The sequence below is a fragment of the Prionailurus bengalensis genome, chromosome D4, assembly GCF_016509475.1.
Source record: "Prionailurus bengalensis isolate Pbe53 chromosome D4, Fcat_Pben_1.1_paternal_pri, whole genome shotgun sequence".
NCBI lineage: Eukaryota > Metazoa > Chordata > Mammalia > Carnivora > Felidae > Prionailurus > Prionailurus bengalensis.
In genome coordinates this window covers 1,828,437-1,972,615 of record NC_057359.1, presented here as the reverse complement: position 1 = coordinate 1,972,615, position 144,179 = coordinate 1,828,437, and the positions used below count along the sequence as shown (strand labels likewise).

The window sequence follows — 144,179 nt, the reverse complement described above, 5'->3', positions numbered from 1 at the left end:
TCTTAACTCCTAGACCACATTTTTTTTTATCCATTTATCTGTTGATGAACATTTGGGTTTCTTCCAATTGGCTATTGTGAATCATGCCGCAATAAATATGAGCATGCAAATATCTCTTAAAGATCTTGCTTGAATTCTTTTGGATACATATCAAGCAATGGGATGGCTGGATCATATGCTAGTTGATGAGGTTTTGGGGTGATGGTGGGTTCATGGGGCTCAGAGCTGATGGCCAAGAAAGAATTCTTGAAGACATTTTTGGTGCAAAATGGTAATTTTACTAAAGCATGGGGACAGGACCCGTGGGCAGGAAGAACTGCATTGGGGTTGTGAAAAGTGGCTCATTACATACTATGGGGTCTGGGGAGAAAAAGTCAAGAGGGGAGTTTCTGAAGAGATTTTCATATGCTAAACACAGATTACTAGAGGCCTAGCTATTGTCAAGCTAATGTTTTTCCCTCTAGCAAAGCATTAATGTTAAGACAGTAGGGAGTTTCTGGAGAAATGTTTTGCTCGGCTGCCTCAAGTATTTGTCAATGGGCTGCAGGATACAAGGAAATTTAATTTTGTCTGCCATTTCCTTCTTGCCTTTGTTCCCCACATCACTATGGAGGGGAGGTGATGTTGGGGCTCCAGGAAACTGAATCTATAGGTTTCTGAAAATTAGGCTATTGATAAGATTGCTTTTTTCTTGTAATTTACTAAGATATTTGTAAACTGATGTAGACTCTATCAGTTTAACCATTTTCTTTTCTGTCCTCTCCTTTGTCCTTGGCCAGCCAGGAGTGCCTGAGGAATATCATACATATCCCACCCTAAGAGAGGAGGTGCTAGGTTGTGCTTTGCCCTCAGCCTGCCCGACGCTCCCTCATCAATAGTTATAGTTTTAATTTTTTGTGAAAACTCTGCATTGTTTTCCATAAGGGCTGTACTATTTTACACTCCTACCAACAGTGGGAAAGACAACCATTATCAAGACCTTGGGGGCCGGGGAGATGGGTGAAGTAGGTGAGGGGGATTAAGAGTACACTTGTCATGGGCACTGAGTAACATAGAGAATTGTTGAATCACTATGTTGTACACCTGAAACTAATAAACACTGTATATTAATTATACTGTAATTAAAAAATAAATAGAGCTTGGTGTATATCCATTTTATAAAAGCCTTTATGCTTTTAGCTGTAATCAAAATTATACATAATGATAATATTTTTGTTCATGTATGGTGTCATAATCTATGTATCATATTGTCTTTGGCTTTTTGTTTCAACATTCTGACTTCAAGGTGATAACAATTGACATATTAGATTTTCTTTCATTTTAATTATTTATAATTTTGCATTGTGTGAATATATTAAAAATAACTTATCAGTTCTCTTATTGGCCAACTTTTATACATTACAATGTTTCAGGGTAATCAGTTCTATATAGAAAGATTTTCCCTTTAGGAATTTGAAAAATTATTCTATCTAATCAGGCTTTTCTTTTTGCTATTGAAAATTATGCCACCATTTTAATAGCCCTCTCATTGTTGGTGATCAATGTTTCCTTGTTAATTGTTTTTAAGATTACCTTTTGTCTTTAAGTTCCACAGTTTCATGAGGTGTGATTAGTTTCAGGCTAAAAATTTTTTCTTATCCTCTGTGTGATCTTTTTTGCTTTATTAATAGATAACACACATTTTTTCATCAACTCTAAAACATAATATTATCTTTTCAAATGTTGCTTCTCCTTGTCCTCTCTTGCCTCTACTTTTGGGTATATGTATATTAGACCATTTTAGATATTCCCTGTGTCTTCTCCAGCTCACGTCACTATAATAAAATACCACCGACCAGTGGCTTAAAAAACAAGTATTTACTTCTCACAGTTCTGAAGGCGAGAGACCCAAGACCCAGATTTCACATCCAGTTCCTGAGGAGAGTCTTCTTCCTGGCCTGCACAAGGCTGCCTTCTTGCTATGTGCTCACACAGAGGAAAGGAAGAGAGATCTCTGTGTCTCTCCTTATCAGGGCAATAATCCCATCGTGAAAGTCCCACCCCCATTATCTGATTACCTTCCAAAGGCCCTACCTCCCAAGACCCTCACACTGGGAATTATGGCTTCAATTTAAGAATCTTGGAGAACACAAGTCCATAGCATTCTTCCACTGTTACCCAAGTCCGTATTGGAAAATACTCTCATCCTATCCCAACAACCTCGAATGTCTTAACTCATTCCTCCATCAACTCTAAATCCAAAATCCAAAGTCTCATGTGAATATCATCCAAATCAGGTCTGGGAGGGACTGGAGGTAGATTCATGCTGAGGCAAATTCCTTTCCACCTATGAATCTGTGAAACCAGACAAGTCATGGGTTTCCAAACTGCATGTGTGGGACAGATGTGTGATAGATACTCCCATGCCAAAAGGAAGAAATAGGAATGAGGGAAGGGGTGAGGGGTCCTAAGCAAGTCCAAACCTGGTGAGGCAATTCCCGTTAGATCTTAATGTGTGACAACAACCCTTGTGGGTGAGATGCTTTGCCTCCAGGCCCCGTGGGGTGGGGACATCACTTCCATAGGTCAGGAGGCAGCCCCACTCCCTCAGCTTGGTGGACTACCACTGCTCTGGGAGATGGAGATCTTGTCTTTCAAAACTGAGACACCTGGGCCTGTGTCCTCTAGGTCTGTGCTGGAATTTTCAGTCCTGATGATGTATATATTACCTTTGGGGTCTGCCTTCCCTTTCTCAAAGGGAAGCACATGTTCATGGCCAAATAGCACCATTCTCCCATTTATAGGATCCAAGAATTTGGGCCACCCTCCTTCATTCCTTCAGCCTTCTCTGTCCCCTTGTTTCAGATGGTCACTGTGTCTGCTGGAGTAACCGTGTCCCTGTTCCTAGCCTCTGCTGGGGTGGCTGATTAAATGCATGAGCTGCATCCATGGTCTCTCTTTCAAATGGTGGCCCAGCAGCACCCCAGTGTTCACCTTCAAACAAGCTTTCCCATTGTTGAAATGTGGATAGGCTAAGAGTTGTCCAAAGCACCAAAGTTCTGATTCCTTTTTGATTAATAATTCTATCAATAAGTACATGAACCTCTTGGCAATCTGTGCAAACTTTGGGGTATGGGGATAGGCTCAGATATCTCAGTAAAGATTTGGGGGTCTCCTACCCCCAGCTGTTTAAGAGCCTCTGGTTTAGATGGCATGAGGCACCCAAGACCCTTGATCACATTCTGCATGGCTGTCTTGTGTGTGCCCTCCCAACAGCGAGCTTTCTGCAGGCTGACCTGTAAAACACCGGAGTGTGGCCAGGCCAGCTGACAACCCAGGGTGGTGGCCGGTGGTTGGCTCCTAGCCTGTGTGACTCAGAGTATAGATCGTCTGTTCACCATATGCTGTCATGCCCCCCAGAATCAATGGGCTCACAATCTAGACATAAATGCTGAGTCTGGAGCCCACTGTGCCCTGAGAGGCTGTGTCCTGTCACTTCACCCAGGGAATACCCCCCTGCCTGACTGTACTTGTCACACAGGGTTGTGACAGCCAGTACCGTGGGGTCATGTGATCCCAGAGCAAACACAGGAGCCTGAATTACACCATGGATGTGGGCTCAGCAATGGGTCCATCTGTCAGGCATCAGCTTTCTTGGGCTTCTGCCTCCACTTCCCTGACTCCTGGGCCCTGCTCTCAGGACCCCACCTTTCTGTTGTAGCTGCCTCACCAGTGGGGAGCAGTGGGCTCTGCCCTGCTTATCTACACACTCAGGGTAGGTGGTCGCAGCCTGGCTGGCCACACATGGGGGAAACTGCACGTGGAAGTCAGGGTTGTGGCTTGCTGGGTGTGGGACCCCAAAAGGACAGGTGTGTGGTGGAGGCCTAAGGCACTGATGTCTAGACTAAGGGCAGATAAATCCTTCCAGAAGGGACTTCCCAAGGTCCCTTTTGGGCCCTGACCCCCACAGAGGTGCTGACAGGTGCTCCCTGCAGGCCTCAGACTCTGTGCGTAGGGGACACATGGCTCCACCTCGTCCCCTCTGAGAGTAGCTGGTCATCATCCCACATTGAAGGGCCTCTTCTCATACAGGGGCAGAAAGGTGACCCACACCTGATGTAGGAACTCTTTCCTGGGATTCACCCCCGTAGTTGACATGCATTCCTGTCTCCCATCCGGAAGCCCCTACCTATTCCCCCCAGACACTGGAGGGGGTTTCCACACCTGCATAGAACATGATATCTTGTCAACTCACCAGACCATGGGTGTTGACCCCTGGGAGGCCTTCAAAGGGGCAAAACTAAGGACTTTAAAGGGACTGGGTTAGTTAGACAAGATGTGCCCCTACTGTTCTGTAATCCACAAAAAGGATTTCAATTTCTCCAGAATTGAAAGTTGCAAAGAACATCAAGAAATAATAGTTTACGTGGCTGACACAGTCATATAATCAGGGAAGTAACCACTGTGTTCAGGGTGTACAGAGGAGATGCCTCATCCCAGGGGCAGCATGGCTGCGGCCTGATTGAGAGACAGGCAGATTCTGGGCAAACTTTTGTACATAATATTGACCAAGGCAAACTTGGCCAGTGACGCCAGCAAAAGGCCATCACAGTGAAGGCAGTAACTATCCACCTTCACTATCCCCAACCAGGAATGAAAGCATTGGTTGAAGAAACAGACTTGACAGTCAATAAGACTCTGGGTCTCCCTGGGCTGAGTTCTTCCTACAAAATGTCACGTTTCTCCAAGAGCAGGGCAAGGAGTCAGCATTTTCCAAGTCACAGACTGCATATCCTGACAACAACTTTTACCAACATGCTGCTCAAGTGGCTCTGTTTGAAGGGGGTTGTTAAGTGGTGGGCCAGGATCGATGTGTTCCAGGAAGGGTTGGGGCCCTCTTGCCTGTAGGTGACACTCCTGTCAGGCAGGAGCAATTCTACAGTAACTCAGTGGGAAGCTGGGTAGTGTCCCTGGCACTGCCATCATTCCTCAGAAGGCAGGGACACAAAGGGACACAGGCAGAGGACAGCCTCATTGAGAGCACAGACCTGGCACATGCTGTCCCTTCACCTCCACCGCCCAGGCAGCCACTGAAGGTGCCAGCTTCCTGCTTTCATAGAAACTCCTGGCAGCACACAATGGCTGAGGCCTTCTCCAGCATGGACTTTCCACAATTGGATAAAAAGAGGATGGTCCACAGAAGTCACTAAAAGTCTTGTTTTAGGGAAAACCTGCTTAACTTTTGTGAGATGTGCTTCCTAGTTAATTGGGGTTAGGATGTCCTTTCTGTTATGAAATGACATTGATGATGTTTGAAAAATAAAATATTGGCAACCTCATGAGAAGCTGTGCCTTTATCTGGATGGGGATAGTCAGGGGCCATGATGAATATGTTGACTGTTGACATGGCAAGAACACAGGGTTAACCTGTCCAAGACGCTTCCCTGCAGACTGGCCTTCCTTAAAGTTTCATGGACACTGCCCATAGCTAAGCCCACAGGATCAAAGCTGGTAAGCGCTGCCTGGTGGCTCAGCCTGAGTGTCACAGCTGCAACCACAAGTTCAGAATCAGACACTGACCAGCAAGGAAGAGGCTGCTGCCTCCTCCCCCTGAGCACTTGCTAGATGGGAGGGGTTGGGCCTGGGTCCTGGGCATCAGGTGCTAGTTCTAGTCCCTACACACACAGGCGCCTCTCCTGGATCCTGGATCCTGGATCCTGGATCCCTTAGGATCCCCGTGTGCTGGCCCAGAGAGCAAGTGCAACAGGGGCTCACAAACTCCCACTATTCCCCTAATAAACGTGACTCCAGCAGTCTGAGATTTATATTTCAGGGCATTCCCTATGATTACTCTAACAAGTACCAAAGACTGAGAACTACTATGCAAAATTAATGTTTGAAAAGTTCACTCCAATGATATTTGAAGAATCCATATAAAGTAACTAAAATAAAAACAATTGCATTTTACTCTACTGGGTCCAAACTATAAGCTTTAAATAACATAAAAATGACAATGAGAAGAAGAAAGTCTCCAAATATTTGAAAATTAGGATGCATACTGCTCAGTAATTCATGGTTAAGACAAAGACCTTAAGGAAATTTTTTAAATACACAGAACTAAATGAAAATGCAAATACAACATATAAAATGTGGTAGGATCCAGGGGCACCTGCATAGCTCAGTAGGTTAAGTGTCTGACTTTTGATTTTGGCCCAGGTCATGATCTCACATTTCTTGAGATCAAGCCCTGATGATAGAACAGAGCCCACTTGGGATTCTCTCTCTCCCTCTCTCTTTACCCCTCCCCCACTAGCACCCTCTCTCTCTGCCCATCCCCCACTGGCTTGTGCACGTGTGTACGCTCTCCCCCCCCAAAACAAATAACCTTTTTAAAAAATGTGGTAGAAGCCAGATAAAACATTGCTAAGAGAGAAACAAATGGCACTAAATGCCCATACTAGAAAAGAAGGAAGGTCTCAAAAATCTAAGCTTCCACCGAAGGAAACCAGACAAAAATAGAAAATAAAGCCAATACACGAAGAAGAAAGGAAATAATACACGATGACTAAATGGTGTTTTTTTTCTAGGAATGCAAGCCTGGTTTAATATTTAAACCATCAATGTAATCTACCATATTAAGAATCTAAAGAAGAAAACCCACATGGTCACATCAGTTAATCCAGAAAAAGCATTTGACAAAATTCAAGACACATTCATGTTAGAAACTCTCAGAAAACTTGGAATAGAAGGGCATTCCCTCAACCTAGCTACAAAAACTCTACAGATAACATCATAATTAATGGTGAAAGAATGGATGTTTTCCCTTTAAATTCAAAAACAAGACCAGAATGCTCATTCATCTCTCCATTTCAGCTTAGTACTGTGGGTACTAGCCAGTGAAGTATGGCAAGAAAAAGAAATAAAGACAAACAGATTAGAAAGAAAGAAGTATTACTATCCATATTCATAGATGACATCACTAGTTACGTAGAAAATCCAAAGAGGGAGGAGCCAAGATGGCAGAACAGCATGGAAGTTTTTTTGCGTCTCCCATCCATGAAATACAGCCAGATCAACACTAAACCATCCTGCACACCTAGAAAACTGACTTGAGGATTAACACAACAATCTGCACAACCTGAACCACAGAATTCAGCAGGTACATGGCACGGAGAGGTGAACTGGGGGAGAGAGAAGCCACAGAGGGCAGGAAGCTGTTTTTGCTTGCAGAGAGGGTGGAGATGGGGGAGAGTATGGGAAAAGCAACCTCCCAAAAAAACAGCTGGAGAGAAAGTGGAAAAGTATAAACAGCTGTAGGAACTGAACTAAAAAGGGAGACAGGAAGAAAGGAGAGGGTTGAAATTCCATTAAGACTCTATAAACAGGAGGAGAACAGAGTCTGAAACACCACAGCTCGATACCTGGTGGTGCTCTGGTGAGAAGGGCGAATCCCCAGGAGCAGAGTGAAGTCCGGGGTCTTCGGGCCAGATGAGGAGAGGTGGTTCCCCTGCCGGGAGGACACCTGGTAGAGGCTGTGTGGCTCCCCCAAAGACAAGGCCCCAGTGGACCCGGGAGAACAACCACATTTGCTGGTGCTGCAACAAGGTCATTAAGGGTGAAGCCTGGTGCCAGATGTGTGTTGTGATTTTCCATAATCCCTGAAACGCTGCTGCTATGCGATTGTGTAAACTTTTTCTGGGGCAGGCTGGAACCCAGCCACAGTCTCTAGTCATCAGCAACAGCATGGTCCCTCAAACGTTCCTGGGTACAGCTGGCACCTGGCCATTGCTTGGTAAGACCCTCTCACAGAGGGTCAGAACGGGTGAAAGCCGCAGTCCCTCAGAAATGAGGGGTCGGAAAACACAGCCGCATCTGAGATAAAACACAGGAGGGAGGTGCCGCCTCCGCAGGGAATATTTTTCCATGTTTATAAGCTTTCTATAATTTTCAGTGTATAGATTTCTCACCTCTTTGGTTAGATTTATTCCTAGGTATTTTATGGGTTTTGGTGCAATTGTAATGGGATCAATTCCTTGATTTCTTTTTCTGTTGCCTCATTGTTGGTGTTTAAGAATGCGACCGATTTCCATGCATTGATTTTATATCCTGCAACTTTGCTGAATTCATGGTGTTGCATCCACACGACTCCTGAAACAGAATGCTACGGGCACCAGTGACAGTCACAACAAAGTTTATTGCAATGAGAGGCAAGGCAAACCAATCGATTGGGGCCAACACTCTTGACCAGAGTGCAGTCTCGAACAACCGAGGTACAGAGTTTTTATAGCCAACCACATCGTCTTATTATCACCTGGGAACAGAACAAAGGAATAGTTCCCAGGTGGAAACAGTTCAAACAGGCCCTTGTCCCAATCCAATCAAGCGCTAATCCATCCCTTGATTGATAGGATAAGGCTGTTATCCCTTAACCTATAGTGTTAAAACAAAGCTGTTATTTCTTAAGGCTACAGGTTAGCCCTACCCTTACAATGGATCAGTTCTAGTGGTTTTTTGGTGGAATCTTCAGGGTTTTCCATATAGAGTATCATGTCATCTGCGAAGAGTGAAAGTTTGACCTCTTCCTGGCCGATTTGGATGTCTTTTATTTCTTTGTGTTGTCTGATTGCAGAGGCTAAGACTTCCAATACTATGTTGAATAACAGTGGCAAGAGTGGACATCCCTGTCTTGTTCCTGACCTTAGGGGGAAAGCTCTCAGTTTTTCCCCATTGAGGATGATATTAGTGTTGGGTCATTCATACATAGCTTTCATAATCTCGAGGTATGATCCTTCTATCCTTACTTTCTTAAGCATTTTTACCAAAAAAGGATGCTGTATTGTCAAATGCTTTCTCTGTGGCTATTGAGAGGATCATATGGTTCTTGTCCTTTCTTTTATTGATGTGATGAGTCACACTTATTTTGCAGATATTGAACCAGCCCTGCATCCCACGTATAAATCTTGCTTGGTTGTTGTGAATAATTTTTTAATGTATTGTTGGATCTGGTTGGCTAATATCTTGTTGAGGATTTTTGCATCCATGTTCTTCAGGGAAGAACCTTTGACCTTGGCCATAGCAACTTCTTACTCAACTCATCTCCAGAGGCAAGGGAAACAAAGGCAAAAATGAACTATTGGGATCGCATCAAAATAAAAAGCTTCTACACAGCACAGCTGGCTGTCCAAGCTGGCCACACTCAGGCAAGCCAGGATGCTGAGGTTTGCCCTGTGACCTCAATTCTCCGCTGGGTCTAAGAAAAGCTGTTGATTTTTAATTTGTTCAATTTTTTTCGTGTTTTGTGGATGGGAATAATGGCTTCCAAGCTCCTTGTACTCCAGACTGGAAACAGAAAGCCTCTAATTGATTCTTGTTAGTTTGTTTTCAGTTCTGTAGCTTGTCTGGGGTTGACTTGGCAATGACAGCTGGCACCCCGTGCCAGTGCCCCATCTAGCAGGGCAAGGAGTCCCTGATGGCGGACCTTCCTAGGCCCACTCTCCACCGACAGCCCCAGTGCCCCTCCAGGCCCTGCTCCCAGACTCACCGGCCCCTTGGCTTGGCCCCTTTCCTCCACCTCTCCCTTAGTCTGCCTACTCAGGAGTGGGTATCAGGAACTCACTCTCGGGACAAGTGGAGTAAGCCTTTCCCTGATGTCTGAGGGGAGGGCAGGCAGGGTAACGGTCATCTACTTGCAGCCTGTTGGAGCCAGAATAACAAGGGGCTCCAGCTCTTGGGGAGAGAGATGTAGGTTCGAGCCCTTGTTCCACCTCTACATCTGCTGCAGAACCCTACAGGGCTTCGTTTCATCTTTAGAAGGAAGCTAAAGCAGGCTAGTACTGAGCACTGAGCTGGTTGCAAGTGATGGGGAAACTGGTTGGGTTGCAGCTGAAAGCTGGTTTTTCTGTCATGTGGGTGAGGTATGTGTGGGATGCCTCCATCAGAGGTCTGAGAACCTCGGGAGGGGCAGGAATCCCCTAGCTGCAGCAGCAGGCAGGCTCCAGAGCACAGCCAGCCGTGGCTGCCATGCTTGCAGGATAGTTTAGGACCAGAAGAGCAGCCGACGCTTCAGCTCAACTGCCTGAGCTGCCCTGAGCTTGTGAGAGTGTGCGTCAACCGCACGCCATCTCAGTAACTCACTGGCATCAAGGGGCCTGAGCAGCCCTGCCCGGGGCCCCATAAGTGAATCTACCACCGAGGGAAGGCATCCTCTTTCCCCTTCCATAGACAGCTGAGCTGCTGGCGGGCACATGGCCAGGCATAGGGCACTGCACTAGTGGGGCTCCAGCCAGAGGGATGGCCTGGGCAGGGATGTGAGCCCTGGGAAGACACTTCAAAGTTTATTATTTACTTAGAGGGGGAGAGAGAGAGGGGGAGAGAGAGAGAGAAGGAGAGAGAATCCCAAGCAGGCTTCAAGCTGTCAGTGCAGAGCCCGACGTGGGGTTTGATCCCATGAACCATGAGATCATGACCTGAGCTGAAATCAAGATTCAGATGCTCATCCGACTGAGCCTCCCAGGTGCCCCGGAAGACACTTTCCTGAAGCCTCCAAAGATCATCCTGGAAGGGGCCTCCTGCATCAGTGAGAGCCCAGGGTTAATAGGCATGTGAGTCCACTTGTGCCCACCTGCCAACAAGGATCCAGGGTATTTAAGCAATGCCAGAATTGGAAAGAATTTGCACTGAACCCTCCAAATGCCACTTGGTCTATACTGGACATGCATCAGATAGGAGCTTTCCCACCTTATTGTGGGTCTGGGGGCTGGAGTGGGTGCATTGTGCGGCTGGGGGTACGCTGGCTGCACAAGGGCCTTTGTCAGGCACACTGCCAGGAAGGATGCCCTGGAACATTGCTTCAAGGCATATTGCCAGGCCACTATGTCCTGGGTCAGCTAAGCATAAAAGGTGACACCAGGATCCAACTGCTGAAGGTGTGTGGACACCTCAGGCAGACTGGCTTGTGGGAAGCAGGGAGCAGTTTCACTGGACTTGGGCCCCTTCAGACTGGGGAGAGTGGGGCTGTGAGGACAGGTGAGGAAGGTGCTGGCAGTCAGCTCTAGGAACAGAGGTCTGAGGACTGCCGGCCTGAACTTTGACTCTCAGCCTGGCATCTGGCCTCTTCTGCTTCTGACTCACTCTCATAGACCCTCCATGTCTGAGAGCCCTCTATACTGGTGGCCAAAGTATGGCCTGGGTCATGCACCCCAGTCCAACTCAGTCACCCTGCACTCTGGGAACTTTTGTCCACCTCCATGGGGAGTCTGTCCTCCCTCCTCCAAACCTCTTGAATGGTGTTTCTCTACTTTGGGGAAACTCTTGTTCCCTTGCAGTGTAGACATCTAGTGAAATGTCTTACTTCAAATTTGGGTTGAATTGTGTTCCCCCAAATTTATATATTGGAGACCTAACTCCCAGTGCCTCAGAATGTGGCTCATTTGGAGATAAGATCTTTACAGAGGTGATTAACATGAGGCCACTAGGTTGGCCCTAATCCCAAATGACCAGTGTCCCTGTGAAGAAGAGGGGATCAGGACACAGACACACACAGAGTGATGACCCCATGAGAACACAGAGGGAAGACAGCATCTACATCACAGGAGAGAGGCCTCAGGGGAAACCTGCCCTGCCCACACCTGGATCTTAGACTTGCAGCCTCCAGGACTGGGAGATGATAAATTCCTGCTGTTGAAGCTGCCTGGGCTCTGATGTTTGTTACGCAGCCTGTGCTGACTGACACACTTCCTCTGAAGGCCTGCATGGTCCCTGAGGCAGGAGCAGGGTCTGAGTGGAGACGGTCTGCTCTCTTCCCAGCTGGCAGCCCTGGATCCCTCCTGGGACAGTCTCCCTGATGAGTCCCTTTTCCTTGCACAGGGAGCCAGCTGACTTACCTCAAGGGAAGGAGGGGCAATGGGGTCCCAAGACAGGAGTGAGATGAGTCTTTTATTTGTTTTTGTTTTGTTTTGTTTCAGGCTTGGCTTGGGGGATGGCAGCTGATGGACAGGAGAGTCCAGGAGAAGGAACCACTGAGAGCCAGTGGGGCTGGGGAAGGGGAGGTGTGGAAGGTTCCAGCGAGCAGACTGGGGCCTGAGGCAGAGAGCAGGACAGAGGGGCTCGGAGGGTCACCACAGGGCCTGCTGCGGGCCCCTGAGCATGAACAGCAGCAGGAACCAGGTCTGGGGAGACATGAGGGTTGTGCTGTGCCCGGACGAGCCAGCAGTCTGCCAAGGCTGATCTGGAAACTGCGTCTGAGGAGCAGACGTGGGATCAGGGGGAGGTGTGAGCCTCTGGATCTTGTCGATCCAGTCGGTGAAGTAGTCAACCCTGGTGAAGACGCTGGGGTAGATAGGGTGCCGGCAGTCCAAGCCCCAGCTGGCCAGCCCCACCAGAACCCAGGCACTGAGGAGGTTGCAGACAAGGGGCCCCCCGGAATCGCCCTAGGAAAGAGAGGGGAGTTAGTGCAGGTGACTGAGCAGGGTCTAAGAACACCAGGTGGCAGGGGGTGCCCACGAGTCTATGAAAGTCCAGGCCAGCATCGAGCTATGGACACATCAAGGTGACATGGGCGGGCCTTGGAAATGCACTTCAGGGTGCTCCCAACTGACCCTGAGGACAATCACAGATCTAAATCCGTCATCACGTGGACTCTGCCCTCTGCCCCTGCACCCCAGGAAGGGCTGGTGGCCCAGAGGAACAAGCAGAGCCCCGATCAGGGGAGGCAGACCCAGCAGGAGAACGAAGGCCAACACTTGTTACCACAGACCAGACACTGCACTGAATTCCCTACAGAAGCCTTATGAAGGGGAGGCTGGTAGCACCCCCCACTTCATGAGTGAGGAAATTGGCTGTGGTCACAGCACCGGTAAGTGACAGACAGAGACCAGAGCAGGTCCACCTGCCCCACAATCTGAGTCCTGAGCCATTCTGCAGTGTCCCCCGCTCCCTAGAGCTGTTTCCCGTGCCCACACTGGACCAGATGGAATGTCATGGACAGGCTATGGTGGTTGGAAGGCTACCAGGTCTCCAGCTCCGTGGTGTCCTCAGCCTGGGGGTCCCCAGAGGGGGAGTGGGGTCAAGGGCACCATGGATGTCCAGCAGGCAGGCCGACAAAGGGCATCGGCTCTAAACTCCACAGGAGAAGGCAGGTGGGGGACAAGGCTGGAAGGGAGATCTTTGGTGACAACCGTGTGGGGACTCAGGGGCTGAGCCCTGTGAGGAGGTTGGGTCAGAAAGTCCATACCATCATCTGTGGCCTGGGAACCAAGAAACCAGGCCTACGTCCTACCAGGAGGTGGATGGCTGAGCTTCCTGCTGTGACTCAGCAGCTCCCCGGACAGTAATGAGAGCAACTGTCAGTGAGGCCTCCCCACGGCAGGCCCACCTCAGGCCTCCTGCCCACGTTTCCTCGGGCTGCCATCACCCATGACCACAGCGGACACTTACCCTCAAAGTTCTGGAGTCAGAGTCTGAGAACAGGTGTCTCTGTGCCTTTCCCTAGATCTTTTAGCAACACCAGGACTTGGGATTTGGGGTCCCTCCAAATCCAGAATGGTCTCATCTTGAGACTCTAATCACATCTGCAAAGACCCTACACAGTTCCCAGTAAGGTTACATTCTAAGGTTCCAAATGGACGTGAATTTGGGGGACAGCACTCAGACCACTATAGCATCCTTTCAACAACCCCATGGAGGAGGCCTCAGAATCCCATGCAGGCTCAAAGGTGCCACCCGAGGTCCCAGGGCAGGGACACATGGCAGAGTCGTGTCTCTGACTCCAGGCCCCCCCTCCCCCCACTCCTCGGTGCCTTCCATGCAGGAGGCAGGTGCACAGACATCAGCTCTCAAGGCTGGGGCCTGACAGTGTGCTTGGAGGCTGGGTGGGCTTGGAGTCAGAATGCTGGCAGAGCAGGCGTGGGCTGCCTTATGTAGGGCTGGTCACTTTCCCTCTCTGGGCCTGCTTGCCCACCTGCAGGATGGGGCATCGCAGAGAGTGGAAAGAAATCTTCACAATCCACTGGGTTGTGCCCAATGGCAGACACACACCCAGAATATACAAAATTATAAGGAGCTCCTGAAATAAAAAGACAGACAGCCCAACAGAAAAGTGACGGGGGTAAAACCAGAAGGGAAACTTTACTGAAGAAGATATCTGGCGACAACAAATACGGGACAATTTATTTAACTTAATCCGTCATCTGGAAAACACAAATTAAATCACAGTAAGATACCACGATGCACACACACCAAAATGAGCAAAGACAGAGAGCGCTAAGTATTGGCAAGAATATAAACTCATCCGCTGCTCAAAGTGGTGGGGCAGGAGCACCACATCCCCTAACATCTGCCAAAGCTGGGTCTCCACACAATCCAACGATTCTACTCGTGGGCTGCTGTGAATATAAAGAGGATATAAAGCGGATGAGACACTTGGAAGTGAATGAAATGGAAAACTCGAAAGCTCCCAAAATACTCCTTGACAGCGTAACCAACAACAGGACTGAATGCACATGACGGAACGCGCCCTAAGCGCAGACAGGGCAGAGGAAACGCACACACGGAGCGCCGAGACACCGGCTGCCAGCTGGAAATGAGCCCCACGGAGGGAGAGTTCAGAAGCTATTGTAAGGTGTTAGAGGTGGCGGCTGGGGCCCCCTCGGGTGTTAGAGTGGGTTGGGCGGTGGGGAGTCGGTCACACGTGTCAGGATATGAAGATTCACCTGCTGCTCTTAGCAATCATATATGCCTCTGTATGCGTGTTACACTGGAGCGAAAAGCTTGAAATGTGCTAACAACAGATGCTGTTTGGAGGTCCTGCCAGCAGATGCCCTCATGTGGCTTAGGAAGGGGTGAGCCGGGGGACACTGCTGGGGACGGGGAGACAGGAAGGCCCACAGGTCTCCACAGAGCAGAAGCAACACAGGCCCGCTGGGGAAACTGAGGCAAACAGGCAAGGGAAGAACAGAAACTCACGTGGCAGGTGGCCTTTCCTGTCGAGAAATCACCAGCACACAGCATCTCCTCCTGCACTGAGTAGGTCTTGCTGTTGCTAAGTTTTCGTCTGTATAAGACGTTACAGAGCTTGTTCTCAATGAGGCTCACCTTACCCTCCTGGAGACGGAAGGGCGAGTGCAGATGTTCTGTGTGAACAGGAAGGGGACCTGTGGCGTGCGCCGTGGGGAAGCCCCGGCCGCCACGGAACACGCGGTTTGCCCCGAACGCGGCTGCGGTCTTCCGTCCGTCCCTAACAGGCTCCTCTCCTACCTCCTGAACGGTTCACACACTCATCCATTCCCTCTACCTCACTCACTCCGCAAAGCAAGAAGGCAAATCCCACCAGCACAGCCATTCTCAGGGCCTTGGCCACCACTGACCCACCCACCTACGCTGTCACACACCACGTCCGCCCGTCTGTCACTGCCCTTCCTCCCATCCTTCCATCCACTGATTCCCCCCATCTGCCTACCCACCCCGCCTCTCATGCTTGTCCCCATCCCTCCGTCAATACCCTCCAGCCACCAGCCACTCCTCGCCCAGCCACGCCGCCCCACGCAGCCACCAGCACTCACCCCTCCATTCGTCTGTCCTCATGCTGGGCATACTGTAGACGCCACTGACACAGGGGGCATTGTTGTCGGGGACACAGGGCGAGTGAGGAACGTGGACGGGATTGTGGGGACACAGGGCGAGTGAGGAACGTGGACGGGATTGTTTCAGAAGTGATAAGCGGTGTGAAGGAAACAAAACAGGAGGAGGAACCCCTCTCAGCTCACGTGGGCAAGCGGAACTCCACAGAGGAGGGGCCGAGTCATCGATGTAAAGACAGGGTGGCCCCCTGCACGCAAACACCAGTGGGCAGAGAGGCAGGTGGAGAAGCCAGCCGTGGCAAAGGCCCTGGGGTGAGGACGGCAGGAAGGAGCCTGGTGGCTGACTCGGGGTGTGCAGGGGATGTAGGGAGGGCTGGGGCAAGGTCTGGAGCGTCTGACCGCCAAGGCAGGGATTCTGAACTTGTTCTAACAGTCCAAACAGCTGTGAGGGCACGCAGGGAGCTGAGCAGGGAAGCGGAACAATTCACGATTTAAAGTGAGCAGACAGCTGTGTGGACACTAAACAGGACACATAGGGTGGGAGCTGGGAGACCAGTCTGGAGGCACAGGCAAGACGCGATGGTCTGTCAGACCAGGGAGGCAATAGCGGAGCACGTGCCGGGTGCCTGGGGTGGGGGTGGGGGGATGCTAAAACAAGTCAGACATGGTCCTCGCCCTCAAGGAAGAACCAGCCTCTGTGCCTGCGTGTGTGTGCACGTGCGTGAGAGACAGAGAGAGACACAGAGACAGAGAGTGCTGGGGGCCAGGTTGCCCTATGGTTGGGACAGTCCCTCAGACTTAAGGAACTCTAAAGCTTTAGAATCACACACTTTTCAGAACTAGAACTAAAACGGTCCAGTCCTCTAGAAATGAGGCACAGAGGCTCAAGGTCCCGTGCCCGCTTGCCAGGGGGGCCCCTAGGGCTGAACCTGGTCTCCCGTCTTCCCTCCCTCTCTCACCCCTGCCCCTCCCCGCCTCTCCCACACGCCCTCACGGTCCTCGCTGAGCATCCCCCAGCCGGTTATCCAGCAGGACAAGTTGCTGGACAGCTGCATGCCGGGGCTCGGGAGGCAGGCGGGGGCGATGTAGGAGGTGAAGTTCACAGGCACGTGCAGCTGCAGCATGGTTATGTCACTCCCGAAGGGGTGAAGCTTCTCAAAGTCTGGGTGCACGATGATCCGGCTCACAGACATCTCCCGGGTGTGCTGGCCGTGCTGGTACAGCCGTGTGCTTCCCAGCAGAACCTGGTAGTCTGCTGGGGCTTGGGATTTGCTGGCAGGGAACAGCTCATCGTCACTGTCTCCGAGACCGGGGTCAGCTCCCTCTCCCTGCCCCTCATCTACCTGCCCCTGCCTGCGCGAGACTCCTCTTCCCAACCATCTTGGGGCTGCCTGATCTCCTGTCCCCGACCTGAGACATGTGGCTTCCTTGTCACATCTTGAATTGGAAGCGTGGGGACTCCTTGTGCTCAGGGCTCCTTGGTGGGGCCTCACATCAAGGCCTTCCACCTTATACAGAGGAACCCTGGCTCAAGCCTAGCTCCGGCCCGACCCTTCCCAAAACTCCCCACGGCCCAACTTTGGCCCCACATCTTTCCTGCCCCTTCTTCCTGTAAACACCTTCCTGCCTGAGGGCTGTGTGCACACCTGTTCATAAGTATCCACAAAAGATGTGTTACATGAGCGGATGCGTGTAGGAAACGGAGCCTTGTCCCCAGAACACGAGTGATGAAACATCCGGCCCTGCCAGCCATCTGGTGGAAAGTCCTACCCCCGCTCGGTGCCCAAACCCTTCCCTTCTGGCTCCACCCATGCCAGCTGGCACCTCTCCTGACCTCCCTTCTTGTCCATGGGGCCCTCCCGTCTCACCCACGCTGGACTGACACCCCCCGCCATGGCACAGAGGGGCTAATGCGTGGAACAGGGTAGGTGCTGACAGGGCTCTGGGCCCTTAAAGCCAGTCAGTGCCCGAACTCTAGCTCCCTGGCCTGGGCTGTGATGCCCAGCTGCACCCTTGAGACCCCTTCTCATCTATTCAGAAGCTGAGTGCCGAGCCAGGCACCCTCCAAGGTCAAGGAGCCCACCTCCCACCCAGGCAGCCTGGCATATAGGTGCCGGCAGCCACGCCTCCTCCTGGGCACACAGTTCTACAAAAATGATAAGAAAAATCACCCGGCTGCTGGCTGTGTGTGTAGTCCCAGGTCCCTGCCTACAGTCTGCCACCGAGGAGTGTGGGGACACGGAGGACAAGCCCTGATCTGAGGAGGCAGAGCGCCTGCCCACACCGCGTGGCAGCCAGGACAGACACTGCCAATCTGTGCTGGGGGCCAGGCACAGGGGCTGAGGACAGAAGGGGTAAGTGGGGAGCACATGCAGGTGGAGGGGACACCAGTCAAAGGCAGGAATGACGCGTGTCTGGAGGCTACACGCTGCTCCAGAGCAAAGCCCAGCGCATTGGACACCCATCACCCCTTTTCTCCTCTTCCCCTTGCATCCCGCTGCCCCACTGGCCCCTCTGCTGGCACCCAGGAGGGGGGGACTCACTTGAGAAAGCAGTGGGCAGTGGACACCAGCCAGAGGGAGTCGATGAGGACAGCTCCGCAGATGTGTGTGTGCTGGTACAGCAGGCTGGCCTGCCAAGGCCACTGGCCGGCCAGCACATCCTGGCCACCGTAGATCTTCCCCGTCACCTTGGGCCTCCCGCACACTGTGGAGACACACCCCTGCCCTGTCTACGATAGAGACACCGGTGACCCCAAGTGACGCTACCACAGAGGCCTTCCTCCGCTTCACAGATGCACAAACCAAGGCCAAGGGTCAAGGGGCCTGGCCAAAATGCCAGGGCCGCCCGGACCCTGCCTTCATCAGCTGCTGTCGAGGACAGTAGAGCCGAGCACAGGCCGGCAAGCCCTGTGGTCAGGATGAGGGCCCAGGGGTCTGGTGAGGCCAGGCACGGAGGACCAAGAGAGGCCACAGCAGCATCCCCAGGGAGACAGATGTCCCTGAATGCACCTGCGGGGGGCTGGGCCAGCGTTCCCTTCAACTGGCAGCCTCCGCCTCCTCGCCCACTCTGCAGATGGAAGAACTGAAGGTCTCAGGGGTTCCTACCCGACCTGCTGGCCGTGATGCTTCCAGGGGGCTTCCTATGTGCCCTCCACCTCACCCCGCCTCTCAGGGAGGGAGGTTCACGGCAGGAAGGAGTCTGTGGTGCTGGGTGACCCCGGGAGGGCCACTCCCCTGACTCAGGACGCTGTTTCTTAAGGAAGACGGAGCAGTCTAGTGAGGAACGCCCCGGTTCTGGGGTTCACACCGGGGGAGGGGGAGGGGCAGGGGTGTGCCCAGGAGGGCCCCCTCACTCAGCAGTCCTCCCCCTCCTCCCAGCCCCATCCCAGGGTCAGGCCCTGCCACCCGCCCGGCTCCAGGTGGGTCCACAGTGGGGCCTGCGAGGGGGCGGAGAGAAGAAAAGGCCGTGGCCGCGCCCCAGCCCCTCCCGGAGCTGGAGCCCCCCCTCCGCCCACACGCCTCAGCCCAACGCACCTGCTCCTAGCGCCAACCGCTGCGCGCCACCCGCCTGCCGCCCGGGCTCCTCAGTCGCTGCCTCCACTGGAGCTGGAGCAGGGACGCGGGCGACCACTGGCCAGGATCCTCGTATGCCCGTGGCTAGCAGCAGCAGCAGCAGCCGGAGCAGGGCCGCCAGCCAGCCTCGCCCACGGGGGGTCGGCCCCTCCTGTCCCATGACCGGTGACGCTGACCCCAGCCTGACCCGACCTGACCCCCCACCCCTGACCCCAGGCCAGCCAATCCCTGGCCGCTCCTATCCTAGGCCCTGCCCTGCCCCTGTCCGCCCCCCCCACCCCCACCCCCACCCCCACCTCCTAATCCTGGGCCCTAATCCTGCCCAGACCCTACCCCACTGAGCCCTGACTCAGGCCTGGACTCCTCCCCACATCCGGTCCTGACCCCACCCCTCTTGGCCTCCTGCCCAGCTGGTCCCAGGAGGGGGGGACCTCAGTGCAATCAAGGGCTCCTATGAATTCAAGAGAAAAGACAGTAGGCACCACATAGAAAATAGCAACTGTATGAGAAAGCAATTCATGGGAGAGGGAATTTAAAGTATCTGTAGGCAAGAAAACATGCTTCATTTAACTGGTTAACTAGAAAAGGGAGTTGAAACTTTACAGTGTGTCATTTTCTTTCTTTTTTTTTTTTAATTTTTTTTTTTAACGTTTATTTATTTTTGAGACAGAGAGACAAAGCATGAACGGGGGAGGGTCAGAGAGAGGGAGACACAGAATCTGAAACAGGCTCCAGGCTCTGAGCTGTCAGTACAGAACCCGACGCGGGGCTCAAACTCACGGAGTGCGAGATCATGACCTGGGCCGGAGTCGGCCGCTTCACCGACTGAGCCACCCAGGCGCCCCAATAGTGTGTCATTTTCAATCATCAAATTGCAAACATTTTCTGGGATGGATAAAGACCCATACACCTTGGTTAATCAGTGATTTCTCCACAGTGTGAGGAAAACATCCCAATTTCAGACACACTTATTGTCTACTCCAGGATGGAGTGTCCTGCATTTGTTGGTATCGGGAGTAAGATCCTATCGGTTCACACTTACTTTCTGTGTGCACAGGGAAATTATTTTATTCACCACTGAGTCTAGGGGCAAGAGAGGAGGGAGATTAGAGCTGCACACCGTAGACACTGAAATTCAGTTTAATAGCTACTATTGTTATTTAATGAAAACAGAAGCCAAGGGGCACCCAGATTTACTTACTGGCTAAGAAATTATACTTGAATAAATTTTAAAAAGCCACCTTTTGGGTTCTTACCCAAACTACACCACATTTTACCTAAACTGGTGTTAGGAAGAATCTATATTTCCTATAGAGTCTAGAAGAATAATTCATGAATTTTATAAAAGGGAATATAGGATTGATGGAGAAGGTGAGGTGATGATGAAGACCATATTAAATGAGTTAAGATCGGAGTGTCTGTGGAATATACAGTTGGATTCGTTCAATAGGCATTTGGAAGTACCAATTTAGGATTTGGGGAAGTGCCTTGGGGTTGGAGATAGAGAGTACTGTGAGGTTTGAGGTGATAGTTGAGTCTATGGGAGAGAATAAAATCGTTGAAAAAAACATATAGAACAAAATCAGAGACCAAAACACAGAAAAGAGCCAAAAAAGAAAAAGGAGCCAGTAAGAGACTGAGGACTGCATAGGGTGAATTAAAAAAAAATGTTCTTAATGTTTATTAATTTTTGAGTCAGAGAGAGAGAGAGAACAGGGGAGGAGCAGAGAGAGAGGGAGACAGAATCAGAAGCAGGCTCCAGGCTCTGAACTGTCAGCACAGAGCCCGACGCGGGGCTCGAACTCACAAGCCACAAGATCATGACCTGAGCTGAAGTTGAATGCTTAACAGACTGAGCCACCCAGGAGCCCTGCATAGGGTGAATTTAAACCATAGAAACACTAAATTACACAGCTACAAGATTTCTTGATCACTTTTTAAACAGCTTTATGGGGACATAGTTTATATACCATGAAGTTCATACATTACAAGGGACAATTGAATGATTTTCAGTCAACTTGGAGAATTGTGAAGCAATCACCAGATTTGCAGCTAATGTTCTCTCATTGCTGGCTCTAGATAGCCACCTATGGGCTTTTTGTCCCTCTAAATTTATGTTTTCTGGACATATCATATAAATGGAATCACATACTATGTTGTCTTTCAATCTGGCTTTTTCACTTAGTGTAACAGGACTCCCACCGGCCTTCGCAGGGAGCTGGCCTCGAGCTCAGGTGCTCCTGTTGGCTGACCTGAGTCCTTGGTCTGCAGTAGAACTAACCTACTTGTCTTGGGTTTGCAGACCACTGGCCTTGAGGGTGAAGGACGATACGGCCTGACCACACTCGAAAACACCTGCCAAGGATGCCAGCAGGTCCATCCAAGGTCACGGCGACACAGAACTCACTGCCTGGGCACCCCTTCTCCTGCATGCAGGCCCCTTCCCATTCCCCACACCTTCCCCTCGAAAACCCTCCCACTTCACCTGGACGGGGAAGATGGCCTTCGAGACATTAGTCCATCCTCTTCCCGGGTTGCCGGCTTCCTGAGTAAAGCGACCTCTCTTTTCCCACCATCACTCCTCTCTCAAGTGTTGATTTTCGAGCGGAGAGCACCGGAGCCTGAGGTCAGAACCGGTTCTGTCCAGTAACATTAGCACATTGGTTTTGGAGTTCATCCATGCTGTGGTACATATTGGTATTCTGTTCCTTTTCCTTCCGTGGAATGATTGTACCACATTTTGATTATCCATTTACCAGTTGATGGACATTTGGATCGTCTGCAGTTCGGGGCAGTTACAAATAACACTGCTATGAATATTCATGTTCTGGTCTTCGTGCGGACATCTGTTTTCATTTTTGGGGGTGGATTCCTAGGACAAGAATGAAAGTGCTGGGTCATACCCAAGTTTAGCTTTAAGATTTTCTAAGCTGACAAACTGCTTTCCAAAGAGTCTGTACCATTTTACATTCTTGCCATGGTGGAGGACGCTTACACTTGATTCTACATGCTTGCCAACACGTGTCTTTTTTTTATTATAGTCCTCCTAATGGTGTGAAGTACTGACTTACTGTGGCTTCAATCCACTTTTCCCTAATGACTAATGATGTTGAATGTGTTTTCATGTGCTCCATTGCCACTCTTGTATTTTCTTTAGTAAAAATGTCCATTCAAATCTTTTGCCTGTTTCAAAAAATGTTTGTCTTTTTACCACGTTGTATCTATGTTCTTTACCAGATGTGCAATGTGTAAATATTTTCTCCAAGTCTCCGGCTTGTCTTTCATTCTTTCAACAGTGGCTTTTGAAGAGCAAAATATTTTAATTCTGATGACTTCTAAGAAGTTCAGGTTTTTTTTGTATGGATCATCTTTCGGTGTCATGCTTAAGAGATCATGAAAGTTTTCTACTGTTTTCCTTGAGAAACTTTAAGGGTTGGTTCTTACGTTTGGATCAGTTTTTAGTTCATTGTTGTCTAGTGTGATGTAAGTTTTTTAGTTTGTTTGATTTTTGGATTTTCATGTGGCTATCCATCTGTCCCAGCACCATTTCTTAGTTTAAAAAAAAGAAAAAGATGATCTTTTCCCCACTGAATAGTCTTGGAGCCTTTGTCTAAAATCAGTTCATAGTAAAAAATAAAATTTTATTTCTGGACTTTCAATGCTGTGCCATTGTCGTAGATGCACACTCTCACGCCAGAATTCCACTGTCTAGATTAACATGCATTATAGCAAATTTTGAACTAAGTAGTGCAAGTTTTCCAGCTTTATTATTTTTCCAAACTATTTAGGCTGTTTTAGGCCCTTAGCATTTCCATATAAATTGTAGAATCACCTGGTAAATTTCCATCCCCCAAAAAGTCTGCTGGGATTTCCACAGGGACTGCATTAAATTTATAAGTGAATTTCTTGATAATATGAAATCTCCATCAATTGTTTAAAAATACTTTTAAAACTTCAATTAATACCTGACATTATATTACACATATATTTTTATCTCTACCTCCTCACCAAGGGAAGTCCACAGACAATATGTGCTTTTTGTTTTTGTCACTTTGTATTTATTTTAAGCATTGTATCTTCAACACCTAGAAAAATGTTTGGCATACGGTAGGGCTTACTTAATATTTTTGGAAGTCTGAACAAAAAGATAAAACTTTTTTAAAAAAATGAGTAGTCAGCATCATAAGCTAATTTGATTGACAAAGGGGATTACCAACATGTGTTAAAAAGTTTGAAATGTGTGGATAGATTTAAATAAACGACAGTCACCTAGGAATATGAAGAAGTATTCTGAAGAGTTCTACAGTGCCTCCATACAATGAGTACTACTCAGCAATGAAAAGGAAGGAGTTACAGAAAATTAGAATAGCGTGGATAAATTTCAAATGCATTAGGTTTAATGAAAGAAGCCAGGCTCAAAGGTCATATGCTGTAGATTGCATTTACATACGTGGAAAAGAAGCCACAGGGAGAAAAACTATCAGTTGTTACCAGGGGCTGAGGGTGAAAAAGGGAAAGACCGTGAAGGAGGGAGAGTTAAGATAGAGGAGGAGTAGGGAGACCCAAGCTTGTCTGGCCCCTCAAACACAGCTACATAGTTATCAAATCATCCTGAACATCCCAGAAATCAATGGGAGGTCTGCGAGAACAAAAACTGTAAGACTACAAGTAGAACAGCGACCACCTTCTGGAAGGTAGGAGAAGGAGAGAGTTGACTTGGGAGAGACTCAGCTGCAGATACAGCAGAGGGGGAGGGGCTGCACTCAGAGGCTACTGCTAAGTAGTATAAGCAGCAGAACTTTTTGAAGTCTGCTACCGTGAGGTATGAGCCTGGCCTGAAAGTGCTCAGGTGCCAGGGCGGAATCCCAGGAATGACAGCGTGGTCTGAGGGTCTCCTGGGTCACAAGAAGAACAGGTGACACCAATGTGCTGCACTGTTCCCAGGCATAGGAGTCAGACTCGGGTACCAGCTTTCTGCTCTGTTTTGATATAAGCTCTGAACTGCTGTGCAGTTGTGCAACTGTTTTCCTAAGCCGGGCAGCAAAAGCATGGCAAGACCCTCCCCCAGAGAAGCAGTGCTCGTCCATGCCACAGGAATCCCTAAAATGTGGAGTTTTGAGGGGCGCCTGGGTGGCGCAGTCGGTTAAGCGTCCGACTTCAGCCAGGTCACGATCTCGCGGTCCTTGAGTTCGAGCCCCGCGTCAGGCTCTGGGCTGATGGCTCCGAGCCTGGAGCCTGTTTCCGATTCTGTGTCTCCCTCTCTCTCTGCCCCTCCCCCGTTCATGCTCTGTCTCTCTGTCCCAAAAATAAATAAAAAACGTTGAAAAAAAATTTAAAAAAAAATGTGGAGTTTTGAAACTCAGTGTTGCACCTGAGATAAAAAAAAAAAGCTTGAACACAAGCTGGGTGAACTTGGGGTTTTGATGGAAACCGGGGACACAAGAGGGGCGATTGATTGCTCTTCTTTGAGGGTTCCCTGAAGAGTGGGGGGGTGCAAACTTTCATCTCGGGGCTAGAAGGTGGGCACAGTGATGTTCATCCCACCCATCAGGGAAGAGCGCCTACAGGGAGCAAGACAGTGCCACCTAGTGGAGGCCAGATCCACTTACACCAAGCCCTGCCCCCTGCACCCCAGATGAAGATTTCCACTCAAACAAGCCAGCCTGAGAACCAGCACAGCAGGCCTCTTCCCCTGAAGACCAGCGCAAATAACTCCCTGCACCAAGTCCATGATCATAGCACTGCAAATCTTCAGCTCTAGTGGAAATAAGATCTAACTTCCGTTTTACTTTTATTCTTTTTTTTAATTCTTTTTATTTATTTTCTTATTTTTTCAATTACTTTATAGACTTTTTATTATGATGATTTTCATTATTTATTCATATATTTTTTATTTTTTTAATATTTTAATTAACTTTGTGGTTTCCTTACTTGTATTTTACTTTATTTTACTTTATTTTATTTTATTTTTGGATCTAGATTATTTTAACAAGCAGACCAAAACATACCCACAATCTAGTTTTGTTCATTTGCTTGTTTGTTTTTTCTTTGTTCTTTGTGGGTTTTTGTGGGGTTTTTTCTTCATTTTTCTTTTCTTCTTTTCTATCCTGAACAAAATGACAAGACAGTGAATTCACACCAAAAGAAAGAACAAGAGGTAGAACTCATGGTGAGGTATTTAATCAACACACGTAAGTTAGATGTCTGAACTAGAATTTAAATCAATTGTAAGGATACTAGCTGGGCTTAGTATCCTTACATGGAAGAACATGGAAGATACAAGACAGTCCCTTTCTCCAGAAATAAAACAACTAAAATCTAGTCAGGCCAAAATTAAAAATGCTATAACCAATATGGAAACCTGAATGGATGCCATGATGAGGACGGACAAAGCAGAGGAGCAAATTAGTAATATGGAAGATAAAATTGTGGAAAATAATGAAGCTGAAAAGAAGAGGGAGGGAAACAAGGGTCATGGATCACAAAGGCAAACTTAGGGAACTCAGCAACTCTTTAAAACATAATAATTTTCATATCATAGGGGTCCCAGAAGAGAGGGAAAAGGGGCAGAAGTTTATTTGAACAGCTGAAGACTTCCCTAATCTGGGGAAGGACACAGACATCAAGATCCAAGAGGCACAGATAACTCCCATTAAATTCAATAAAAGCCAACCATCACCAAGACATATTATAGTCAAATTCACAAAATACACAGACAAAGAAAGAATCCTAAAAACAGCAAGAGAAAAAAATCTTTAACCTACAAGGGAAGACAGATCAGTTTCATAGCAGATCTGTCCACATAAACTTGGAAGGCCAGAAAGGAGTGGCAGGATACCATCAACATACTGAATGGGAAAAATATGCCGCCAAGAATCCTTTATCCAGCAAGGCTGTCATTCAGAATAGAAGTAGAGATAGTTTCCCAGAAAAACAAAAACTAAAGGAATGCATGACCACTAAGTAAGCCCTGAAAGAAATTTAAAGGGGGACTCTTTGAGTGGAGAAAAAAAAAAGACCAAAAGTAACAAAGACTAGAAAGGACCAGAGAACATCACCAGAAACACCAAATCTATGGCAACACAATGGCACTAAATTCATACCAATAACCACTTTGAATGTAAATGGACTAAATGCTCCAATCAAAAGGCAGAGGATATCAAAATGGATAAAAAACCAGATTCATCTATATGCTGCCTACAAGAGACTCAGTTTAGACCTAAAGACACCTGCAGATTGAAAGTGATGGGATGGAGAACCAACTATCAGTTAATAGAAATCAAAAGAAAGCTGAAGTGCCATACATATATCAGACAAACTAGATTTTAAACCAAAGACTATCACCAGTGATGAAGAAGGGCATTATATCATAATTAAGGGATCTATCCATCATGAAGATCTAAAAATTATAAAGATTTATTCTCCCAACTTGGGATATATATCAATTACTAACAAACATAAAGAAACACATTTATAATAATGCAGTAATAGTAGGGGACTTTAACATTCTGCTTACAGCAAAGGGCAGATCATCTAAGAGGAAAATCAACAAGGAAACAATGACTTTGGATAACACACTGGACCAGATGGACTTAACAGATATATTCAGAACATTTCATCCTAAAGCAATAGAATACACATTCTTTTTGAGTGCACATGGAGCATTCTCCAGAATAGATCACATACTGGGTCACAAATCAGCCCTCAATAAGTATAAAAAGATTGAGATCATACCATGCATATTTTCAGATCACTACACTACACTTCAACTAACTTGAAGTTAACCACAAGAAAAGTTTGGAAAACCCTCAAACACAGGGAAGTTAAAAAACATCCTACTAAAGAATGAATGAGTTAACCAGGAAATTAAAGAAGAAATAAAAAAAATACATGGAAGCAAATGCAAATGAAAACACAATGGCCTAAAACCTTTGGGATGCAGCAAAGGCAGTCCTGAGAAGAAAGTACATTGCAATTTAGGTCTATCTCAAGAAACAAGGAAGGTCACTAATATACAACCTAAGCTTACATCTAAAGGAGCTAGAAAATAAACCGCAAATAAAACCTAAAGCCAGCAGAAGAAGGATAATAATAAAGATTAGATCAGAAATAAACAATATAGAAACAAAAACATTAGAATAGATCATTGAAACTAAGAGCTAATTCTTTGAAAGAATAAACAACATTAATAAACTCTTAGCCAGACTTATCAAAAAGAGAGAGAGAGAGAGAAAGAGAGAGAAAGGACCCAAATAGATAAAATCATGAATGAAAGAGGAGAGATCATAACCAACATTGCAGAAACACAATTAGAAGAGAATACTGTGAAAAATTACATGCCAAAAAAAAAACTGGGCAATCTGGAAGAAATGGACAAATTTCTAGAAACTAACAAATTACCAAAACAGAAACAGGAAGAAATAGAACATTTGAACAGACCCATAACCAGCAAAGAAATTGAATCGGTTATCAAAAATCTTCCAACAAGTAAGAGTCCTGAGCCACATGGCTGCCCAGGGGAATTTTACCAGACATTTAAAGCAGAGTTAATACCTATTCTTCTCAAATTGTTTCAAAAAATAGAAAAGGAAGGAAAGCTTCCAAATTCATTCTATGAAGCCTGCATTGCCTTAATTCCAAAACCAAAGACCCCACTGGGAAGGAGAATTATAGGCCAATATCTTTGATGAACCTGGGTGCAAAAATCCTCAACAAGATACTAGCAAATTGAATTCAACCGTATATTAAAAGAATTATTGACCATGATCAAGTGGGATTTCTTTCCGGGCTGCAGGGATGGTTCAATATTCACAAATCAATCAACGTGACACCACATTGATAAAACAAAAGATAAGAACCATATGATCCTGTCAATAGATGCAGAAAAAGCATTTGTCAAAATACATCATCCATTCTTAATAAAAATCCTCAAGAAAGTCAGGATAGAAGGAACATACCTTAACATCACAAAAGCCATGTATGATAGGCCCACGGCTAATATCATCTTCAGTGGGAAAAAAATGAGCACTTTCCCCCTAAGATCAGGAACTCAACAGGGAGGTCCGCTCTCACCACTGTTTTTCACCAAAGTGTTGGAAGTCCTAGCCTCAGCAATCAGATAACACAAAGAAATAAAAGGCATCCAAATTGGCAAATAAGTTGTCAAACTTTCACTCTTTACAGATGAGATGATACTGTGCATGGAAAACCTAAAAGACTCCACCAAAAAACTTCTAGAGCTGATACATTAATTCAGCAGTCACAGGATATAAAATCAATGTACAGAAATCAGTTGCATTTCTATATACCAATAATGAAGCAATAGAAACAGATATCAAGGAATCAATCCCATTTTCAATTGCACCAAAACCCATAAAATGCCTAGGAATAAACCTAACCAAAGAGGTAAAAGATCTATATGCTGAAATCTATGGAAATCTTATGAAAGAAATTGAAGAAGACAGAAAGAACATGGATTAGAAGAACAAATATTGTCAAAATGTCAATATTACCCAAAGCAACCCACACATTCAATGCAATCCCTATCAAAATAACACAAGCATTCCTCAAAGAGCTAGAACAAACAATCCTAAAATTTGTATGGAACCACAAAAGACCTCAAATAGCCAAAACAATGTTGAAGAAGAAAACCAAAGTTGGAGGCATCACTATCCTGGACTTTAAGCTGTATTACAAAGCTGTAATCATTGAGACAGTATAGTGTTGGCACAAAAACAGACACATAGATCAATGGAACAGAATGGAGAACCCAGAAATGGAACCACAAATATATGGCCAACTAATATTCGACAAAGCAGGAAAGAGTACCCAATGGAAAAAAGATAGTCTCAGAAAAAAGAAGGAGGAGGAGGAGGAGAGGGGAGAAGGAGAAGGAGAAAAGAAGAGGAAAAAGACAATCTAGTAAATGGTGCTGGGAGAACTGGACAGCAACATGCAGAAGAATGACACTGGACCACTTTCTTACACCATACACAAAAATAAATTTGAAATGATGACCTACATATGAGACAGAAAACCATCAAAATCCTATAGGAGAAAACAGGCAGCAACCTCTTTGACCTAGGCTGCAGCAACTTCATATTCAACATGTCTCTGAAGGCAAGGGAAACAAAAGCAAAAATGAACTATTGAGACCTCATCAAGATAAAAAGCTTCTGCACAGCAAAGGAAACAATCAACTAAACTAAAAGGCAACCGACAGAATGGGAGAAGATATTTGCAAATGACATCTGATAAAGACTATCCAAAATCTATAAAGAATTTACCAAACTCAACACCCAAAAAACAAATAATCCAGAGAAGAAATGGGTGGAAGACATGAATAGACACTTTTCCAAAGAAGACATCCAGATGGCCAACAGACATATGAAAGGATGCTCAAAATCACACATAATCAGGAAAATACACATCAAAACCACAATGAGATACCACCTCACACCAGTCGGAATGGCTAAAATTAACAACTCAGGAAACAACATGTTGGCAAGGACACAAAGAAAGGAGAACACTTTCGCACTGTTGGTGGGAATGCAAAGTGGTGCAGCCACTCTGGAAAACAGTATGGAGGTTCCTAAAAAAATAAAAAATGGAATTACCCTATGACCCAGCAATTGCATTAATAAGTATTTACTCAAAGGATAAAAAGGTGCTGATTCAAAGGGGCACATGCACCCCAACGTTTATAGCAGTGCTATTGACAGTAGCAACTTATGGGAAGAGCCCAAATGTTCATCAACTGATGAATAGATAAAGAAGATGTGGTATATTGTGGTGTGTATATAAATATAAATATAAATATATATATACAGACACACGCACACACACACACACTCATACACACACACACACACACACACACACACACACTAGAATACTATAGGACTATGAAAAAGAATGAAATTTTGCCGTTTGTAATAACATGGATGGAACTGCAGGGTAATATGCTAAGCAAAATAAATCAGTCAGAGAAAGATACAAGATTTCACTCATATGTGGAATTTGAGAAAATCAACATATTAACATAGGGGAAGAGAAGGAAAAATAAGATAAAAACAGAGAGGGAGGTAAACCATAAAAGACAATTAAATACAAAAGTGAGGATTGCTGTCAGGGGTGAAGTGGGGGATATGTTAAATGGATGACAGGCATTATGGAGAGCACTTTTTGGGATGAGCACTGAATGTTATATGTCAGAGATAAATCACTGGGTTCTACTCTTGAAGCCAAGACTAGACTGTATGTTAAATAACTTGAGAATAAAAAAAGAATTAAAAAAATGAATTATAAAAATAGGGGGAAAAATAAATAAAACAGGTGAACACATGGGAAGGCAGGGGAGTAGAAGAGAGAGGGAAACAAACTATGAAAGACTCTTAACAATAGAGAAAAGACTGAGGGTTGATGAAGGAAGGTGAGTGGAGAGATGGGCTAAATGGGTGATGGGTATTAAGGAGGGCACTTGTGATGAGCCCTGGGTGTTGTTTATAGGTGATGAATCACTGAGTTCCACTCCTGAAGCCGATATTCAACTTGTATGTTGGCTAACTAAAATTTAAATTAAAAAAATAAAAACATTAAATGAAAAAATAAGACTATGAAGGGGCACAGGGTAATTTTTGGGGGGTTATGTAACAATCTATATTTTGATTGTGGTGATGATTACATAGCTATATGTAAATTATACATCAATAAACCTGACATTAAAAAAACAGAAATCCTTCAATCCATGAGTGAGATATGTTTCTCCATTTAACTAGATCTTTAATTTCTCTCGGCAATGTTTTATAGTTTTCAATGTACAGATTTTGTACTTCTTTATTAAATTTATATCTAACTATTTTCTATGCTATTGTGAATGAAATTATTTTAGTTTATTTTCATCTTTCTATAGCTAGTATACAGAAATATCATGGACTTTTGTAAGAAATATTGCTTCTTAGGATCTTCAAGTTATTTATTAGTTATAGTCTCTTGTTTTGGCAAGTTCATTAGAATTTTCTACATAGAGGTTCATGACTTCTGCAAATATAAGTTTTACTTATTCCATTTGAAGTTGGATTACTTTAATTTCTCATTTCTTTCCTTCTCCCTCTTAGGGATCATATTTATAAGGGCCTTGTTTTTTAAATTTTGTAATATGGTCTTTCAATGTCTATCTTTAAATTAGAGTGCTTAGTCTATTTGTACTTAATGTGACTATTGATGTGGTTTGAATTACATTTTCCAGTTTGCTACTTGTTTTCTGTGTTTCTCTTATCTTTCCCCCACTTTTACTTTTCTCCTTCTGTCTTTTCCACTAACATTTTTTATTGTACCATCTAATTCCTCTGTTAACTCTATACCTATATTTTTAGTGACTTTCATAGTGGTTGCTACATTTGTTGGGGTTCTCCAGAGAAACAGAGCTAATACAAATCAGGAGAGCAAGAAACAGGGAGTGGCAGAGATTGTTTACCTATGAGGGATTGGCTCACATGATTGTGAAGGCTCAGATGATCTGCCATCTGCACACTGGCCCCAGGAAAGCCAGTGGTGTGATCCCCGTCTGAGTTCAGAGCATGAGAAAGGTTTGGTGTTGCTGGCATGAAAATGGTGGGGCTACACGGCAAGGGATGCACTGGCCTAATGAAGCTGAGAGTGGCCCTCAACGACACTGGGAAGAAACCAGGGCCTCAGACCTTCTGCTGCATGGAACTGAATTGTGCCAGGAGCAAGGACAAGCTTGCGAGTGGATTTTCTACCCAGAGCTTCCCAATGAGAAAGCAGCCCAGTGAACATCTCCACTTCAGTCTCATGGGACCCTGGGCAGAGAACTCTTCTCAAATCTCCTGTACCTTAAACATTCTTGTGACTTCTCCCAGTTCTCTGCTGCCCACACAGTGCCTGCAACTCCCTCCACATCCCTCGTGTGACCATACACGTCACAACACCTCCAGACAGTCCTGGTGCTCCTTCAGGCCCTCATGCACCCTGATGCTGCTGGTGCTTCTCTGAACCCACCATCCACCCAATGATGCTAGTGTTCCCTGGGTCTTACCACTCCTCCTTGAGACAACTGTTTGCTTCTAGGCTGCCATGCACTCCAAATCTCTGGGAATCCTCCCATGTCCTCTGTGCCTCCAGAAACTGCTATGACTCCTTTCAAGCCTCTGGTGCCCCCCAACACCTCTATGGTTACTTCCAAGATCTCTGTGCTCCTAGATACCCCTGTGACTCTCTTCGAGTGCCCTGTGACCTGGGTTACAAGCACAGTGGCTTATGTCTCCTGTGACTAGAGACACTCTTGCCACCACTTCCAGGTCAACTGCACCCCCCAGACTCCCTAGACTCCACCCAAGTCCCCTGCATCCCCAGACTGCAGTTTCTTCAAAAAAAAAAAAAAGTAAGCATACACTTACCAAATCCTCAGCATCACCCTGCGGGGCATTTATCCCAGAGAAATCAAAAGCATGTCTATGCAAAACCCTGTACATGAACGTTCATAGTGGCTTTAGTTGTAAGAACCCCGAATTGGAAACAACCCAAATGATCTCCAATCACTAAATAGCCATACAATTTGTGGTACAGCTATACTAGTAAATGCTACTCTCTGATAAAAAGGAGCAAATTGATGTGTGCACCTTGAATGGATCTCAAGGGGATTTTTCTGAGTGAAAAGTCATTGATATAACATTTTGCTTATATAACATATATATGATTCCTTTTATACAACATTCTTAAGAAGAGAAGGTTGTCAAGATGGAAAACATGTTTGTGGTTGCCAGGGGTTATGGAGGACCCCAGGGAGGGAGGAGAGGCTGGCGGGTCTGTGAAGAGTAGCATTAGGTACGACCCCGGTGATACATCTTCTTCACTGTGGTGTTTATAAGAGTCCATGTCATAAAATTTCATATTGTGATGAATCAGTGAATTCTGCTCCTGAAGCCAATATTGCACTGTATGTTAACTAATGAAAATTTAAATTAAAAAAAGAAAAAGAATCGCTTTAAAAAAATTATACACCAACATACAAATGAGTACATATAAAACTGTTGAAATCGAAGTGGACTCTGAGGGTGGCACCAATATATCAATTTGTTTATTCATCTTATTCATGGGGTCTTTTTCAGAACAAAAGTCTGTAATCTTGATGATTACAATTTATCAGTTTTTAATTTCATAGATCATGTTTTTGGTGTCATGGCTAAGAAACCTTTGCTTCACTCTAAATCATAAAGATTTTCTCCTATGTTTTTTGTCGATTTATAGTTTTACGTTTTACATTATGTATAGAGGTATTTACATTACGTACAGATGTGTTTACATTATGTACAGATGTATCATCCATTTTGAGTTCATTTTTATATATAAAATGTGAAGTTTAGGTGGAGGTTTTGGGAGGGTTGTTTTTTGTTTTTTTTGGCCTGTGGGCATTCAATTGTTTCAACACAATTTGTTAAAACAACTATCCTCGGGGCACCTGGTGGCTGAGTCAGTTAAGCATCTGACTCTTGCTTTTGGATCAGGCCATGATCTCAGGGTTCGGGAGTTCGAGTCCCACATGGGGCTCCGTGCTGACACTGCAGAGCCTGCCTCAGATTCTGTTTCCCTCCCCCACTCATATACTTGCTAAACAAACAAACAAACAAACAAACAAATAAAACAACTATCCTACATTCATAGAAGTGCTTTTGCTCTTTTTTCAAGATGAGCTTACTATTTTTATGTATCTTTGTATGCCTGTGACTTTTTTGTTGGAAATTGGATATTATTGGTAACTCTGGAAATAAGAATCTTCCTGTTCACCATGGTTTGTTGGGTTTTTACCTATTTTTGAAGTCTGTAGTAGTGTGTTCATTTTGATGCTTCCATTTTTTTTAAGTTTATTTATTTATTTTGAAAGAGAGAGAGAGTGGGGGAGGGGCAAAGAGAGAGTGAGAGAGAATCACGACCGGGCTCCGCACTCTCAGTACAGAGCCTGATGCGGGGCTAGAACTCATGAACTGTGAGATGATGACCTGGGCCGAAGTCAAGAGTCAGATGCTTAATGACTGAGTCACCCAGGCACACCTCCAGTTATTATTATTATTACTTTTTGCAAAGACGATTGATTACTTGCTGAGTTTAAACACTGAAGTCTTTGTTTCTTTAGTTTGTGTTTAGCTTATGTTTTGAAAGATTTCTTTGAATTTCCAGAGCTGAAACAAATAAACAAACAAAAATAACAAATAATGAGAGAGAACAGCTACCTCCCCCAGGCATGCTGACTCTGTGCTGGAGTCCTTGTCCCCCCTCCCCCTTTGCTAGGCTTGCTCTGGTCTAGGAGTCAGCCTGGGGTGGAAGCTTGAGGTCTTCTCAGGACTTTTCTGAGCATTCTTGCCTGTCCTGCACATGGCTTTTTAAACTCCCCTGTATACAGGCTGCTTTAGAAAATCCTCATTTCCCAAAGTCTTACTTTAGCTTATCTCCTGAGCTTTAAACGGTCAATTGCGTGTCCCCAGCCTGAATCTCCTAGCTCAGGCGTCTGTAGGTTCAGAGGTGCCCTGTAGGTTCAGGAGCAGCACCTGCCTTTTCCCACCTGTGTCCAACCTGTACAAACCACACAAGAACATCTTGCTCCAGGCCTTCAGGAGGCCCCCAGAAAGATTGGAATGAGGGAACACAGTTATCTGCAAGGAAGGTCTGCTCTGCTCCCCACAATGGAGGAGGGGAACCGGGGACCAGCCCTGCTCCTGCACAGGACTAAGACCATGGCCCTGCTGGGAGGTATGGGACAAGGGTGGGTAAAATGCCACAAAACCTTCTTACCTTTTTGAAGATGTTTTTTCTTGATTGGGCATATGCTGATCACTGGAAGCCTTTGGCTATTTTCTGGAGCTCCTATAAAGTTGGTTTAGAGGTTTCTGAGAGTGTGTGTGTGTGTGTGTGTGTGTGTTCTTCTTTTCTTTCTTTTTTTTTTTTTTAATTTTCTGTGCAGAAACAAGAGCTTGGACCATCCTAGTCTGTCCATCATTTTGCTGCTGTCACTCTTCCTTTAACTTTGATATAAGTTTTAGAATAAGTTTGTCTATTTTGACCAAAGAAAGCCTTATGGGGAACTGACAGGAATTCCATTTTAAGCCTGTCTGTCAATTTTACAAGAATTGACGATCTACTACCTTGACTCTTTCAGTTCATGAAAGCAGTATGTTCTTGTGCTTACATGGGCTTGTTTGTTTTCATCAGTTCTGTAAGTTTCATTGTGCAGGTCCTTTACATTTTTTAAAAGACTTACACCAAACATCTCATTTCTGAGAGAAAGATTGTATATGTTCTAGATATTCATTTCCAATTGTTCGTTGCTAGACTATGGTAATATGATCGATGTTGCATATTACACTGATCTTGTATTCTGAGATTTCGCTAAAGTAATCTATTACAAGTATGAGTTTCTTGGAGAGTCCTTGGAATTTTCGTCATCACATAATGACATCAGCACATAATGACAGATATATTTCTTCTTCTCCAAACCGTATGCCTCTATTGCCACTTCTAGCTTCACTATACTAACTAGGACCTGCAATATTAAGTTGAAAAAAGAGAGTGAGAGCAGATATTCTGGTCTTATTGCTGAACTGAGGGGAAAAACTTTATCCTCATTTTTATCTATATATAACTTAAAGCTTAAACTTTGGACACATTAGAGTATAATGCAATTATGTTTGTTTAGTTACTTTATGACTGTTCTCCAAATACCATTGGAGAAAATTCTTTTAATGTCAGTTTTATCTAGAGGTTGTCAATATCTTGCACACGCAGAGCAACCAATAGCGAATGCCCTGAAAAGATTAATCCAGGCCTACAAGACGTACTTATCAGAAGTACACAGAGACTACAATAGTGGTATATCCATTGCTTTCTGGGACAGCACAAGGGATCCAGCAAAGCCAACATCGAGGTAAAGATAGGGGGGGAAGGATGGTGTGTGATCTGAATCACCCTCTCGGTACTGATAACACCACTGTGCTCCCAGTGGCATAGGTTGGTCTGTATAGATGGCTTTGAGGCTCCACTTCAGCACAATTTGCAAGAGAAAAATCTACATTTGGCTGTTTTCATATGAACAGATTGTAAAGGGCAGGAGCACTTTACCAATTGTTCTATTTATATATTTTTAGGAGACTTACAACCTAGAAACACCTTACGGATACCTCTGTAGATTGTGTGTGGGGTTGGAAAACATCTTTTAATGTCCATGCACTTTGTACGAATTCACACAATACACAGCCCTGAAGCATGATCTTCGGAATGAACCACGACAAAGGACATTCCAAAGGACAGACTATGGGAGGAGGGTGGAGACTGGCCTTCAGAGACTGCGGTGAAGTAGGGAAAACGAACCCTCACACAGCCCAGCTTGATCGCAAGATATTTTGCTAAAATGAGCACCGAGAGAGAGCCCAGGCTGGCACGCAGGCATCCCAGACGGACGGGCCCTCAGACTGCGTGAGTCACGTCCAGGGCCTCCCAGGAGACCTGCGAGGCTGTGGGGACTCGTGCCAGCTCATCTGGAGGAAGGGTCCCGTCAAGTAGGTCGTGGGGACCACAAGTGGGGACTTTCCGAGCCCTCTGATTCCCGGCCCAGAGTCTCCAGAGCAAATGCTTGTAGGGGTTCCGGGGATGCCTCAGCACTGTCTGTCCTAACAACTGGCCACGGACACCATCTTTCTCTGCCAGAGCCCCCTAAGACACCCGTGCCCAGTGATGGCTGATGACCGATGGAGGCATGGGTGCGGGCAGGCCTCCCCAAGATCAGCGTTTGGGGAGCATGGGGGCACCCTGGCCAGGATTCCCCAAACCAGCCTGCTCTCCCCCTTCCCGCGCAGCGCACAGTGACCTGTAGGACACCCCGCAGCTCGGAATGAAGAACAAACGTGCAGCCAGGACAGGGGGGCAACAGGGAGCCCGACTGCCCGGGTGCCATCAGAAGACATGACACCGTCATCAGTGGGGACAGGTGTGCACCTGGATGTGAGGGATTTCCCCACGACTCCATGGCTACTTTGAGGGGTTTCTTCTTACGGGAGCAGGAGGAGGACTCTGGAGCCAACGCTGTGTGGCAGCCGCCCTGGCGCCCGTGACTGCCCTCATCCCCTGGCCTCCCGGAGCCCACAGTCCTCAGAAAACGGTGAAGCCTGGCTCCCTCCAGGCTCCCTGTGGAGGCCCAGTGAGCTGGCCCGGAGGTGCCGCCTGGGACAGCGCACGCACACCTCGGCTGGTGGCCCCCAAGTCCCGCCTCATGTTGCCCCCAAGTCCCGCCTCATGCTTTCCCCAAGTCCATCCTCACGGGGATGAAGAGGACCCCCCCCCATCCCTCACATTTCAATGGTCCCACTGGGACTGGAAGATGCTCCTCATACCAAGAGGCCAGAGCCCCAGAGCCTGTCCCCTGAGTCTAGGCCTTCTGCCCTCCCTCAGGCCCACACAGGGAGCCTTGGAGGAGCCAAGGAAGATGTAGCCCCCCCCCCCAAGCCCCCCCTCCCCGCCCCAGCTCAGCCCCATGGCTGGACGCTGCAGGGAGGCAGAGGGCAGCTCCCGGAGAAGACAGGGCTGACTGCAGACTGCACTCTGGAAGATGGTTGTGGTGCAGAGGGCGCCCATGCCTGGATGTTCAGGGACACACATGGTGACCGCAAGCCCCTGGAGGCCCCTCCCAGACCCCTTCCCTCCGGCCAGGGCATCTCCATGCAGCGGCCCAGACGCATTTCCCAGCAAAACCATCTTTATTCCCACGTACACGCAGCGCCCCTGGGGGCTGCTGCCACCCCGCCCGCAGTCGTGCCCTCCCCCTCTCCCCCCCGGCCAGGATCAGCACTGAAGGGTGGGCCCAGGGCTCCCTACGGGCTGCAGTGCTGCTTTCTCCTCCTCCCTGGGACAAAGGAGCCACACCTTCTCTTTGGAGGCAGAGAGGGCCGAAGCAGCCCCACGGCCAGGGCCCGCACCGAGCCCCTGAGGCTGGCCCCTGGGAGGGGCGTCTTCCCGGCCGTGGCCAGACCCGCACGCAGAGCCCGCTTTCTGGACTTGGCAGCTGGGGGAGCGGCTGGGCTGCGGCCTATTCTCTGAGCAGCGGGGGCCTGGGGAGCTCCCCGCGGCCCGCGCCCTCCAGGGCTGGGGAGGCCCGGGGCCGGAGCAGGACTCTGGGAGAGCCCCCAGGGCAGCAGGCTGTGCCGAGAGGATAGGAGGAAGGCCAGGCTGGGCAGCTCCTCCTCGTCCTCACTGGACCCATCTGCTGGCCTGCCAGGCTCCCTAGCAGGGGGGGCCTCTCTGAACAACGGGGCATCCCTGGGGTCCGGCCGAGGAGGGGTGCCCCCTGGCCCCTGGGGAGGAGAGGAGAGCCCACCAGCCCAGAGGGCAGGCAGCTCCTGTTGTCCTGGAGACGCGGCAAAGGCTCTGGGTCTGCACGGGTGGGCGTGTGCCGGGCTGTGCCTCCGGAGGTCCTGGCACTCGCTCTCTGCTGGGCAGGCTTCACGGCTGACCCCTAGCCGGGCCCTGGCCTCACCCTCAGGCCCGGAGCCCAGTGTCGCTGCACAGTGACTCGGGGTTGTGGGCACACCGTCCTCCACCGCCAAGGCCACCAGTCTCTTCTCTACCAGCTGGGAGGAGGGAGGTGACGGTGACTGGCCAGCACGGGAGTGTGAGAGGGGAGGTGGGATGGTGGCATGGGGGACGGGGGGGGGGGGGGTGGGAGGAGGGGTCGGGTGGCCCGTGAGGCCCTGGCTCTCCTGATATCCCCCTGAGTCCCTCCCTCCCTTCCCAGGCTCCCCATCCTATAGATGCCATTCTCTGCTCAGTACCTGCCCTGGAGCTCCTGGAGCTCGCCTCCCCAGTGCCATGCCTCCTAGGCAGGGGAGCGGGGGACCGAGTCACGTGTGCCATTGTACTGAGTGCCCCCCCTTCCCCTGGCTCACCTGGGTCCCCTCCCTCCCCTGGCTCAGCTCCTCTCCTGTGTCTCTCTTTGCCCTGCTCACCTCTGCAAGGGAGAGTCCTTCCTCCTGCTCCAATTTCTCAGCGAGGGCCAAAAGATCCAGCTGTGGTTCTGAAGAAAGCAGTTCTGCCAGGAATCGCGGGTGAATGACTGCCTCCACCTGGGACAGAAGGAACAGGCTGTGGGCACCTTGGCAGGGAGCACCTGTGAGCCAAGGAGGACCCGCAGGGAAACTGGCAACGTGAAGCTCCACCCCACCTTCTGCACAAGGCAGGATGTTTGAACCATCATGATCACTGGCTGCACGCACACGCAGACAGGCGCACATGCACACACACACATGCACACACAGGCACACATGCAGACAACACAATTTCACACATGCATACACAGAGAGACACAGCCTATACATACATACGTACATATATACATACGCACATACAAAAGCCACACAAATGCGTATGCACACACACCCCCAACACATATGTGCCCACACAGAGACACAGAAGCATTCAAATGGTAGACACCAACATATCCTCACAAACATATGCATACACACATAGACATGCACGTACACATACACACAGGCCACACACAGACACCCACACAGGCTCACCCACACCCTGCACAGGTGCACACACACACAAGTACACACACGTTCATGTACACAAGTACCCACAGAGGCACACTACACATAGGCACAAACACGTGCATGGACACACACACACAAGTACACACAGGTGCACCCTACACGCAGGCACACTTACATGCACGTAAGCACATTCACACAAGTACACAGATATACAAACCCTTGCATGTACGTTCATGCACCCAAGTACACACATGCAAACACACACAGGCACACACACATCCACCTAAGCACATTCACTCAAGTACACATACAAACAAACCCTTGCATGTACGTACATGCACACAAGTACACACACGCACACTACACGAAGGCACACACACGTGCACGTAAGCACATTCACACAAGTACACGCACATGCACACACATACATGTATGCACACGCACACGAGAGCACACACACATGCACCCTACACGCAGGCACACACACATGCATGTAAGCACGTTCACACAAGTACACACACAAACACTTGCATGTATGTACATGCACTCAAGTACACGCCCATGCACACACATAAATGGACGCATATGCACACAAGTATACACACATGCATGCACACAAGTACCCACACGCACATGCACATAAGCACATTCACTCAAATACACACACATACAAACCCTTGCTTGTACGTACATACACACAAGTACACACATGCTCGTAAGCACATGCACCCAAGTACACACAGGTGCACACACACGTGCCTGCACACACACAGCTCAGGAACGAGGAACAGAGCTTGATCCCAAAGGCCTAGGCACAGTCCCACTCCGGGTGTCGGAGTGGCAATGCCTGGAATCTTCCAGACGCCAGGCTGTGGGCCAGCCCACCTTGGTGATGAAGTCTTCCTGGGAACACAGCTTGTCAATGTAGCTGAGAAGACCCGGGTCCAGGTAGATGGCGTCCTCGTCCTGCCGTGGCTCCTCTCCGTCCTGTCCCCATTCACCCGCTAGCGCCCCCGGGGCTGAGCAGGCAGGCCCCAGCAGCCCCTCCATGATGTCCACGTACTCTCTCACAGCCTCAGGGGGGATCTCCTTGGGTGCCTTGGGCTGCGGGGGTCTGTGTGGCTGCCGGCAGGGTGGCTGGGCCCTGGAGCCGGCCTTCCTGGGAATGCAGGCTGAGGCAGAGCGGGAAGGAGGGAGGAGGTGAGAGGGGCTCCGGCTTGCTTGTGGAGAGGGCAGGGTTTGGGGGACACTGATGTCGGTGGGGGCTGGGTCAGGGCCACCTGAAGCCACAGGCACCCTGGGACGGGGGAGCTGAGGGGAGGAGCATCTAATAGCGTCTCCTGTGAGCAACAGAGGACCCACCGATTCTCCAAGGGTCTCCCCCCGCAGCCCGCTTTCCAGGCAGAGATTTGTTGGGTCCCTTGACAGGGAGGTGGGAGAGTAGTCACCAACTTGGCCAGGTCAATATCTCACGGTGACAAAGGGCAGCTACGACCCCAGGCTCTCTGCGGCTGGTTTGGTTGAAAGACCAAGGCCCACGTGAAGGAGGAGACAGGACGTGGGGACAGCGGCCTTCCCTAGGCCCCACTGCCTTCGGCCGCCAGCTCCCTTGGGAATGTGGGTGCTGTACCTGGCTGCCGGCCCCCCTCCAGGGCTGGGGACCCCTGTGTTCCAGGCTTGGGTGGGGCTGGAGCAGATGCGCCCTGGGCCACCTTCACCCACTGCAGCTTCTGAATCTGTATCTCCTCCTCTGCCTCAAACTCCATGAACCTGGGGGTGAGGAGACCCAGGCCACACTGAGGAGGGGCCCCGCCATGCAGCCCAGAAAAGGCGGAGGCCGTGGGGGATCGGAAGAGGCAGTGCCCGGCAGCGGCAGCCATGGTTTGGCCCCCCAGGAGGCAGCAGGCTGGCCGATCCGGCCCGGCCTGGCCACAGAGGGGGTCCCACCTCCCCGGGGTCGCAGGTTCAGCCCCCATCCTGAGACCTTCACATGGAGGCAGGGGTGGGTGTCGATCAGGTTGGGGTTGAAGCCTGGGCAGGTAGGTGAGGAGGACCCTGTGCTCAGCCCGGCCTCACGGGTCCCACCGGCCTGGGGCTGGGACCCTGACTCACTTTCCTGCCATCTCGTAGTAGATGACCCGGTCAAAGTTGCTTCTGCACTGCCACTCCTGCACGGCCCGCCACACTCCCTCCTCCAGCGTCATGGTGGGCTTCAGGCGGGCCAGGGACCGAAGCACTGGGCTGCAAGCCCTCGGGGTCAGGCGGCGGCTGCGGCCTGGTGGCCCCCACCCTGCCCCACCCCCGCCCTCAGTGCTGGCAGGTGACAGGCGGTGTCTGGCCGTGCAAACCAGCCCCCTCCAGGCGACCATTGGCACTGCCTCACACTGGGCAGCCCCGGGCCCTGGGCTCCAGGCTGACCACCCACCCGCACCTGGATCAGGGAGCTCTTTCCCCCCGGACCCTGCGTTCCATAAGGACGATACTGAGCGTGCCGTGCCAGGCAGTGATCCGGTCCCCCGGTCCCCTGCGGGAAGTGCCGTCACCCCGTGTCCAGGGGGGGACCCCAGAGGACCCGCGCCGCACTGCCTTCCCAGAGCGGCACTGGCTCACACCCTCCTCTCCTCACCCTGAGGCCCCCGCCCTGGGCACACCCCAGGGTCCTGGCTGAGGGCGGCGGGGGGCAGAAGGCGCTCACATGAGAAAGCAGGAGAGGGCTTCGGCGTCGGGGCTCTGCGGGAGGTGCCTGCGGGCCAGGACCTTGAAGCACTGCCAGCGCCGGAAGTTCTCGTACACACTCTTGGGGCTACAGGAGTCCACGGGCGAGCCCTTGGCAGGGCTGCTGGCCAGGCTGCCCTCCCTGGCAGCTGTGGGGGGCTGCGGCCCTGCAGTCCCCGGGGGCACCATGGGGGCCAGCCGGACAGCCGTGGGGGGAGCCTGAGGTCGAAGGCCTGGGCTGAAGCCTCCCTTGCCGGCCCAGGTGCCCCCGACGGCTGGGGCGGACACGGGGCTCTCCGCTGCCGACGTTGCCAGGAACAGGGGTGTGGGACATGCAGCACCCCCATAGAGGGCCCCGGGAGGACTCCAGCGAACGGGGGCCTGGGTGAGGACGACGGTCTGAGTCTGGGGGGCATCTGCGGGCCCCCACTCTGACCTGACCTGGACGATGACGTTACGGGCCCGGGTCCCACCTGGGCCATGGACGGCATCTCCTGCCACCAGCGGTGTCCTGCAGAAAGTGGGCAGCACCACGGGGCTGCCAGGCGTGAATGGCGGGGTCACGTGGGGCGGCGAGTGCTGCCCCCGGGGTGACCAGTGCGAGGCGCCAGCAGCAGGTGGGGGAAACGGCTGTGCCGTCAAAGAAGACACGGAGGCCTCCGGGTCCATGGCCACATGCGGTCCCAGCACTGGAGATGCTGTGGACAGAAGGGAAGGGCCGGATCGAGTCGGACAATCGCAGCCAGGACGCAGGATCCTGGGCCCCTTTGCTCACTAGGGAGCGGAGTGGGGAATCGCGACACGGGAGGGACGCTTACACGAAAAGGTGCGGTTTGCAAGTGTCCTGGAGTGATTTCCATGCTCTGGCCTCCAGACGACAATTACCGTCCCCGCCCTTCTCAACAAGACAGCCTGCCTGCCTGGAAGAGGCAGCCTTGGCCAGCACTGACTCTGGGAACCTCCCCAGGACCCCAGACACCATCCTCCATCCTCACGGGCTGTCCTCCTGGACGAGGGGCTGGGTGGACATCTGCCCTGTGGGGAATGCCCTCGGCCGGCTCCCAGGCGGCTTGGGTTCTGCTCCCAGGTACGTCCGAGTCACCTGAAGGGCCTTTGTGAACGGGCAGCGTCTAAACCATTTGGGCCCCTCTCCTGCTCAGACCCCCAATGCCTGACGCTCAGTAAAACTCCCTCCCTTTCTTCCTGTCCTAACATAAGAAAACAAACGCTTGTAATATCTTTCTCCATATAAGCGCGGCCTCCGAGCCCCCACGTAACCCCGTCTTAGGAACCCCCACAGCCCACACGCCGCACGGGCCAGGTCCTGCCGCCGCTCAGCAGCTCGGATCCCGGGAGAGTGTGAGGCCGGCGTCATGTTCCCTGGTTCCTGTCACTCGCAGCCCACGGTGGCTACAGAAGATTAGCAAAGGGCAATGCAGAGGGGGCAGCGGGGCTGTTGGGGTGGGGGGACTCTGGAGCTGGGTCACGTGGGGCTGGTCGTGGGAATGCAGGCTTCTGTGGTCTTCCCCTTCCAGCTCCAACAGTGAAGGTGAGGACACACGAGGAGCCCAGCATGAGCCCAGTGCCAGGAGGAAAAGGGGCTGGATCCCGTGCCTGTTCATGAAGAACCCATGCAGGTCCTCGTTCGGGAGGCCAAGGGACACACCTGCACATCTAACTGATCAACAGGTGTCCCACGACATGTCATACAACCTTAGAAGATGGTCCTCCCGTCCAGGCTCCCCTCCTACCCCCTGTAAGGAGGACTCAGCTTTCACAGATGCTGCTTGGGACACGCAACCACACTGCACTCTGTTCCCCATCCACGGCCCAGGGACGAGGAATACAAGCAGACTCTTCATCTCAAAGGTGGCTCCCAGGGCTGAGGGTTGGCCAGGAAACACTGGACAAGATGAAGCACGTGGAAGGACCGCACGTCCTCAAGAGGAAGAGGGACCCAGAACAGCTGAGGAACCCAAGGCCTACCTTGGTTGAGGCCACCTGATGCCCTGTCCCTGCTGAATCTACGAAAAGGGTCACCTGGGCTGGGGAGAAGTCAGCTCTGGGCTGGAAGCAGTGGAAGTCCTGGGCCGGGGGTGTTAGAGGAACTTCCAGCCCCGCTCCCGGGGAGGACATTGGCCATAAGACCGCCCCACTGAACCACGTCTGGCTCAGACCATCTCCCCCCACATCCCTATCAGGCACTACGGAGACCCAGAATCTGCAGTCAAGTCCCTTGGAGGGATGGTGGGAGAGGTCCAGGTGTCTGAGGAATACCACACCCGGCTGTCCTTTCCCTGGGACCCTGCCTGTGCCACCACCACGACACGGTGCCACCTCTGCTACAAACTGTCAAAGTGGTGTGTGACTCCAGAGACACGCAGTGTGCCTGCCTCCATCCGTTCTCCACACCCAGGGCATTTCCCCTACGAGGTCTCGACCTGCCCTCCTCCCCAGGGTCCTTGGCCCTCATCCTCTTTCCCTACTCAACCCCCACCCCCACCCCCATGTGCCCCTGTCCAAGCGTCACATTTGAATCCCACGGATTTGAGGGATGGCAGGGACGCGGACACACCTGCCCAACCCACAGGCTTACCTCCTTCTGAAGCCATCCCCGCAGGCTTGGGCAGGGACCACTGAATCCTACAGCCACCACAATGAGAAACGTCGAGTCCAGGTCCCAGACAGCGACCTGCTCCAGCAGATACTCAAGAGCCAATTAAGGAGGGAAAAGTTTGAATGTAAACAGGGACAGAATGTAGGGCTCCTGACATTCTGCAGCGGGGGAGGGGCCGAGGGCCAGGGCCCTGGGTGGGGGTGGGGAGACCTTCCCTGAGGGCTCTGGCAGGTAGGCAAGGACCACAAGTCCCTCTCAAGTGACACAGGGGCAACACAATTGCTGTGTGCCTTTTGAGGCAATTGATACAAGTTGTTCAGATTCCGAGCACCGAGGTGTTACTCGGTGGTCCTTCGCTTCCGTTTTCATCCATCGGCCGAGTTTGTGTCCCTCAACCCACTCTGCTTCCCACCTGGCTCTTGACTCACTTCAACCGAGGCCAGACTTTCGGAACAAGATTCAGAACATGTATTCTGATGAACACATGGGTCCTGAAGGCCACATGGAACTGAGGTTCCAAATTAGCATGGTCTCAGCAGATCCTGCGTGCTCGCTTGCACACGGGTCCTTCTGTCCTCGCCGCCCTCCGCCGCTGGAAGCTGCTCAGACTCAAGCAGGACGAGCCTTACTAATGCTCTCCTCTGCTGGCAAGCCCCAGCCTATCAGACAAAGGGCGTGCAGCCTACACATGCAGGACCAGAAATCACTACTTTTTGTTTCCCAGCATCCTGTGCTGTCATTCAACATTGACTGTTAACATTTTTCCTTCTTTTAGTGGAATATCTCAAAGAATCAATAGCTTTGTGTGGTTCAATGTCAAAGGACATAAAGGAATATGCAGTGATGACTCTTCCTCCCACCTCTTACTCCTGGGCACCAAGCCCCTTTCTCGCAGGAAACCAGTGTTATCTGTGACGTTCAAATCTTCAGAGAGACGGATCATGCAACTAAAAGTACATGTGAGCTATTTTCATTTTCAACAAATGCTTGTATTTTTTTCTCTGGCTAAAAGTTGACACATATTCCAAAATAGGTGTGAGTGTGCCCAGTGATTGACTTTATGCTGATACTGTGGCTCCTGTCCTTATTTCTGGAGACTGGTTTCTGGGAACATGTAGTTCGACAGTCCTTTACATTTCAAGGACCCTGTGGAATAGGGTGGCTGGATTTAGCATATGAAATAATGGATGCTCCACTGAGTTAGAATTTCAGATAATAGGGATCAGCTTTTAGAATAATTGGGTCCCATGCAATATTTTGGATATAACTTTTACTGGAAATTTGTTCCCAGTTGATTTGAATTTTGCATTTAGCTGGGGTTCTGTACTTTATATGGCATCTCCACCCAAACAGTGTAATATATTCTGCCAATATTAGTCACCCTGTGAGAAAGAGAACTTGGATTAGGAGACTCAAGGGTGCTACTTTGAAAAAAAAAAGAGTGCTATCTTGGCTCACCCACAAAATCATTTGCCTGCACATGCACGTGCACACGAACACACACACACACACACACACACACACACACACACGGTGTCTATAGGCTCTTTGGGTGATATGGAATTTGGAGGCGCCAAATATACAGAATTGAGTATCTGAATTAATGGGACTAAGGACAGAAGTAAGGGATAGGAAACCTTCCCCTCCCTAACATCCTACAGTCCTGGTTTTCCTAGGGGTTAAAATCAATCCTCACGAAATGGATGTGCACCTGCCATCTATCCACTGACGTCCAACCCCCATTCACACAACCAGCTTCCTCTAAGTTCCCATTGGCCAATGCTAGCCTGGAAGCCCCGCTCACGGGCTTGTGTATTTCCTGTCTGCATGAGAGACCCTTGTTCTTTGGAATCCATGTCATCAGTGCATGTGGCCCCATCTGCACGAGAATCATGGGAGCACCTCTTTAACGTCTTGCTTGATTCTTCTTTTCATATTGCACATCAACATCAGTTTACTGGGAAGGTTCAAACTGATATGAAAGAGCATTGGGGTTTTGTGCTGTCAGAAGAGAGGACTGTTAGGAAATTGGCCAAGGGTGACAAGGGTTGAGAACCTCAGTGGTTGCCACCAATCTCTTGGGAGACCTGCTTCACCCCTGCTATCATAACAGGACAGCTCCTAGGATGGCAGGCTGTTGGGGAAGGAAAGGAAGGTTTAGAAGGATGGCTCCACACTGAACATACACTGAAAAAGACTCCTGGTTAAGGCACTGAAACAATTCCTTGCCCCCTTGAGGAAAAGTTGACTCCAAAGGCCACCACTGTGTGGAAACTGAACAGTGGACACCCTGATGCGGAAAGGCACTGGACTTTGAGTTCAGGACCTGGAGTTCCTCCCCTCCCCCTGCTCCGTACTATAGTCATGTAAGAGAGTCATTTCCCAATTGCTCTCCAATCTCCACACGGTTTCTAAGTTTTCTCCCAAATCTCGCCCTGACGGGGCCCAGGGATTATTTATATTAGCACTTCTGGAGTGTAGGGCCAGCCACCCAAAGCAGGTGAGCTCCACGGTGCAGCCCTTCAGGACATTCCCCAGGCCTCTCCCACTCTGCAGTGTGGAAGGGACTCTCCATAGGCACCCATCTTTGTGTTCTCTCTGGCAGCTGCTCTGAGCACGCTTCCTGCATATGACCTGGGGAGACGAGCTGAGAGCCACTCAAGCAAATCATAGTGAACATTATTGCAAACATCCCTGCTGGGCATTGAAAAATAAACAACTTGGAGACATTTCTCAAGACTTGAGCTTTTATCCGGGGAAGGCTAAAAAGGGTTTGAAGCAACAGCTTTGTTTTAGAGAGTTTTGAGGCAAAATATACTCAGGCACTCGTGAAAGCAGGCTCCTTCTTGTTTGCTCCCTTTGTCCAGTCAGTCAACCAATTATTGCTAAGATTCTCACTCATGGCTCAGAGGTAGGACTTGAGTGACCCTTCTCAGGGCCACTGATAAAAGATGACACTGCAGAAAACTTCTCTGGTCCCAATTCTGCAATCATTTTCGAACACTTCGAAATCTAGAGTCAAGAGTCTAGATGGCATCAAATTAGCCCAACTGTAACTTGGGAAGACTGGTCCCAGGAGGGAGTAAGAGCATTCCTTTAGACCCTGATCTCTGGCCGTTCCCGCATTAACTTCTGAGACAAACCCATCTCTGGACATGGATCACAGGCCTCAGAAGAGGGATGGCCTTCCACACGAGCAAGGACCTTAGCAGAGTGGGGGATATCATGCTTGTGTCTCTTGGAGTCTGCAGCCCGTGGACTTGGAGGTGTGCGGTGTGAGGTTTCATCGTTCTGCTGTGGCTGAGAAATAGCACGAAGGTGGCAACTGGCCACGAAGAGGTTGTGAAGGTTGAAGCTTCTCCCAAGAATATTACAAAATCTCGTCAAGAAGTTGAGTCTTTAAAAAAAAAAAAAATCAGTTGAAATTCTTCGCTGTTTTGAAAAGGAGGGAGGGGAGGGCAAATCGTTCCCAGCCCACCTGTGTGACTGCCTCTGTCCAGCAGGATCAAAGGCAGAGCACAAGCTTCGAAGGAGACGTCCGTGCATCACACGTACTGAGCAGCCCGTGTATCAGCAGCTACACTAAAGAACCTAACCTGGCACAGGCAGTGCGTTCGGGAAACTCTGGGAGAGGAGGCGGGGAGGGAGGGGGCCCTTGGAGTGTTCCCCAGGTCTGCATTCTCCGCCCGATCTGTTCCTTCATGGAACCTTCGGGCTCGGGCGTCCAAGGGGCACAGCACTTGTGGAAAGGCGGGGACGAGCAGAGGGACGGGCGGTCCCGGCCGAGGGCGGCCGTGGCCCCACCGGAGGCCGTGGGGCTGCAGGTGCACCTGGTCCCTAACTCGGTGGGAAGGCCGCGTCAGAGGGCGCGGAGCGCACGTGTGCGGTGTTCCAATCGCCAGCGCGGGCTTCACAGGCGCCGGCTCCAAGGCTGGACGGCCATAAAGAGTCCGCCCCGTCCGAGCTAGAGCCGCCCGAGTGGCTTCCCAGCGCGAGAGGGTCCCCTGGTGCCCTACCCCGCAGGGACCTCCAGGCGCGTCCCTGCGTGCCCTTTGCCCGCCCGCGCAGGCCCAGGGGGGCGGGGCTGCAGCGCTCCTGGGCCCGCCCCCCAGTGCCCGCCGCGTCGCGTCCGTTGAGGCGGTGCGCCTGGGAGCGCGCGCGCGTACGTGGGGGCGGGGCTCAACGGCCCTCCCGGCTGGGGGCGGTGCCCTGCCTGGCGGCCTCGTGCCACCGTGACGTCAAGTCGAGGCCAGGGTCGCGCGCCGTTAGTCGCTCAGGCATAGCCGCGGTCGCCGAGTTAAGGCCTTAGCTTGTGCGCGCGCGAGTCACGTAGCAACCGGCCGCGTGGACGCTCGGCGACCGCCGCCGCGACGGTGAGCTGACGCGCGAGTGGTTCGGGCGGTGTGCGGGTGTGGACCGCGCGGGGCTGAGACCGGTTCTTGGGAGTCGGCGTCGGCAGCGGGGTCCGGGGCGGCTGTACGTCTGGGGTCTTCGTCTCGGCGTCTCGACCCGGCGGTTCTGAAGCGGGTTCTTGGGCGTGTCGGCGTCGGCAGCGGGGTCCCGGGCGGCGGCGGGTCTGGGGTCTTCGCCTCGGCGTCTCGACCCAGTGGTTCTGAGGTGGGTTCTTGGGAGTCGGCGTCGGCAGCGGGGTCCGGGGCGGCTGTACGTCTGGGGTCTTCGTCTCGGCGTCTCGACCCGGCGGTTCTGAAGCGGGTTCTTGGGCGTGTCGGCGACGGCAGCGGGGTCCCGGGCGGCGGCGGGTCTGGGGTCTGCGCCACGGCGTCTCGACCAGTTGGTTCGAGGGTGGGTTCTTGGGAGTCGGCATCGGCATTATGGTCCCGGGCGGCGTTGGGTCTGGGGTCTGCGCCTCGGCGTCTCGACCCAGTGGTTCTGAGGCGGGTTCTTGGGCGTGTCGGCAACGGCAACTTGGTCCCGGGCGGCAGCGGCGGGTCTGGGGTCTGCACCCCGGCGTCCCGACCCGGCGGTTCTGAAGCGGGTTCTTGGGCGTGTCGGCGTCGGCAGCGGGGTCCCGGGCGGCGGCGGCGGCGGGTCTGGGGTCTGCGCCTCGGCGGTCGTGCGTCGTGCTTCGGGGGCCTGGGGGGGGGGCGGGGGGCGAGGGGCCGTCGCGGTTCCCCTCCGAGGGCGCGGGGCCGCCAGGCCAGCGGGGCGCAGGTGGGGCCGCAGGAGCTTGTCCGCTGGGAGTGTGGCACGTGTGTTGGCACGTGTGGGGTAGTGCGGTCTCGGGGCGTTGGTGATGAAGGGCCAAGCCCGTGTGTGAGCGCCGGCGGAGAGGCGTGTGTGGACGGGGAGTTGGCGGTTAGCTGTCGGGACTGTGGGGCACGTGGCACGTGCGATTGCTTCCCCCTCTGACTCGGGGGCTGGCGCGAGTCGCGGCAGATTTGGGAGGATTAGGCGCGTGTGCATAGGGGCAGGGCTTGGACCGGCTCCTGCGTGTGTTGGTTTCGGTGTGTGGCGTGCTGTGTGTCACTCGGACGGCGTCGGAGGACCACGTGGTGCATGGCTCGGTTTCTTTTCCTGATTGTCGGCAGCTGTGTATCTGTCCCTCGGCAGCTACAGGAATTATCCAAGTTGTTCGCAAGGCGTGAAGGTTTCAGGAGCGTTCCAAGGGCATTTCTTTGGATAGTGGAGTTGTGTGTGTGTGTTGGTGTGTAGCGGGCAAGTCCGTGACTCGTTCCTGGCGTCGGGGGTGGGGGTGGGGTGTTTGATGTGCCCTCGTGACGTGGGCTTGTGTGAAGTGTTGGGGTGTGCCGGAAGTGCCTTGTGCCGACTCGGGGTGGTGAGTGGTGCGCATCTGTTCCTAGTTGTGCGTTTAGTGTCAGCAGGCGGGTCGCTTGAAGGAGTCAAGCTGCGAATGCTAGGTAAAAGCCACAAAGGAAGCCTTTCCCTCCTTTCTCCGGGAGCATTTTCTTGAGCATTTAGGAGCACACCACCGGTCTGTGTGGGTGGATGGATGGATGGATGGATGGATGGATGGATGGATGAAGCAAGCATATTTGGGCATCGTTGTGGGGGGGGGGGGGTGACTCTGTGAATTGTGAGTGGAGCTTCCGGAGCTGTGGGCCCTTGTGTGTGTGCACCGAGCCTGGTCATCCTGAACCGTTGCGTCACTCCTAATCAGGTCGGCCCACTGGTTAGGGCCAAAGCATCCCTGTGAACATTGGTGATGTGCAGATAGGTTGGGGGTGTCTGTTAGGTGGGTGGAGACTCCTTCAGCACCTGCGGTCCTGGCATCTGGGTCTCAAGTGGGACGGCCTGGTGGGCATCGATGGCTGTCGGTGCAGAACCTTCACCAGCGTGTTGTTGGTGTGATGGGGATTCCTGGACGGGAGGTCGGAAGGTCTGCTCTCCCGGGCAAGTCAGCCGGGCAGCTACGGGCACTGCTGTCTCTTCTGGGGCATGGCTGGGAGGCAACGACACCCTCCACGTGGGTTCCAGGTGGTGACGGTCTGTAGAACCATGTATCTGCGAGAGCAGCTGCCCCAGGTGGTGGGGGATTTTGGCGGTCATGCTGCTCAGCCGTGTCACTAGTTCTCAACCAGCTCATCTCAGTGGAAGCCTGAGTCCTCGGTGCTCGGCAGGACCTCTGGGGGCGGGGTGGGGGGGTCAGTGAACTGACAAGGCTGGAGTTGGGAGGCTTTGTCCCTGCAGAAGGGCTGGGGGCTGAGACCCGGAGAGACTGGGATGTTGTGCTCTGGGTAGGTATGGCTGTGATGTTCCAGAACCCTATAGGGTATGCTCTCTTTTCTTTTCTGAAGGTTCAGGATGCTCCTAGTCCTGGGAAGCTTATCTCAGCTTCATGTTTCTCTGATGGGATGACCTGATGCTCTTTTTCTCCGTCCACATGGACCTGCAGACCCACCAGAGGGTTCAATCAATATGGCCACCAGCTGACCACATACACAGCTGCCTCCCCTGTCTCTTGGACCCACCCAAGCCTTTCTGGGCCTTCCTTATGGGGAGTCTCCCACTGGCCTTTTCTCCCTCGTGGTGGATCTCCCTCCAGCAAAAGGTGCCGACGTCACCTTCTTGAATGCCCCAATACCACCTCTCTTAGCACTAGCGGATTCCTAGTGGCTCTCACTGCCTCCTTTGTAACCTATCCCCAATAAAGGGACAGTACGGTATGTTAATTGCATTGTGTTTTGTTGGCAAAATGGACCTTTGCCTGTTTTTTGTATTTTAAAACGTTTTATGTTCTAAAAAGAACATGATGTAACACATGCAAGGTAGACGTTCTTGGGTTTCTTTAATTTGTTTTGTTTTTGATAGGGGAAGATGTAGACCCTGAGCTTTAGGGGAGAAGAACAGGAGTGTCTCGATATCCCAAACCAGCACTGAAAACGCCCCACTCACGTGGAATGGATGGAAATGTCTGGAATGGCTGAGGCCGATCACAGCTGGTTGTTCTGGGGCCACTGGTGTTTTGGAGTGTACGTTACGGCACGTACCCTGTGTTCCCCCATCTCTCCCTGGGCAGAAGCGATCCTCTGTTCCGCACGGAGCGGCCCCTTTGGCCAGGCCATTAGGAGCTCCCACCCCTTCGACTTCGCAGCAGTTGGTGGGGATAAAGGAGCCGAACGCTCTCATCCACACTGGGATTTGGGGGCTCAGGAGCCCTGCAGCAACACAGGAGTGGGTCTGAGGACACCCAAAAGGTGGCTCCACAAAGGGGGCTGCTCTGATGTCTGCTGTAGGAGCTGCGCGTCCAAGGGCTTACAGCCTGCCGAGACTGGGAAAAGCAGAATGGGGTCAGTGGGACTAGGAACAGAGCAGGGAGAGGATGGGAATCAGGACGGGGCTGGAGGCAGGCTTTGCCTCTGCTGGGCGAGGAGGAGGGAGCAAGTCAGGGGATGAATTCCGCCACCCTCATCCCCCCGCCAGACCCTGCTCCTGTGGCTGCTCCTGGTTAGGGACCCTGAGAGAATGTCAGCTTGGAGGTCAGCGGTGTCTAGCTCCTTCCCGAGGCTCACTCACGCTTTAAAGGACAAACGTGTCCACGGTGCACCCTGGTTAGAAATGCAGCGGTTAAGGAAGCTCAAGGCCTCTTCCTTGGGAGCGCCCCAGAAACAAAATTAGAAACAGTAACTGGTTTTTAATAAGTTGTATATCGGTGCTTGTAGCCTCTCCTCCTCCCATGTGCAGAGATCAGAGTTTTTGGTCAAAGTGCTGACTGGACATTGGCTAATGCTGTGCGTGTGTGTGTGTGTCCGTGTCCGTGATGCAGCTCTGTGTTTAGTATCTGTTTTCTCCACTGGAAAGTAAGAGCCAGAAGAGGAGTCTTTACCGTGCCTGGTAAATACTTCTTATAGCTTGGATTCTTCAGAAAACAGACCTGAACACGGAGTTTAGGGAACAGGATGTTTACTAAACAGCACCCTTGAGGGAAGAAACAGAAAGCAGGATTGGACCCATTGATGTCTCCCCCAAACTCCAGCACAGCCTGTGCTTCCCCCACTGAACTCTCTTTCAGAGCTGTCTGCCCTCATTGGAGGAATCCGGCCAGGCCGCCATCAACCGTGGGACGTATGCCTTCCTGGAAAGGGGATGGCCCGTGGTGAGGCCACCGTGTGTAGCTGGGCAGTCCCGGAAGGAGCCGGGAGTTGACACTGCCTCCCGAAGGCACCCTTGTCAGCGGGGGACACAGGACCTTCCCTGAAAAGAGGTGCAGGTGATACTTGCCATTGTCCCCAAACTCATCCCCATCGCAGTTTCTATATGTAGATTCTGAGTGTGTGAGTGTCTTCAAGGTGGTGGAAACTGTGTAAGTGCGCATCGGTGTTGTGAGTATTGTGAATGTTTGTGCGAGCATGGAGTTTTTGTGTGTGAAGTTGGGGAGTGTGTAGGTTTGCGCTTGTGTCTGGGTGGTGGGGGGGGAGGGGTTGGATGGCCCTTGCATGTTGTGCTGAGGATTGTTGGGGGTCCCGAGCTGGTAGATTGTATTAAGAACCAGTCTTGTATTAAGACCTCCTTCAGCAGGTCATACCCACGCGGCCTCAGCAGGGAGCTCCCTCAGCACCTGAGCAACACCGTGGGGAAGTGAAAAGCACAGGGTGGTTTGATCGAACGCACAGTTTCAGCACACCCCCCTCCCTCCAAGGAAGGAGAGTCACAAGGTTTACTTCCTAGTACTGCCAGGTGGTTGGGGTGGAGGTTGCTCGCTTTTCCCGGGCTCAGCTCTGGAGGGTTACTTTCCAAGGTGCCCTCGGAAAAGCAGAGTGGGAGCTTGGGGTGGGAAGTCTAAGCTCAGGCCCTTATGGAAATGTCCAGACTGGGTGTGAGCAGGCTGTCCTGCTGTAGACACGCGGGCAGCACCTCGTGAGGGCGGTTTTCTCATTGTGAGACTGGAGCTCTGTACGCGTGTGTGCCAGTGACGTGAGGGTGTGTATGCGCTGGGGTTGTGTGAATTCCTGTGAATATTCAGGGTGTTTGCAGGAAGTTTGTGTGGTGTGTTGAGTGTATATAGTACAGGCTGAGTTGTGTGTGAATTCAGTGTTTAGTGAGTCATCTTTTTCTTTAAAAACTTACTTAAATTCTGGCTAGTTAACATGCAGTGCAGTATTGGTTTCAGGAGTAGAATTCAGTGATTCATCCCTTATGTCTAACACCCAGGGCTCATCCAGAGTGCCCTCCTTAATACTCATCACCCATTTACCCCACCCCCGTCAACCCTCAGTTTGGTTCTCTGTGTTTAAGAGTCTCTTATGGTTTCCCTCCCTGTGTATTTTCCCCCCTCCCATATGTTCATCTGTTTTGCTTCTTAAATTCCACATATGAGTGAAATCATAGTAATCTAATATATACATTTGAGGATTGGGGGTTGCTTATGTATGTGTCTGGGTGCATGTGCACTTGGGACATGAAAGGTCGCATATGTGTATGTTTCTATTTGTAAGGGGTCCGTGGTGTGTTTGAGGAATTTTGAAGGGTTCTTGTGTATTTGAGAGGTTTAAGGGGTTGGTTCTATATATTCAGTACTTTTTTTTTTCTGGAGGCCTCGGGTTGGGACAGCGGTTGGGGGGACTGTTGTATGTGTGTGTGTGTTGTGTTTGGAAGGAGGCTGGGGAGAAGCAATGTGAATGAGAACAAAGAAGGTTGTGGAACAACTTGTGGGTATATGGGGGTATGAGATAGTTTGGGGTAATTTTAAGGATGTGTAGGGATTGTGTATGTGTGATTTGGGGGGGCAAGGAGAGCTGTGTGTATACAGGTGGTGTGGAATGGTGTGTGGGTGGGTGTGGGTGCGTGTGGTTTGGCTGGGTGGTGTGGCTGGTTGTGTGCATTTTGAGACTATGGTGAATATGTGTGCGTTTCAGAAGAGGCAGAGATATGCATTTTAATGCTTCATGTGTTGGTTTTGTGTGTATTTGCAATATCAGTGTTATACCTGTATTCATGCATCCTGTCAGGGTAAGAATTTAGGGAGTGGAGGGATGTGGGAGATTGGGGTTGTTAGTGTATTGGGGTGTTTTGAGTTGTGTGTGCAGAATTGAGGGGTGTAGACATGGTATTTATAGGTTCTCAAGAGGGAGATGGGTGTACATTTGTATCAGGGTGGTAAGGTCATTGTTTTTTTGGGGGAGTGACCATTTAGGAGAAGGTAGGAAACCCTGTCTGTGTCTGTCTGAGGGTATTTATGTATTTGAGCTTCGAAGGCATACCTATGTGGATGTTCACAGCTCTAGGGGACTGTATGTGGTATATGTGGGATTAGAGGATTGTGTCTAACATTGAGGAGTATGTGAGTTTGGTTTTAATGTATTCAGTTATTGTTGGAGGGTTTGTGTGCATTGCATTGGGGGTTTTATGAGGTTGAGTGGATTTTTTGGGGATACGGGGATGGTTGGAAGTGCATATTTTTAATTAAAAATTTTTAAATGTATGTTTGTTTTTGAGAGAGACAGAAGGAGGCAGAGTGTGAGCGGGAGAGGGACAGACAGAGAGGGAGACACAGAATCCGAGCAGCCTCCAGGCTCTGAGTTGTCAACAAAGAGTCCGACACAGGGCTTGATCCCATGGACTGCAGGATCATGACCTGAGCCGAAGTCGGATGCTTAACTGACTGAGCCACCCAGGTTCCCTGGGAGTGCATTATTTTATTGAAGACCATAGCTGTAATTTTATTGGGGCTGGGGGTTTATGTATATTTGGGGCATGAGGGTTCTGGGTACACAACCAGGCACCTGATAGGTAGAGGGTTTGTGTGTTTGAGGATGTGTGGAGCTCTGTGGGCCTGTTTGATGGTGGCACAGATCACTGTGACTGGGTGGAGTGTCTGTTGGCCTGGGAGTGGGATTTGGGGCTGTATTGGTGGCTGTAAGTCTCCCCCATGTGTACTGACCTTTGTTCGTTCTGACCTTCCTGTGCCTTGCCGTCATCCTGTCTCTCCTCTAGGGCAGCCATTCCCCCTGGAATTGTCAGCAGTCTTCTCATTTTCACCTGGATTGGTCTATTGGTCTGGGAATATCACTTCTGCTGGTGGCTGGATGCAGAATGGGGCTGAGTCCCCCAGGAGTCCTGTCCTCAGTGGGGTGGCTGCTAGGTCAGGACTTGCCCTCCAGGAAGTCAGACATGACCAGTCCTCTCCAGAATGTGCTGGCAGGACTGACCTATTGGATGGACTCTGCTAGGAGAAAAGTAGACCCAGACCGTTCCTGAGAGAGAAACCTGTTTCCTCCCTTGGGTGGCTCCCAGTGGAGCAGGCATGGCATAGAACTTCAATAGCCTGGCTGTAAAATTATAAACGGTGACCTTTTTAGAATGCAACATGTTTCCCGTTATCCAAATATTGACAGCCAAAACTCTTGGTGTCCTAAACTGTTGAAGAAAGAGCAGAGCCAAACTGAGTGCCCAGCTGTGTTTATCAGGCTCCATTGAAAATGCAAATTTGCATCATCACTGCATCACTTGAGTTTCTAGTGTGTGCAAGGCCCTGTGTGGAGTACTTGCACATGCATGTATTCCAAATCCATAAAAACCCCACTAGGTGGAAACATTAATTGTTTCACTTTGGCAGGTGATGAAGTTGATGTTCAGAGGTGGGCAATCATGATGAAGCACCTTGTATGTGCCAGAATATCAGTCATACTTGTTAACCCCTCCCAACAAACTAAACATAACCCTGATCAATGCATCCGGATGCCAGGCTCTGAAGACACAAAGTAGATCCCAGCAGCAGAATCTCTGTTTTTATCTAGTAGTTTCAGGTCTTAAGTCTTTTTTATCCATTTGAAGTTTTTTTTGTGATGGAAGTTGAATAAGGGACCAGTTTCACTCTTAAGCATGTTTTCCCATCACCATTTATTAGAGACTACCCTTTCCCCACTTTGAGTTCTTGGAATCCTTCTTGAAGATCACACTATAGATGGATGTATTTCTGGGCTCTTGGGTCCATTTACCTGTATGTCTATATGGCAGTACTGTATTATTTTGATTATTGTAGCTTTGTAATCTATTTTGAAATCAGGAAATGTGATGCCTCAGGCTTTGCTCTTGTTCAAAATTGTTTTGGCTCTTCAGGATCTGTGGTTCCCTATAAATTTTTGGATTGTTTTTCTATTTCTGTAAAGATTCCATTGGAATTTTAATAGGGATTGCGTGAAATCGATAGGGCACTTTAGGCAGTATGGGCATTTAAACAATATTTTTTTGGATTCTATATTGTTTCTTTCTGCTCTGATCTTTATTTTTCCTCTTATTCTGCTGGCCTTGGGGTTTCTTTGTCGTTCTGCTTCTAGTTCGTTTAGGTGTGCTGTTAGATTTTGTATTTGGGATTTTTCTTGTTTCTTGAGATAGGCCTGAATTGCAGTGTATTTTCCTCTTAGGACTTGAGGCATCACTTTTTATTGCATCCTCTTTCCCTTCTGATTTTCTTGATTCGAGTCCTCTTTTTACTTAATTAATGTAGTTACGGGTGTGTTGAATTTATCTTTTCAAGAATCACCACTTAGTTTTTAAAACTTTTTCTGCTGTTTTTTCTGTTCTTTACTTGATATAGTTCTGTTTTAATCTGTACTATTTCCTTCCTTCTTCCAACTTGAGGATTATGTTTTTCTTTTTTTCTTAGGTCCTTGAGGTGTAAAGGTAGGTTGTTTATTTGAGGTCCTTTTTATTTTATTTTTTTGATATAGGCATTTATGACTATAAACTTCCATCTTAGTACTTACTGCCTTTGCTGCATCCTGTGAGTTTGGGTGTGCTGTGTTTCTTTGAGTTTGTCTTGATACACTTTTTCAATTCCCTTCTGATTTCCTCTCTGAGCAAATGGTTGTTCAAGAGTGGGCTGTTTAGTTTGTACATTAGTGAATTTGTTTTGTTCGTTTGTTTGTTTTTGCTGCTAGTGATTTCTAGTTTCATTCCCTTGTGGTCAGAAAAGATCCTTTGAATAATTTTGATCTTCTTAATTTAAGATCTGTTTGTGGCTTAACGTATATTTATCCTGGAAAGCGTTGCTTGTGTACTAGAAATGAATCTTTGCTGCCGTTGGATGGAATATGAGTTCTGTGTATGTCTATAAGGTCCATTTGATCTATACTATTGTTCAAGTCAACTGTTTCTTTACTGATTTTCTGTCTGGATATTCTATGTTATTATAAGTGAGTTTTTGAAGTCCCCTAACATCATTATAGTGCAATATAATACGTCAGCATTTACTTTATATGTTTAGGTGCTTGGATATTGGGTGTACATATGGTTGTTATATCTTGCTGTTAAATGGACTCTTTAATCATCATATACAGGCCTTTATGGTCTACAGAAAGTTTTTGACTTAAAATGTATTTTGTATAAAACTCCTGGTTGGTTGTTTTTGTTTTTTGGTTTTTTAATAAAAATTCCTAGTTTGTTTTGGTTACTATTTGAATGGGGTATTGTATCCTTTTCTGTCCCTTAACTCTGAGTCTATATAGGTTTGAATATAAATGAATATCTTGTAAGTAGTGTATACATGTCATCCTTGAACTGCATGAATTTGAACTACATGGGTCCATTTTTTGTCCACATTCTTGCCAACACCTGTTTCTTGTGTTGTTGATTTTAGCCATTCTGACAGGTGTGAGGTGATATTGTAATTTTCATTTTCATTTCCCTGATGATGAGTGATGATGAGCATCTTTTCACGTTGGCTATTTGGATTTCTTTGGAGAAATGTCTGTTCATGTTTTGGGCCCATTTTTTAAATATTAATCTTATTTAAATTCAAGTTAGTTAACATACCGTGAAGTATTGGTTTCAGGAGTAGAACCCAGTATGATTTATCACTTACATATGACACCCAGTGCTCATCCCAACAAGTACCCTTCTTAATGCCCATCACCCATTTAGTCCATTCCCCCCCCAGCTCCCCTCTGTTAACCCCCAGTTCTCTGCTATGGTTTGCCTCCCTCTATTGTTCCTTCCCTTCCCCTATGTTGATCTGTTATGTTTCTGAAATTCCACATAGGAGTGAAATCATGTGATTTTTGTCTTTCTCTGCCTGATATTTACTTACCAGATACACTCTAGTTCCATCAGCGTTGTTGCAGGTGTCCAGATTTGATTCTTTTTCATCACTGAGTAATACTCCATTGTGTGTATGTGTATATACACATCTTCCATATCCAGCAGTCAGTGGACATTTGGGCTCTTTCCATAATTTGGCTGTTGTTGATAATGCAGCTATAAACATTGGGGTGCGTGTGCCCCTTTGAATCAGCATTTTTGTATCCTTTGGATAAATACTCAGTAGTGCACTTGCTGGGTTGTAGGGTAGTTCTGTTTTTAATTTTTTGAGGAGCCTCCATACTGTTTTCCAGTTTGCTTTCCCATCAACAGTGCAAAAGTGTTCTCCTCTTTCTGTATCCTCACCAACATCTGTTGTTTCCTGAGTTAATTTTAGCCATTCTGACAGGTGTGAGGTGGTATCTTGGGTTATCTTGGTTATCTTGGGTGGTATCTTGGGTTCTGCTTTTTGGATGTTGAGTTTTATAAATTCTTTATATGTGTTGGGTGCTAATCCTGTATTGGATATGTCATTTGCAAATATCTTCTTTTTTTTCATATTTTAACGTTTATTTTTGAGACAGCACAAGCAGGGGAGGGCAGAGAGAGAGGGAAACACAGAATCCAAACCAGGATCCGGGCTCTGAGCTGTCAGCACAGAGCCTGACGCGGGGCTCAATTCATGGACTGCAAGATCATGACCTGACCCAAAGTCGGATGCTTAACTGAGTCATCCAGGTGCCTCAAAACCCACAAAATTTGAATAAAGCCATCCCCCAGTGAATTCAGATATAAAGTTTGCTTTAAATACTTCTTTGGGGAAGACAATACCATGCTGCGACTCAATTGAAAGAAACATTTTTACAGTCTTGACGTCTTTTATTTTTTTTACATTTATCATGCCATGAATTCATAGGGAATGGGTTCCAACAGCTCAGGTTCCTTTCCATTGGTTCTCACAAAGTGTGCTTCTCTGGGTGGGGCAGGCTGGCGCTTCAGTTGAACCCAAGTACCTTTCTCCTTGGCTTCCTTCTTTTTCTGATCATTTTCCTTCACACACTTCAGGAAGCTGTCTCGGCTCTTTGAGTGCTTATGTGCTCGATACCTAAATTAATTCTCTTCGCAAGAATCTTGCCCTTGTTTGTTTACAACAGTGCCAACAGCATGCTGGGTAACATTGTAGACTCTTCCAGTTTTGCCATGGTAACATTTGTGGGGCATTCCTTTTTGAACAGTGCCCATTCCCTTGATGTCCACAATATCACCTTTCTTGTAGATTCGCATGTATGTTGCCAAAGGAACAACTCCATGTTTTCTAAAAGGCCTAGAGAACGTATAGCGAGTACCTCTCCTCTTTCCCTTTGTGTTGGTCATTTTGGCGAATTACTGGAAGATGGCGGTTCTGGCCGAAAGGCAAATACCTTCTATTCTAAAGGTTGTCTTTTAGTTTTGTTGGTTTTTTTCCTTCACTGTGCTGAAGATTTTCATTTTGATATAGTTCCAGTAGTTTACTTTTGCTTTTATTTCCCTTTCCTCAAGAGGTATATCTAGAAAGAAGCTGCTATGGCATGTGTCAAAGAAAATACTGCCTATATTCTCTTCTAGGATTTTTAAGGTTTCAGGTCTCACATTTAGGTCTTTAATCCATTTTGAAATCATTTTTATGTATGGCGTAAGAAGATGGTCCAGTTACGTTCTTTTGCATGTTGAGCCCAGTTTTCCCAACACTGTTTGTTGAAGAGACTGTGTTTTCCTATTGGATGTTCCTTCTTGCTTTGTCAAAGATTAAATGACTGTATAGTTGTGTGTTTATTTCTGGGTTTATGTGTCTCTTTTTATGCCAGTACCATACTGTTTTGATTACTATAGCTTTTTGATAGAACTTAAAGTCCAGATTGGCAATGCCCTCCAGCTTTGCTTTTATTTTTCAAGATTGGTGTGACTGTTCAGGGTGTTTTGTGGTTCGATACAAATTTTAGGACTGTTTGTTCTAGTCCCGTAAAAAATGCTATTAGTATTTTGATAGGGACTGCATTAAATGTATAGATTGCTTTGAGTAGTATGGACATTTTAACAGTATTTGCAGATGACATGATGCTGCATACAGAAAATCCTAAAGACTCCACTGAAAAACTGCTACAGCTGATAAATGAATTCAGTAAATTTGCAGGATACAAAATAAACGTGCAAAAATCTGTTGCATGTCTATACACCAAGTGTGGGAGATGCAGGAGAGAAGCATCAAAGGAAAAGACTTCAAAAGGGAAGGGCTGGAGAAGGTGCAAGGCCTTAGGACATGTTTACACAGCTGAACATGGCTGCGACTAGTAAGGAACGCCTAAAGCCATTAACATTGTCCAGGGCCAGATCCTCCTTCACAGCTGACACTTCCTACTGTGTTATAGAAACCAATTAACTCGAAATTCAACCTTCAAAAACTAAACCATTAGATTGATTAACACACTTGCTTAGCTGACTTTATGCACGTAGTCCTTATCGATTATCCTAATAAAAAGAAGCTTCATTGTGGAGTCAGGGCCTCATTCCGACTTGAGTATGAGGACCTTCACTTAACTGCACTTTGTTTGCAGACTCATCTTTTGCGACTCCGGCCATACTCCTTGCAACGACCAACAAGGAAGCATCAGAAAGAGAAATTAAGAAAACAGTCCCATTGACAGTTGTAGCCAAACTAATAAGATACCTAGGAGTAAATCTTACCAAAGAGGTGAAAGACCTGTACTTTCACCTGTACTGTGAAAACTATAAAACACTGATGAAATAAATTGAAGATGACACAAAAAATGCAAAGACATTCTGTGCTCATGGATTGGAAGAAAAATATTGTTAAAATGCACTGACTGATTTTTTAGGGACTCTTGGGTGGGTTAGTCGATTGGGCATCTGACTTTGGCTCAGATCATGATCTCGCAGCTCATGAGTTCGAAGCCTGCAGTGGGCTCTGAGCTGGCGGTTTGGAGCCTGGAGCCTCCTTCAGATTCTGTGACTCCTCTCTCTGCCCCTACCCCACTCGTTCTGTGTCTCTTTCTCTCTCTCTCTCTCCTTCAGATTCTGTGACTCCGTCTCTCTCTGCCCCTGTCCCTCTCATTCTCTCTCTCAAAAATAAATAAGCATTAAATTTTTTTTAATGTCTTGACTAATTTTTTTACAGAAATACTTATTTTTACTTCCTTTATGTTTTCCTGACTCCATACTGTCATTTTTGTTGTTTGCTTTCTACTCAGAGTTCCCTTTAATATTTCTTGAAGGGCTGGTTTAGTGGTCATGAACTCCTTTAGTTTTTGTTTGGCTGGGAAACTCTATCTTTCCTTCTGTTCTGAATGATAGCCTTCCTAGATAGAGTATTCTTGGCTACAATTTTTTCCCATTCACACGTTGAGTATATCATGCGACTCCCTTCTTGCTTGGAAAGTTTCTGTTGAAAAATCCCCTAATAGCCTTATGAGGGTTCTCTTGTTTGTTACTGTCTACTTTTGTCTTGCTGTTTTTAAAATATGTTTTTATCGCTATATTTTGACAATTATATATCTTGGAGCGAATCTGCTTTTGTTGATTTTGTTGGGGGTTCCCTGTGCCTCCTGCATCTGGATATGTTTCCTTTCCCAGATTAGGGAAGTGTTCAGCTTTATTTCTTCAAATACATTTTCTGTCCCCTTACGTTCTTCTAGGATGCCTATAATGTGAATATTACTATGCTTGATGGAGTCACTGAGTTCCCTGAGTGCCTTCTTGTTTTGCATAAGTCTTTTTTTCTCCCTTTTGTTCAGTTTACTTTTTGTTACTCTGTCTTCTAGGTCATTATGTTCCCCTGCTTCTTCCAGCCTGCCATTCATTCTATTAAGTGTGTTTCTCTCATTTGTTTATTGAACAATTTGTCTCTCTGTTACTCCTTATCTCTGTGTTAAGGGTCTTACTCATGTCTTCCACTCTTTTCTCAAGCCCAGTAAGTATCCTTATGATCACTGCTGTAAATACTCCCATCAGGCATGTTACTTATATTTGTTTTGCTTAGGTCTTCAGCTGTGGCCTTGTCCTGTTGCTTCATTTGGGATAAATTCCTCTGTCTCTTCATTTTGCTTATGTCTCTGTGTCTGTTTCTGTTTGTTAGGCAAGTCAGCTGAGTCTCCTGTTCTTGAGGGGAATGGCCTCATGAAGAAGAGGTGCTGTAGTGCCCTGCAGTATAGTGTCACCTGTTCCCCAGGACCTGGTGCTTCCGGGAGTGCCTCTAAGGTATGCTGTTTGCGCTATGCTATTGAGTACGGGCTGCTTTATTCTTTGCGCCAGTTACTTGCAGAGCTCTCTTTGCCTGCTGTGGGCAGTGTTTGGTTCCTGGCTTGAATGTGGCGAGTTTTAACTGGGTGCTCCCTGGTCTGCTTGTGGAATGAGACCTGTTGCCACTGCCATGGGAACCAAGACTCTGCAAACCTCCTGATTGGGAGATACATGTGAGCAGGGGTTTGGGCAGGTCTTCATGAGGAGGGGGCCTGCCAAGCTGGGAATGAGGCTGTTGACTGGGAAGAGTGGTCGTATCAGAGGGTGTGGGGGTGGGAGTTGGTGTAAACAAGTTAGGTTGTGAGTGCTGATACTGCACTGGTTCCTACAGTTTGCCCTGTGCTTTTGCTAAGGGGTAGAGGAGGGAAATGGCTCTGGCCAGTTCCTTTGTTCCCAGAATGTTCCATGAATGCTGCCTCTCTGAGATGTGCTCTAAAATGAGCACATAACCTCCCCACTGTGTGCCCCAGGCACTCTTCAGATTCCTGTTTTTTTTTTCTTTTTCTCTTTTATTTATTTTAATTCAAGTATTGGCATACAATGTAGGCTTGGTATCAGGAATAGAATCCAGTGATTCCTCACTTGTGTATGACACCCAGTGATCATCACAAACAAGTGCCTTCCTTAATACCCATCACCCATTTAGCTCATCCTCCACCTCCCCTTCAACAACCTTCAGTCTGTTCTCTGTATTTAGAGTCTCTTATGGTTTGTCTCCCCCCCCCGCCCCATTTTTATCTTGTTTTTCCTTCCTTTCCCCTATGTTCATCTGTTGTGTTTCTTAAAGTCCACATAGGAGTGAAATCATAGATATTTGTCTTTCTCTGCCTGACTTATTTTGCTTAGCATAATACACTCTAGTTCCATCCACATTATTGGAAATGGAAGGTTTCATTCTCTTTGATTGCCAAGTAGTATTCCATTGTGTGTATATGTGTATGTATATGTATGTAGGTATGTGTGTATACGTACATATACACCACATTTTCTTTATCCATTCATCAGTTGATAGACATTGGGGCTCTTCCCATAATTTGGCTATTGTTGATAGTGCTGTTATAAACATTGTGGGTGCATGTGCCCCTTTGAATCGGCACTTTTGTACCCTTTGGGTAAATACCTAATACTGCAATTTCTGGATTGTAGGATAGTTCTATTTTTACTTTTTTGAGAAACCTCCATACTGTTTTCCAGAGTGGCTGCACCGGTTTGCATTCTTACCAACAGGGAAAAGTGTTCCCCTTTTTCTGTGTCCTCACCAATATTGGTGGTTTCCTGAGTTGTTAATTTTAGCCATCTGACAGGTGTGTGTGTGGTGGTATCTCATTGTGGTTTTGATTTGTATTTCCCCAATTATGAGTGATGTTGAGCATCTTTTCATGTGTCTGTTAGCAATCTGGACGTCTTCTTTGGAAAAGTGTTCGTGTCTTCTGCCCATTTCTTCACTGCATTATTTGTTTTTTGGGCGTTGAGTTCTTTATAAATTCTTTATAAATTTTGAAAAGTAACCCTTTATCTGAGATGTGATTGCATATATCTTCTCCCATTCCATAGCTGCCTTTTAGTTTTGTTGATTGTTTCCTTTGCTGTGCAGAAGCCTTTTATCTCGATGAGGTCCCAATTGTTCATTTTTGCTTTTGTTTCCCTTGCCTCTGGAGACATGTCTAGTAAGAATTTCCTGCGGCCATAATCGAAGAGGATGCTGTCTATTTTCTCCTATAGGAGTTTGATTATTTCCGGTCTCACATTTAGGTTTTTCATACATTTTGAATTTATCTTTGTGTATAATGTAAGAAAGTGCTCCAGTTTCAGTTGTCTGCATGTTGCTGTCCAGTCTTCCCAGCACCATTTGTTGAAGAGACTGTCTTTTTCCCATTGGAACCTCTTTCTTGCTTTGTTGAGGATTAGTTGGCCATATGTCTGTGGGTCCATTTCTGGGTTTTCTGTTCTGGTCCATTGATCTATGTGTTTGTTTTTGTGTCCATACCATACTGTCTTGGTGATTATAGATTTGTAATACAGCTAGAAGTCTGGAATTGTGATGCCTCCAGCTTTGGTTTTCATTTTCATCATAACTTTGGCTATTTGGGGTCTTTTCTGGTTCCATACAAATTTTAGGACTGTTCTAGCTCTGTGAAGAATGCTGGTGGTATTTTGATAGGGATTGTGTTGAATGTGTAGATTGGTTTGGATAGTATCGACATTTTAACAGTATTTGTTCTTCCATGAGTATGGAATGCTTTTCCATTTATTTGTGTCTTCAATTTCTTTCATAAGCTTTCTATAGTTTTCAGTATACAGACCTTTTACCTCTTTGATTAGGTTTACTCCTAGGTATCTTATGGGTTTTGGTGCAATTGTAGATGGGATTGATTCCTCAATTTCTCTTTCTATTGCTTCATTGTTGATGTATAGAAATGCAACTGCTTTCTGTATGTTGATTTTATATTTTGTGACTTTGCTGAATTCACATATCATTTCTACCAGTTTTTTGGTGGAATCTTTTGGGTTTTCCATAGTGTCACGTCATCTGAGAAGAGCCAGAGTTTGACTTACTCCTTGCCAGTTTGGATGACTTTTATTTATTTTTGTTTGATTGCTGAGACTAGGACTTTCAGTATGATACTGACAACAGTGGTGGGAGTGGCCATCCCTGTTGTGTTCCTGATTTTAGAAGGAAGGCTGTCAGTTTTTCCGCATTGAGGATGATATTAGCTGTGGGCCTTTCATATGTGGCTTTTATGATCTTAAGGTATGTTCCTTCTATCCCTACATTCTTGAGGCTTTTTATCAAGAAAGGATGATGGGGGTGCCTGGGTGGCTCAGTCTGTTAAGCGTCTTACTTTGGCTCAGGTCATGATATCACAGTTCATGAGTTCGAGCCCCATGTTGGGCTCTGTGCTGACAGCACAGAGCTCAGAGCCTACTTCAGATTCTGTGTCTCCCTCTCTCTCTACCCGTCCTTTACTCACACTCTGTCTCTCTCTCTCTGTCTAAGATAAATAAACATTAAAAAATAAAAATAAATAAAAATTTTTTAAAAAGATGATAAAGAGGTCGGAAGAAATTTATTTTTTTAATTTACATCCACGTCAGTTAGCATATAGTGCAACAATGATTTCAGGAGTAGATTCCCTAATGCCCCTAAAGCATTTATCCCATCCCCTCCCACACCCCCTCCAGTAACTGTTCTCCATATTTAAGAGTCTCTTATGTTTTTGTCCCCCTCCCTGTTTTTATATTATTTTTGTTGCCCTTCCCTTCTGTTCATCTGTTTTGTATCTTAAAGTCCTCATATGAGTGAAGTCATATGATATTTGTCTTTCTCTGACTAATTTCGCTTAGCATAATACCCTCTAGCTCTGTCCACATAGTTGCAAATGGCAAGATTTCATTCTTTTTGATTGCTGAATGATACTCCATTATATATATATATACCAGATCTTCTTTATCCATTCATCCATTGTTGGACATTGGGCTCTTTCCATACTTTGGCTCTTGTTGATAGTGCTGCTATAAACATGGGGGTGCAGGTGCCCCTTCAAAACAGCATACCTGTACCTGTTGGATAAATACCAAGTAGTGCAATTGCTGGGTCGTAGGGTAGTTCTATTTTTAATTTTTTGAGGAACCTCCATACTGTTTTCCAGAGTGGGTACACCAGTTTGCATTCTCACCAGCAGTGCAAAAGAGATCCTCTTTCTGTGCATCCTTGCCAACATCTGTTGTTGCCTGAGTTGTTAATGTTAGCCATTCTGACAGGTGTGAGGTGGTATCTCATTGTGGTTAGTTTTGCTGATCATTTCCTTTGCTGTGCAGAAGCTTTTTATTTTGATGAGGTCCCAGTAGTTCATTTTTGCTTTTGTTTCCCTCGCCTCCAGAGACGTGTTGAGTAAGAAGTTGCTGCGGCCAAGGTCAAAGAGATTTTTGACTGCTTTCTCCTCAAGGGTTTTGATGGCTTCCTGTCTTACCTTTAGGTCGTCATCCATTTTGAGTTTATTTTTGTGTATGGTGTAAGAAAGACGTCCAGGTTCATTTTTCTGCATGTCACTGTCCAGTTTTCTCAGCACCACTTGCTGAAGAGACTGTCTTTATTCCATTGGATATTCTTTCCTGCTTTGTCAAAGATTGGTTGGCCATATGTTTGTGGGTCCATTTCTGGGTTCTGTCTTCTGTTCCATTGATCTGAGTGTCTGTTCTTGTGCTAGTACCATACTGTCTTGGTGATTACAGCTTTGTAATACAGCGTGAAGTCCGTTTATCGTCATTGTCTTGAACTCTCTGTTGGGTAAGTCACTTATCTCCCATTTCATTAAGTCAGTTTCTAGAGATTTATCTCATTTCATTGTTTGGAACATATTCCCATTTCTTCACTTGACTGTCGGTGTGTGTTTTGTCTCACAGTCTTGAGTGATTGGCCTTGTTCGGGAGAAGCTCATCAGTCATTCTGGCCTGAGCTCCTCTGGTCTCTTAAACCTTTGTGATTGTTCCAGTTCCTGTCTTTGTTCTTGGTGGCTTCCTGTGGTGGAGGGTATGCCAAGAGCCATCAGTTTCCCAAAGGCATGGGAAATTGCCACTTGCCTTTCAGGTTCCCGATAAACTATTAGTTGCCTACTCCTTCCAGCTCCCTTAGGCTAGTTGGAAGGCCAGTCATCAAGCAGCAAGTGGGAAAGTCAGGACATTGAATATAGGATCTAGCCTCTGTTGGGGAGAAACCAGGAGATGGGTTTTTTGCTTACATATTCTGTACTGAAACAAGGGAAATTATGCATTGCTGTGAATACTTTTGCACCCAAATACAACCTCCACCTTTTTTTTCAATTGTCCCAGGGACTACCACATTTCATCATTACATAGAAATGGTGATTTGGGCTCCAGTCCCTGGAATGGCAGCTGAAAGAGTTGTGATGCTAGATATGTGGACAAGCTCCTTTCAAGAAAAAAACTGCAGATTTGATTTTACTGTTTAAAGTGTCCCCTCCCTGTGCTTTATCAGGGTATCAGGAGGATCCCAGTCAGCTACCACATGTAGGCTAATTAGAAGCCAGAATCTTAGCATCTAGGCAGATATGCACTCCTGTTTCTTCCAGGTGGGAACTGGGAAATGGGCATTTTTACCTACACCCACTGTGCTGAATCTGGGTGCACAGATACAGGAAATCCTTGTAAGCCCATTTAAAAAATGCTTGTTTGCTATAGTCCCATGAGACTCATCAGTGCATGCCCTATTGGCTTTCAGAGATAGTTGCTTTGATCCTTCACCCCTCAAGTGGAAGTTATAAAATTTGGGCTATTAGGTGGGTAGGCAAGCTGCTTTCAAGAATATGCAGGTGACTTAGTTATATTGTTTCAGCAAGCTGGAAAAAGAGGGCAGGAGAAGAGCCCCCTGGCTCTGCTGGGCTCCAGAGAAGATCACAGTCAGCTCTAAAATTCAAGCTGATTAGAAGCTGAATATTCAGGCAGCAACTGGGAATGTATGCAGGGCAGTCTACTTCAGTGAAAACTTGGGAGATAGAGATTTTTGTCTGCTCTCTCTGTGCTGAGCCCAAAGGGATAGCTAGGGGGAGTGTTCATGCACCTGGCAACAGCTGCTTCCCTGTTTGCTATACTTCAGTGGAACTTGTGAATCCAAGACCCACCGGCTCTCAGTGCTAGGTAATTTAGATAGATCTATGTCCCTCAGGTGGCATTCTCAAAAGTTGGGGCACTAGACATGTGGTCTAAACCCTTGTCTCCTCAGGGAGAAATAGGAGTTGGGGGTTCCCTACTGATTAAAAAGCAATAGGCCAAGGTAGGGTTATGGTGAGAGTGTGTCACAGCCTTTCCTATCCAATTTGATGTGGGTATTTTCTTTGTCACCTAGTATGTAGGAGTTACTCAACTAATTTATGGGTTTCTCTTTGAAGGAATTAACCTTTGTGTAGTTGTATATTCAGTTCATCTATAGAAGATTCAGGAGCTTCTTGGGGCGCCTGGGTGGCGCAGTCAGTTAAGCGTCCGACTTCAGCCAGGTCACGATCTCGCGGTCCGTGAGTTCGAGCCCCGCGTCGGGCTCTGGGCGGATGGCTCAGAGCCTGGAGCCTGTTTCCGATTCTGTGTCTCCCTCTCTCTCTGCCCCTCCCCCATTCATGCTCTGTCTCTCTCTGTCCCAAAAATAAATAAACGTTAAAAAAAAAAAAAAAAGATTCAGGAGCTTCTTATGTCACCATCTTGGTGATATATACCTATTGATTTTTTGAAAAAGGCAACTCTTGGTTTCATTGTCTGCTTTTCTGTTCTTTATATCTGTGCATATTCTTTATCTGTGTTTATTATTGTCATATACTAGTTTTGAGTTTAGTTTATTCTACTTTCTTAAGGTGAAATATCAGTTTGATCATAACGTGTCTCAACGTGGGTCTCTGACTTTATCTTATTTGGGCTTTGTTTAACTTGTATTTTTATATCTATGTATTTACAAAACTAGGGAAGTTTTTGTTTTTTTCAGATAAGCTCTCTGGCTCTTTCTCTCACTCTTCTTATTCTTTCTGGACTCACATAATACATATATTAGTTTGTAAGATGGATAACCATAATTCCCTTAGATTCTGTTTACATTTCTCTATTCTTTTTTCCTTTTTACTCTGAGAATTGATCACTTCATATCACTGTCTTCAAGTTTGTTGATGCTTTCCTCTGCCTGTTCAAATCTGTGTTTTAACCCCTTGTATGAAATTTTCAATTTAGTTACAATTTTTAGTTCTAGGCTTCTGGTTAGTTCTTTTTCATAAAGTCTTTTTGTTGATATTCTCATTTTGCTCATATATTATCTTACTGGTTTTCTTTAGTTCATTATTTGTGTTCTCCTGTTCCTTGAGCATATTTAAGATAGTTGTTTTAACGTGTTCCTCTAGTCAGTCCAAAGCCTGTATTTCTTTAGGAATGAGATTTATTGTGTTTATTTGGGCTTCATTTTCTTCTTTCTTTCTAGTTTTGTGAGCATTGTCAAAACCTGGATATTTGAAAACCAGCCACCTCACCTAGTTTTTACAGATTAGATAGATACATATACAGAGGAAAACCTTCACTATCATCTAGCATAAAGACTTGAGTTCTTCTCAGCTTCCTTCTGAGGGTGTGTCTTCCCTCAGCCTGTGTATATTCTTTCCTTCTCAATTATTCTGCATCCACAGCTGGTTCTAAAAGTCTTAATTTCCCTAAGAATCTCTGCTGGATTCTTTAGCCCTAGATGTTGTATCTATCACTAATCTCTGACCTCCAGGTGTGTGCAAATCTTAAGTTACCATAAAGTTTTCATGTGCCATGGCATCCATCACTGCTTTCACAGCCACTAATCTGCTAAAATATCATGTCATTTCTATCTCAGCTCCAAGTCATGTGAGACACAAATTAGTGTCTCAGACAGCTTCTGACAAGTCAAACATTGCAGTCAAGCAGCACTCTTTTCTGCCAAGGGTGAAACAGTATTGGTTGGCATCACCCTACTGCACCATATCTCACCAGAATGAGCTAGGACAAGAGTGAGCAAAAATAATGTGAAATTTCCTGTCCTCTTGAGTGTGGCTCTCTCTTGAATGGGTGTTCACTTGGTTGCTTCAGATCATTGACTGATCTCTGGAGCTCCCACAAAGCTGTTTTACTCAGTCGTTATCTACTTGATGTTTTCTGTGGGAACAAGGGCCTGGAGATTCCTTGTTTGTCATCTTGCTTATGTCACTCCTTTCCATTAAAAAATATTAGCTTTATATATACAGTTTGATTCATTTGGACCTGCAAACATGGTATCATCACTTGAGTCAAAGTAATAGCCCTATACAATAGCTCCTAAAGTATACTTGTGTGTCCGTTTGGTGTTAAGAACACTTAACATGAGATCTAGCCTCTAAAATTTTTTGAAGTTCATCATACATACTGTTAACTGTATACATCATGTTGTGTAGGAAATCTGTAGAGCTTATTCATGTATTGTAACAGAAACTTTATTTCCAGTATTGTATGGTCTGTTTCTCTGAATTTAACTATTTTAGTTAAATATCTTATGTAAGTGGAATCACATAGTATTCCTGTGTGACTGGCATATTTCGTTTATCATAATGTCCTCCAGTTTCATCCATGTTGCCACAAATGGCAAAATTTGCTCCTCTTTTAAGGATGAATAATATTCCACTGTGTATATACCACATTTTGTTTACTGTTGAGAGATACATGGGTGTTCATTTGGTTCACTTGGTTGCTGCACATCTCTGAATCGTTTCTAGGGCTCCCACAAAGCTGTTTTTACTGTGTCCTTTAGTAACTTGATGTTTGCATGGGGATACAAGGCCTAGAACTTCATACTGTTGTTTTCTGAATGCTTTCTAAAATTTGTATTTTTTAAATTTTCAGACAACATTTAAGATTCAAACCTTTGACAAAAGTGTATTGAACACCTGGTCACCCTGAATTTTGCTTTCTATAAGTATTTCACTGAGAATATCCAGTGGTGATATTTTGAGTATACGTATTTCCACATCATGCCACAGACTGCTAGTGCCTTTTCATTCATTTGTTCATTCATTTATGTATTTATAGCATGAGCAGGGGAGGGGCAGAGAGACTGGGAGAGAAAATCCCAAGCAGGCTGCATGGTCAGTGCAGAGCCCAACATGGGGCTTGATTCCATAACCCTGGGATCACAACTGAAGCCAAAACCAAGTTGGACACTCAACCGACTGAGCTCCACAGGTGCCCTGTTTGTGCCTTTTTAAAATGACTAAAAACAGAATAGTTGAGTCCATTCATGTTAGGTTATCAATTCCAGAATCCCAGAAACCAGTTCAGATTGACCTTTTGTTAAACTGGAAAATAAAATGAAATTTAGTGGTTGCTCTGGTGCTGGAGAAAGGGAAGGAAATAAAACCATGAAGTCAAAGCTTTAAATTCCCAGTTAGAACTACACATAAGTGACCTGAAATTATCTATCTGTGCCCTAAAAGAAATATTTATCTCCTATAGCCAAAGAGCTGACATTTCTGAAAACAAAACCCAGAGTCTCATTCTGAATTACTGTGCAGGGTGAGTTTCTCACTTTGTATGGTGTGTTCTGTTAAAATGTGGACATTTATTGAGGAGGAATGGATCCCTGAAAATTGGAGTGAAAACATACAGAAAGATTCTGATGAAGCTAGAGGCATTGAACCCCTACATTACACTGACTCTTTTCTGCTAGTAGAAATAGCCATTCTGTCACCATCTGAGATTAATCCTGCTTTGCATGAATAAACTGTAATGTCTTTCTCTAAGGAAGTTATCTCACAAGATACTGCTGATTTTTTTCACAATTCACCCCCACCACTGTCCTTGTTTATGGACTTGAATTAGACTTCAGTTTCAGCAGGCCACAGGGTGAGGTCAAAAATGTGACTCGGAGGAGGGGGATACTACACTCCAAAAAACTGGGTGTTTCAGTATATACAGACATAAGTTTAGGAGTATGTTGGAAATTTTATTAATGGTGTAGGATAATGGTAGAAGGAACATAACGTTGTATCAGGCCTAATGTATTGGTAAAGGCCCACTAAGAGATTTTAAACTCAGTGGATAGACAGGGCTCTAACAATTTGGTTGGTTGGTTGGTTGGCTGCAACATGGAACAAAAGGTGGCCTGTGCTAAATGAGGTTGAAATGCCAGAGCTTTCTTGATATACTGTAAAGTATTCATAGATTTAGGGAGATTGTTTAGGGAGGATGTCAGGATTTATCATGGTCTCACCCCAGGAGGGACCAGAGGGCCCAACTTTCACTACAGCTGTTAAGAAAGAAATCTGTGAGCACGTCCCGAGAATCCTTGGAGAGCATCATGGTCATTCTTCTCTGTAGGTCAGAAATTACAGTGGGAACTGTAGCCACTGAATTGGGATCCTTTAACTTTAGTTTAAATTGTGGTAAGGGCACATGATATAAACTCTATCCAGTTAATATATTTCTAAGTATACATCACAATATTCTTAACTAAAAGTACAATTTGTACATATTTTTAGGACTTTTTCATCTTGCATAACTAAAACATTATGCTTGTTGAGCAGTAACAATATGTCTGTATATATCTTCCTACCTCCGTACTCATTCAAAGAACATTCTACTTCCTTCATCTGTAAGCCTCACTGGTTTGTGTACTTCATGTAAGGAGAATTGTAAAGTATTTGTCCTGTAACTGACTTATTTTGTCATATTTTTGCATATAGCAGGATTTGCTTATTTTTTAAGCTGAATGGTATTCCATTGTATATGTACTTTTTCTTCATTTATTCATCAGTGGATGTTTAGATTGCTTCCACATTTAGGCTATTGTGAATAATGCTGCAATGAACATAGAAGTGCAAATATCACTTTGCTGTCTTGATTTTAATTCTTTTGGATAAATACACACAAGTAGGATTGCTGGATCATATGATAGTTCCATTTTTAATTTTTTGAGCGGCTTCCATGCTGTTTTCTGTATTGGCAGAACCACTTTACAGTTTCACCAACAGTGCACAGGTGTTCCAGTTTGTCCACATTCAAGTCAAGACTTGTCTTTGAACTTTTTAAAAAATAATGGCCATCCTAACAGGGACGAAATGATCCTATTGTGGTTTTGATTTGCAGTTTCCTGTTGATTAGTGATGTTGCACCACAGTTTCATATACCTCTTAGCCATTTGTATGTCTTCTTTGGAGAAATATCTATTAAAATCCTTTGCCCGTTTCTAAATTGGGGTATTTGACTTTTTGCTATTGAGAGTTGTAGTTTCTTCTATATTTTGGATATTAATCCCTTACCAGATAGGTTATTTGCAAATATTTTCTCCCAGTCTGTCAGTTTGCCTTTTCATTATGTTGTTTCTTTTGCTGTGCAGAATCTTTTTTTATTTTGATGTAATCACATTTGTCTATTTTTGCTTTTGTTACTCTGCTTTAGGTTTCATATTCAAGAACTCACTGCCAAGACTGATGTTATGAAACTTGCCTTGTGTTTTCTTCTAGTAGTTTTACAGTTTCAGATCTTAATGTTTTTCAAGTCTTTAGTCCATTTAGAGTTGATTTTTGCGTATGTGTAAAATTAGGGTTCAACTTTGTTCTTTTGTGCGTGAATATACAATTTTTCCAACACCATTTATTAAGGAGACTATGCCTTTCCAATTGTATGTTCTTGGCACCTTTGTTAAAGATCTGTTTATTGTATATGCATGGGTTTCTTTCTGGGTTCTCTATTCTGTTACATTGGCCTATGTCTGTCTTTTAGCCAGTACTGTTATGTTTTAATTGCTGTAGCATTGTAATATATTTTGAAATGAGGGATTTTGATGTCTTGTGCTTTATTTTTCTAAAGATTGTGTTCCCCTTTGGGGTCCTTTGTGGTTCCATATGAATTTTAGGATCATATGTTTTACTTCTGTAAAAAAAAAAAAAAAAAAAAAAAAGTTGTATTTTGGTAAGGTTGCATTGAATCTGTAAATTGCCCTGGCTAGTGTGGACATCTTAACAATATTAAGTCCTGTTGTCCATGAAAACAGCATGTATTTCCATGTATCAGTGTTGTCTTTAATTCCTTTCATTAGATTTTTTATACTTTCTAGTTTATAAAGCTTTCACCTCTTTGGTTAAATTTAACCTTAAGTACTTTTTTGTTCTTTTTGATGCTGTTGTAAATGGGATTCTTTTCTTAATTTTCCTTTCCTATATTTCATTGTTAGTGTATGGAAACATAATTGATTTTTGTATGTTGATTTTGTGTCCTTCAACTTTATTGTTTCTAAGAGTTTGCGGACTGTACAAACAGATAATTTCACTTCTTCCTGATTTGGGTGCTTTTTATTTTAATTTATCTGGCTGAGACTTCCAGAATCATGTTGAATAAAAGTGGCAAGAGTGGGCATTTTACCTTCTTCCTGATCTTAAAGATTACAAAGCTTTTAGTTTTTCACCACTGAGTATGGTTAGCTGTGGGCTTTTCATATATGGCCTTTATTATATTGAATTAATTTTCTTCTATTTCTGTCTTGTTGACAGTTCTTGTCATGGAAGGGTGTTGAATTTTTTAAAGTCATTTTTCTGCATCTGTTGAGACAATTGTCTGGTTTTTTGTTCTTTCATTCTGTTAATGTGGTGTGTGTATCACACTGATTGATTTATATATGTTGAACTATCCTTGCATCCCTGGGATAAACTCCACTTAGTCATGGCATGTAGTCCTTTCAACAACCATTTAATGTGCAGCTTGCTAGTGTTTCATTGAGGTTTTTTTTATATCTGTATACATTAGGGGTATTGGCCTGTAATTTTTTTCTTGTAGTGTCTTTGTCTACTTTTGATATCAATGTCATGCTAGCCTCATAAAATTAGTTTGGAAGACTTCCCTGCGTTTAATATTTTGCAGGAGTTTGCTATGGTCTACATGTGTTCCCTGCCACACCCCATTCTCACATATTGAAAACTTAATGGCCAATCTGATGGAATTAGTAGGTGGGGCCTTAAGATACTTGGGTTATGAGGGCAGAGCCATCATGAATGGGATTAGTGCCTTTAGAGAAAAAAAGACTCCAGACATATCTGTAGCTCCTTCAATGTGAGAACACGATGAAAAGGAACTAGCTTTGAACCAGAGAGAGGGCCCTCATTCAACTATGCTGACACCATGATCTCAGATGTTCAGCCTCCAGAACTTTGAGCAATAAATTTCCTTCATTTATAAGTGACTAAGTCAGTGCTATTTTGTTATAGCAGTGCAAATGGCCTAAGAAAGCTTGAAAAGGATTGTTGTTAATTCTTCAATTGTTTGGTAGAATTCATCTGTGAAGCCATCTGGTCCTGGGGTTTTCTTTGTTGAGATGATTTTGATTACTAATTCAATCTCTTTATTGGTTATAGGTCTGCTGACGTTTCCTATTTTTTATTTAGTGTTTGTAGGTTGTATGTTTCTAGGAATTTATCTGTTCCTTCTAGGTTATCCAGTTTCTTGGCATATTGGCATATAATTGTTCATAATAGTCCCTTATAATCCTTTTTATTTCTGTGGAATCTGTTTTAATGTCTACTCTTTCATTCCTATTTGATTTATTGGAGTCTTAGTGTTTCTCAGCTTTTTGGCTAAGATCAAGTGATCTTATTGGATCTTATTGGATCTTATTGGATCACTTATTGGATTTACTGGAGTGTTTTCACTCGCACTTGCAAGCTGTTTGTTGGTTTTCTGTCTAGATGTTCTATCCATTGTTGAGAGTATTGAAGTCCCTTACTATTGCTATGTTGCTGTTGTCTCCCTTCTGTTACATCATAATTGCTTTGTGCATTTATGTACTCTGATGTTAGGTGAACTTAGGTTTATAATTGGTTATATGTTCCTGGAGAATTGATTCATTTATGGTTATACAATGTCCTTTTTTGTCATTTGTGACAGTTTTTGACTTAAATTCTATTTTGTCTGATTTAAGTATTCCTACCCTGCTTATCTTTTGGTTGCCTTCATCATGGAATACTTTTTCCATCTCTTCACTTTGAGCCTGAGTGTGCCTCTTAAATCTAAAGTGAATTTATTGTAGACAGCATGTAATTGGGTCTTGTGTTTTGTCTTATCCATTCAGCTGCTCTTTTGACTTGGGACTTCAAATCCATTTACATTTTAGTTAATTATTGGTTAGGAAGAACTTAGGATTGCTGTTTTGCTAATTGGCTAATTGTTTTTCTGTCTTGTAACTCCTTTGTCCCTCTTTTCCTCTCTTGCTGTCTTCCTTTGTGTTTCACTTTTTGTAGTCAACATGCTTTGATTCCTTTTCTTTAAGCTGATAACAGAACTTCAGTTGTATGCAAAATATGTATACATTTACTTCTCTTCCTACACAGTGTTATTGACATCAAAGTTTACACCTTTTATATTGTGAATCTCTTAACATATTTATATATTTTATATGTCTATTACTTCTATACTAGAATTAAGTGATTTTCTCGTCATTATTACAGTATTTCAGTAGTCCATATTTTTCTACATATTTACCTTGACCAGTGAGTACAATACTTTTATTTGCTCTCCTGTTGCTGTTTAGCATGCTTTCATTTCACCTTAAAGAATTCCCTTCAGCATATCTTGTAAGGAAGGCTAGTGGTGATGAACAACTTCAGCTTCTGTTTATCTGGGAAAATCCTGATCTCTCCTTTGCTTTTAAAGGATAGTTTTGCGGGGTGCCTGGGTGGCTCAGTTGGTTGAGCGTCCGACTTCAGCTCAGGTCATGATCTCGCAGTTTGTGAGTTCGAGCCCCGTTTTGAGCTCTGTGCTGACAGCTCTGAGCCTGGAACCTGCTTCAGATTCAGTGTCTCCTCCTCTCTGCCTCTCCCCTGCTCATGCTCTGTCTTTATCTCTCAATAATAAATAAAAATGTTAAAAAAAAATAAAGGATAATTTTGCTACATACAGTGTTCTTAGTTGGCAGTTTTTTTCTTTTAGTGCTTTGACTATATTGTCCCACTACCTTCTGGACTGCAAGGTTTCTACTGAGAAATCTCAAATTTTATGGGAGGTCCTGTACATGAAAGGTTGCTTTTCTTCTTGTTGCTTTTGAAATTCTTTGGTTTTGGCTTTTGACAATTTGATTATAATGCTTCTTGCTGTGGACTTCTTTGGATTCCTCTTACTTGAGTCTGTTAAGTTTCCTGGAAATGGATGTCCATTTCCTTCCCTAGACTTGGGGAAATTGGGGGCATAAGTTTTTTTTTTTATTAAATTCAATATTCTGTGCTGCCTTGACATTTGAAGCCATCAGGACCTCATATAGTATACTGGCAAGGTCTCCTCTCCACTCTTGTCCTGTCAAACAACCTTCCTTATCATAAAGACTAGGCATAGTGCCTTATTCATGAGAAGTAGGTTTCAGTTTCTTTACAGTCCGTAGAATTACTCAAACAAAACAATAACATAGTCCTGTGGAAACCAGAACACTGTACAGTTTGTCTCCCATCATGGCAGGATCAGTGCTTTGTTCCTAGTGGAATAGACACTTAGTCTATTAGATATGGTTTTGCATTCCCTGCATGCACTGCTTTTGCCAAAACTATCCTCTGTGGATTTACAGAATGTTTTATCTACCATCATGGTATTCCATACAGCATTGCTTCTGGTCAGGGAACTCACTTCACAGCAAATGAAGAGTGAATGGGCCAACACATGGAATTCACTGGTCTTACCATTTCCCCACCATCCCGAAGCAGTTGCCTTGATAGAACAATTAATTGGCCTCTTAAAAACTCATTTATAGTGCCAGGCTAGATGGCAATACTTTGCAGGGTCAGTACAGTGTACTCCCAGAAGCTATATATGCTGTAAATCTGCCTTCAGTATATAGTGATGTTTCTCCCACAGCCAGGATTCACTGGTCCAGGAATCAAGGGGTGGAAGTGAAAGTAGTTCTGCTCACTATTAGCCATAGAGATTTGTCAAAAATTTTGCTTCTACTAGGAGACAGCAGTAATTCTACTGACCTGGAAATTGCTACTTTCAGATCCTCATGCCTCTCAATAGGCAAAAAAGGAGGACACCATACTGGGTGGGGTGATTGATCCTGATTATTAAGGAGAAATTGGGCTGCTGCTACACAGTAGAGTTAAGGAAGAAAGGGTCCAGAACAGAGGAGATACCCTAGGACATACAGGTGTGATTCAAGACATAAAGATGTCATTCATCCTGTGATTAAAGTCCATGGAAAATTATAATTCAGCTAGAACTAATGGCCCATTCAAAAATGAAAGTTTGGGTCACTTCATTTGGCAAAGAAAATACGGAATGGGTAGGGGAATAAGGTAGGTGTAAATACCAGATTCAGCCACATGACCAATGAACTCCATATAACCAAAAAGGAACTACCACTTCCCTGCAAAGGAGTTGTATCATGTTAGGCAGAATGACTTTGTTGTTGTTTTTATTTGGAGATTAAGTATGGTTTAAGGAGATGTATATAGGTGTTGACAAGGGGTGGGCTGTGATAGATAGTTCTATGTGTTAACTTGGCTACACTGTAGTACCTAGTTATTTAATCAAACACAAATCTAGGTATTTGTGTGAAGGCATTTTGTGGATGGTAATTAACATCTACCATCAGTTGACTTTTTTTTTTTTAATTTTTTTTTCAACTTTTTTATTTATTTTTGGGACAGAGAGAGACAGAGCATGAACGGGGGAGGGGCAGAGAGAGAGGGAGACACAGAATCGGAAACAGGCTCCAGGCTCTGAGCCATCCGCCCAGAGCCTGATGCGGGGCTCGAACTCACGGACCGCGAGATCGTGACCTGGCTGAAGCCGGACGCTTAACCGACTGCGCCACCCAGGCGCCCCTCAGTTGACTTTAAGTAGAGATTACTCTTTGAAAGTGTGGCTGAGCCTCATCCAGTGATTTCAAGGCCATAACAGCAAAAACCAAGCTTTCCCAGGTAAGTTATGTCCTAAGCATCATTTTTGTTTGTTTTTGCTTGTGTTCCCCTCTGGGAATCATGAGTTTGTTTTCTATATCTGAGTCTATCTCTGTTTCTGTTGTTGTTCATTTGTGCCCCCAAGCATACCTCTCACTGGGTTTTCAGCCTCCTGGCTTGTCCTACAGATTCAGAACTGCTACCCGTGAATCATATGAGCCAATTCCTTAAAAAACACACATAAATCTATTGGTTCCGTTACTCTGGAGAATCCTAATACACTGAAGTTTTTTTGTTTTCTGTTTCATTTAATTTCTACTATTATCTTTCATGTTTTCTATGTTCTTTTTCCTTGAGCATTTACCTGTTATTTTTCTGACTTTCTGAGGGAAATGCTCATTTCCTCCAAATATTAGTGTCTAATGATGTCATCTTGGCTATTGATATCCCTTTAACATTTTAGTTCTCTGATATATATTGGGTTTAGTGTTACTCAGTTACAAACATTATTAGATTTACACTATGATTTCATTTCTGATGTGTTAATTAATAGAATTTTGTTTTCTAAGAGGTGTTTTATTATTTGTAATTTTATCGTATTTTGGTCTAAGAAAATGTTGTAAGGTCAGCTCCAATGTTTTGATTTTGGATTTTTGTTCATGTTTTATTTGATGATTTCCATTTTTCAACATAAGTTTTGTATCAAAACTGTATGATTTTCTAGAATTTGTGTTGGGGAGTGGGTATATACGTTAGCACAGTGTGTCCTATTCCAGGGAACCTGATGTTTTATTTAAGGGGAAAAACCCCTAAAGTTTTTACTTTACAATTTGTTATAGAAGAGCTAAAGTTAGCAATGGGAGGTTTCTAATATTTGTTGATTTCCCTCTATACCTTGAACATTCTACATGTTGTCTCACTTATTTCTTAAACAAAAAACCTAAATGGTAGATGTTATTATGACCAGTTTCAAGGGTGACAAATAATTGTCCTGTGGACAGAATAAATGTGAGTCGTGTGGTTGGCCTCCAATATCCTGGAGTCCTGTGACCGTTTGTGCCACCTTTTCTCTATCTGGACCATTTCTTCTGAGAGTTCTCAGCACACTTCAGTCTGATTCCTTCTGGAATGGAGCCAGGGACCCAGAGAGGGGGCAGTGCTGATTGCAAACCCTATCCCATCAGGAGACCCAAGAGTGAATAAATAGTGGCTTGCGAAGGAAACCAGAATCTTCCTACAAAAGACCCTCCATTTTGTGCTCAGCTAGACCAACCATAGGCCAGAGCCTCCAAAGGATTTGGGGAATTTAATAGAAGAAAAAATTGTTTCCCATGTTTCCACCATTTTAAAAAAAGGTGATTGGACTTTTTGTTCCCAAATGGAATAGAAGCAGCACCACAGTTGCTTGGAATTGGGAAGATCCACGTTCTCTGTTCTGAACCTCCAAAACACACTACTACACAAACTTCCCTTGTGGCGTTCAGCTCTGCCCTGGTTGATATAAGGCCAGTGGACTTTATTAGAAATGTGGTGCTTATGGGGCCCTACACATTAATTTTTTTTCTCCTTTGTAAAGTTTTGAGTTTATTTACAATTACTGAAGTGCTTATTGGTCTGAAAAGTTAGCACAAGAGCAGTTATAGACCTTAAAAGTTCCTGAAAAAGAAACCAGGCCTAGATGGTTTCATTGGAGTAATTTACCCAGCATTTGGATTGGATGGATGGATGAATACCAATGCTGTGCAGTCTCTTCCAGAAAAGAGGAAGGAATATTTCCTAACTTATTTCATGAGGCCGGTTCTACCCTGATACCCAAAGGAGACAATGTTAAAGTATAAAACGATAGACCAATATCTCATGAAGATGAATGCAAAAATCCTCAAAAACATTAGCAAATAGAACCCAACCATGTATAAAAAGAATGATACTATGAATTTAGTTTTCTTAGTGGTTATGTAAATACTCAGATTCTATCTATTTGATTGAGTTTTCAGATGTGTTTTTTGAGGAATTTGTCCACTTCAAAGATACATAGTTCATGACCGTAGTAAAAATTGTTCATAGCACTCCCTTGTTACCCTTTGATGGCTACAGGATCTGTAGTAACAGATATCCTACTTTATTCCTGACTTTGATGATTTGTATTTATGCTCTAATTTTTGTCATTCGTACAAAAGGTTAGTCAAGTTTATTTTACTTTTTGGAGAACCGGCATTTTGTTCCCTCCATTATTCTATGTGAACTACACTGATTTTTGTTTTTATTATTTCTGTCCATCTGCTTTCTTTGGGTTTACTTTGCTCCACTTTTTAAGCTCTTTAGTATAAACTTCTGTCACTGATTTGAATCATTTTTGTATGTATAATGTGAACATTTAGTGCTATCAGTTTTCTTCTCATGGTGTTAGCTGCATCCCTTAATTTGCTATGCTGTATTTCATTTTCATTCACTGCAGTATATTTGTTAATTATTTCCTATGAAACATCTTCCTGTTTGACCATGGTTTAGTACTATGTTGTTAAATTTCAGAGTCTTTGTAAGTTTTCCTTTTGTCTCTGTTATTGATGTCTAGTTTGATTCCATTGTAGCTAAAGAATATACTCCTTATGGGGAGCCTGGGCAGGTCAGTCATTTAAGCATCTGACTTTTGGTTTCGGCTCAGGTCATGATCTCATGGTTTTGTGAGTTTGAGCCCCACATTGGGCTCCATGCTGACAATGTGGAGCCTGCTCGGGATTCTCTGTCTCCCTCTTTCTCTGCCCCTCTCCCACTCATGCTGAGTCTCTCTCAAAATAAATAATAAATTAAAAAAAAAACTAAAAACAAAAGAAAAATATAGGATTTCAATTATTTTAAATTTAGGTGTGTCTTATGAGTCAGGATATGTATGGACTGTCTTGGTGAATGGTGTTTGAAAAACATTCTGTTGTTTTTGGATGGAATGATCTATATGTCAGATCCTAGTTCTTGATCATGGTGTTCAGGTTTACTGTATCCTTGCTGATATTTGTTCTGTAGTCCTCAGCTCCTGAGAGAGCAGTGTTGAAGTCCTCAATGATTATGATGAATTTTCTCAGTTTCTGTTTCAGCTCTATCAGTTTTTGCTTCATGAATTTTGTTATTTGGTTCATTCACATTTAGGATTGTTATACCTTCCTGGTGGATTGATTCCTTTATTACTATATAACATCCCTCTTTGTCTCTAGTCAGTTTCTTTGCTGTGAAGTCTACTATATTTGATATTAATATGGGAACTTAATGCCTTTTAAAATTCATGGTTGCGTGGTTTTGTTTTGTTTTTTCTTTTGAATCCACCTTCGCAATCTTTGTCTTTTGATTAGCGTAATTAGAACCAATGTCTAGATAATAAAGTAATTGCTGCTATGTTAGGGCTTAAGTTGGCCATTTTATTACTGAATTAAAATTTGTTTTCTCTAGATCTTATTTTTCTCTATCTCTTTTATTGCTTTTCTGTGGGTTATTTGTTGTTTGAGATTCCATTTAGATCCATTCCTCATGTTTTTTAGTGTATCTCTTTGTATAATTTTCTTAGTGGTTCCTGTGGGTATTACAATACACATATGTGCCTTATCACAGTATATCAGTATATTATCACTTGGAGTGAAGTGTGAAAATGTTACTTTTGTTTAGGCCCCTTTATTACTGTCCCCACTTTTAAGTCATTGTCTAGAGTATCAAGTGATATTACAACTTACCACATTTGATTTTAAAAACCTGTGGGTGGAAGGATGCCAATTTATATAGTTCTATTTGTGCTCTTTCCATGATTTTTTCTTCCTTCCTGATATGCCAGTGTTTCTTTTATCATTTTCTCTATTTGAAGAATTTCCTTTTAGCCATTTTTCAAGGTCAGGTCCGCTAGCAGCAAATTCTTAGTTTTCTTTCCCTGGGAATGTGCTTAATTCTACCTTCATTTTTGAAGGATAGTTTTGGTAGATATTCACTCTGCAGTCAACAGTCTTCTTTTAGGACTTCGAAGAAAAATGTTGTGCCACCTTCCTGTGACCTCCGTGACTTCCTGAGAAATCTGCTCTCATTTGAATTGTTGTCCCCCTATGGGTAGTAAGTCATTTCTCTGGGGTTGCTTTCAAGATTTTTTTTTCCTTTAGATTTCAAAATTTTAATTGATGTCTTAGTGTAGATTTCTTAGGATTTGTTTTATTTAGTATTCATTTGGCTTCTTGAATCTGTATATTTATGTTTCTTGCCAAATATGGGATATTTCTGGGCATTTCTTAAAATATTTCTTCAAATATTTTCTCAATTCCACTTCTTTTCTTACTTTCTAGGACTTTGATGACACATGTTAGCTTTTTTTGTTTTTCTCCCAAAGATTCTGGCTCTTTTTCTCAGTCTTTTTTCTCCATTGTTCAGATGGGCTGAATTCAATTGATCTGCCCTCAAATTCTCCCCAATTCCATTTTCTGCCATAACAACTCTACCCTTAAGCCCGTCCAAATAGTTTTTAAATTTGTTGTCTAGTTTTTTTTTTAATTTTTTTTTTAACGTTTATTTATTTTTGAGACAGAGACAGAGCATGAATGGGGGAGGGTCAGAGAGAGAGGGAGACACAGAATCTGAAACAGGCTCCAGGCTCTGAGCGGTCAGCACAGAGCCTGACGCGGGGCTCGAACTCACGGACCGCAAGATCATGACCTGAGCTGAAGTCGGACGCTTAACCGACTGAGTCACCCAGGCGCCCGTTGTCTAGTTTTGAATTTAACAATTTCCCCTTCAACTTTGGTGTAACTTCTATTTTTTGTTGTTGCTGAGATACTGTACTTTTTTCATTTGTTTCAAGAGACCTTGTGATTGCTTGAAGCATTTCTATGATGGCTGCCTTGATATCCCTGTCAGACAGTTCCATTGTCTTGCTTATCTCAGTGTTGATGTCATTTGATTGTCTTTTCTCATTTAAGTTGTGTTTTCCTGGTTCTTAGAATGATGAGTAACTTTTTATTGCATTCTGTACATTTAGCTGTTAAGAAACTCCGGGTCCTCTCTAAACCTTTCATTTAAACAGGGTGACCAGGCAGGCAGTCACCCTGCTTTAATAGGTACCTCCCCACTTGCAGCCTACTTTTGTGGGCTCTGTTTGATCCAATGACAGTGTAGCTTTCAGAGTTCTTGCAATGCTGTTTAGGTCTACTTGACTTACTTGGTACCACTATTCCTCCCACTTTTCACTGCTGGTATTAGAGTGTGGAAGGAGTTTCCCTCAAACAGGCTACTTGGTGTCTCCAGATAGAAGGGATGCTCTGGCCCCAAAGAAGAAAAAGCTTCACAGGTTGAGCTGCTAATGCGTCAGGATCTCCATGGTGTCTATCGGTAAGGGAGATGGGTCTCCAGATGTGGAGGAGGGTTTAGAAAGCAGCCATGTCCAGCTCCCCTCTCTCCTCAGCCGTTGAAAGGACCCGTATGCTTCTTGCATTCCACTTGAGGAAAGTGCAGCACTGCCCGTTGCTTCCTGCTGGCTTCACACTCATGGGAAAGGAAAGGTCATGACCCTTAATGGCAGGGGTTGAGGGCCAGGTAGGAATTTGGGGGAGTCCAGAGAGCAGAGTGCTATGAACTGAATTTTCCCCAAAAGTCCTTGATGAAGTCTTTTCCCTAATGTGACAGTGTTTGGGTACAGGACCTAAGGAAGTAATGAAAGTTAAATGATGTAAGGATGAAGCCCTCATCTACTAGGCCTGGCATCCTTTTAAGAGTAAGAAACACCTGGGGCGCCTGGGTGGCGCAGTCGGTTAAGCGTCCGACTTCAGCCAGGTCATGATCTCGCGGTCCGTGAGTTCGAGCCCCGCGTCAGGCTCTGGGCTGATGGCTCGGAGCCTGGAGCCTGTTTCCGATTCTGTGTCTCCCTCTCTCTCTGCCCCTCCCCCGCTCGTGCTCTGTCTCTCTCTGTCCCAGAAATAAATAAAAACGTTGAGAAAAAAAAAAACATTTTAAAAAAAAGAGTAAGAAACACCAGAGCTCACTCGCTTTCTGGCACACATACAGGGAAGGGAAATACCATGTGAGGAGAGCACACCATCTGGCAGCCAGGAGGTGAGGCTTCAGTAGGTCAGGGTGATCTTGGACTTCCTGTCTCTGGTTTTGTTATGGTAGCCCTGACAAAATAATACAGTTTTGGTACTGAGAGTGGTGTGCTATCATAGTAAATATGAAAAACTATGGAGGTGGTTTTAGAGCTGGGTGATGGGTAGAGGGTAGAAGAGCTTTGAGGTGCTTGGTAGAGAAAGCTGGGGTTGCTTGAAAGAGACTATGGTAGGAATAGGGGCATTAGAAGTGATTCTGCCCCAGCCTCAGACATAAATGTGGGACATTACTGGAAACTTAAGGAAAGGCATTCCTTGTTATTTACTTACATCTATATGGCAGCAAAGAATGTGGCCAAGTTGTGTCCCAGTGTTTGGTGCAAGGTAGAAATCTTAAGTAACAGAAGTGACAAATTCCTAGCAAAGTGATGGAAGGTGTAACCTGTTTCTTCTCATAGAAAAATGTGACAAGGGAGGTGAATTGAAGGAAGTGTTCGGCAAAAAGAAGCCAGAACTTGAAGATTTAGAGAATTCTCAGCCTATCCATATTGCAAAATGAGAAAGCATGTTCTGGAGAAAATACCAGTGGTGTTGCTGGACAGTCATTTGATAGAGATTAGTTTGGAACCAGTCAACCCTCAGTGGAAACTGTGTGGCTCAACTAAGGATATGTGGATGGGACACAGTGAAGGTCAGGTTTCGGACCTCTGTGGTGTTATCCACCAAGAGGAGGAAACAGTGACCCTCATGGTGAAACATATCAGGTCTGCCATCCCCACAGTGGGCTCAGAGGGTGAATGCCTCCATGGTCTCACAGGGGCTGCATGCTGCTACAACAGCAGGACCAGAGGGCAGAGCATCCAACCAGAGAATTTTCTCAAGCCATAAAACGTAACAGAATTTGCTTGCTAGGTCATAAGATGTGCTTGAGACCCATCAATTTTTTCTTCTTTCCCCCTGTGGAAAGGAATGCAAATTCTACATCGGTGGTAACTTGTCTGGTTCACAGATTCACAGCTGGAGAGGAACTTTGCCTCAAAATGAAATATACCCCTAACCTCACCCACACTTGATTTACATGAGATTTTGGATAGAGTCAGTGCTGGAATGGGTCAGCACTTTGGGAGCTTTTAAGAATATGGATGTGAGGGGCGCCTGGGTGGCGCAGTCGGTTAAGCGTCCGACTTCAGCCAGGTCACGATCTCGCGGTCCGTGAGTTCGAGCCCCGCGTCGGGCTCTGGGCTGATGGCTCGGAGCCTGGAGCCTGTTTCTGATTCTGTGTCTCCCTCTCTCTCTGCCCCTCCCCCGTTCATGCTCTGTCTCTCTCTGTCCCAAAAATAAATAAACGTTGAAAAAAAAAAAAATTAAAAAAAAAAAAAAAAAGAATATGGATGTGAGGGGCGCCTGGGTGGCTCAGTGGGTTGGGCGTCTGACGTCGGCTCAGGTCATGATCTCGCGGTCTGTGAGTTTGAGCCCTGCATAGGGCTCTGTGCTGACAGCTCAGAGCCTGCAGCCTGTTTCAGATTCTGTGTCTCCCTCTCTCTCTCTGACATTCCCCCATTCATGCTCTGTCTCTCTCTGTCTCAAAAATGAATAAACGTTAAAAAAATTTTTTAAATATTCTATGGATGTGAGAACATGAATTTTGGGGGTTTGGAGGACTGAGTATTATGGACTGAATTGTTCCAAATTCATACATTGAAGCCAGAACCCCCCAGTGCAACCTTATTTGGTCATAGATTGGGGGCTGTAACCTAGTAAGTCTGGTATCCTTAGAAGAGGGGGAGACACCAGGAAAGAGCATGCACAAAGGCCATGTGAGGACACAGTAAGAAGGCAGGCATCTGCCAGCTGAGGAGAGAGGCTTCAGTAGAAACCAAAGTACACACATTGATCCTGGACTTCAGTCCCAAGAACTGTGTGAAAACTGTTCTTCAGCCATCAAGTTTGTTGCGTTTTTTTAATGGCAGCTTTAGCAAATCAAAGCCATCGCTAGTACAGAAAATAAACCATAAATTAATGATCTTACAATCATTGAAGACACATTTTTTTCCCCTCCACTGCATTTGAAGAAAGTGGAACATTTCCTAGCGCTTTCTGCCATCTTCACAACCGTGAGGAAAGGAAAGGTCAGGAGAGCAGCTCTTGAGGTGGGAGGCGATGGCCAGACTTGGTCCTCCTATGTCTGTGGAGGTGAGACTTCTGGCTGAAGCCTCGGCCACACTCCCTGCACACATACGGCTTCTCTCCTGAGTGGGTGCGCTGGTGTCTGATGAGGGCTGACCTGAACCCGAAGCCACGCCCACACTCACTGCACACGCACGGCTTCTCCCCTGAGTGTGTCCTCTGGTCAGAGGTGAAGTGAGACTTCTGGCCCAGTCCTTGCTCACACACTCTGTACACATCAGTCGCCTCCCCTGAGTGTGTCCTCTGGTGTCTGGTGAGAAGCGACTTGAAGCCAAAGGTACGTCCACACTCCGGGCACAGGTAAGGCTTCTCCCCTGTATGTGTCCTCTGGTGTCTGATGAGGGTAACCTTCTGGCCAAAGCCACGCCCACACTCAGGGCACAGGTAAGGCCTCTCCCCTGTATGTGTCCTCTGGTGTCCCATGAGGGAGACCTTCTGGCTAAAGCCCCGGCCACACTCAGGGCACAGGTAAGGCTTCTCCCCTGTGTGTGTCCTCTGGTGTCTGACAAGGGTGACCTTCTGGCGAAAGCCATGCCCACATTCAGCACAGATATAAGGCTTCTCCCCTGAGTGTGTGACTTGGTGACTGAGGAGCAGTGCCTGCTGCCTGAAACCACGCCCACACTCAAGGCACAAGAAGGGTCTTTCACTCGAATGTGAGCTTCGGTGTTGGAGGAGCGATGCCTTCTGGCAAAAGCCTCTCCCACACTCGGGACACACAAAGGGCTTCTCCTCCAAGTGTGTCCTCTGGTGCAGGATCAGGGCGATCTTTTGGCGAAAGCCTCGCCCACATTCCTGACATTCGAAGGGCCTCTCCCCAGAGTGTATCCTCTTGTGGTTGGTAAGTGAGGATGTGTACCTGAAGTGGCGGCCACACTCCCGACACACATAAGGCTTCTCCCCTGAGTGTTTCCTCTGGTGGATGGTGAGGGAGGACTTGCGGCCAAAGCCTCGCCCGCACTCCCTACAGCTGTAAGGCTTTTCTCCTGAGTGTGTCCTTTGGTGCTTGGTGAGGTCTGACCTCTGGCAGAAGCCTCTGCCACATTCAGGACATACGTGATGTTTCTGGAGGCTTAAGAGACTGGATTTGGGACCAAGTCCCAGTCTGTATTTCCCACACATGGCTGCTCCAGATGCTGAAAGGTCTGCTTCTTCAGGACACATCCCCTGGTCTACTCCCCCAGCTCTTTTGCCTTCCACCCAGTCTACTGGCCGACCCTGAGAGGATCTGAAGAGCACCCGGGAAACCCCACTCAGCTCAAGTCTTCCTTCTATCTCTTCCTCATCTCCTTGTTCACTTGAGCAGCTTGGAGCTTCCGTTGAGATGGGGCTTCCTGCATATGAGCTTGGGAAGATCTGAGGAAGGTGACCGCACAGCACGTACTGTTGAAGGAACTGTGGACTGGAAAAGGCCACCGGGCAGGAATGGACACATGGCTGGAATTCTGTTCCTGGTTCTGCTGGAGAGAAAATGTTGGTCAGAATCACTACAGGCACCTTGTGAAAGGTTGGTTGTACCTGCCCAGCAGTCATTGCTCCGATGTTCTCACAACCAAGACTTCCTTTACATACCTACTTTCCATCCTTTGCTGACACATTATTGCATATCTTACTACAACACAGAAGATACACATGATGAGGCAGCTCTAACACCAGCCCAGCCCTATAAACTGCTGCCATTAGAGTTACACATTTCCACCAATACAGTTCACTTGCAAGACATAATCAATGCTAATGCAAACGTTAATCCACAAATGTATATATGCTTCCACTAAGAAACAATGTGATTCATGGGGGCAGGGAGCGCAAGATGGTGGAGTAGGAGGACCTCAGCTCACCCCATCCCATGTTTACAACTAGGTGTCACTCACATCCACATCAGTAAACTGGAGAGTGATCTGGCAGAACAGACTCCACAACTAAACAGAGCAGCCACCTCTGAGAGATTATGAAGGACAGTAACGGTCGTCAGGAGCTGCCCAAAAGGAGCAATGAGGAGCTGTGGTCATGGGGATGGGAAGCCCACACAGAAAAAGGAAATCCCCATAGCATCCTGCCTGGAAAACCAGAGGAGCTGAATTCTGTGAGTTTGTATACCCAGTGGGATTTGGAGCCTAGAGCTTTAAAAGTCAACCACTTCAGCACTGGGTGAGTGATAACCAGGGCCTGCCCCTAAAGTGCAGCCGAAGGAGAGTCAACACAGAAGCGACAGCTTGCACAACAGGAGGGAGATCTGTTTATGCTGATTTTGGAGTGTGCTGAGGAGACTTCTCTGGGAACAAAGGAACTGGCAGGTGACATTTTCCTTCCCCCATTCGCCCAGCATAAACACGGGGCCACCTGTGGGAAGTGGGGCTGCACGGACACTTGCTAGCACTGTGCCATGTCCATGTATTCTCCTGAGGACTTGCTCATCCTGCTGGCCTTGGCCCTGGGCTTATCACAAATTTCTTTTAATACCCTGTGTGCCATGGCCCTCTGGCCTGCATTTCTTTGGGGGATCTGGTTTAGGATTAGGAGCTCAGTGCAAATTTTGCTAATGTAGTGTACATGCCCTGCCCAGTTCCTGCAGAACCCCAGGTCACAGCCACTCCTGTGCTCTGCACCCCTGGCTGTTGCCTTGCTTTGGGGGATTAGCCTAGGACACATGGCTCAATGCAAATTTTGTTAACATCATACATGCCATGACCGTCTATCACATGTCAACTGCCATTTGCCCATTGTTGCCACCTCAGCTGCTTGCGTTACCCCTCGCCACTGCCAATGTGCACCACGCTCCTAGCCACCACCGTGCTTTATGGCATCTATAGCCTAGGACTAGTGGCTCAATGCAAATTTTGCTAATACTGCCATCCCACTCTTGAGCCCTCGTACGGTCACTCCACTTTCAGAGCCAGCCTGATTCAGTCTCCCTAACACCACAGAGCAGGCACAGCCCATAACAGGCAGAATGAGTGAAGTCTGGACTGAAAAGAAAAGCTACTCAGACACAATAGTAGGATGCAAGCAACACACATAGGAGACATCCCTGAAGCGCCAGGTCCTGGTGAACAGGGGACACTACAGGACCTCTTCTTCATAGAACCACTGCTTTCAAGAGCAAGAGACATTGCAGACTTTCCTAACACATAGAAACAGACAAGATGAGACAGAGGAATATGTCCCAAATGAAAGACCATGATAAAAACACAGTAGGAGAGCTAAGAGAATTTAAATTAATGACCATAAAGATACTCACTGGACTTGAGCAACGAATGGAGGACATCAGTGAGATTCTTAACACAGAGATAAAAAATAACGTATCAGAGATGAAGAACTCCATAAATGAAACCAGAAATACAACAGATGGAATAGGCAACAGGAAGGAAAGGAATATATCAGCGACCTGGAGGATAGAGTAATGAAAAGCACTCAAGCTGAGCAAAAGAGAGACAAATACTCCATAATGAGAATAGCGTTAGGGAAGTCAGTGACACCATCAAGCATAGTAACATTCACATTATAGGGATCCCAGAAGAAGTGGGGGGGGGGGATAGAAAATGTATATGAAGAAATAATAGCTGAAAATTTCCTAAATCGGGAGGGAAACAAATCCAGATTCAGGAGGCACAGAGATCCCTCAACAAAATCAACCCAAGGAGGTCTGCACCAAGATACATAGCAATTAAAACGGCAAGAAACAGTGGTAAAGAATTTAGAGATTGCAAGAGAAAAGAGGACAGGTACATGGGGAAACTCCATAAGGCTGTTAGATTTTTTAGCAGAAACTTGCCAGAAGGGGTTGACATGATGTACTCAAAATGCTAAAAGGGAAATATCTGCAGCCAAGAATACTCTATCCAGCAAGGCCATCGTTCAGAATAGAAGAAGAGAACAAGAATTTCCCAGACAAAAACTATAGGAGTTTGTGACCACTAAACCAGACCTGCAAGAAATGTTAAAGGGAATTCTTTCAGTGGAAAGGAAAGTTGATAAGTGAGAGTGTGAAAAGTAAACACAAAAATACTAAGAATAAGTATTTCTGTAAAAAAATCAGTCAAGACATTCATAAAAGGATATAAAATGGGACACCATATATCTAAAACATGGAGGGAAGGAGTAAAGAATGAGTTTAACATTGAGCAGCCCTCAGCTTAACATAGACTGCTACAGATGCAGAAAATGTTAGATATAAACTGAATGGTAACCACACAAAAAACAGTAATAGATAAGCAAAACATAAAGAATCTAAATATATCACTAAAGAAAACCAACAAACCACAAAAGAATCAGAAAACTACAAATATAACCGCAAAGCAAGTAACAAAATGGCAATACATAACTATCAATAATTACTTTCAATGTAAATGGAATAAATGCTCCAATCAAAAGAATGACAGAAGGGTGACAGAATACATTTAAAAAAAAACAAACCCATCTATATGCTGCCTACAAAAGGTTCATTTCAGACCTGGAGACACATGAAGATTCAAAGTGAAGGGATAGAGAATATCATGCAAATGGATGTCAAAAGAAAGCTTGGGGTAGCAGTACTTATATCAGACAAAATAGACTATAAAACAAAGTCTGTAAAAAGACAAGTACACTATATAATAATAAAAGGGACAATCCAACAAGATCTAGCAATTGTAAATAGTTATGCACCCAATATGGCAACACCCAACTATGTAAAACAGTTAATAACAAACATAAAGGAACTATGTTATAGTAATACAATAACAGCAAGGGACTTTAACATCCCACTTACATCAATGGACAGATCCTCCAAACACAGAAAAGCAAACAGAAAAGCCACAGAAAACAGTGGCTTTGAATGACACATGGGAACAGATGGATTTAACATATGTTCAGAACATTCCACCCTAAAACAAGATAGAATACACATTCTTTTCAACTGCACATGGAATGTTCTCCAAAATAGATCACATATTATGCCACAAAACAAGTCTCAACAAATTTTAAAAGGTTGACGTCATACCGTGCATTTTTCTCAACCACAACCCTATGAAACTAAAAATCAACCATAAGAAAAAATCTGGAAAGACCACAAATACATGAGGGTTAAATACTATGCTACTAAACAATAAGTGGGTCAACCAAGAAATCAAAGAATAAATCAAAGAGTACATGGAAACAAATGAAAGTGAAAACACAATGGTCCAAAAACTTTAGGAATGCAGCAAGAGTTGTTCTAAGAGGGAAGTTTATAATACATCAAGAAGCAAGAAAAATCTCAACCTAATCTTACACCTGAAGGAGCTAGAAAAAGAACAACCAAAACCCAAAACCAGCAGAGGGAAGGAAAGAATAAAAATTAGAGCAGAAATAAATGATACAGAAACTAAACAGTGAAACCAGGAGCTGGTTCTTTGAAAACATCAAGAAAACTGAAAAGGTTCTAGTCAAACTCATCAAAAAAAAAAAAATCAAAAAATCACAAGTTGGAGAAATAGTAACCAACAATAACACGAACTGTAAGAGAATGTTATGAAAAACTACATGCCAACAAGTTAGACAACCTAGAAGAAACAGATAAATTCCTAGAAACATATAACCTACCAAAACTGAAGCAGGAAGAAATAGAAAATCTGAAGAGACCAATTATCAGCAAGGAGATTGAAATCAATAATCAAAAACTTCCAACAAACAGAAGTCCAGGACCAGATGGCTTCACAGGCAAATTCTACCATACATTTAAAGAAGAGTTAACCTATTCTCGAATTCATTTTGGGAGGCCAGTATACCCGATAGCAAAACCAGAAAAGACACCACCAAAGAAAAGAACTACAGGCCAATATCTCTGATGAACATAGATGCAAAAATCCTTCACAAAGTACTAGCAGAGAGAATCCAACAATACATTTAAAAAATCATTCACCAAGATCAAGTGATTTATTCCCAGGATTCACAGGTGATTCAGTATTTGCAAATCAATCAATTTGATACATCACATCAATAAGAGAAAGTATAAAAATCATATTTCAGTAGACACAGAAAAATTATCTGTAAAAGTAAAGCATCCATCCATAATAAAAACCCTCAACAAAGTAGGTTTAGAGGGGATATAACATAATAAATGCCATATATAAAAAACCCACAGTAAACATCATCCTTAATGGGGTAAAAACTGTTTTCCCCCTAAGGTCAGGAACAAAACAAGGATGCCCACTCTCACCACTTTTATTCAACAAAACATTGGAAGTACTAGCCACAGTAATTAGACAACATACAGAAAAGGAATTCAAATTGGTAAGGAAGAAATAAAGCTTTTACTACTTACCAATTTGAATTCCTTTTCTGTATGTTGTCTAATAACATAGGTGACAGGAGAGTATACATAGAAAACCCTAAGGACTCCACCAAAAAGCTACTAGAACTGATAAAGGAATTCAGTGAAGTTGCAGGATACAAAAGCAATGTGCAGAAATCTGTTGCATTTCTATACACCAATAGTGAAACAGCAGAAAGAGAAATTAAGAAAACCATCCTATTTACAATTGCACCAAAAGCAGTAAAATACCTAGGAATAAACTTGAGAGGTACCTGAAAACTATAAAGCTAATATAAGAATTTTATATTATAAAATTCTATAAACTATATTTATAAAAAACTGTAAAAAACTATAAACTATAAAAAAACTATTAAAAACTATTTATAAAAAACTTGATAAACTATAAAACTAATATAAGAAATTAAAGACAACATAAGGAAATGAAAAAAAACATTCCATGCTCACAGATTGGAAGAACAAATACTGTCAAAATGTCTATACTACCCAAAGCAATCTACACATTTAATGCAATACCTATCAAATACCAACAGCAACAATCCTAAAATTTATATGGAACCACAAAAGACCCCAAATTTTATGAGAAACTGATCTTATAAGTGGAAATGCAGAGGACCTACACTACCCAGAGCAGTCTTTAAAAAGAAAAATTAGGGGTACCTGGGTGGCTCCATTGGTTGAGCATCTGACTCTTGATTTTGGCTTGGATTTTGGCCCAGGGTCATGGGATCAAGCCCCATGTCGGGGGGTGGGCAAGGAGGGGGTTGAGCATAGACCCTGCTTGGAATCTCACTCTCTCTAAAATAAAAGAAAAAAGAAAAAAAAAAAAAGAAAAACTTCTACCTGACTTACAGAGAGAGGGAGAGTACTTCCACTACCTGACTTCAAGACTTCTGATGGTCCTACAGTAATACAGTGTGGTTTGTTTAAGGATAGGGCTATTCTATTGAAGAAATAGAACTGAAAGTGTAAAACAGACCCACACTTAGCCATTGGATTTTCAACAAAGCAATTCAATGAGGGGAAGGCAAGTCTTTTCATCAGTTGATGCTAGAGCCACTGGGTATCCATATGAAAGAGTAAAATCTTGATTCCTGCCTGACACCATACACAAAAGTTACTTCAAGGTGGATCATGGACTTAAAAGCTAAAACTATATAGCATTTAGAAAATATAAATTATCTTCATGACAATAAAAATTTTAAAGGAGAAAAGTTAGACTTCCTCAATTAAACATCTGCTTATCAAAAGTAACTTTAAAAAATGAACAGAAAGGTTTCAGACTAAGAAAATGTTTGCAAAATGTACATATGACAAATTGGTATCCAGGATTAATAAAGAATTCCTAGAACTCAACAATTTTAAAATGCATTAAACTGGAAGAAGATTTAATAAATACTTCACAAAGTAAGATATAGAATAAAGCACAAAGAAAGTGCTCAACACTTAACCATCAGGGAAATGGAAATTAAAGATCCCCTGAGAAACCACTACATATCCATCACAGATAAGGTGAAAACTGTGGGGGAAGTTGTGAGACAAATGTCACTCTCTTCTTATGTGTTCATGGAAGTGAAATATGGTACAGCCAGTTTGGAAAATAGTCATTTCTCATAATACTGCATATAGTGTAACCCTGTGACCCAGTGTATCAAATTGAATGGTATCCCACCAAAATTCATTTCTACCTATAGGACTTCTTTTGAAATCTGGTTTTTGCAGATGTGATCAAGTTAAGATGGGTCATACCAAATTAGGGTGAGCCTTAATCCAATGACTGGTGTCCTTACAAGGAGAGAGACTTAGATACAGAGATGCATAGAAGGAAGAAGGCTGTGTGGTCACAAGGCATGGATTGGACTGACAAAGCAACAAGCCAAGGAATGATTGCCAGCAACCACCAGAAGCCAGGAGAGGTGAGGAACAGATTCTCCCTCCAAACCTCCAAAAGGAACCAACACTGCCAGCAGGTTGATTTTGGACTTCTAACTTCTGAACTGTGAGAATAGATTTCTTTTGTTTTAGCCTTTCAGTTTGTGGTAAATTGTTACAGCAACCCTAGAAAACGAATACACCTGGCGTTACTCTAGGTCTTTATCCAAAGGAAATGAAAACATAGGCTTACCAAAACAAAAAACCTAGCATAAGATTACTAATAACAGCTTTTTCACAATAACTAAGGACTAGAAACCATCAAGGTGTCTGCCAAGGAGAAAGGATAAATAGTTGTATATTCACATGATGGGAAGCCACGCAGCATTAAAAAGGAACAGGTTACTAATGTATGCAACAACATGGATGAAGTTCAAAACCTTTGTACTGGGTGAAGAAGCCTACACAAAAGAATACGTATCATTCCATTCATGCAAAATTGTATAGTGGGCAAAATTAATCCATGATGAAATAAAATCAAGACCAGAGGTACCTCTGAGGGTTAGGGTGGGAGTTTACTGGAATGGGCCATAAGGAACTATCTGGAATGCTAGTAATCTGTATTTTGATAAAGTTTGGATTGTAGAGATAGACACATTGTTTGAACTCTAGCAAACTTAAGAATTTGCATTTCCTGTAAGTAAATTCTATCTGAAAAGAAGAAATACACTAGGTAATGATACACATCTACCCATTGCTCCTGTGGTCAGCCACCTTACATGACTCTGCTTAGCTGAGAAGAACTACCAGGGATTACCCTCTTAAAATGCAGTGTCTGAAGATGCTTAGCTGGACACCCTAGACCTGAGTCCGTGGGCCCTTGCCTGCCAACCACTCACATGAGCCAACCTAGGAAGAGATTGTCTCTTTCCTCTCACTTGTTAGACCATCTTTGCCAGATCCATTCAGTGGTCAGATCAGATCTTAACACACACACACACACACACACACACACACACACACACACACACATACATCTGCCAACCACTTTTGGATAGAGATCGTCTGGGAAGAATGAACAGAGATGCAAGGACATGCCACAAAGACCTTGCAAAATGACAGCAACAGCCACCCATAACCAGAGGCCTCATAAGCTCTTTACCCACAGGGAGAACACCAGTCTCTTTTCCAAGGAAACTAAATCCTTTATACAGTGCACAGACTCAGATATGCCCAGCTCTCCATGAGAGGAACTGCTTGCACTAAACCCCTCACTCTTACTAACCAAGGAGATATTTCTAGAAATCTGTCAGAATGGCCAAAATAAAAAATAGGGCTAATACCAGATACTGGCAAGAATGTGGAGAAACAATCATGCAGACGTTGCTAGTGGGAAGATAAAATGGTGTAACCATTCTAGACATGGCTATGGTTGTTTTTAACAAAACTAAACATTTATTTACTATATGACTCAGCAACTGCACTCTTCAGCATTTATCCCAGAAATAAGGCCTTAGGTTCACACAAAAACCCATATAGAAATGTTGAAAGCACCTTCATTTATAAAATCCCCAAACTGTAAACAACTGAAATATCCTTCAGTGGGTGACTGGTTTTACAAACTGTGGTACATTCATACTATGGAATACTAGTCAGCAATAAAAGGAATGAAGTATTGGTACATGCTACAGTTTGGATGGATCACAAGAGATTATGAATGAAGAAAGGCAATCCAAAAATGTTAACATACTATATGATTTCTTTTATATAACATTCTTGAAATGACAATTCATAGAGAAAGAGAACAGATTAGTAGTTGCCAGACAGGGCAGGAGAGAAGGGAGAGAGTTGGCTGTGGCTATAAAAGAGCAGCACAAGGGATCCCTGTGATGGAACTATTCTGTATCTTTGGATATACTGGCAGTTACAGGAATGTACATGGGATAAAAGTTCATAGATCTAAACAAACATACACCCACACATACAAAAGAGTGGAGGTAAAACTGGTGAAACCTGAATAAGGTCAGTGCATTATGTTAACAAAAATACAAGCCTGATTTAACAAGGGGAAAAAAAAAACGCCATTCACCTCATATGTGGAATTTAAGACACAAAACAGATGAACATAGGGGAAGGAAGAAAAAAAAAAGAGGGAGGCAAACCATCAGAGACTATTAACTTTAGGAAACAAACTGAGAGTTACCAGAGGGGAGGTAGGTGGGAGATGGGCTAAATGGGTGGATATTGAGGGCACTTGTAATGAGAACTGGGTATTAGATCTAAGTGACGTATCACTAAATTCTCCTGAAACCAATATTACCCTATATGTTAACTAACTAGAATTTAAATAAACTTGAAACAGAAAAAAAGGACTCCACTTGTCAAGAATGACACATGGAATTGTTTTGAATCACTCTATTGTACACCTGAAACTAATGTAACACTGTATGTTAACTAAAATTAAAATAAAAACTTTATAAAAGACTAAAAAAAAAAATAGATCATAAATGATCACCTCAAAAGATGCCCAGAAAACATTTAACAAAATCCAACATCTATTCCCAATAAAAACTCTTAGCAAAGAAGGAACAGAAGTTTGTTGTGCTCATCAAGGGCAGCGATAAAACTTACACTTAGGAGAAAGCATTCCCCCATAAGATCAGGAACAAGGAAAGGATGTCCACTCTCACCATTTAAATTGATCATTGCACTGGATGTTCTCGCCTGTGCAATGTGGCAAGAAAAAGAAAGACATACTGAATGTAAAGAAGTAAAACTATACTTATTCACAAATAACATAATCATCTATTAGAAAATCCTATAGAATTTGACAAAAGCTACTAGAACTAAAAAGTAAGTATGCAAGTTTACCAGATACAAGATGATTATCCATAAGTTAATTGTATTTCTCTGTACTTTCAGCAATTGAAAACAATGTGAAAATAGCTTCTGTAGTATAAAAAAATATGAAATATAGAGGGATAAATCTGAGTAGAAATGCATAAGACCTCTGTACTAAAAATTATAAAACAAGGCTGACAAAAATTAAAAGACCTCCCATAAAAATGGATATACTGTGTTCACATATTGGGTGATGCAGTGTTATTTCCATGTAAATTCTCTCCAAAATGAGGTAGATTTAATTCATTCCAAATCAGAATCCCAAGTAGGGTGTGTGTGTGTGTGTGTGTGAAAATTGCTATTCTAAATCCATATGGAAATTCAAAGAACCTAGAATAATTAAAACAACTTGAAAAAGAAAAAAAACGTTGGAGATTTATACTGTCTGAACTCTAGACTTATAAGGCTACAGTAATCAAGACTGTGTGGTATTGGCATCAAGGTAGAAAAAGGAGTGAAAAAAAAAAAATAGAATCCAAATATAGACCCATACACATTTGGTCAATTCATTTACCACAAAGGTAAATAGGCGATTCAATAAACAACAGGTTGCCTTTTCAATAAATGGTGCTGGAAAATTTAGGTATTTGTATGCAAAAATAAATGTACTTAAATCCAGAGGTGGTACCAAGTATAAAAATTTATTCACAATAGATTATAGAGCTGAATATAAAATAAAAATTGTAACACTTCTAAAAGGAAAAAAAATGAAAATCTCTTTCACCTTAAGTCAGGCAAATATTTCTTAAACACACTACCAAAAGTGAAATTCGTGAGACAAAAACTTGGACTTCATCAAAATTAGGAATTTCTCTTTGAAAGACTATTAAAAGATTGAAAAGGTGGGGCACCTGGGTGGTTCAGTCAGTTAAGTGTCCAACTCTTGATTTCAGCTCAGGTCATGAGCTCACAGTTCATGAGATTCAGCCCCATGTCCAGCTCTGTGCTGACAGCACAGAACTGCTTGGGATTCTCTCTCCCCCTCCCCTTGCACACACTCTCTCTCTCAAAATAAAAGAAAAGGAAGCCATAGGGAAAATATTTGTAAATCAAACATCTGACAATGACCTTCTATACAGAATATATGAAGAACTTTCAGAACTCAGTAACAAAAATATAACAATTTTTTTTTAATGGGCAAAAGATTCAAAGAGACATTTTACCAAAGATGTACAGATGGCAAATAAGCATATGAAAACATCAGCAGCAGCCATTAGGAAACTGTCAGGCAAAACCACAGATGCCACTACACAGCTACGCAAATGTCTAAAATGAAAACAATACCAGGGTGCCTGAGTGGCTCAGTCGGTTGGGTGGCTCAGTAGGTTGAGTGTCCGACTTTTGATTTCAGCTCAGATCATGATCCCAGGGTGGTAGGATCGAGCCCTGCATCCACACTGAGCATGGAGCCTGCTTAAGATTCTCTCTCCCTCTGCCCCTCTCACCCCCTTCACATGTGCTCACTCACTCCCTCTTTCTCACAAAAATAAGAAACTTTATTTCTTTGCCAAGTTTTGGCAAAGATGTGGAGCATCTGGAACCCTCATACCTTGCTGGTGGGAATGTGAATAGCATAGCCACTTTGGAAAATAGCTTTTGAATACTGTAAAAAGTTAAATATACACTATATCCTATAACCCAGCCATTCCCAGTTCCGGGTATTTATCCAAGAGAAATAAAAGACTTGTCATGAACATCCATGCTGATTTTACTTGTATTAATCAAAACTGGAGACTACTCAAATGTCTTTCAGTAGATGAATGGTTAAATGAATTGTGCTATCTATGTAATGGAATACTATCCACCAGTAAAAAGAAATGAACTATGATACAAACAGCATTATGGATGAAATTAAAAATAATTATGTTGAGTGAAAGAATCTGGTATACATTCTATATATTTAACTTACATTAATTCTGGAAAATGTGAGCAAATCTATGATAGAAAGCAGAGCAGTGGGTACCTGAGTCTGCGGAGGAGGGAAAGACGAAAGGATAGGAGATAGGGACTATAACGAGGCACAAGGAAACTTTGAGGTGACAGTTATGCTTGGTATTTGGATTGTAGCAGTGATTCCATAGCGGTAGCCAAATTTTACACTTTAAATACATGTAGTTTTTTATATTAAAGTATTTATCCCTAAACTATTATACCATAATATACCATAATACATTTTATATTATACCATTATTATAGCTTATATAATAGTTTCTCTTTAAAAAAAAAAAGACAAAAGCACTGATTTTGCTATAAAGTACAAGTCCAGATATATGGTTGTATTTAGAAACAAAATGCCAGGAATGTTGAAAACAAAAGAATAAAAAAAATCAGGAAAAAATTTATTCTTACCTCCAGTCATTCACATAAAATTAATTCCCACTGGATTAAAGACCTACATGTTCCCAGAATTTATATGGAATTTCTACAAATCAATAACAGAAACAGCCCAAATGAAAAGGAGGGAAACCCCATGAACAGACAAATCACAGAAGAGGTAAATGACCAAACAACATAGGAAGAGATACTCATGCTCCCTGAAAAGCAAAGCTCCTCTGAGATTCAAAGCAAAGGGAAGAAGTCTGACAACACTTAGTATTGGTGAGGATGTGTGGGACAAGAACCTCTGAGATTCACTGCAAAGGGAAGAAATCTGACAATACCCAGTATTGGTGAGGATGTGGGACAAGAACCTCTAGGCTGGAAAAATTCTTGCCCCTGTTTCTATGGAAGTAACAGGAATATGTAGATAGCATTATTTAATAGCCAAAATTGGAAATAAGTGTCCAAAAGAAGGGAACTGGTAATGTATTTTAACAGGATACTCACACAAAGTCAGTGAAAAAGCATGTTCCAGAAGGATGTGTACAGCACAATACTATGTGCAGAGTTTACAAACATGCAAAACAACACTATATGGTTGAAGGACCCATCGAATGGGGAAAAAGAAAAAGGGCACGTGAGAATGCTAATGCACAAACTGGATTCTTGGCTGGGGTGGAAGAGCAGGACACAACAGGGAAGGTGTGGGGGCTGTTAACTGGTGTTCTAACATCTATTTCTTAGGCTGCAGGGAAGGCACACAGGCACTCATATAATTCTACACACCCTGTTGTAATCTTAAATAATCCATCATAAAAGAAGCAAGCTTATGGGAATTTATGGAGTAAAACCAATGCACTAAGAAATTCACATGTTATGAAAAAAACTAGATAGTGTCTCCCAGAGACAGCAGACTTAGTCTCAGAAGGCAAGTGCTATGCAGAATATCAGGCCAACCAACAAAAGCCCAAGAACAAGGAGATCCTAGAACTGGAAAAGGTACTGGAAAAGAGACACCACATGAACAGAATGAGCCTGCATAGGGGAGGGGAGGACGGCCAGGGAAGCCCTCTCTGGGTAAGCAGGATATCATGGAAGGGGGGCCCAAAGAAGAGCCCTCCCCAGGAGTTCATAAGCACTCCTTCCTCATCTGCTAAGCACCTCACTGCCTGGTCTCCTCACCAGCCCATGCTTCCCACTCACCTGGACAAAGGTCCAGAAGACATTCGCTCTCCTCTCTCCAGGGCTCATCCCCTTGCTCCAGCTGGGTGATGAGTTTGGGTTTGGAAAAGGCAATTCCTACTCACAGGGAAAGAAACCAAGGTGACCCTGGGTTAGTGGTTTAAGAGGCTATGGCAGAACTCAGAGTCAGCAGGGAAATGCAATAACCCAGAAAGCTGGGGGGGGGGGGGGGGCGGTGGCAGTGTGCAAAGGCTCTCTGAGTGCTGAGAAAGGATGACTAAGGGGAGGGGGAGTCCCGGATCTAAAGTCTCCCCTGTGGTTAACTGAATACCAGTATTCCCAAATTTGAGGCAAGATCACTTTGGAGGAAGGGCCCAACCTTGGAAGAGTCCTGGCAATTCAGTGTCACATAGCTTCACCCCCACCCCGCCACACACACACCTTCACTATTTCAGCTCTCCAGAATCCAAACACTCTCTAGGGATATAGGGAAAATATTGTTTTTCTTTTTGACCCAAAAGTATGGCTACTACATAAAATCTTAAGATGTTCACAGGCAGTCTGAGACCTGAGACAAGACATCCTTACCCAGCGACACCAAGTGGCTGTAGTTCTCCAGCATTACATCCCGATACAGGGTCCTCTGAGCAGGACTCAGTAGCCTCCACTCCTTCTGGGTGAAGGCCACAGCCACATCCCTGAAGGCCATTAATGCCTGTAACACAAACACATTCCTGCTCACCCAGAAGCAAACCACATGCACTAGTCAACCTAAGCTAAGCCACTAACTAGGGCCAAGGCAGGAAGAAAGGCTGGTGTGGGGCCCCAGCTGAGATTCAAAGCCCCTGCTTTTAACCCAAAATCTAGTGCCATGTGTTCAAGACTATTAATCCCCTTCTCACATTGCTCATGGGTCTAGTTAGGGGGTCCTCTCTTTTCTTCTCTTGATCTTATGTCTATGATGCTGCTATATAGTAGGTCTTGAAATCAGGTAGAATGATTCCTCCCACCTTATTATTCTTTTTACTCTGTTGACTGTTCAAATCCACAAATGTGGTATGTCTCTCCATTTATTGTCTTCTGATTTCTTCCATCAGCATTTTGTGATTTTCAACATACAAATCCATATGTTTTGTTAGATTGACACCTTAGAATCTCTTTAAGTGATTTTAATGGTATTTTTAATTTCAGTGACACTATGTTCATTGCTAGAATACAAAAATACAATTGTTTCTATCTTTATCTTAAATCCTACAGCCTGGCTGAACTCACTTAGTTCTAGGATTTTTTTTCCTCCTAGATTCCTTTAGATTTTCTACATAGACAAGCATGGCATTATTTCTTCCTTTATAATCTATAATCTATATGGATTTTATTTCCTCTATTTTTTTGGTGCCAATTTTAAATACAGTTTTAAGACATTGCATTTTCTACTTAACAATACAGTGTTTATAAAGTGTAATGTTGTATTTCCTTTCCTTGTGCACATATTCCATATTCAAGTATCAAGAATGCCCAGTTTATTAACTATAGCAGCTCAACTTCACTGCCATGGAATTTGCTACAAATTTGGGTCCTTCAAATGTTTTGTGTGAAACAATGCTAAACCTATTCTCAGGTTGGCTTAATCAACCTCTTCAATGGTGGGCCCAGAGGAGGCACCACCAGAGGGGGCAGCCCCACCACCAGGGAAGCCTCCAGGCATTCCTCCAGGCATGCCTCCTGCACTCTGGTACAGCTTTGTAATGATGGGATTGCAGACCTTCTCCAGCTCTTTCTGCTGATGTTCAAATTCTTCCTTTTCTGCAGTCTGGTTCTTATCCAGCCAGTTGATGATTTCATTACACTTATCCAGAATCTTCTGTTTGTCCTCATTATTGATTTTACCCTGAAGCTTTTCATCTTCAACAGTTGCTTTCATGTTGAATGCGTAAGATTCAAGTGAATTCTTGGAGGACACCTTGTCTCGCTGCTTCTCATCTTCAGCTTTGTACTTCTCAGCTTCCTGGACCATGAGCTCAATGTCTTCCTTGCTCAAGCGACCTTTGTTGTTTGTGATGGTGATCTTATTCTCTTTTCCTGTCCTCTTATCCACAGCAGAGACATTGAGAATGCCATTAGCATCAATATCAAAGGTGACCTCAATCTGAGGAACGCCGTGGGGGGCAGTACGTATGCCTGTGAGTTCAAACTTGCCAAGTAGGTTGTTATCCTTGGTCATGGCACGCTCACCTTCATAAACCTGAATGAGCACACCAGGTTGGTTGTCAGAGTAGGTAGTGAAGGTTTGGGTCTGTTTAGTAGGAATGGTAGAATTGTGCTTGATGAGAACAGTCATGACTCCACCAGCAGTTTCAATGCCAAGAGAAAGGGGAGTGACCTCCAACAGCAGCAAATCTTGAGCATTTTCAGATTTGTCTCCAGGAAGGATGGCTGCCTGGACAGCTGCACCATAAGCGGCAGCTTCATCAGGGTTGATGCTCTTATTCAGTTCCTTCCCATTGAAAAAGTCTTGTAGAAGTTTCTGAATCTTGGGGATACATGTAGAACCACCCACCAAGACAATATCGTGGATCTGAGACTTGTCTAGCTTGGCATCCTGAAGAGCTTTCTCTACAGGGTCCAGGGTGCCACAGAACAGGTCAGTATTTAGTTCTTCAAACCAGGCATGAGTAATAGAGCTATAGAAGTTGATTCCTTCATATAGAGAACCAATCTCAATACTGGCCTAGGTGCTGGAAGAAAGTGTATGCTTGGCATGCTTGCAAGAGGTACAGAGGCGACGGACTGCCTTCTTGTTCTCACTGATGTCCTTCTTATGTTTGCGCTTGAACTCTGCAATAAAATGGTTTACCATTCGGTTGTCAAAGTCTTCTCCACCTAAGTGGGTGTCTCCAGCAGTAGCTTTGACCTCAAAGATCCCATCTTCGATAGTGAGGATTGACACATCAAAAGTGCCACCTCCCAAGTCAAAGATCAGCACATTCCTTTCGGCTCCAACCTTTTTCTCTAAGCCATAAGCAATAGCAGCAGCAGTTGGCTGCTGTACTTTGATGATTCAAAGTACATTAAGACCAGCAATAGTTCCAGCATCTTTGGTAGCCTGACACTGAGCATTGTTAAAATAGGCAGGTACTGTGACTACAGCATTGGTAACAGTCTTCCCAAGGTAAGCCTCTGCAATTTCCTTTATCTTTGTCAAAACCATAGAAGACACCTCCTCTGGATAGAAACTTTTGGTCTCTCCCTTGTATTCTACTTGGACCTTGGGCCTGCCAGCATCATTCACCACCATGAGGGGCCAGTGCTTCATATCAGATTGGACAACAGCATTGTCAAATCCACACCCAATCAGGCATTTGGCATCAAAAACTGTGTTGGTGGGTTCATTGCAACTTGATTCTTTGCAGCATCACCGATCAATCGTTCAGTGTCAGTAAAGGCTACATAACTTGGGGTGGTTCGGTTTCCCTGATCGTTGGCAATTATTTCCACTTTCCTGTGCTAGAAGGCACCCACACAAGAGTAGGTGGTGCCAAGACCAATGCCAACTGCAGGTCCCTTAGACATAGTTGCTTCATTATGGGCCTGGCCTGGCTTGCGAAGGAAACAGCTACCTGGAGAGCAGTCAATGATCTGTTTCCTCTTGCTTTATTGCAGAACTTGTAGCACAATGAAAGTGGTGAGAGCAGACATCTTTGCCTTATTCTTAACATGAGGAGAAAAGCATTATGTCTCACAGCGTTAAGATAAGATGCCACGCCATACCCTCTATGATGGCTACTACCAAAGAAAAGGGAGAGAACACGTTCTGGCATTGTGGAGACATTTATGCATTTCTGATGGGAAATGTAAAATGGTGTGGTTTTTGTGTAAGAGTCCAGCAGTTCCTCAAAATGTTAAACATACCACTGACCCTGCGATTCAGCAACTCCACTCCTAGCTATCTACCCCTATATACTTGTACAGCAAAGTCCCCAACATAATGGCATTATTCACAATAGCTCAAATGGCCATCAACATAAAATGTGGTGTATGCATACAATGGCATATGTTGAGCCTTAGAAACAAAGGAAATTCTGATACATTCAACACCAAGGATTAGCGTTGAAAACGTTAAGTGAAATATGCCAGTCTAAGAAGGACAAAAAGTGTTTGATTCCACTTACAGCAGGTAACCGAGAATGGGCAAGTCCATAAAGTAAAACAGAGGTTACCAAGAGCTGGGAGGAGTGGGGAATGAGGAAGGAGTCCATGTTTAATGGACACAGTTTTAGCTTGGGAAGATGAAACAGTGCTGGAGATGGAGAATGGGAATGGTTTCACAACAGTGTGCATGTACTTAACACCACTGAACCGGGCATTTAAAAATGGTTAAGGGGCACCTGGATGGCTTGGTTGAGTGTCTGACTCTTGATTTTGGCTCAGGTCATGATCCCAGGGTCATGGGATAAAAGTCCATGTTGGGCTCCACACTGAGCGTGGAGCCTGCTTAATGCTCTCTCTCTTTCTCCCTCTGACCCCCTCTCTAAAATAAATTTGTGAAATGGTTAAAACAGTAAATTGTTTTATATATATAGTTATATATTATTACAAATAAATATATATATAGCAGTAGACATGTATGTTTATATATATATATATAAGCAATAAAAAATGTTAGATATATATTTTTTGTAGATGTTCCTACTCAAGTAGAGGAGTTCCCCTGCATTCCTTTTGTTCTAAGATTTTTTTCCCCCACAGTGGTTATTGAATTCTGACAAATAATTGATTTTACTGCATCAACTGATATAATCATGTGGTTTTTCTTTTTTAGTCTGTTAAAATGGTGGATTACACTAAGTTTCAAATATGGAACTAGTCTTGCATGCCTAAAGTAAACTGTACTTGGTAATAGTGTATAATTATTTTGGTATTAACATAATACCTGCTTCACAGAGTGAATTGGGAAGGGTTTGTTTCTTCCTCTTCTATTTTCTGGAAGAAATCATGCAGCACTGGCACTAAGTCTTAAAAGATTTGGCAGAATTCCACAGTGAAAACATGTGGGCCTATACATTTCATTTGTAGTAATTTTTAGATTGCAAATTGAACTTCCGTAATAGCTATAGAGCTGTTCAAATTATTCCATATTGGGAAATTTTCAGTAGTTTGTGTTTTTCAAGGAAGCAGTTCATTTCATGTAAGTTGTGAAATTTGTAGGCTGGTATTCTTTTGATGGCTTCAGAGTATGTAGAGATACCCTTTTTTCATTCTTGATGTAGTAATTTGTGTCTAGTCTCGTTTTTCTTAGTCTTGCTAGAGGTTGTTTCAATGTTATTATTTTCAAAAGAACAGCTCTTTCTCTGTTTTTTTCAATTTCACTGATTTCTGCTTTTATCACTATTATTTCCTTCTGTGTTTCTTGAGTTTATTTAGCTTTTATTTTTCTAGGTTCCTGAGATAGAAGCTTATTGATTAGAGACTTTTCCTCTTTGGTAACATACACATCCACTGCTACAGGTTTTCCACTCAGGACTGCTTTAGTTGTACTCCACATACTTTGATACATTATATCTTCCTCTCCATTCTCTTTTCATGGAGAATGTTTTATTTCCCCTTAAAACTTCATTTTTGATGCATGGATTACTTGGAAGTGTGTAGTTTAAATATTTTCTAAGTGTTTAGAGACTTTTCTGTCAACTTTCTCTTACTGACTTCATGTTTGATTCCATTATGGTCAGAGAACATACCTTGTGTGGTATCAATTCTTTTCATTTGTTAAGATAAACAAATTTCTTATGTTTTATGGCCCAGGATATGCTTATCTTGGTATATGTTTTTGTGAGCATTTGAAAAGAATATGTATTCTGCTATTTGGGGGTGAAATGTTCTGTAAAGATTAGATTCTATTGGTTGATGGTGTTGACAAGCTCTTCCTGATTTGGGGTTTAGATTTTCCACCATTGAGAGAAGGGTGTTGAAGTCTCCACTTGTTGATTTGTCTGTTTCTTCTTTGGGTTTCCTCTTCACATGTTGTGAAACTGTATGTGAGACACACACATTCAGGATCACTGTCTTCCTGTAATTGATCACCCTCTGTGTCTGGTAACTTTCCTTGCTCAGAAGTCTACCTTACTGATTTAGTGTAGCCACTCCTTTCCTTTGATTAGTGTTTGCATGTTTCTTTTTATCCTTTTAACTTGCCTAAGCTATAATATTTGAAGTTTCATTTAGGCAGCACATTGGGTTTACTACGGCTTCTTTTTTTCTTACTCTGTTATGACAATTTCTCTCTTTTGGTTGGTGTATTTAGACCATTTTGTTTGTTCTTTTTGATTGTTTTCTTTTTACTGACTTCCTTTGGGTTATTTGGACCTTTTTCTTTTTCCTTTTAGAATTCTATTTTGAAATATCCAGCGCTTTCTGTGTATCTCTTTGTATATAGCATTTTTAGTGGTTACTCTGGGAGCTCCATTACATATGCAAAACTAATCAGTCTACTGGTATCTTCATTTTACAAGTTTGAATGAAGTATAGAAGCTTTATCTCCCATTACATCCTTTTGCCCTTACTGTAATTTTAAGTGTTTCCTCTCTATATATTTAGAATCATAGCAGAATGTGTAATAATTTTTGCTTCAACCATCAAAATTAGTTCAGAAATTCATGTGTAAGAGGAGTGCCTACTATATTTACCCATATTTTTCCTGTGTTTTCTTTCTTCCTGATTGTGTCAGGGGTTCCCAAGACCACCCCCAGGTTCGATGTTCACTAGGACTCACAAGACTCACATAGTTGCACACTTGGCTATAATTATAACAAAGGGATACAAAGCAAAATCAGCAAAGGGAAACCATACAAGAGACAAAGTCCAAAGGAAACCAGGAACAAGCTTCCAAAAATCCTCTCCCAGTGGAGTCACACATGACCCACTTAAATCCTCCACCAATGACTGTGACAACATGTGTTAAATGTTATCTAATGAGGAAGCTCATTAAAGGCTCAGTGCCCAACTTTTTTAGTGGGGGCTAGTCACACAGGCACATTCAACATAACCCTACACTTTGCATAGTTTTAGGCACAGTGAGCCATTCTTATCAGTTCTGGGAATGGTGCCAACCCTCTAGAAATGCAAGATCCCAATGCCAGCCAAAGGATAGTCTTGCAAGCAGGATTTCCTAACAATAGCAGTCTCAGGCCTATTATGTTAACTCCTTACTGCACATAGATGTTCCAAGGTTCCCTCTCTTATTGTTTCCTTTTTGCTTATAAAATTGCCTCTATCTGCTCTCCTAGGGACAAATTCTCAGTTTCCCTCCATTTGAGAATGTCCTGAGTTTCCCTTCAATTCCTGAAAGATATTGTCATTTGGTACAGGATTTGGGGTTGACAATTTCTTTCAGCACCTGAAGAACATCACACCCCTTCCATCTAACCTCTGTGGTTTCTGGTAAGACATCCACTACCATTCCAATAGTTTTCCCTATAAGAAAATGTGTTGTTTTTCATTGGCCACTTTCAAGATGTTTTCTTCATTTTTAGGTTATGGAGATAAATTGTAATGTGATTTGACATGGATTTCAGTGGGCTTATCATGTTTGACATACATTCAAGCTCTTTGAATCTTTAGGTTTCCATCTCTTGCCAAATTTGGGAAGTTTTAAGCCATTAGCTCTTCTAATACTGTCTACCTTTACTACTTCCAGAACTACAGTGACACAAATGTTATTTTGTTATACTCCCATAGTTTTTGAGGCTCTCTTCATAACTTTTTTCCCAGTATAATTTCTATTGTTCTGTGTTCCAGTTCAGTGATTTGTTACCTCTAATGTGCTAGTAAGCCATCTACTAACCATTTTCTTTCAGGTATGTATTTTTCAGTTCTGAAACCTCCACATATGTATTCATTATATCTACTTCTTAAGAGACTTTCTAATTGTTCATTTATCTTGTGTTCTTTTAGCATAGGTATCCAGTTGTCCAAGCACCATTTGTACAGACTGTCCTTTTCCAATTGTATGGACTTGGTACCCTTGTCAAAAATCAATTGACCATATATGTGAGGGTTTTTCCTCAGGCTCAGTTCTGTTCCATTGATCTATATGTTTATCCTTATGTCAGTAGCAAACCGATTTTGCCACTGTTTGTAGCTTGGTACGGAGTACTGAAATCAGGCAGTGTGGTTCCTCCATACTTTTTGCTTTGCAAGACTCAAGGGTCTTGTGATATTCGAAATGAATTTTAGGATAGTTTTTTCTATTTCTGTAAAAATAACCACACACACAAATGGAATTTTGATGGGGATTGCTTTGAATCTATAGATCACTTTGGGTAGTACTGTCATCTTAGCAATATTAAGTCTCCCCGTCCATAAGTATGGGAAGTCTTCTCATATACTTTGGTTTTCTTTAATTTCAGCCATATTCTTTGGGTGTCAGTGAACAAGTCTTTTGCCTCCTTGGTTAAATTTATTGCTGAGTACTTTATTCTTTTGGATTCTGCTATAAATTGTAATTTTATTAGAATGTATTCTTTGGAATTTTATTTTATTGGAACTTAAAAAATATATACTTCCTGTTCGGATAGTTCATTGAAAGCATACGGAAATAAAACTGACTTTTTACATGTTGATTTTGTATCCTGCAACTCTGCTAAATTCATTTATTAGCGCTGACATTTTTTTCATGTGTATGGATTCTAATGTTATATGGATATGAGAGAGTGGCTCCAGTGAAGATACCATTTTACTTCTTTTACAATATAGATGGCTTTTCTTTTTTCTGTGTAATCATTCAGGCTAGAACTGTCAGTACTGTGGTGAACAGAAGTGGCAAAAACTGGCATCCTTATCTCATTCAGGGTCTTCAGAAAAAAAAGGCATTCAGTCTTTCATCAGTAAATATGATGTCAGTGTGAATTTTTCATGTGGCCTTAATCATGTTGAGGAAGTTCCCTTCTATTCCTAGTTTACTGTTTTTTTTTCCTGAAAGTATGTTCAGTTTTGTCATTTGCTTTTTGTGCCTCAGTTGAGATCACGTGGCTTTTATCATACATTCTCTTAATGTGATATATTACAGAATTGATTTTTTTTTTTTTTAATGTTTGTTTATTTTTGAGACAGAGACAGAGCATGAACGAGGGAGGGTCAGAGAGAGGAGGCACAGAATCCGAAGCAGGCTCCAGGCTCTGAGCTGTCAGCACAGAGCCCGACGCGGGGCTCGAACTCATGGACTGTGAGATCATGACCTGAGCCGAAGTTGGACGCTGAACCGACTGAGCCACCCAGGCGCCCCTACAGAGTTGATTTTAACAGGTTGAAACATTCTTGCATTCTGGGAGTAAACCTCACTTGCTCAAGAGGTACAATACTTTTTTTTTATTAAATTTTTTTTTAACGTTTATTCATTTTTGAGACAGAGAGAGACAAAGCTTGAATGGGGGAAGGTCAGAGAGAGAGGGAGACACAGAATCTGAAACAGGTTCCAGGCTCTGAGCTGCCAGCACAGAGCCCGACGCAGGGCTTGAACTCACGGACCAGCCGAAGTCGGACACCCAACTGACTGAGCCACCCAGGCGCCCCAGAGGTACGATACTTTTAATACACTGCTGAATTAGCTTTGTGCATATTTTGGCGAGGATTTTTGCAATTGCTCATAAGAGATATTAGCCTGTAATTTTCTTTTCTCATAGTGTCTTTGTCTAAGACTTCTGGTATCAGAGTAATGTTGTCCTCATAGAATGAGTTAGGAAGTGTCCTCTTCAATATTTTGGAATAGTTGGAGAAAGATTTTGTTAATTCTTCTTTATATGTTTGGTAGAGTTAACGAGTAAAGCCATCTTTACTTGGTTGTGAGCTTTTCTCTGTTGGGAGGTTTTTTATTATTATTGATTTAATATCTTCACTATTTCTAGGTCTTTTCAGAATTTCTGTTCTCTCCTGAGGTTTGGATAGATGGTGCATTTCTAGAAATGTATCCATTTCACCTTGGGTAGCCAATTTATTGGCATACAGCTATTCCCTTGTATAAGTATTTACTTGTAACACTTCTTAAAAAAATTAACAGTAATGTCTCCAGTTTCATTTCTGATTTCAGTAACTTGGGGGGTTTGGTTAGTCTAGATAAAGGTTTGTCAATTTTATCTTTTTCAGGAACCAGCTTTAAGTTTTGTTGCTTTCTCTATCATTTTTCTGTTCTCTATTTTATCTCATCTTTCCTCTTTTATTATTTGCTTCCTTCTTCTAGTTTGGGTTTAGTTTGCTCTTCTTAAATTGTATAATTAGGTTGCAGATTTGAGATTTACTGTTTACATGATGCATCTACAGCTATAAAATTCCCTCTATGCATTGCTTTTTCTGTATTCCTTAAGTTTTAGTATGTCAAGTTTTCACTTCCATTGTCTCAGTGTATTTTCTACTTTCTCTTGTGATTTTTCTTCTTTGATACAAAGGTTTGTGTGCGCTATTCAATTTCCACATATCTGTGAATTTTCCAGAGTTCTTTCTGCTGTTCATTTCTAGTTTCATTCCACTGTGATCAGAAGTTACTTTGCATGATTTCAGTAATTTCAAATTCATTAAGACTTACCTTGTGGCCTAATGACCTATCCTTTCAGGTACAATTAAGTGAAATATATATTTTGCTGTTGTTGGATAGATGGTGTGTGTGTGTGTGTGTGTGTGTGTATTAGTGCAGTTCAAGTTCTATATTGCCTTTGATCCTCCTGTCTGGCTGCTCTGTTATAGAAAGTTGGTTATTGAACTACACCCATTATTGTAGAACTAGTTTTCTCTTCAATTCTGCCCATTTTTACTCCGTATATTTTGGGACTGTACTATCAGGTAGTTATATAATTGTTATATCCTCTCTTCATAGTGAACCTTTTATCAACATATGATATCCTTCTTAATCTTTTGTAACTTTCTTTTTAAATTGAAGTATAATTGACATACAATTTCCCATTAGTTTCTGGTGTATATCATAGTGTTTCCCTCTGCTATACATTGTGTCCTCATGAATTATTTATAATTAGAAACTTCTTAATCCCCTTCTCCTTTTTGGCCTACTCTCAATCCCTCCCCACTCTGGTGACCAATAGTTTTGTCTATCTGTGAGCCTGTTTCCATTTTGGTGTATTTTTTAGACTCCACATATAAGTGAAATTGTACAGTATTAGTCTTTCTCTAACTTATTTCACTTGGCATAATACCTCTAGGTCCATTCATGTTGCCACAGACAGCAAGCTCATTCTTCTTTTATGGCTAAGTAATATTCCCGAATGTGTGAGTAAACAACTTCTTTATCCACTCATCTGTTGTTGGGCACTTAAGTTGCTTCTGTATCTTGGCTTTTATAAATAATGGTGATGCATATATCCCTTTGAATGGGTGTTTTTGTCTTATATGGATAAATACCTAGAAGTGGAATTGATGGATCATACAGTAGTTCTATTTTTACATTTTTGAGGAGTCTCCATACTATTTTCCACAGTGGCTGCACCAGTTTTTATTCCCACCAACAGTGCATGAGGGTTCCCTTTTCTCCACATCCTTACCAACATTTGTTATTGTCTTTTTGGTAAAAGCCAGTTAGACTGGTGTGAGGTAGTATCTCATTATGGTTTTGATTTGCATTTCCATGATGATTACAGATGCTGAACATGTTTCCAGATGTCTATTGGCCACCGGTATGTCTTCTTTGAAAAAATGTCTATTCAAGTCCTCTGCCCATTTTGAATCAGGCTGTTTGTTTTTTGTTTCCTGGGTTGTTTTGTTTTGTTTTTTTTTTTGTTTGTTTTATTTGAGAGCGAGCACGCAAGCGAGGGAGAGGGGCAGGAGAGACTGAGAATCTTAAGCAGGCTCCACACTTAGCATGGAGCCTGATGCAGGGCTCAATCCTGGAATCATGACCTGACCCAAAATCAAGAGTCAGACACTCAACTAACTGAGCCACCCAGGCACCCGTTTGTTTTTTGAGTACTAAGATGTATACACTCTTTATATTTTTTGGTTATTAACCACTTCTAGGATGTAGGATTTGTAAATATCTTTTCCCATTCAGTAGATTGCCTTTTCATTTTGTTGATGGTTTCCTTTCCTGTGCAGAAGCTTTTCAGTTTGTCATAATCCCATCTTTTAATTTTAGCTGTTGCTGCCCTTGCCTGAGGAGAATGGTTCAAAAAAATATTGCGAAAACCAATGTCAAAAAGCTTACTGCTCACATTTCCTTTTTTATGTTTTATGGTTTTGGGTCTTACATTCAAGTCCTTAATTCATTTTGACTTGGTTTTCGTATATAGTGTAAGACAGCAGTCCAGTTTCATTTCTACGCATGTAGCTGCCCAGTGTTTTCAACACTATTTACTGAAGAGACTTTTTCACACTGTATAATCTTGCCTCCTTTATCACAGATTGACCGTATATGCATGGGTTTATTTCTGGGCTCTCTATTCCATTGATCCAGGAGTCTGTTTTCATTAACCTTCTTTTGATTTAAAATCTAGTTTGTCTCATAATACAGCCTTTTTTTTGGTATGGAATACAAAATCTTTTGCAATATTTTTTTTCCATCCTTTTACTTTCAACCTCATTCTTTATCGTAACTCTCTTGTAGGAAGCATACACATAGATCTTGGTTTCTTAATCCAGTCTACTGATCTGGACCTTTTAATTGGGAAGTTTATTCCATTTGCATTTAATATGAATACTGAAAAGTACTTACTTATACCATTTAGTTGTTTGTTGTCTGTGTCTTTTGTTCCTCCATTCTTGCCTTTTTTTATATTTACTGATTTTTTTTGTAGTGTCACACTTATTTCTTTCTTCTCTTTTCAGTTTTTCTTTTAGTATTTTCTTAGTGTTTACCTTGTGGATTAAAATTAACATAGTAAACTTGTAAAAATCCACTTAGTTTCAGTAGTATATACTGTTTCTATACTTTTTAATCCCTCTCCTACTTTTGTAATTGTCACAGATTGCATTGTTATACACTATAACCATTGACATAGATTTATAATTTTCTTGTCTGTTTGCCTTAAATCATACAGGAAAAGCAGAAGTTACAAACCAATAAAAAGTACAATATTGGCTTTTTTTAATGTTTATTTTTTAGAGAGGGTGTGTGCACGAGCGGAGGAGGGGCAGAAAGAGGGGGACAAAGGATCTGAAGCAGGCTCCACACTGACAGCAGAGAACCTGATGCAGGGCTCAAACTCATGAACTGTGAGATCATGACTTGAGCCAAAGGTTGGATACTTATTAACTCACTGACCCACCCAGGCGCCTGCTATAGTGCCTTTTACATTCGCCTATGACGTTACCTTTTGTAGCATTCACTTTTCTTTCTTATGGTTTAGAACTACTGCCGTGTCCTTTCATTTCATCCTGAAGCATTTTTTGTTTTTAATTTTTTTTAATATTTGTTTATTTTTGAGAGAGACAGAGACAGAATGCTAGTGGGTTAGGGTCAGAGAGAGAAGAGGCACAGAATCCAAAGCAGGCTCCAGGCTCTGAGCTGTCAGCAGAGCCTGATGCGGGGCTTGAACCCACAAGCTGTGAGATCATGACCTGAGCCAAAGTTGGACGCTCAACCAGCTGAGCCACCCAGGTGCCCCCTGAAGCATTTTTTGTAGAGCAGGTCTACTGTTAATGAGCTCTCTCAGGTTTTGTTTTTTGTTTTCATTTTTTTAAGTCTGCAAACCTCCTAATTTCTCCCTCATTCTTGAAGGATATTTTGCTGGATATAGAAATCTTAGCTGGGACGCCTGGGTGGCTCAGTCAGCTAAGCATCCAACTTCAGCTCAGGTCATGATCTCGCGGTTTGTGGGTTCGACCCCCGCGTCAGGCTCTGTGCTGACAGCTCGGAGCCTGGAGCCTGCTTCAGTTTCTATGTCTCCCTCTCTCTCTGTCCCTACCCCCCTTGTGCTCTCTCTCTGTCTCTCAATAATGAATAAATGTTAAAAAAATTTTTTTTAAAAATCTTAGCTGACAGTCTTTCTTCCAAGACCTTAAATATGTCATCCCACTTACTGGTGGTCTCCATGGTTTCTGATGAGAAATCAGATCTTATTGAGGATCCCTTGTAGGTAACAAATAACTTCTTGCTGCTTTCAAAATTCTGTGTGTATGGGTTTTGAGAATTTGACTATAATGTGTCTGGGTATGGATTTTATGGAGTTTATCATGCTTGGAGTTTACTAAGCTTCTTGGATGTATATATTTATGGATTGGGTTTTTTTTTTTTAAATCAAATTTGGGGAATTTCTGGACATGATTCCTGAAAACTTTCCCTGTCCTTTCCCTCTGCAAGTGTATGCAAGTACATCTGTTGGTGTCTCACAGGTCTCTCAAGTTCTGTGCATTTTTCATTATTTTCTTTCTGCTCCTTGGAGTACATAATCTCAGTTGAACTATTTGCAAGTCAGTGTCTCTATTTTGCCTATTTAAATAAGCTGTTAAACCCCCTAACAAATTTTTCACTTCAGTTTTTGTACTTTGCAGCTCTAAAAGTTCTGTATGGCTTTTTATAATTTCTCTATCTGTTCAAACATTGTTCACCTAGTTTTTTTAGTTCAGTGTTCATGGTTTCCTTTAGCTTTTTGTGTATATTTAAACAGTGCAGGTAGTTTAAAATGCTGTAGCACTCTCCTGCCATAAATTAAGAGCTGCTCCACCAAATTTTCCACTTTTGACTAGGTTCCAAAGTTCGACAAAAGTTAATTCTGGCAGATTTTAGCAGCTCATTAGTTGCTTTGGGGCAGGCACAGAACCTCCTACTCCCCTTACTCTGACATTTTGATGTCACAGTGTTTCTAACTGTATGATCCCATTTATACAAAGTATCCACAACAGTTAAATCCATAGAGACACAAAGCAGGTTAGTGGTTGTCAGTATCTGGAGAGGAGCAAATGAAGAGTAATTGCTTAATGACTCCTTGGTTGCACAACACTGTGAATGTCCTAAATGCCACTGAATTGTACATGTAACGAAATTTTTTTATTTTTATTTTCTAGAGAGTGCACATGTAAGTCAGGGAGAGAAGCAGAGGGAGAGAGAAAAGGTGAGGTGGGGGGAGAATCCCAAGCAGGCTCCATGCCCAGTATGGAGCCTGACATAGGGCTTGATCCCACAACGCCGGGATCATGACCCAAACCAAAATTAACAGTCAGATGCTCAACCGAGCCACCCAGGCACCCCTGAACATTTTTAAATTGTTAGTTTTATGTTATGTGAATTGCACATCAATAAAATTTTTTAAAGTCACTTTCAAGAAGGAGATCTGTTTCGAAGGGCACTTTCCATATCCTAGTAGATGGCTCAGAATAGTTTCAACAAACTGGAACAGAGACTACTTACATGATTCTCACCATCCTATACACAATCACTGAGTTTCCTCAGAATCTCCCTTACACTTGCTGGTGTCAATACTCTCATGTGGAATTAAGCCCTATGTGGGCTTAGCACATAAAAGCTTCCTCTATGTCACTTGTAGCTATGGGCTTTCTCCCTCTATCAATTCTGACATTGAACAAATCCAGAGAGTCACACTGACTGCATTTACAGGGTTCTCTTCACCCCTCTGTATTTTCACTTATGGATTGTCTATTGTTAAGTCATAAATTTTTACTAAAGGCCTTTCCACATTCATGACATTTATCAGGTGCTATGGAGTGAACTATGTCCTTCTAAAATTGATACGTTGAAGCCTTAACCCCTAATGGAGACAACAGCCTCCAAGGAAGTCAGGTTAAATGAGGTCATAAAGGTAGGACTCTGGTACAGCTGGGCTGGTACATAAGAGACCACAGCTCCCTATCTCTCTGTCTCTGCATGTGAACACACAGCAAGAAGATAGCCGTCTGCAAGCCAGGAAGAGAGACCTCACAAGGAACCGATCAGCCAGCACCTTGATTTTAGACTTCCCAGCCTCAAAAACTGTGGGTAATAAATTTGTTATTTAAGCCACCTAGTTTATAGTACTTGTTCAGGCAGACTTCTCAAACTAATACAGATTTTGGTATTGAGAGCAAGGAGCCGCTGTTAACACATACCTAAAACTGTGGAAGCAGCTTTGGAACAGTGTGATAGAGGCTGGAAGACTGCTGAGCCACATAGTAAAAGAACACAAGATTGACATGAAGGGACTGCTAATAGAAATAACAGGAGTTAAAGGTGATTCTGATGAGAGCTCAGAAAGAAAAGAGCTGGAGAGAACACTTCCGTTTTAGAGAATACACAAATAATCATGAAAATAATACTGGCAAAAATATAGACATTAAAGGCCATTCTGATGTCTCAGATGGAAATGAGGTACAGGTTACTGGAAACCACAGGAAATATGATTTTTTTTTATAAGGCAGTAAGGAACTTCACTGAACTATGTTCCAGTGTTTTGTATAAAGTAGACCTTGTGATTAATGAGACTGGATATTTTAGCTGAAGAGATTTCAGAGCCAAGTGTTGAAGAAATGACTTGGTTTCTCCTGACTGCTTACAGTAAAATGTAAGAGACGTAAGATGAGCTGAAGAAAAAAATTGTTAAGCAAAAAGGAACCCAAGCTGAAGATGTGGAAAATTCCGTTTATCCACATTGCAAAAAGAGGGAGAGAGAGGGAAGGGGAGAGAAAACTTGTTCTGAAGAGAACACTGAAGGTGCGTCTGAAAAATAATTTGATACAGAGATTAGTATCGATGTAAACCATGAATTTAATCAGCCACCTAGAAGCCAGGAATTGAGATGGAATTATACCAGCAGAAACACTGCCAGCTGGGATTAAACAGAGGAAACAAGACAGAATGAGCAAGGCTGCAGACACCCGTTATCTTTCAAAAAGGGGAAAGAACGACCCTGAAGGCAATTCAGAGGTTGTCAGAGCTGCCAATCCCACAGCAGGCCCAGGGGCAAGGATGCCCATCACTCCTCAGTTTGGCAGGGCCTTCTCAGAAAGCCACAGAGGTGGGGTCACCCATCTGACCTAAAGGGACACTCAACCCAGTGGGTCTGGAGGGTAGAACATCAAACCACGGAGGATTATTCATCAACATTAAGATTTAATACATTCTCCCTTGGTAGGTTTTAGACTTGGTGGGACCCATCACATTTCTCCATTTTGGAATGGGAGTATGTATCCTATGTCTGTCTACCATTTTATTTTGGAAGTATATAACTTATCTAGTTTCACAAGCTCACAAGAGAGGGATTTTGCTGTAGGATGAATGATACCTAGATTCATGCCTGACCTATATCTGACTTGGATGACATTTAGATGAAACTTTGGACTTTAAATCTGATGAATCTGATGCTGGGTAAGTTAAGGCTTTGGAGGCTGTTAGCAAGAAATAATGTATTTCTGGGGCACCTGGGTGGCTCAGTCGGTTCAGTGCCCAACTCTTGATTTCAGCTCAGGTCATGATCCCAGTCAAACCCCACATTGGGCTCCACACTGAGCATGAAGCCTGCTTAAGATTCTCTCCCGCCCCCTCTCCCTCCCACCCCTTCAGATAAATTTTAAAATAATTCATCTTCATGTGAGAAGGACATTGAATTGGGGGGGAGGGGGTCCCAGGGGTGGAATGTTACAGCCTGAATTATATACTGAAATTTCATATACTGAAGCCCTGACTCCAATATCAGTGTTTGTAAAGAAGTAACAAAGGTTAAGGGTGGGGCCCTGATCAAACAGGAATGGTACCTCATAAGAGGAAGAGATACTCTAGCTCTCTGTCTCTACCATGTGAGCAAACAGTGAAAAAAGCAGCCGTCTACAAACGAGGAAAAGTCCTCACTAGGAACTAAACTGGCCAGCACCTTGATCTTGGACTTCACAGCCTACAGCACTGTGAGAAAATAAGATTTCTGTTGCTTAAGCCACCTACTGCGTGGTATTCTTTTATGGCAGCCCTAGCAGACTAATGCGTGGGGTTTCTTTCCAGTGTAAACTTTCTGATGCTGAATCAGGTTTGCATTTTGACACATTTATCACATCCGTAGGGCTTCCCACCCGTGCGGGTTCTGTCGTGGAGACAGTAAAAGCTCAGGCTGAAGTGCTCCCCACAGATGCTGCATTTTTATGGCTTTTTCCCCATGCTTCAGGTTCTGTGACACTGGCCAAATTGTGGAAACCCCTCCCACATTTATCACATCTGTTGGGCTTCTCTCTGAAGTATTCTTTGTTGTTGGGCCAGATGTGAGCTACAGATCAAGTACCTCCACGCTCCATACACTCATAGGCTTCCCCCCAGGAGTCTGTGAGAACAAGGCATGAGCTCTAACTAAAGGCTTCCTCACCCTTCCAGAATTTCTAGGGTTTCTCAGGGGGGTGCACTGATTCTGAAAGAGATTTAAGCTGGATTTGAATCCTTTCTGTTCCTACATTTGTTGCATCCATAGGGTTCCTCTCCAGTATGAAATTTCTAATACTGAAGATTCGAATTCTGACTGAAGCTTTTTAAACATTTGGTACACTTGTAAAATTTCTCTCCAGTGTGAATCCTCTGATGCTAAGTTTTGAACTTTGAATGAAGAACTTACTGTCACACACAAAAGGTTTCTCTCCAGAATAGATTTCCTCATGCTGCCTAAGCTCAAAATTGAGTAGGAAGCTTCTGCCACAATGAGACACTGTGAGTTCTTCTTTCTGAAGTCTCACTCTGTAGGAAGGTCTGCATTTAGACTGACATTGTTTACATGCTCATCACCTCTCTGGGCTCTTGCTCACATGGAATTTCTCTTGTGGAATATATGCTTGCCAGGAACACAAGAGTCCCTTGGGGAGACACTTGCAGAAATCTAACCTGAGCCAGTGTCACAAGCAGTCTCCACACCAGGTTCCTGAAGACCGTTCCTCAATGCCAAGAAGAAACCATCATCTGAGATGTCTTCTTTCACAAAACAAGACTGTGTGTCTCCGTCTTTATTGTACAGTTGCCTGTTTTGATTTAGGTTGTATACATGAATCTTCTCCTACTTGAATAATGAGTCCACTGAAGGCAGAGCCTGTGAAGTTTCTGTCCTGAAGTTCTCGTTTGCATTAGGCAAAGGATGCCCTGCCTTCTGGCCAAAGTGTCTAAGACCTAAGAAATGCAGATCCAAAGGGGCTCATCAGCCAAACTGGCAATCTAGCACTGTGGCCACACAGTCACCTCTGTCCATGTCTGAGAAAGCAAGCAGGTGTTGGCTCTAGTCACTTTCCAACTGCTAACCCCCCTTGTTCATCCTCGGTGCTGACCCTTATAACCTCACCATCAGTCACAGACCATAAGCTTCAACATGAAGAAGCAGAAAGTCAGACGGAGGGAGAACACGGAAGCCCAATAAAGTAATAGGCTCTGGGGCAGAGCCACCAGATTGGCCTCCCACAAGATTTAATGATCTATTTCTATCATTCTATTTGAAATATTCTCTTAATTTTGCAATTTCTCCTTTGATGTAAGGATTAGTAAAGAATGTGTCGTTCAGTTTCTAAATATTTGAGATTTACTTAGATATCTTATGGGTCTCTAATATAATTCAACTGGAGTTACAGAATATACACTGTATTCTTTAAATCCCTTCAAATTCACTAAGTCTGTCTTGCTGAGCATACCAAATGTACTTGAAAAAGTATATTCTGCAGTTGTAGGGTACAGTGTTCTATAATTTTTGATCAAGATGATGCATTTGCTAGTTTTCTTTAAATCCTATGTCTTTACTGACTTTTCACCTAGTTGTCCTATCAGTTGCTCAGAGGGGTTAAATCTCTTTTAAAGGTATAATTGCCTTTTTCTCCCTTTAAGTCTGTCAAGTATTTTAAAGCTTTGTTATTAGACACATATATAATTGTCATGTCTTCCTGAAGCTACTCTTTTATTACCATTCTGAAATGGTCTTCTTTCCCTTTGTCATGAAGTGGATTTTATTGATATTACATTTTCCTGTTCCACACTGAGCATAGTTAAAATAGAGACTTTGAAGTCTATCTGATTATTTCATCCACAGGATGAATTCTAGGCTGTGAATTATATCTCTAAAAAATTAAAATTTGAAAGATGGGTAAGATTCAGAATAATCAAGAAAAGAGTAGAGGGCTGAGGATCTAAAATAAAGCATGTAGGAAAGTAAGGAACACAGATATCATGAGAAGAGGAAGAGAGGGAAAAAGCCCATGATGTGGGTGAGAAGCACCTGGCAGGGGGAAAAGGTAGCTAGTGGTAGAATAGAAAGCAGAGGTGTTCTAGTATCCTGCAGATGGTTTTGAAAGCCAACAAAAAAAGAACACAGACACTCTTTTACAGAGTTGTAGCTCATAAAACTTAAAATACTCGTGTCATCTTACTTGGTCATTTGTGTTGAGAATAACTGACTGTAATCCTAAAATTCATTTCATGAACAAAATTACCCACAGAAACAGGTTCTCAGACATTAAGAACAAGTTAAATTTGCAATGACTGAGAAATAGTGGGATGGGATGGTGAAAATCTGAATGTTTTTAACCTGTAATGAGTCATAGATTTGAATGTGAATGTAAGTGGTTTCTTCATCTTTAAAGATCTGACACTGGGGTAGTCACTAGTTTTAATACAATTTTATCATTAAAATCTATCAAAAATGTCCATAGACCAAAGATATTATGTTCCAGTGACAGGACATGTCTATCAACTGATGAATAAAAAACAAAATGTCATATATCCATACAATAGAATGTTACTTGACCATGAAGAGGAATGAAATATTACTGACTCGGGCTGTGACATGGATGAACCCTGAAAATATGCTAAGTGAGAGAAAACAGATACAAAGACTACATATTATATGATTCCATTTATATGAAATAACCAGAATAATCAAATCTATAGAGATAGAAAATAGATTAGCACTTGCCAGAGGTCAGGGAAGGGGAGAAGAGTGACTCCTAATGGGTGTGAGATCTCTTTGGGGGTTATGAAAATATTATGGAATTAGATAGTAGTAAGGGTTGCACTACTGAACTATACACTTTAAAATGGCAAAATTTGGGGCACCTGGGTGGCTCAGTCGGTTAAGCGGCCGACTTCGGCTCAGGTCATGATCTCGCGGTCTGTGAGTTCGAGCCCCGCATCAGGCTCTGTGCTGACAGCTCAGAGCCTGGAGCCTGTTTCAGATTCTGTGTCTCCCTCTCTCTGACCCTCCCCTGTTCATGCTCTGTCTCTCCCTGTCTCAAAAATAAATAAAACGTTTAAAAAAATTAAAAAAATAAATAAAATAAAATGACAAAATTTATCAGATGTGAAGTATACCTCAGTAGAAAGAAACTTTTAAATGTTTAATTCCATATGAAGAATGATGACTAATTTATAATTTCTTAAAAATATCATGTATAGAATTAATACCTTGCTTTTACCATATAAATTCTAGTTTATATGTAGCACAGTAGGGATTATGAGGAAAAGCACTGCCATTCTGCATTGTATAGTAATGTGCTATCTTGTGGGAAGAGGTCTATTGTGCATTGTTTTATTAGAGATTTAATGGTCAGGAGGAATTTTCTCATTTAGGTTTTCACCACTGAAAGAATAAAAGTGCAGTTTGTCTTCAAAAAGAAAAAAAAGTTTAATTCCAATGATAGGTAAACCCTTAAATAAGATGGGAGTCTTTTAAGAATGGAGGCTGTGGGGCACCTGGTGGCTTAGTCAGTTAAGCATCTGACTTTGGCTCAGGTCATGATCTCAGTTTGTCAGCGCAAAGCGCACTTCAGATCCTCTGTTCCCCTCTCTTTTCCCATGCTCCATGTGCACACGTGTGCTCTCTCTCAAAAATAAACACACACACAAAAAAAGAATGGAGGCTGTGCTATAGGTATCACTATTTGTTGACCAAAGACTCCTTCACACAGCAGACATTCAAAACAAATTTTAAGATTCAGTAAAATAGTGCTAATTTCATACTAGCTAAGAGCCTTTAGGGCAGCCCCAATCTATGCCACAATCCTAAAGCACACTACAATTTCTCCTATTAAGCCAAACCCTTTAGACATGTGTAAATATCATGTGTGTGTATGTAGTCAACAATATATTCAATTAGAACATAGATCAGAATATTCTGTGTAATTCAGATCAGCCACATACCTAAGTATCTGGAAATGTAATTTAAGGAATCCTAAAATATGTAATTTCTATGCCTCAAATAACAAACTTAAACCCCTTTGTTCTTTCATTCTTTCAAAATAAGTTAAAATTATGGTCCCTTTATGAAACAAGCCAGTGCCATGTTCCATTTTGGCCAAGAATGCTTCTCTATTAACACCATAAATGGTAAAGCGAAATATAAAAAAGTTCTCTCTTACTTTAAGGAACACTCTGAACTGCATGCACTACATAAACATGTTCTCTTAAAGGTATACAAGATTTGACAAAGGAGAGACACACAGTTCTCAATGGTTCTGATGACGTCAGTCATTTTTAATTTGTACATTAACAGGCAAATGTCCACCATATGAACCCAGTATTAAGATCAAGTTGAGATTTTCTGCAAAGAAATTCTACACTTGATATGACAGGCACTGAAAAACTGAATGACACTATTTTGTGTAATTGATATAATAAGCACAAAAGTGTCTTACCTGGTATCTATTTAGGTGGTTAGTAAATGTTAACTTTATCCAATTATGTCAAGTTCACATGCTGCCTAGTCTTAAGGATGAGAAAATCTGTCCGAAAGGACATATATTCACTCAGTTACAGTTAACAGTTGAACAACATAGGGGGAGAGGGGTGCCAACCCACCATACAGTCAGAAACCTGCGTATAACTTTTGACTCCCCAAAAACTTAATAGCCTATGATTAACCAGAAGCCTTACTGGCAACATAAACAGTCAATGAACACCTATTTAATATGTTATGTATATTATATACTATATTCACACAATAAACTAAAGAAAGTATTAAGAAATTGGTTTAAAAAAAGAAATTCTTAAGGAAGAATAAATATGTTTATAGCACTGTCCTGTATTTACTGAAAAAAATCCACATATAAGTGGACCCACATAGTTCAAGTCCATGTTGTTCAGGGATCAACTATACCGCTTATTTCCAAATCCTTGATTTCAACATGGCAAACTCCTTCAAAATCCAGCTTGCTCCAAGTCCAAGCCCCCACTCCTCAGCCTACCTTTGTAGATTCTGGCTGAATCTGGCTCAGAGCAGGTAAAGGCAAAACCTTCACAGGCCAGGAAAATGAGTGAGGCAGACTCTTCAGCCATGGTCAGGGGGTGAAGGCATGACTGCACTGTGGAGACACTGTTTGGCTGCAGCTACTTGTCATCCACCAAAAGGGTGGACTCTGGAATCTTTTCTCAAAGAGGTTGGCAATCCAGACTTGTCATCCACCAAAAGGGTGGACTCTGGAATCTTTTCTCAAAGAGGTTGGCAATCCAGACCTTCAGATATAATCTTCCAATTTTTAGGTGTGGAAAACTCATTTAAATATAAAGCATGGGGCTGGCCAAACTAAATGTATCCGTGATTCCCAAGCAGACAGCAGGTCTGCATCCTCACCTCTACACAGAGAAAACTGATGACCAAAGGCCACTGGCTGTTCCAAGCTTTCCAAATAGTGAGGGACAGCCTGCCCAGTCACCCAGTCTCTGATATGTACTAGACTTGCTGTCACACTCCCACTGGAAGACTTTCTCTCAGTTCTTCAACTTGCCAAGTCCATCAGAGGCAGCTCAGGCAACTCTGAAAAGAGCTTTCTTCTGAAAGCCTTCCTTCAATTTTTCAGGCCTTGGGAATCACTGGGCACATAAGCATGAATGTCCTATATCTGTATGTTAATTGTACTAATTATAGTCACACTTTACTACTTGGTGAATGCCTGAGTCATGAATGGAGCAGAGTCTGAGAAAGGGCTCCAGGTTAAGATGGGCCACATCTCCAAAATCGGGGCTAAATATGACCTAACACCACCAGGGGAGCTCCAAGGACAAGGAAAGGCAAGGAGTCCATCCTGCAAGAGCTAGGAAGAAATTTCAGGACTCACCTCATCCCTGGTTGTCAGGGGCCCTGGGGCCATATTCCTGGTCAGCTGAGTGCTCTTTCTAGAGAAGAGTCAAGTTGCAGAGGTAGAGCTGGGGAAAGAGAAGAAAGTGAGGGGGCGCTTGGGAGGAGTACCCTTCTATTAGCCTCCCAGTTCAGGGGAGATAAAGCAGGTTGCAGAGGGCATCAGAACAGCCTATTCTTAACCAGTGTCCTGTTAAAAAGGCCCCCCAGAACTAGGCCAGCAGCAGGCTCAGCCCCAATCTCCAGTTGGGAATCGAAGCCTCCAGCCCCCTACAGCTAGGTGAGACTTTTATCACTGTGGGGTTTCTATTAAGCAGGAAAGGGCCTCAGAATACCCACAGGAGAGCACTCACGTTGAAAGCCAAAGTGACCTACCATGGGGAAAACAGAAACTCTCCATCTATATCTGCCCTAAAGCTAAAGGACAAGTCCTAGGAAATCCAAACAGAAAGAGTGCTACAAGTCTCCACAGACTTTGAGGGGAATGTGAAGCAGGGTGGACACCATTATCTGGTTGCCCCCCTCATTTATATATCCAAGACTGAGTTCCCAAGATTTGAAATGAGACTTGAAATTTACGAGGCAGTCAGCAAATGGCCCAGGTCTTCAGCACGACAATATCACGAAGAAATAGGAGAGGGAAACCTTTCCTTAGGCAAAGATATTTACAAGATAACCATTCTTCAGATGTCCTTATATGCTTTGACTAGGTCCTATTTTGCACAGATGAACTGGAAAGCATTTTGGGGATTACAAAGGACACTTCAAGAGGAAGTGGGTGTCAGATGGTGTTAATTATCATGAACATGGTTAGCTGTGATCATGATACTCTGCACATGGGGAAAATAAATTGTTATTAAGTGGTGCTGAAGTACTGAAGAGTGAATTAACATATGTTTAATCTTTTTAAAATGTGAAGCTTTCAACAAGTTAACAGCATAAAAAGAAAGAGAGCTCTCGTAGAAATAAAAGACTTTAGATATACAGCAACCAAATGCAACACATGGACACTGTTTTGGCAGTTTTGAGCAATCCAGGAAATATGAACACTGAATGTCAGAGAACAGTAAAGGAGTGACATTAATTTTGTCAGGTTCACAGGTTAAAAACAGACTGTGCTGACAGCCTCTGCAAATAACTGTGGTCGTGCTTAAAGAAAGGGTGGAAAAGCCACCAATCACAGTACTGCTTAGTGCTGAGAAAACAGATGCTGTCCCTGAAGAACAGGAACAAGGCAAGGATGTCCCCTCTCATCTCTCCTATGAACATCACATTGGAAGTCCTACCTAACCTAAGAAGACAAAAAAAAAGAAATAACGGTACACAGATTGAAAAGGAAAAAACAATACTATCTTTGTCTGCAGATGACCTGATTGACTATATAGAAAATACCAAAGAGTCAAGAAATTTCTGGCACTAAGAAGTGATTATATTGAGGCTGCAGGATACAAGGTTAGTAATATGAAAAAATCAACTATTTGCCTATATACCAGCCACGAACAAATGGAATTTTAAATTTAAAACACCACAACACTTATATTAACACCCAGAAAAACGAAATACTTAGGTATAAATCTAAAACAAATTTGCATAAAATCTGTGTGAGAAAAATTATAAAACTTCTTAAAAAAATCAAAGAATATCTAAATAAATGGAGAGATTATCAGTCAGTTAAGCATCTGACTCTTGATTTTGGCTCAGGTAATGATCTCATGGTAATGGGATCAAGCCCCATGTCGGACTCTGTGCTGACAGCATGGAGCCTTCTTGGGATTCTCTCTCTCTGCCCCTTCCCCTCTTGTGCACACGCATGCTCTCTCTCTCTAATAAATGTGCACAGCAGGGTACAACAGAACCTATTCTTCATAAGGCCATGACTTTCAAGACCAGGAGTTGTATGTAGCTGACTTTCCTAACACAGAGAAAATGCACAGAGACTTAGACAAAATGAAGAGAGGAGTATGTCCCAAATGAAAGAACAGGACAAAATCACAGCAAGAGAGCTAAATGAAACAATGATAAGTAATATGCCTGATAGAGAATCTAAAGTAAGTTTTATAAAAATTCAAATACTCACTGGACTTGAGAAAAGATTGGAGAACTTCAGTGAGACCCTTGACAAAGAGATAGAAAACATAAAAGAACCAATCAGAGGTGAACTTAACTGAAATTAAAAATACACTAGAGAGAATAAGCCCTAGACTAGAGGAAGCAGAAGAACGGATCAGTGACCTGGAGGACAAAAGTAATGGAAAGCAATCAAGCTTAACAGGAGAAAAAATAATAATAAATGAAAACAAAAAACTCAGCGACACCATCGAGAGTAATAATATATGCATTATAGGGATCCAAAAAGAAGAAAAGAGAGAAAAGGGAACAGAAAATTTATTTGAAGAAATAATGGCTAAAAATTTCCCATATCTGGGGAAAGGAACAGAATTCCAGATCCAAGAGACACAGAGAGTCCCCCACAAAATAAATTCAAGGCACATAGTTATTAAAATGGCAGAAAATACTGATAACAAGAGAATTTTAAAAGCATCAAGAGAAAAAAGTTACCCACAACAAAACCCCAAAAGGCTATCAGCTGATTTTTCAGAAGAAGCTTTGCAAGCCAGAGGGAGTGGCATGATATATTCAAAGTGCTAAAAGGAAAAAACCTGCAACTAAGAATCTGGCAAGGCTAGGGGCACCTGGGTGGCTAAGTTGGTTAAGCGTCTGACTTCGGCTCAAGTCACTATCTCGCAGTTTGTGGGTTCGAGCCCCGCATCGGGCTCTGTGCTGACAGCTCGGAGCCTGGAGCCTGCTTTGGATTCTCTGTCTCCTTCTCTCTCTGCCCCTCCCCCACTTGTGCTCTGTCTCTATCAAAAATAAATAAATGTAAAAACAAAAAAAAATTTTAAAGAATCTGGCAAGGCTATTATTCAGAATGAAAGGATAAATAGCTTCCCAGACAAACAAAAGTTAAAAAAATTCATGACCACTAAACCAACCCTGTAAGAAATGTTAAAGGAAACTTCATGAGTGGAAAGAAAAGGCCATAACTATGAGTGGAAAGAAGAGGACAGAACCAGGAGTAAGAAAAGTAGGAAGCATAAAAGCAGTAAAATTAAGTACACCTATAAAAATCAGTCAAGGGATTCACAAAATAAAAGGATACAAAGTATGACACCATATAACTAAAACATGGGAGGGAGAGGAATAAAGAACGGGTTCAAACTCCTACAGCCATCAACTCATTATAAACTGCTGTATGCATAAGATGTCATCTATAAACCTAATGGTAATCACAAATCAAAAGCCAATAATAGATATGCAAAAAAAGGAAGTAATCCAAATATATCACTAAACAAAACCAGAAAACTGTGAGAAGAGACCAAGAGAAAAAAGGAACAGAAAAGACCTACAAAAAAAAAATCATAAAACAAGTAACAAAATGGTAGTAAGTACATACCTAACAATAATCATCTTGAATGTAAATGGACTAAATGCTACAATCAGAAGACACAGGGTGGCAGAATGGATTAAAACGAAACAAAAAAAAAAAGCAAGATCCATCTATATGCTGCCCAAAAGAGCCAGACACACACAGATTAAAAGTTAAGGGATGGAAAGGCATTTATCATGCAAGTGGTAGTGATAAGAGAGCCAGGGCACAGTGTCGGAGAAAGTATGCCAAGCCTGTTTTTAACTTGTGAACCTGACACTGTGCCTTGGCTCTGACACTGGCCATAGCAACATTTTTCTAGATATGTCTCCTGAGTCAAGGAAAACAAAAGTAAAAATAAACCATTGGAATTACATCAAAATAAAAAGCTTCTGCACAGCAAAGGAAATAATCAAAAAACCTAAAAGACCTACTGTATGGGAATATATATACTGGCAAGGTACATATGCAATAAAGGGGTTAGTATCCAAAATATATAAAGAATGCAAAATATATAAAGAACTAATACAACTCAACACCAAAAAAAAAACAAAACAAAAACAAAAACTAGTCCAATTACAAATGGGCAGAGACAAGAACATACATTTCTCCAGAGAAGACAGATGGCCAACAGACACATGAAACGATGCTCAATATCACTCATCAGGGAAATGCAAATCAAAAGCCACCTTACACCTGTCAGAATGGCTAAAATAAAAAATACAGGAAACAACAAGTGTTGGCAAGGATGTGGAGAGAAGAAAACTTTGTGCTTTATTGATGGGAATGCAAACAAGTGCAGCCACTGTGGGAACAGTATGGAGGTCCCTCAGAAATTAAAAATAGAACTACCATATGATGAAGTCATTTCACTACTGGGTATTTACCCAAAGAATATGAAAACAGTAACACAAACAGATATATGTACCCCTATGTTTGCTGTAGCATTATTTACAAGAGCAAAGATATGGAAGCAACCTAATTGTCTATTGATGGATGGATAAAGAAGATGTGATACACACACGCACGCACATACACACATAGTGGAATTAATCAGCCATAAAAAAAGAATGAAATCTTGTCATTTACAACAAGAATGGATCTAGAAGGTACAATGCTAAGTGAAACAAACCAGTCAGCAAAAGACAAATACCATATGGTTTCATTCATATGTGGAATTTAAGAAACAAAACAAATGAACAAAGGAAAAAAAGAGACCAAAAAAGACTTTTAACTATAGAGAACAAAGTGATAGATACCAGAGAACAGGTAGGTGGGAGGATGGGTGAAACAGGTGAAAGGGATTAAGAATACACTTATCCCGATGAGTACTGAGTAATGTATACAATTGTTGAATCACTGTATTGTACACCTGGAACTAATACAACAGTGTATGTTAACTATACTGGAATTTTTAAGAGAGAAACCCCTCAAAATGGGTTTCTCACCTAAATGTGAGAACTGAAACCATAAAATTCCTAAAAGAAAACAGAGGCAGTAATTTCTTTGACATCAGCCATCACAGCATTTTCCTAAATATGTCTCCTCAGTCAAGAAAAACAAAAGCAAGAATAAACTATTCAGACTACATCAAAATAAAAAGAGTTTTCACAGTAAAGGAAACCATCAGCAAAACAAAAAGGCAACCTACTGAATGGGAGGAGATATTTGCAAACAATATATCCAATAAGTGGTTAATATCCAAAATACATAAAGAACCTCTACAGTACCACAAAAAATAATTTTCTTAATTGTCAAAGGACCTGAATGACATTTTTCCAAAGAAGACATACAGATGGTCAACAGACACATGAAAAGATGCTCAACATCACCTATCATCAGGGAAGTGCAAATCAAAACTACAATGAAATATCACCTCACACCATTCAGAAAGGCTAGTATTAAAAAGACAACAAGTGTTGGTAAGGATATGATGACAAAAGAACCCTTACATACACACTGTTGGTAGGAATGTAAATTGGTACAACCACTGTGTACAACAGTATGGAGTTTCCTCAGAAATTTAAAAATAGAATACCATATGATCTAGTAATTTCACTATTATTTACCCAAAGAAAATGAAAATGCTAATCTGAAAAGATACATGCACCCCTATGTTTATTACAGCATTATCTAAAATAGCCCAGATACGGAAACAATGTGTGCCTATTGATAAATGGATAAAGAACAAAAACACATGAACCAATAAAAAACAGACTCACAGAGAACAAAATGGTGGTTGTCAGAGGGGAGGTGGTGGAGGTATAGGCAAAATAGATAAAGGGGATTAAGAAAAACTTCCAGTTATAAAATAAATAAGTTATGGAGATGAGAAGGAGTATAACATTGTATGGTGACAGATGGTGGCATTTGTTGTGGTAAGCACTGAATAATGTATAGAATTAAGTCAATATGTTGTACACCAACTGATAATAATAATGTATGGTAATTATATTTCAATAAAATTTAATAAAAAAATGTTTTAATTCCTAACAGATGCATACTGAAGTATTCACTGGTAAAATGATATCTGGGATTTGCTGCAAAATACTTCAGCAGAGAAAACCAAAAAGGAAGAGGGGAAGAGAAGAATGTTGACACCTGCTGAAGCCAATGCACAGATGCTCTTTGAAAATTCTCCCTTTGTATTTGTAAAATTTTCATAATAAATTTTAAATTTAATAATCCCATTTCCCTCCACACCCTCAAAACTAAGAAAAGTAGAAGAAACTTTAAAGGTAGTGTCATTAGGGGCGCCTGGGTGGTGCAGTCGGTTAAGCGTCCGACTTCAGCCAGGTCACGATCTCGCCATCTGGGAGTTCGAGCCCCGCGTCGGGCTCTGGCCTGATGGCTCAGAGCCTGGAGCCTGTTTCCAGTTCTGTGTCTCCCTCTCTCTCTGCCCCTCCCCCATTCATGCTCTGTCTCTCTCTGTCCCAAAAATAAATAAACGTTGAAAAAAAAATTTTTTTTAATAAATAAAGGTAGTGTCATTAATGTTACCAACGGAAATTCATGTCATTAGGGGCTGAGACCAAGGATCAGGAGAAAATTTGGGGGTGTGGGGAGCCTGGTGGCTCAGTTGGCTAAGTGTCCAACTTTGGCTCAGGTCATGATCTCACGGTTTGTGGGTTCAAGCTCCACATCTGCCTCTGTGCTGACAGCTCAGAGTCTGGAGCCTGTTTCAGATTTTCTCTCTCTCTTTCTCTCTCTCTCTCTCTCTCTCTCTCTCTCTCTCTCTCTCTCTCTGCCCCTCCCCTGCTCGCGCTCTCTCTCAAAAATAAACATTAAAAAATGTTATGAAAATGAATTTAATTAGCATTAGATGTATGAGACAGTCTAAAAATAGAGCACCTCTCTTTTTAAATTTTCATTAACTTTGAAAGTTAAAGAACAGCTAGCTCCGTGGTAAGTTATTTAATCCTCTACTGTACCATTTACCTTTCTACAAAATGAATATTCTACCACATAATTTGCAAGATGGCTGAGGAAATAAAAATATGGCCAATACAAGACTACTGTTCTCACAACAGCACTTCTCACCATCTTTATTTTGGCAACACCACAAGGCCCTGAGAATACAGCAGAGTGAACGTATGGAGATGCTGAAAAGCTCCTGAATGAAGGCAGAGGATGTGCCCAAGGAGGACACCCTGTGCAGGAATGTGTCCTTTCAAGAACAAGCCTGGCTTCCTTGGAATCCACCTGCAGCTCTGAGCCCCACAGGGCATACTACACACACACTAAAGTCGACACCACAGGTACAGGAGGAGGTGGTGCCCATCCACAACAGGCTGCCAGGCCCCTAGGAGTCCTCCCCTCCCTAGCAGGCAGTTAGTTCCCTCTGGATTGAGGGGGAGTAGGGAGGGGAGACTGCTTCAGGGCCCACCTGGGCACACCAGAAGTAGTTCCCACCTTAGGAGTCTCTCCTGGCCCAGAGAGCAGGCTGGAAGCCTCCAAGTATGCAACGGGGTTCCACTCCACTAAAGTACTGGAAGCAGGCAGGGAAGGTAAGGACCACCCCAGGAACAGAGTCGGGGTGTGGTTTTTAGAGCAAACCTGCTCTCAACGCATGCTGACGCCCAGTAGATTAATCCTCTATGTGCCGGGGGGGGGGGGGGGGGGGGGGGGGGGGGGGGGGGGGGGGGGGGGACGGCTTAGTAAAAACACACGTGAATGTTTTCGAGCACTTAGCATGGGTCAGACACCAGTTTTAACTCTTTCCACACTCCACTCCACGAGGTTCGGTACCTTGCCCAGGATGAGTCAGTGAGAAAGGGGGAGGTCTGGATTTGAACTCTCCCTGAAAGGAAGGGGGGTCGGGGGCTCCGACAGCCAGCCTGGCATAGGCCCGTGGGCAGACACAGTGCCCAAAGAGATGTACACTTGGGGGTTGCAGGCTGGGGGAGAAAAGATAGGGTTCTCATTGATAACTGGTGGATCAGACTGATGAACCCATAGAACTTCACGGCTACTCCTGGGTACGCTCGAGTTTCATTTTCACAAAGGAAAGTTTAAGGCCGGAGTTCTTACATTCATTCCCTCTCCCACCTCCGGTGACTAGGGGATCTAGGGAAAGTGCTCTGCCCGGTAGGGTCCACTCCAATGGCACCACCCCATGCTCCTGGAAGGGCCCCAGGAGGGGGCTGACACAAGCGGAAAGCGCCGAAGGGGACCCAAGGGCTCCCCACGCAACCCGGGGATGTCTGACCCCGCCGGGCCCTTCCAACGCCCCGAGGAGCCCACGGTCCCGAGGCCGCTGACCCGAGTCTCCGCCCGGGTTGCCCCCACCATCGAGGCGAGGTTGGGTATCTGCCCCAGGCCAATCTTTCTCCAAAACCTGGGGGCAGGTGGCCAAGCGGCACCCGCATCACCAGAGCCGGCTTCGCCGAGCAGCGCCGCCCCACCGCCCGTGTGCCCCGAGTCACCCAGGCCAGCCCGGCTCCTCCAGGACGGGGCGCTGGGCCCCCAGCCCCGCCTGACGGCGCTTCCCCCAGACTCCCGCCCACAGCCCCTCCCAGCTGGGCCGCCCCAACCCCGCCGGGAAACCCGAACCTCCAGCAACCCGCGGCGACAGCGAACCGACCCCGTCCGCTCTCGCCCGGCTCTCCCCACCGAAGTGCCCCGGAACGGCGGCAGCGGCGGAATCACTCACCACAAGCGCGCAAGGACGGCCACCAGCCACCAGCGACGCCGGCGGGCGCAGGGCAGCACTACCCACAGTGCTCCGGGGTGCGCTACCCACAGTGCCCCGGGACGCGGGACTGCGCTACCCACAGTGCCCTGGGAGAGGGTCTTCAATACCCACAATGCCTCAGACCACAGCGCGCTGCGCCGCCGCCTCCCGGACAGGGCGGGGTCTAGGGCGACCTCGTCTGGTACTTGCCCCTGAGCTCCATGGGATGCCTCAACTGGAGGGATTGGGTTACGGTCCGTTCGTTGGGCTCTTGAAGAGATTGTGAAAAGTCAGGTGAGCAAAATCAAACTGACTTTCAGGTGCAAGAGAAGGGTGGTTTAGGTGAGCAGAAGGTCGTCTTAATTTATAGAGCCTTGTAATTTTCGTTTAATAATAATAATAAAGTCAGTTACCTGGATGTGTGCTTGTCCTCCATCCTGAAGATTCGCCCCTGTGAATCTTAATTTGAATAACAGTATGAAATAAACGAACTTCTTAAAAAACGCCAAAGGTACTGGCATTTTTCTTTGTTAAAGAAGGTCATGAAGTTTAAAAAAAAAAAAAAAAACATAGGGGTGCATGGGTGGCTCAGTTGGTTGAGCTTCCAGCTCTTGGCCTCGGCTCAAGTCATGATCCCAGGATCATGATTCTGAGCCCCCCCCCCCCCCCCCCCCCCCCCCCCCCCCCCCCCCCCGTGTCCGGCTCAACTAGCCCTGAGGAATGAGGATGGTATGCACCATGAAAATGTTGTAAAACTGGCCAAACAGCACAGATTTGTCAAACCACCTGACTGGTAAAAGGGGTTCACAGGTGAATTCTCCCAAACATTTAAAGAAGAGTTAATACCCATTCACCATAATCAAGTGGGATTTTTTTCAGGAATGCAAGGAATATTCACAAATATTTACTATTCACAAATCAATGTGATTTGCCACATCAAGAGAAAGGATTAAAATCATATGATCATCTCTATATATGCAGAAAAAGCATTTGACAAAGTACAACATCCATTCATGATAAAAATTCTCGACAAAGTGGGTTTAGAGGGAAGATACCGCAACTTAATAAAGGCCACATATGAAAAACCTGCAGCTAGCATCATATACAATGGTAAAAAGCTGAGAGCTCTTCCTCTAAGGTCAGGAACGAGACAAGGATGGCCACTCTTGCCACTTTTATTCAACATAGTACCAAAAGTCCTGGCCACAGCAATCAGACAAGAAAAATAATAGGCGTTCATATTGGCAAAGAAGAAGTTAAACTGTCACTATTTGCAGATGACATAATAGTATACATAGAAAATCCTAAAAGACTCCACCAAAAAACTAGAATAAGTCAGTAAAGTTGCAGGATACAAAATTAATTCCCAGAAATTGGTAGCATTTCTATTCTCTAATAATGAAGTAGCAGAAAGAGAAATAAAGAAAACAGTCCCATTTACAATTGTACCAAAAAAGAATAAAATAGCTAGGAATAAACTTAAAGAGGTGAAAGACCTGTACTCTGAAAACTATAAAACATTGATGAAAGAAATTGAAGATGACCCAAATGAAAAGATATTCCATGCTCATGAATTGGAAGAATGAATTGGAAGAATGAATTGGAGGAATAAACATTGTTAAAATGTCCATGATACTCAAAGCAATCTACAGATTTAATGCAATCCCTATCAAAATACCAATAGCATTTGTCACAAAACTAGAACAAATAATACCAAAATTTGTGTGGAACCACAAAAGACCCGGAATAGCCAAAGCAATCTTGAGAAAGAAAAACAAAGCTAGAGGTATCACAATTCCAGATTTCAAAATATACTACAAAGCTGTAGTAATCAAATCGGTATGGTACTGGCACAAAAGCAGACACATTGATCAATGGATCATAATAAAGCACCCAGAAATAAGCCCACTATTATACAGTCAATTAGTCTACAACAAAGGAGGCAAGAGTATACAGTGGGGGGAAAGAAATTCTCTTTAATAAATAATACTGAGGGGCAACTGCGTGGCTCAGTTGGTTGGGCACCCAACTTCAGCTCGGGTAATGGTCTCGCGGTTCGTGGGTTTGGGCCCCGCGTCTAGCTCTGTGCTAACAGCTGTTAGCCTGGAGCCTGCTTCTGATTCTGTGTCTCCCTCTCTCTCTGCTCCTCCCCCTCTCTTTCTCTCTCCCTCTCTCTCTCTTTCTCAAAAATAAACATTAAAATTTTTTTAATTTAAAAAAATAAATAATATTGAGAAAACTGGACAGCCACATGTAAAAGAATGAAACTGGACCACCATGCAAAAAAATAAACTCAAAATGAATTAACGGCATAAATGTGAGACCTGAAACCACTAAAAATCCTGAAAAAAACAGAGGCAGCAATTTCTCTAATATAGGGGACATTTTTCTAGTTATGGGAGGAAACAAAACCAAACAAAAAACAAAAGGAAAGGAAAACAAAACCAAAGAGAAGGAAACAAAAGAACCAAAATAAGTTATTGGGACTATACCAAAATAAAAAGGGTTTGCATAGCAAAGTAAACCACCAACAAAACAAAAAGGTAACCTATTGAATTAGAGAAGGTATTTGCAAATGATACATCTAATAATGGGTTAATATCCAAAATACAGAGAGCTTATATAACTAAACACCAAAAAAAAATCCAATTTAATAAATGAGCAGAAATTCTGAATAGACATTTTTCCAAAGACATATGTATGGCCAAGAGACACATGAAAAGATGCTCAACATCACTGATAATTAGTAAAATGCCAATCAACACCACAATGAGATATCACCTCACATCTGTCAGAATGTCTAAAATCAAAGAGATAAGAAACAAGTGTTGACAAGAATATGGAGAAAAGGAAACTTCATACACTGTTGATGGGAATGTAAACTTTTATAGCCACTGTGGAAAACAGTATAGAGGTTCTGTAAAAGTTAAAAATAGAAATACTATATGATCTGATAATTCTACTACTGAGTACCCAACAAAAACTAAAATACTAACGTGAAAAGATACATGCACTCCTATGTTTATGGCAGCATTTATCTATAAGAGCCAAGTTATGGAAGCAACCTAAGTGTCCATCAATAGACAAATTTATGAGGAAGATGTGGTATGTATACACACACACACACACACACACACACACACACACACTGGAATATTATACAACCATTAAAAAAGATGAAATCACGCCATTCATAAAAACATGGATGAACCTAAAGAGTATCATGCTAAGTGAAAAAAGTCAGACTGAGAAAGACAAATAACATGATTTCACTGTGTGGAATCTTAAAAAAAATGAATAAACAAATAAGCAGAATCAGAACTTTAAATACAGAGAAGAAATTGATGGTTGCCAGAGAAGAGGAGAGTGAGGGCATAGGAAAAATGGGTGAAGGGGAGTGGGACATACAGGCTACCAGTTATGGAATGAATAAATCATGGGAATAAAAGGTGCAGCATAAGGAATACAGTCAATAATATGATAGTGATGTATGGTGACAGATAGTAGCCACACTTACGGGGAATATAGCGTAATGTATAAACTTTTCAAATCACTATGCTGTACACCTGAAACTATTATAATAGAGTGTGTCGATTACACTGAAATAAATAAAATAAATTACTTTTGGTTAAATCAGTGCACATGAGGAAGGACCATAGTCTTTGTGTGTGTGTGTGTGTGTGTGTGTGTGTGTGTGTGTGTGTGTGTGTGTGAGAGAGAGAGACAGAGAGAGACAGAGACAGAGACAGAGAGAGAGAAAGAGTGTGTGTGTGCACATGAGCAGGGGAGGGACAATGGGAGAGGGAGAGAGAGAATCTTAAACAGGCTCCACACTCAGCATGGAGCCCACCACAGGGCTTGATCTCACAACCCTGGGATCATGACCTGAGCCAAAATCAAGAGTTCACACTCAACCAACTGAGCCACCCAGGCACCCCTGACCATAGTCTTTTTAAACATAAAACTAACTGGAGTACCAGTGTGTGTTGGGGGGAGTATTCTCAAAGTATTTTGATGATGGGGATCCCATTTCTTAGAGATTTTTCTCTACAGCAAAGAGAAAAATCCTGAAAAAAAAACAATTTCAGCAGGAACAGTCTGGGTCCAGAAGGAATCAGACCAAAGCCAGCATGGTTCCAGTAGGAACAGGCAATTCCAAAAAGAAGTTGGATTGAAGGCTAAATAAGTACTCTCAGAAAAAATAAAGCCTTAAAACAGATCCTGAATAAAGCCTAGAGAGCTGGAACACAAAGAGAGAAGAGCTCAAAATCCAGGAGAAAATCTACCCTCAAACTAAAGAGCCAGCAGGACCCATTGAGCCAGGTTTGCGCCGAGGGGACCAGCACCCATTTGCTTCCTAGTCTTGGAGTGGTTTAGGGTCTTTGCTGGATCTCACTTCTGATTAGCAAATAATGTTAACCTTAGAAATAAGACAGCCAGTTATTTAACCAGCAAAACCTGGGTTTATTTGGGAACAGCATAGGATTGCAATCTGGGACAAGCAAGCTCCAGCAAATGGTAGGCGAGCCCAGAAATTAAAAGAATGAAAAGTTCTTTTATAGAGGAAAGGGGGATTTGGGAGGCGATGTTGTAAACTACAAGTCCATTGGTGTAAACACGGAGCTGAAAGTGTAGTGGCTTCTCATTGGCTGAACTGTGACAGTCTCTCATTGGCTGGGAAGTTGCTAGGGAGGAAGAAATCTTACTTTCTCCTGCTGGGTTAGTAAATTAGTAGCTGCAGTAGTGTCTGCTTTCAAAGTGCACCTCTTCCTGCTGGGTCTGCAGTTGACCATGAGTGGTAATTCGGGAGGGTGTGACAGTTCTCCCTGCTGTCCTCCTGACTCAACGCTAAACCAGATTTCCTTTTATTAATTTTTACAAAGTAAATGTGAAAACACTTAAATCTATACTAATTAAAACTAAAATTATTTGACTAATACAAAAAAATCACTGATTTGATGTAATAGAACAGAGAGCTCAGAAACATCAAGGTCTTTATAAAGAGACACACCTCTTTTTCTAGGAATTTAACAAGTGTTTTCAAGTTACTTCCTATTAGCTTCTGCTCAAAATGAAGTAACAGGAACCAGATTTAACCTCCTGCCTAAAATAACTTTTAAAAGGACAAAATATACCGGAAAGTAGGTTTGAAGACATTGGATATAAGACAATGAAGAGCAGTGACCCTTGGGAGGTCAGTAATAAACGAGGTGAGCCCTTGAACTTTCTGGATGGAGAGAAAGTTCAGGTCACAGTCCAGAGAAGGGAAACCCAAGTGGGGATGCTCCTCAAGTGTCAGCTGAGTGCTGACCAACACACGTGTGTGCAACCCCGAGCAAGGAACCACTGGATGGGATTAGAAAGAAATACTGTGAGCTCACATAGGCCAGAAACCACCCCTGTTCCCACCAGATAGAGTGAAAAATCTTCATAATTCACATGGCCTGGAAAAAAGTACTCAAAAGGTTTTGTCTCAATAGTGGGGCAAAATTAGACCTGAATGCTTGATAGATAATTCTTATATTAAATTTGGGGGAGAAAACATATGTCTTAGGAATCTTAGAAGTCACTTTCATTTTTACATGAATTATGTATTCAGAATTACACATATTCTTATATAAATAAAATTTTAAAGAAGACTGAATTCATGGTCTCCATAAAGTGAGCTGTACACTTAATATGATCCAATCAAATAGCATTTGCATACGTTTCAACACCACAAAGCAATTATCTGGATGACTACATTTTCAATACAATGGTGACAAACAATAGAGCTTAATTTTCTGTATCATTAGCATTTTAATACAACACTATAATAATCAGTGTGATGATGGTCTGAGTCAGCTGAACGGAACTAAAGGGAACTAGGAAGGAGACGGAGAAAGAGAGAGGAAAAGTGAGACAGTTTCAATTCAGTTTGAAGTGGTTGAGAAAATAGTTATTTGCGGGAAGTTAAGTTGGTTCACAAAAGAAATGTAAAAAGAGAAATCAGAGACGTAACATGATGAAATATAAATGATTTTGCAAACCACTCTGTTCCATCTGGTGGTACGGAAGGGCTTTGCATGAATTATAACAAAGCAGAGACACGAAAAGAAAGCCTCAAGACAGCAGCACCAGGACAAATGTGCTCATGCTTGTACACAGAGATCTCTCTCATCTCACTGGGCTGAAGTTCAGTGGAAGTGACTGAGTCTGCTATGGAGAAAGAGAAGGTACATTTCTGGAACTTCGTTACTGGTGGCTTAAGTTTTGAAACCACAGAAGAAAGTTTGAGGAACCACTACAAACCATGGGGAAAATTTACAGACTGTGAGGTAACAAGGAATCCTGCAAGCAAGAGCTCAAGAGTATTGGGTTTTGTAAGTTCTTCATACATGGCAGAGATTGGTGCTATCATGGCTGCAAGATCTCATTCAAATGATGGGGCAGCGGTTAAGTCCAAATGTGCTGTAGCAAGAGAAATCCAGAAAACCTGGAGCTCATGTAACTATGAAGAAGCTGCTTGTGATGGAATTAAAGACAACACTAAAGAATATCAACGTAGAGATTATGCAAGGAATATAGAAAGCTTTATACCATTTGAGATCATTACTGATAGGCAGACTGGAAAGAAAAGAGGCATTGGTTTTATTCCTTTTGATGACCATGATCCTGTGGATAAAATTGTACTGCAGAAATACCATACCACCAGTGGGCTTTGTGCAGACAAGAAACACGGGAGGTAAAGAGTTCTAGGAATGGCAGAGAAAGGTATTTTGCTTTGAAGGGTTAATGCAGGGGCAATGGATCAGGAGGCAAGTTTAGAGGAGGTTCTTGTGGATAAGGAAGAAGACATGGATTTAGGGATAGCTATAATGGGTATAGAAGAGGATTTCGGTGGCAGTTTTGGAGGCAGTACTGGTTATGCGGGACAAAAATGAAGATGTAGTGATGGGGGACCTGGATGTGGGAACCGGGGTGGGGGCTACATAGGTGGTTTTGACAACTATGTAGAAGAAATTATGGAAGTGGAAAATACAGTGACTTCGGATATTGCAACTAGCAACCTTATGACTATGGTCTAGTGAAGAATGGACATTTTGGTGGCAGCAGGAACACAGGGAGAGCATATTGTGAAGGAAACTATGGTATAGGAAGGAGTGGAAGAAGTGAAGGTTGTGCAGGAAGAACCCAGTACTGACTTTCTTCCTATTTTCCATGGGCTTCACTGTAGCCACTGAGCCGAGAAGTAAAACAGCTTTGGGCTTTCAAAATAACAATATTTAGAAAACTTATATCACAGACATGCATAAATATGGAATGATATGGTCATACTTCCCCCTAACATGTAATTATCCTGCATACAAATGAAGACACTAACCCTTTTTCCAAAAGACAATGCAAAGACCTTAAATGATGTTTACTGTTCTCCTTTGATATCACATAACTTAAATACTATAATGTAAAATTAACAATATTTAAAGACTATAATATAAAGTCAATGCAGCTTACATTACATGATAAGGGGATAAGAGAACAACAAAAACAAAGATACTGTATTATGTACACACACACACACACACACACACACACACAACCACAACCACAAACATGTTCATAACAAAATAAGGAAGAAACATTGCAGCTGATATTGATAACTACCTTTATCACTGCCCATTCCGTATTCTCTTTGCCCTCAGCAAATATCTCAGCTGCTCATGGCTATTTACCTGGTGGGGTGACCCAAACCTTCATTCCTGAAGTTTTTGGGCCAGTAGCCAACCTGCCTAGATTGCATTGTTGTACTTTTCCATTGACTTTAACCACAGATAATGGCAATACTAAGATACCCTGAGGAATCTCCTCTGTTCCATATATACTCTTCCTTACCTCTATTGTGGAGTTGTTCAGCTTCTCTTGGTAGTCCAAATCAATCAGCCCAGCCAGCATAGCAACTCCTTTCTCTCCCTGTTGATTCAGACGCATTGAGGAGTCCAAAATGGCCAGATGGCAGTCTTACTTCCCAGTTTGATAAGATCATTGTTGTATCTCCCGGTGGAAGTATTCCTGCCTTTGGAACTAAGACTTCTAGGCCAGCAGAGTATAAGACTGTGGGTGTAAGAGGCAAAAATATTGTTAACAGGTTATTAGGGGTAGTTGTGAGTGATGCCACTCCCAATTCCATCCCTAGATTCCTGGACCTGTGAATCCTGGCTACGGGAGTAACAGCACCATATATTGAGTGGTGATTCAGAGTATATTTAGCCTTCTAAAGAATCTTGTCTCATTCCTACAATGTATTGCCACCTGACTGGAAATGTGGTGTGAATCACCACCCCTGCATCTTCCCAGTCCTTGATAGTAGCACTAATCTCAGAAATCCCTCCAGGAATTCAGTTCTACTTTTACTTTACTATTTTTCTAAGTAGAGACAGTTCTAGTGGCTTCCACTTGGCCTTTCCCACCATGGTAGCTCTTAATCCACAAGTCAGGGAATCCATGTGAGAATTCCTCAGTTACTGAGTCTATTTTAATGATGCATTCTAGAACTGGGGAAATAACCACAGGATGGTTT

At 43.8% G+C, this 144,179-nt stretch overlaps 3 protein-coding genes, 1 long non-coding RNA gene and 2 pseudogenes across 7 annotated transcripts; 1 reads left to right on the top strand and 5 right to left on the bottom strand.

Moving 5' to 3' along the window:
- Positions 1–11,900: 11,900 nt before the first annotated feature.
- LOC122474600 (putative serine protease 47) lies at positions 11,901–19,318 on the bottom strand. The gene is made up of 5 exons (XM_043565569.1): positions 19,091–19,318; positions 18,098–18,260; positions 16,549–16,826; positions 14,941–15,107; positions 11,901–12,407 (listed from the first exon to the last, which is right to left on the bottom strand). Exons 1-5 carry the CDS (start codon positions 19,287–19,289, stop codon positions 12,093–12,095), a joined length of 1,122 nt encoding a protein of 373 aa, XP_043421504.1. The 5' UTR covers positions 19,290–19,318; the 3' UTR covers positions 11,901–12,092.
- Positions 19,319–37,973: 18,655 nt separating this feature from the next.
- LOC122474700 (NUT family member 2G-like) lies at positions 37,974–46,599 on the bottom strand. The gene is made up of 7 exons (XM_043565746.1): positions 44,996–46,599; positions 42,380–43,097; positions 41,797–41,925; positions 41,315–41,454; positions 40,570–40,856; positions 39,136–39,252; positions 37,974–38,760 (listed from the first exon to the last, which is right to left on the bottom strand). The coding sequence occupies exons 1-7, from the start codon at positions 45,009–45,011 to the stop codon at positions 38,005–38,007; spliced, it is 2,163 nt and encodes a 720-aa protein (XP_043421681.1). The 5' UTR covers positions 45,012–46,599; the 3' UTR covers positions 37,974–38,004.
- Positions 46,600–60,377: 13,778 nt separating this feature from the next.
- Positions 60,378–60,949, bottom strand: LOC122475189 (annotated as a pseudogene).
- Positions 60,950–63,049: 2,100 nt separating this feature from the next.
- LOC122475190 lies at positions 63,050–133,139 on the top strand. Its single transcript, XR_006295109.1, has 2 exons — positions 63,050–63,763; positions 132,946–133,139. It is a non-coding gene; the product is annotated as an uncharacterized LOC122475190 (long non-coding RNA).
- ZNF169 (zinc finger protein 169) lies at positions 88,218–135,710 on the bottom strand. Of its 4 annotated transcripts, none has more exons than XM_043566923.1 (5): positions 135,602–135,710; positions 127,003–127,090; positions 103,615–103,741; positions 103,048–103,143; positions 88,218–89,923 (listed from the first exon to the last, which is right to left on the bottom strand). In XM_043566923.1, exons 2-5 carry the CDS (start codon positions 127,033–127,035, stop codon positions 88,407–88,409), a joined length of 1,773 nt encoding a protein of 590 aa, XP_043422858.1. In that variant the 5' UTR covers positions 127,036–127,090; positions 135,602–135,710; the 3' UTR covers positions 88,218–88,406. The 4 variants fall into 4 exon arrangements, with proteins under 4 accessions (XP_043422858.1, XP_043422861.1, XP_043422859.1 ...); XM_043566926.1 differs by having other exon boundaries at positions 88,218–89,920; XM_043566924.1 differs by lacking the exon at positions 135,602–135,710 and adding an exon at positions 134,980–135,400 and having other exon boundaries at positions 127,003–127,091.
- LOC122475187 lies at positions 104,479–107,463 on the bottom strand (annotated as a pseudogene).
- Positions 135,711–144,179: the final 8,469 nt, after the last annotated feature.

What these genes read in the sequence shown, in the direction of transcription:
- LOC122474600 (XM_043565569.1), bottom strand. Translation starts at nt 19,289, where the DNA reads ATGGGACAGGAGGGGCCGACCCCCCGTGGGCGAGGCTGGCTGGCGGCC. An exon ending in GGGGATGCTCAGCGAGGACC is followed by an intron (nt 15,108 to 16,548) that starts GTGAGGGCGTGT and finishes CTGTTCACACAG; the next exon opens with AACATCTGCACTCGCCCTTC. An exon ending in CAGGAAAGGCCACCTGCCAC is followed by an intron (nt 12,408 to 14,940) that starts GTGAGTTTCTGT and finishes TCTCTTTCCTAG; the next exon opens with GGCGATTCCGGGGGGCCCCT.
- ZNF169 (XM_043566923.1), bottom strand. Translation starts at nt 127,035, where the DNA reads ATGGCCCCAGGGCCCCTGACAACCAGGGATGAG. An exon ending in CAGCCACTTGGTGTCGCTGG is followed by an intron (nt 103,144 to 103,614) that starts GTAAGGATGTCT and finishes CCCTGTGAGTAG; the next exon opens with GAATTGCCTTTTCCAAACCC. An exon ending in TCTTCTGGACCTTTGTCCAG is followed by an intron (nt 89,924 to 103,047) that starts GTGAGTGGGAAG and finishes TTTTCTCTCCAG; the next exon opens with CAGAACCAGGAACAGAATTC.
- LOC122474700 (XM_043565746.1), bottom strand. An exon ending in GCCCTCTCCTGCTTTCTCAT is followed by an intron (nt 41,926 to 42,379) that starts GTGAGCGCCTTC and finishes GAGGGCTTGCAG; the next exon opens with CCCAGTGCTTCGGTCCCTGG. An exon ending in AAGGACTCTCCCTTGCAGAG is followed by an intron (nt 38,761 to 39,135) that starts GTGAGCAGGGCA and finishes CCCTCCTCCCAG; the next exon opens with CTGGTAGAGAAGAGACTGGT.